The 113808-nt window shown below is 35.6% G+C and overlaps 7 protein-coding genes and 1 non-coding gene across 23 annotated transcripts; 3 read left to right on the top strand and 5 right to left on the bottom strand.

Moving 5' to 3' along the window:
- Window positions 1-1801: 1801 nt before the first annotated feature.
- Window positions 1802-1874, bottom strand: Trnar-ccu. The gene has a single exon. It is a non-coding gene; the product is annotated as a tRNA-Arg (tRNA).
- A 5399-nt stretch (window positions 1875-7273) lies between these two features.
- Window positions 7274-23145, bottom strand: LOC120631428 (vam6/Vps39-like protein). The gene is made up of 13 exons (XM_039901007.1): window positions 23005-23145; window positions 22236-22385; window positions 21369-21496; window positions 20661-20864; window positions 20032-20218; window positions 19159-19276; window positions 18526-18652; window positions 15015-15404; window positions 12174-12396; window positions 10750-11205; window positions 9676-9905; window positions 8394-8528; window positions 7274-7862 (listed from the first exon to the last, which is right to left on the bottom strand). The coding sequence occupies exons 1-13, from the start codon at window positions 23072-23074 to the stop codon at window positions 7707-7709; spliced, it is 2574 nt and encodes an 857-aa protein (XP_039756941.1). The 5' UTR covers window positions 23075-23145; the 3' UTR covers window positions 7274-7706.
- A 1660-nt stretch (window positions 23146-24805) lies between these two features.
- Window positions 24806-76400, bottom strand: LOC120631345 (glycogen synthase kinase-3 beta). Of its 11 annotated transcripts, none has more exons than XM_039900847.1 (11): window positions 75980-76400; window positions 52624-52686; window positions 42488-42678; window positions 41295-41378; window positions 41073-41132; window positions 35897-36007; window positions 35045-35282; window positions 34021-34118; window positions 33064-33159; window positions 28799-29096; window positions 24806-27344 (listed from the first exon to the last, which is right to left on the bottom strand). In XM_039900847.1, the coding sequence occupies exons 1-11, from the start codon at window positions 76086-76088 to the stop codon at window positions 27295-27297; spliced, it is 1398 nt and encodes a 465-aa protein (XP_039756781.1). In that variant the 5' UTR covers window positions 76089-76400; the 3' UTR covers window positions 24806-27294. The 11 variants fall into 11 exon arrangements, with proteins under 11 accessions (XP_039756781.1, XP_039756792.1, XP_039756790.1 ...); XM_039900858.1 differs by lacking the exon at window positions 75980-76400 and adding an exon at window positions 52820-53096; XM_039900856.1 differs by lacking the exons at window positions 52624-52686; window positions 75980-76400 and adding exons at window positions 49257-49258; window positions 50392-50397.
- Window positions 76401-78165: 1765 nt separating this feature from the next.
- Window positions 78166-89565, top strand: LOC120631406 (leucine-rich repeat-containing protein 58). The gene is made up of 4 exons (XM_039900976.1): window positions 78166-78800; window positions 85004-85220; window positions 86157-86346; window positions 86853-89565. The coding sequence occupies exons 1-4, from the start codon at window positions 78310-78312 to the stop codon at window positions 87026-87028; spliced, it is 1074 nt and encodes a 357-aa protein (XP_039756910.1). The 5' UTR covers window positions 78166-78309; the 3' UTR covers window positions 87029-89565.
- A 16-nt stretch (window positions 89566-89581) lies between these two features.
- On the bottom strand, window positions 89582-90901 carry LOC120631405 (28S ribosomal protein S2, mitochondrial). Its single transcript, XM_039900975.1, has 3 exons — window positions 90743-90901; window positions 90585-90665; window positions 89582-90233 (listed from the first exon to the last, which is right to left on the bottom strand). The coding sequence occupies exons 1-3, from the start codon at window positions 90759-90761 to the stop codon at window positions 89587-89589; spliced, it is 747 nt and encodes a 248-aa protein (XP_039756909.1). The 5' UTR covers window positions 90762-90901; the 3' UTR covers window positions 89582-89586.
- Window positions 90902-92172: 1271 nt separating this feature from the next.
- On the top strand, window positions 92173-94155 carry LOC120631507 (dnaJ homolog subfamily C member 17). The gene is made up of 3 exons (XM_039901125.1): window positions 92173-92345; window positions 92744-93344; window positions 93931-94155. The coding sequence occupies exons 1-3, from the start codon at window positions 92271-92273 to the stop codon at window positions 94125-94127; spliced, it is 873 nt and encodes a 290-aa protein (XP_039757059.1). The 5' UTR covers window positions 92173-92270; the 3' UTR covers window positions 94128-94155.
- Window positions 94156-94239: 84 nt separating this feature from the next.
- Window positions 94240-97685, bottom strand: LOC120631506 (CWF19-like protein 2 homolog). Of its 3 annotated transcripts, XM_039901123.1 has the most exons (7): window positions 97571-97685; window positions 97314-97459; window positions 96406-97251; window positions 95589-95972; window positions 94678-95016; window positions 94435-94595; window positions 94240-94259 (listed from the first exon to the last, which is right to left on the bottom strand). In XM_039901123.1, exons 2-6 carry the CDS (start codon window positions 97401-97403, stop codon window positions 94452-94454), a joined length of 1803 nt encoding a protein of 600 aa, XP_039757057.1. In that variant the 5' UTR covers window positions 97404-97459; window positions 97571-97685; the 3' UTR covers window positions 94240-94259; window positions 94435-94451. The 3 variants fall into 3 exon arrangements, with proteins under 3 accessions (XP_039757057.1, XP_039757056.1, XP_039757058.1); XM_039901122.1 differs by lacking the exon at window positions 94240-94259 and having other exon boundaries at window positions 94408-94595; XM_039901124.1 differs by lacking the exon at window positions 94240-94259 and having other exon boundaries at window positions 94408-94595; window positions 97314-97412; window positions 97571-97674.
- A 2889-nt stretch (window positions 97686-100574) lies between these two features.
- LOC120631650 (serine/threonine-protein kinase PAK mbt) lies at window positions 100575-111840 on the top strand. Of its 4 annotated transcripts, none has more exons than XM_039901314.1 (10): window positions 100575-100731; window positions 101533-101689; window positions 102704-103265; window positions 103800-103906; window positions 105485-105676; window positions 107393-107569; window positions 108077-108199; window positions 108557-108721; window positions 109734-109947; window positions 110365-111840. In XM_039901314.1, exons 2-9 carry the CDS (start codon window positions 101549-101551, stop codon window positions 109935-109937), a joined length of 1671 nt encoding a protein of 556 aa, XP_039757248.1. In that variant the 5' UTR covers window positions 100575-100731; window positions 101533-101548; the 3' UTR covers window positions 109938-109947; window positions 110365-111840. The 4 variants fall into 4 exon arrangements, with proteins under 4 accessions (XP_039757248.1, XP_039757246.1, XP_039757247.1 ...); XM_039901312.1 differs by having other exon boundaries at window positions 100575-100775; XM_039901313.1 differs by having other exon boundaries at window positions 100575-100779.
- The last annotated feature ends 1968 nt before the right edge of the window (window positions 111841-113808 follow it).

Here is a 113808-nt window from a genome sequence, read left to right as displayed (position 1 = left end):
ACCGTTACTTATTAGGGCCTGATATTTAATAAACACTGTTTTGACTGTTTGAATATTTTCAAGATGTTTGATGTTCCATTTATTGTTATACTACTTTATATACTGAGAAAATGTGCAAATTAATGTCTATTAGAATTAGTATCATTATTCTGTATCAAACTTTGTTATGTTATGCAATAAGTCTTTCTTTATTTCATTTTAAATCTTGCCTGTAGCGCCATCTTTAGACTGACTAATGTTTGTTGCAATTAAATGAACAAACATCTGTATTATATAAATTATAAAAGCGCTTAAATTATTTAAAACGGCTCTGTTCTATACTAGCAATTGTGCGAAAATAAACTAAGTACGTGAAATTTTGTACGTTTCTTTATTATAATGGACACCGAGCGTGAAAACCCTGGCGTATCGCCGACATGTCCGTCCGTGGCGTATCGATATGTCTATCGAAACCAAAATAGGGTTGAAGGACTACGCAACCCTAAAAAGCCTTTAAAGCAATCATCTTACTTTCATACACATAAACCGTAAGTACAATTCTAAACTAGTAGTAAGTAAATTATTTTTCCCCTGCTTCTTGTCTTTTCACAGAACTCATGAATATCACCTACAAAGATTCCATATCAATAATTAAGTGCGTGTACCGATATAATGTACTTAATTGCAGTTTTACACAGTTACTTTTAAATTTAATTTAGATAACGTTCAATTAAAATCAATGTACAACATTAATATCGTGTTCGATAAGCTATTAATACTTACTATACTTTTTAATCACGACTACTGAAGCAGTAAAAAAAAATTGCCTACAATTTGACAATATTAACAATAGGTAAATACGCACTTACGCACTTTATAAGGACCTTTTTTTGTAAGCATTGTTAAGAATAAAAAAAAATGAAAATCAATAAATGATAGAGTTTGAGAAATACGCACTTTACATGTATACAATACTTTTTTAGTAGGAATTAAGTTTTGAACGCCAGAAGCTCTCTAGTTCATAATGGATCTACTTTAAGTTCAAACAGTTAATACGGGGAAGTACCGCCGCCATGCTTAGGTCTGCTGAAACGCATCGTTGTTGTAATGCGGTGTTCCGGTCTGAAGGGCGTGGTTGCCGGTATAATTACAGGCGCATGTGGCTTAAAGCCTACGCCTCAGTTTCCAGGATGTGTTCCTAGGATGCCCTGTTTGTTGTCTATAGTTTTCAACTCACCATCAGTTACTTAGTATATAAAAATTATAATGTAGGTAACCGTTTAAGAAAAATTAACATGACCTAATTGCGAAGTGAGCTATATAGTTTTAGTGAAATGGTAGTTCTACTTCTATGGGATATGGTGTCTTAGTCCGCGTTTATTATTTTTTACAAACTCCGTGGGAACCGTTGTTTTTCGTGGCGTAAAAAGTTTTTTTACTCTCTGTCCTTTTGACTCTATGCTCGAAATTATGTTGATTGGTTGCTTAGTAAGGCTGAAGGAAGGATAAACAAACAAACTGACAAACACGCTTTCGCATTTATAATATTAATAAGTTATGGGAACTTCGCACCCGAAATTCGTAAATATTATGCAGCTTTTTAAACTTATCTTGGAGGGTAAAAGACCACACCGCCGATTAACACGACGCGTCGCCGGTTTGATCAAAAAGGCCAAGGAAAGAACAGGAAATAAGGTTTTAATAAAACGCCGAAATAGCACTAAAATCAAAACGCAACTCATAGTAATTAAAGAAGTCCGCTTTTTAAAGAACTTTAACGATAGTTTTTTTTAATTTATGTTAAAAAAAAGTTTCGCGGCATTACCTCTGGTGGGATTCGAACCCACAATCCTCGGCTTAGGAGGCCGATGCCTTATCCATTGGGCCACAGAGGCGAGCGGCGGAGCGACGCGAGACACGGGCCAGGTTCCTCCAGCGTCGCGGACGGTGGCACGCGTTGCGTCACCGCTCGCTACGCGTCACGCCCACTATACAATTAGCACTGATAAATTATTCCTCTATTAATGAACATATTTCTTATCGAGACAATCTATGAATATAAGATTGATGTTGTTTTCGATTTACGCGTTACTCTACATACCTAGTAGATACATCATTTGCAAATTCAAATTCAAAATTCATTTATTTCCAGTCGGCCTTTGGAAAAGTCAAGTCAGCGTAGTGACTCTACAACCGGTTCGGAAGGCAGATTCTACCGAGAAGAGCCGGCAAAAAACTCAGACAGATTTTCTTTCAGATTTTCTTACACTCTTCACCGAATTATATAATACTAGCTGTTGCCCGCGGCCTTCGTCCACGTTTGTTTCGATTTTAACAAATCCCGTTGGATCGTATAACCTGTGATAAAAACTAGCCTATGTTGGCCTTATACTCTCTGTACTGCCAAAAATCAAGTACATTGGTAGCTTTCTTAGGACGTAAAGTAAGGATTACAATATCCTCAAAAAAACTAGGTCAAGGTCAAGAACTTATGTGCGTCGAGCACGTTTTTTTATCATTTTCTGTTGCTATTGTAATCCGTGAGACCATTTAATGATGTTATGGTTGTCATTGCGTATTTTATGACAACTTTGTACAGTTATTTCTTTATAATATATCTATAAATTAAAAAACCCCAACTTTCAATATCGTGTTCATTATCCTACTAGTCACAGCGCTTTTGATACCCATATTGAGGGAGTCTTGAAAACACACATTTGAACCGCCATTTTGTGGCGGCGGCCATCTTAGACCGATTTTAATCCAACATAGATCTAAGAACACTCCCCACTAATGCACCTATTAAACCAAAAAATCCAAATCAAAATCGGTTTATCCGTTCGTGCGCTATGATGCCACACACACACACACACACACACAGCCACGTTAAACTTATAACACTCCGGCGTATTTGTTTATTTATTTATACAATTTATTTGTACACCACAAATAGGAAAAAAAATCAATGGACACAAAAAAAATAAACTTAAAAAATAGGATACAAAGGGCGGCCTTATCGCTTAGTAGCGATCTCTTCCAGGCAACCTTGTGTCGGGGATTAAAAGTTTTAACCTCAGGAAAAACATTGTGGAACAAAAGATTTTCATTGTAAGTGCTTGACGACCTCCGAGGCGCAGTAGTGAATCCTATAGTCTAATAAATGGGAAGCCCGGGTTCTAATACTGTGTTAGCTTTCAATGCATAGTCATCAGCCTGTTACCCAAAGTCAAACTGCTGGACATAGGGCTCTTCGCACTGAGGAATGATAGGTTAAATAATAAATAATAATAAATATACTACGACGATTCACACATCACCATCTAGCCCCAAAGTAAGCGTAGCTTGTGTTATGGGACTGATGAATGATGAATTTTTAAATAATATACGTAAATACATATAAACACCCAGTCACTGAAAAACATTCATGTTCATCACACATATGTTTATATTCCAGTGGTGGGAATCGAACCCACGGCCTTGGACTCAGAGAGCAGGGTCGCTGCCTGCTGCACCAATCGGCCGTCAAAGGTTAGGACAGAGGGTTTGAGAGCTCAGGCCTTCTATGCTACGCTGCTCCTTGGTGGAGTGCATTTACGATTAAGTATTATAATCCCGTATCTGTGATAATAACAGGGCCGACAGCTTCACCTGCTCTTCGAGGTACGGTAAGAAGTTTTGACCAGAAAACCCAATAGCTCACAATTCTCGGCCCGACAGACGGAAGGATGTTCTAGTGGTAATAGCGTAGGTATCAGTTAATTGCACCCGTTGTAATGATGACCCAATTGGTTAACTGCAATAGGTGCGGTAAGGTGTGTACTACATAGGTCATACTTTGTGACGTATCGACTTATCTGCTACTTATTTGATTAAAAACAAACAGAAAATTAGTTCAAAACGCTATATGATTATCAGTCAACTGCAAAACTTGTGATTAACTTGGCTAATAACCAAAAATGAGACTGATTTTATGGCAGGTATTCCATCTCAAAATACGTGACTACCTCACCAGCCTTTTTATTGTTCTGGAGACAAGAAAATAATTTAAAAATCAAGATACCTATTTATAATCCGCACTCGTTTCAAGTGAAACGGAAACCTAAACTAGCCAAACCAAAAAGCTTAAACCCGATAATTGACAAAGCTAAACGCTACTCCGCAGTTCAAGCTTCGACGGCTCAAGTTTTAAGAAGCGCAAGTTCTGCATTAAAAAGTCAATAGAAAAGCGGGCAGTTCGACATGTAGACAATCCAAAATTGACCTACACCTATCTTCCTTATTACAGTAATCTTCTGCAGAGTTGTTTCCACTTATACTTACCACCATACCTCTACTCTCACCGCATCTAGAGCAGTAGATACAAATTTCATTTTCACCTGGAAGCCTGGTAACAACTATAATTCCAAACCATTTCTGATGCGTATTTGAAAATCTTCCATACGCCTTGGCTTCTCAAAACTATTATATGGGATTTTTCAAGGGGATATTTCTCAATAGCACTTGGGCGAAGGTTATCAGTTAACATCAGGTGATCCGCTTGCTCGTTAGATCGCTATTAAATTATAAAAATAATACTAGGGGGATAAAATTAATAAAAAGTAGAGCACCTTCAATTAGTTAAGTAATCTATCAATACTATTGTAATAGATCGGAAGAGTTTATTGGTTTACTTATTTGAACGTAATCTCTGAAACTTCTGGCAGTTTTGAGGGATGCTTAAAACGCTACGACCCAAAATTACCGCGTGTGTAACCGCGGGACACGGCTGAAGAGATTATTTATTTATAATCTGCTACTTCTAGTGTACCTATGCTTACGACACCATCTTTGTTGTTTACGGTAGGCTTATAACCTGATTTAATTTAAGACTACATAATTTTTTAAGGTCGACAAGTAAGTAACTACGTGGTGTTTCCACAAAATAAAATAAAGATTTGTTTATAAAATTTACTTTAGAATAAAAATATTTATAGGTACATTGATTACATATTGTTTATTACTTATTAATTTAATAATATTATTTAGTACAGCCATCGATAACATAAATAAAGAGCGTATTTATAGGTTAAATTACAAAACTTAAGACTTATCTGTACAATGACTTTCATACACAGGCTTATGGATATTGCAAATGTTTCCCATTGCTTGTTTGTTACCTTCATTGAGATGTTATTACCAAGAGGTATTGATCCCTATATCCTAGGTATTTCGCCTGCGAACATATTACGAAAGAGCACGACATCGGCCGCGTAAATAAATAAATATACCATGACAATACAAACATCGCCATCTAGCCCCAAAGAAAGCGTAGCTTGTGTTGTGAACTGAGGTGACGGATGAATATTTTTATGAATAATACACTTAAATACCTTTAATATACAGATAAACACACAGTCACTAAAAAACATTGCCCACTGCGCTAGTCGGCCTTTGGCATATTTGAATCCAGAACTTTGCGTCTGTCTGTCTGCTTTTCTGGTAAGCATCACAGACTCGGCATGAGTATTCCAAAATGGGGTTATAAATATATTATTATTATTTTCATAATCACTTCAACCGATTGAGGTAGTGACGTCCAGTAGGGACATAAGACTTTTGTAGGGAGTTCCAAAAATCACGGTCCTGGGCCACCTATTACCCGCGACTCCCAGCGATTTGTTTCGACGTCGACAAAAAATATATATTATTATTAAATCTATGAAGTAAATCGGAGCGAAAAAAGGATATGTTATTCTTGACCACGTTTTTGAGTAAGCAAATTCACTAAAAACGATAACGTAAAAATATCTGGTAAGATTTTCTGAGCTACCTATTAAAATTTTAAATTGCAATAAAATATTCTATTTTCATGGAGGGATTTCAACTACATTTTGTCAAGTGTAAAACTGCAGCATATTAGCTCGCATTTAAGTTGAAACGACGACGTTCTGAAATCTAATTGAATAATGCAACGCTCTTAAGATAATAACATCTCACTGGTTAACACACTGAAAAGATTCAACACACATTGACTAAAAGCTGATAACGCGTATAAATAACTGGCCCAAATATCTGCTGCCAAATCGAAGATTCCGGTGGTCGATTACCATTGAGATACGTAACGACTGATAATTTCGAGTAGAATCTGAATGCATTACTTGGGTAGTTCTGTCCTAAATTCGATAAGATTTCGAATTTACGAAATAACAACCCACCCTTTATTTTATATTTTAGAATTCCAGTAAATATTATATATGTCCTTAGTTAATTTTATCTTACCTGTCTTATATAAGGTAAAAATAATTCTGTTCAATGTTATAATAAAACACAAACAATTGTGTTGAAAAATGTTCAAATTTATATTACGGTTTGTATCTTTTTAATTTTTTTTCTAAGACGAGATTATTTTAGACAGGTAAGAGAAAAATCAATATGGGTTTTTAGGTACAAGGTCTATTAAAATGTGCATTAACCCTTTAAGAATTAATAGACACGAATATTTTAGTTTCTTTTAAGGAGGATATTTTAAACACTGGTTCAAAAAGTGCAGGCAGCGATCGCAACGGTGATGAAGATGACTCTCTCAAAATCACTACCATTGCCGTAACACATACGTGAAACTTTTAAACATGGCGACTTTTTAATAGATTTACGTGCCAGCGGTAGAAAACTGGCACATAGCGTCCGCGGTCGCCGCTGCCCCGGGCCCCGTGGCACGCTTGGTATATTTCCATACATTTTTTGTCAGTCTCTAGGCGCTTCACCGCTCGCGTCGCGTCGCGCTTACCGTAGCCAGCCCGTTACATTACCAGTCGCTTTAAGGCTCACACCATACCACAAAGACATGCCATATAGACACGACGCCGACACGACACCAACTCCGCTCAAATTAGAGCATGAAAGAGATAGCTAAATCTCGTGCAGAATGAAGTATGTTTTATAAAAACTGTGAAAATAATCCGTGAAAGTAAACCACACGTCTTCACACGTAAATCTTGCCAACTTGTCGACACTAAGTTGATCTTACGCTGATTCGTAGGTGTTAGTCCATCCATCCATTGTCCACTCGTTGAAGACTCGTAGTCGACACGGGGTAAACCGTCTAGTGAAAGACTCATCGACGGTGAACAGTTCGTTGAAAACGGTGTTGAATAGATGAATTAGCGAATGCTTTTACTCTACGTTACCTAAATTTTCTATCGGCAATATTCGAAATGTCTTCCGCCATGACGATAAGTTAAAAAAATGACAAATTGGTTTATAATACGCGCGATATAAGTTGGCCTGTCTGAAGTAAGTGAAGAGTGGTTGCACATACATTTTTTAGGAATTTTATTTGCGATGTTATTATTACACGAGACATGCGCAAAAGAGAACTTTCAGCCTGGCCTAGTACGATGCTGTTTACAACTTTGTTGTGTATAAATCTCCAATGATAATTGACAAGTATCAAAACAATGGCCAGCACTTTCAAATCTATCAATTTAGATCACTCCAAGTTTAAGACAAAGCAAAATGGACCTTATATCTCTCAATCTAGAGTAAAAAATTCTTTAACTCTGTTTTTTATTTTCCCGGCAGCAGCGTCTGGTGTAGTGTGGACGAATTAAAGTTTTAAAACAAATTTCATAAACTCCATTCTAGCCTGACTCTACAAGAGAGGCGATAATCGAGTATCGCATATTAAGGCTACAGTTTAGAGATTTGCGTACAACAGAATTGGAACCAATATCGCGTGTGCTTGTTTTTTACTTTTCGATTCTGCAAGAGTAGTGGACTATATCGCCGTTGGGGTATCGGACAAACGCGCTTTGGTTACCGAAGCGTTTCTTGCACACCGGACATAGATCGTAGTCGTGTATCACGATTTTCTGTGACTCGTGGAAATGTTTCAGTTCTTGTACCTGTAAAGAATAGTTCATCATCATTTTACGTACTGGCTTGGTAATACATAAAGAGATAAATAACGTTGACACGGACAATATACTACGACAATACACACATTGCCATCTAGCCCCAATGTAAGCTTAGCTTGTCTTATGGGTGGTAAGATGAATGATGAATATTTTTTTTACAAATAATATTCATAAATACTTATAATATAGATATAAACACCCGACACCCGACACTGAAAAACATTCATGCTCATCACACAAATTGGACTCAGAAAGCAGGCTCGCTGCTCACTGCGCCAGTCGGCCGTCAAATACAGGTGTAATTGACGGACGAAGTGACAAGTTGTGGTTTAAAGTAGCATAAATAAGAGAGATTTTAATTAGTCTTATATACAACTTGTGAATGAAAACCGAAATTATGCATCACAGGCTTTAGAGGTACATTATGTACTGTCTGTGTGACTTATCTGTGAAACCGAAACCTAATAGTTTTGGAGGAAACCACTGCCATAAGGATAACAAATGTGTGATATTGAATACCTGTAAGTGTTCAGCATATAAAAGCCCCTTGAGAACTTGGGTACGACGCTTGAGAGTTAGTTGGCTTTCCAAGGCGCTTTCCAGGAAGTATTTCAGTCGACCCAATGGCACTCCATCCGGTAATACTGATAATGCCTAAACAAGAAGATGGAATAACATTTAGAAATTAAGGGCTAAAGGTTTTGGGCTAAATCAATTTGGTAATTTATTATTTCACAATTTTCTTTTTATAGAAAACATATTACATTGTAATAATAATTCAATTGTTGTTGTATTTGATCAGCTGCTTCCATATTTATAAATTCAGAAACTAATGTTTTAATCTTTTATGACTTGTCTAGTAAACGTTATTATTTAGAATATTAAGAGCTACTGTAGATTTCATATATTAAAGGGTCGCGGAATGTTCGACTGTAATTATCAATAATAGCGAAAGATACTGCTATATACTTTCCATAAAAATACAAAAGTTAAGAAAATAAATAATATTATGAAAATTAAGGTTAATTTGATATACTCCGCTAAAAGCGGTAGAATCTTTACAATGTAATTTATAATTACTTCAATCCTTATACTGCACACCAAACAGATCTTCGGCAATGTACTCTCTACGCACGCTTTGCTCCGACACGGTAGCATCCTCAGGAGATATTGACTTTACAGTAAATAGTTATAAAAAGAATAAATGAAAAAAATATAAATTATACCATACAGATTCTCCTGCTTTTCGCGGATTATAGCCAATTAAGCTTAACTCGAACAATATGTCATGGAATTTCGCAAAGTGAAAAGGAAACCTCCCTTTAACTAAAATCGGGTAGAAATATGAATGTTTTCTTGGGACGTGTCGTGTCGTGTTGTGACGTAACGTGAAGTATCTTCACAGTGTACGCGACGGCTCAAGCAAATTTGCCTTTTGTATTCCGATTTCTGTCTCGTGAGCAATCAAGAGCTTCTTGACTTGACATGCTTCCATCCAATAAAAGTTAAAATTGCAATTTTGATGTTATAGTTATAACAATTTTTGACTATAATAATTTTTGAATATAGTATCACTAGCTTTTGCCCGCGTTCGTATCTGTTCCCCTTTTTTAAACATTCCGTGGAAACCGTTTGTTTTTCAGTGATAAAAAATAGCCTATGTTACTCTCCGTCCTTTCCCCGAACTCTATACCAAAAATCAAGGTGGTTGCTGAGTTAGGGCGTGAAAGAAGGACAAACAGACTTTCGGATTTATAATATTAGTAAACTATTTTATTGCTGAATGAGTATTTAAGCAAACCTTTAATGGAGATATTTTGTCTGCATGCTTTTCCAGTATACTGAGAGCCGTCTCCATGTCCTGCACATTTGAGTTCGGATGTCTCGCTACGTTGGCTAAGGGACCCGTTAAAACATTACTTTGTTCGGGGTTCATAAGAATTTTCATTAAAATCACGTACACATCAACGTTTTTATCTTCAGACTTCCCGCTTACATTTTCGCAGTATCGAATGGCCCTTTCAACGTCACCTAAAATTTTACAACAAATGTTTTTTGTATATTGTTTTATATCATTTAATAATTTTTAAATTTTATGTTTTATATATAATATATGGGTATATGCTTTTATAACATGATACCGAAGGTAATATTAAATCTACCTTTACCTAAGTTTAAACAATATATTAAAGCACTTTTAACAAATCGTGGTTACTACATGATTGATGAATTCCTTAACGACAAGGCTGCTTGGAAACAGGCAACTCCGCTGTCATTTCTCAAAAAACAGAGAAATTCTTAAGATTGTTAAACTATAAAATGATGTTGGAAAAGAGCAATCAGCAGAGTTTCTTGCCGGCTCTTCTCAGTGGAATCTGCCTTCCGAACCGGTGGTAGAGTCACTACAAACACTGTACTGACTGACTTGACGTTTCAAAAGTGCTTATAAATTAGGCCTACTTGAAATAAAGGAAGTTTGAATTTTGAATAAATAAAATGTATATAATTTAGTAAATTAGGACCTGTCCGTTCTGTTGTCCTAATCCTAACGTTGCCTGGCCGAGATCGCTACTAAGCGATAAGGCCGCTTTTTGTATTCTACGCGTTGTCTACTACCGACTTTGTATTTAAATTATTCTTTTATTTCCCTAGCTTCTTAGTGGTGTACAAATAAAGAGTTAAATAAATAAATAAATCCTTGATCCCTGAACTATGCAAAAAAACAGTTCAATATCTTTCTCTGTGAAAATCAAAAAACAAACCTAACCTTAAATACATTTTTTGAAATAGCCAACTATATCTATATTCTAATAGCAGATGACTACTTTTAAACGGTAAAACTACTTTAAAATATAGTAATTTACATAATACTTACCGAGAATCTGTACATAAATAGCTAAAGCCTGGTCATGTAAGCCAAGTTTGCCCAAAATTATAGCCCGTTCTTCAAACAATGTGTCGTTCGGGAAATGCAGTATTACTCTCGCCGGCGTAAAGTAGGCGGACGTTTCTAGAAACGTCAGCAGTTTAGATTTTATATGCTGCAATTCTTCCTCGGTCGAGTTAGCCTTTTTATCCGTTATTTTCTCTCGATACATTTTTATCAACGCATCGTGGAATATTTCATTTGTATCATTCCAGGTGTGGATTACATGTTCTAAGTATGGGATGACTAGCGATTCGTGTTCCCTCAACAGAAAGTCTAGAACTTTCGGGCGGGGAAGATTTTCCACTTCAACTATGTCCTCGGTGAATATCTTTAGTCCTTCTTCGGGATACTCTTTCAATATCCAATCGGAGAACTTGAATATTAAATTAATATGTTCTGAACCTGAAATAAATCGTAGTTTTGTACACTTGATATATATTAAATGGTGTCGGGTACTTTCAAAGGAGTATTATTTTAAATTATTGTATACGTTTTGACTTAGATAGAATTTGGATTGGATTGACTGATTAACTTAGATGGAATTTAGTATTGCTTAGATGGAATTTAGTATTGCAAAAGCCAATTCAAACCAATTAAAAAATATTTAAAAGGTTGAGAACGCATCTGTAAGAAACACCACCAAAAACACTAGAACACCCAACGCAACGTTTTGTCGGCTGTGTAGTGTTTGCGTGCTTAAATTGTTTTTCTTTATTCCACTACAAGTTTGCTCCTTACTGTAAGTGATAATGCAGTCTCAGAAGATATAGTTAGGGGTATTAAAGTTATATTAAGCCAGGTATGGAGAAATAAGGTTCTACGCAGCATCGCACGTAACACTTAATCGCTTGGCGGCACGTCTTTATCGGTAGTCAACTAAACAAGGCTGGAGCCTCCAGCCTAGGTCACAGTATTGCCTCTGCCGGGGATTGAACCTGGGACGTCCCGCTTATAAGACTAAAGCTCAACAATATGAAGCTAAACACCAGTGGGACGTCATCAAGTGTGCTTGGTCAATAATTTTATGACGACCTCCCTGGCGCAACGGTGAGCGCTGTTAATTTGATTAGGAGGTCACGGGTTCGATTCCCGGCAGGGGAATTTATTATTTCAAATTTTTCTCTGATCTGGTCTGGAGGCTTTGGCCGTGGCTGGTTACCACCTTACATACAAAGACGTGCCGCTAAGCGATTTAGTGTTCCGGTGTGATGTCGCGTAGAAACCGATTAGGGGTACCATACTCCCTAATAGGTTAGCCCGCTACCATCTCATCATCACTTACCACCAGGTGAGATTACAGTCAAGGGCTAACTTTGGAAAAAAAAAAAATATATATAATAGAAATGACCTTAGTGTTACGTATAACCTACCTAGTTGCTGCAGATAATGTTTAGTCCTATGATAACCCTTCAAGCTGGAATCTGGTTGTTTGGCCTGCTCCCAAAGCAGCTGCAGCGCTTTCATATGCTGCCCTTTTGTCTGGTACAGTATTATGAGTTCGCTGTGTTTGCTGTGTTGTAACAAAGTTCTTTCCGCTTCGTCCAAGCGACAGTTGTTCAAGCGGAGTAAAGCCGCTATGAGGGCATCGTTAGTCTGTAAAGTATTGCGTAAAGTTTAATACATACTCTTCATCTATGACCCTTTACCGGCGCACAACAGGGCACGAGTCTTCTCCCACAATGAGAAGGTGTTAATGCCGTAGTCCACCACGCTGGCCCAGTGCGGATTGGTGTACTCCACCTTTGAGAACATTACGTAGAACTCTCAGGCATGCAGGTTTCCTCACGATGTTTTCCTTCACCGTCGAAAGTTAGAATATTTTTAATTATTTAAAACGCACATAACTTTAGAGGTGTTTAGAGGAGTAAGGTGCGTGCTGGGATTCGAACTGGGCCCCCCCGAAAGAGAAGTCGAGGTCCTACCCACTGCGCTATCAGCGCTTCCTTAATACTTTAATATTACTCAAATAATATATGTGATCTGAGTGTCGTATGAAGTGGGGATAGCCAAGTGGGTGCGACCTCGACTTTACTTTCGGGAGGCCGAGTTCGAACTCAGCCTCCTCTAAGTTTTTTAATGAATTCAAATATCACTTGCTTCAACTCGGAAGGTAAACTTCATGCGGCTTGAACATACGGCATGCCCGAAAGTTCAAGTTTCAAAGGTTTGTGGAATCCACCAATCTGCACTGAGCCAGCGTGGACAACGGCCTTAGCCCCTTTTCATTGAAGGTTGCCCTGTATTGGCCCGGTAATGGGTTTATTTGATTATGTTGATGATGATGATGATAAAATAAATATATTACCACAATACACACATCGCCATCTAGCCCCAAAGTAAGCGTAGCTTAACACAAGCTACGCTTAGGGATTACTAGGGATAGGGATAGGGATAGGGATAGGGACATGGATTATAAGCATTTATGTATATTATTGATAAAAACAATTATCAGTCATCTTAGTACCCATAACACAAGCTACGCTTACTTGCTTAGATAGCGATGTGTGTACTGCCGTAGTATATTTATTTATTATTCAGTATTCTTTTAGTCGCCTCGTAAGACACCCGCGGCAAGAGGACGAGCGGTGGCAACTGTATTCTGATCTACGACCACCGCACGACACATGCCGATAATTACTATATAATTTTTTTTTTAGAAAAAATAGTGTTGTCCCAATATGGGAATCGAATTCCGAACCCCGCGATCCTTAGTTTAATAAATAAATAAAATAAATATACTACGACAATACACACATCGCCATCTAGCCCCAAAGTAAGCGTGGCTTGTGTTATGGGTACTAAGATAGCTGATGAATATATATTTTTTTATGACTATAATACACATAAGTACTTATAATATACAGATAAACACCCAGACACTGAAAAACATTCATGGGGTACCGAGATAGCTGATGAATATACAAAAATCCATATACTGTACAGATAAACACCCAGAAACTGAAAAACATTCATGTTCACCACGAAAACATTATCCAGTTGTGGGAATCGAACACGGCCTTGGAATTAGAAAGCAGGGTCACTGCCCACCGCGCCAATCGGCCGTTGATGAATGTGGTATAAAATGTGTTTTAAGTAGTAGTCTAGCTTTTATTTTTTGTGGAGTATTATAGAATATTGATCAAGACGCTTAATACCTGTGCCTCAGTTTGTAGGACACAGGACGGCGCATTTTAGTGTTCGTTGCATTATGCACACCGTGCGAACAGTCGCTCTGCGTACGATGGTTTTATAGTTACCGTCAGGCGGACAATTTGTTTGTAGACATACTACAATTATCACTACAAAAACTCATTTCTAATACCAGTTATGTCTGAGGGTCAATCGTTGCCCTGCGCTTAACGCAGGGAGTTCGTACTGGAGATTTTCTTCATTTTTTATCATCTGCATACCCTCTATGCACGCCACTGGCAGGGACATTAACGCTACAAGACTGTGGAATTTGGAAATCTCCCCAAAACACCTATGTCCGTCCGTCAGTTTATATTGCGATGATAATGGTTGTAGGTTAGTCCGAATTATGTGTATGTATGTGTATATTTAGTTATTTGTTATATATTTAGTATTTAGGCTTATTTAATACTAAATTCAGTGGCGTGCATAAAGGGTATGCACAGGGCTTGCTGATGATATAAAATGAAGAAAATCTCCAGTATGAGTTATAAAAAACTTAAGGCAGGCATTGTACGAGTTATATAAAAAGCCTACCCTTGAGTATTTTTTTTTTTAACAACGCACACGTCGCCATCTAGCCCCAAAGTAAGCGTAGCTTGTGTTATGGGTACTAAGATGACTGATGAATATTTTTATGAATAATATACATAAATACTTAGAATATACATATAAACACCCAGACACTGAAAAACATACATTTTAACTCTTACTGGAGATTTTCTACATCATATATCATGTGCATACCCTGTGCATACCTTCTATACACGCCACTGACTAAATATACAATAAATAAACATTCATAAGAATATATAAAACGTACACATGTGCTTTCATACTCCAAGCTAACACATAAAAAAGCCATCTCAATTAAATTATATTAAATACTAAAAAGACAATCGGAATTAAATCTTTTTATAATTAACAATTAATATTAATTAACATTTAATTAATATAAACTATTCTTTAAAACTTACCACACCTTGCAAGCTAAAATCATCCTTAATCAACAAACATCATACCTGTAAATAACACTTCAACAGCGTTGTATCAATCAACTCCAACTGTTGCGTAACATTTCTTCGGCTTGCTAACTCGTCTTGGCTACCGCCCGCCTCAGTCGGTTTTTTCCCAATTGATCTCCTTAATGCTAACAAATATTCAATCAATGCATTCAAAGCGTTTTCTTGATCTTTCTTTTTCGCTTCAGACTCGGTGCCTTTCTTTTGGTTGTCAAATGGCTTATCCAATTCTGGAAAGAGTTTGATAACGTCGGCGGGGTCCGTGTTGAGTTTAATAAATTCCTTCATGGACTTAGAATACTCTTTGTTATCGAAAAGATCGAGCGCGAATAGCTTTTGAATGGAATGGACCGTTTGCTTTTTATCTTCAACCGTACTGTCGGACAAATTCTGTGAAATAATTAAGAGTATTATTTAGTTCCTCTTTCTAGAATTGAAACTTAGTTACGTGCTAATCGAAAACCATCTGGGCACCTATTATATGTTTATACTTACGCTTAGTAAGAGGGCCATTGTATCTTGACGTTTTTGACTATCAACTCTCGGCAAAGGCATGACTTATTATATTATTTGCCTTATTAACTTTAAAAGCTTCAAAATGAAAAATCTAGAAGCTCACAGAATTAAAATCGTAAGTGCGATGTTCTCAATGTTGTCACTAATATGATTAAATACTACACTTTTGTTTCTGCTTGTTTGTTTGTTCAAACGCGCTAATCTGTTGAACTACAAATCGGATTTCCAAAAGACGTTTTTTTTTTGTTAGCCCTATTTTTGGGGAACATTATTAAACATCACTCAACGACCATTAGAGATCTAGCGACAGGTGGCTATGCGACGTAGTGGGTCGTAAAGGTAAGGTTTGTACGTTACGTCAGAATTGAGCCTATCTCATCAGAACACTATATTTATTTGGGATTAAAGTAGTCTATGTGTTTTCCCCATGAACTATCTCTGTATGCAAAAAAATACACTTTTTGGTGCTGCGTGAAAGAAAGAACGCATCGCATTTATAATATTAGAGGTAGGTAGCGGTGATAGCACAGTGAGTAGAACCACGACTTCTCTTTCGACGGTCGAAGTTAGAATCCCAGTACGCATCCCTAACTTATCTAAGTTATGTGAATTTTATACAATTAAAATATCACTTTCTTCGAGAGAAAGGTAGCGGTGATAGCCCAGTGGGTAGGACGTCAACTTCTCTTTCGAGGGTTCGAGTCAGAATCCCAGCACGCACTTCTAACTTTACTCAGTTATTTATTTTTTCTCTTTATTTGTACACCACTCGAGAAAAAACGAGAAAAAAAAAGAACAAACACATGAAGAATGAAGCAGGATACATAGGGCGGCCTTATCGCTAAGTAGCGATCTCTGCCAGGCAACCTTATTAGGAAAACTTAGGATTAGGAAAACTAAAAAGAAAAACGAATAGGTGGGGTACACTATTTAGAACATACATACATAAGTTCGTTTTAAACGATTAAAATATCACTTGCTTCAACGGTGAAGGAAAAGATCGTGAGGAAACCTGCATACCTGAGAGTTCTCCACAATGTTCTCAAAGGCCAACGTGTTGGACTACGGCCTTAACCCCTTCTCATTCTTAGAGACTTGTGCCCTGTAGTGGGCCAATAATATATATGATGATGATGATGATGATGATGATGATGATGATATTAGAAGAGATTTTCACTGCTTAACAAATCAAAACCTAATTATACAACTGTAAAACCATTTTGTGAAGTTACATAAGAACCATTTTTATAACATTATTGACATATAAATACTTACATTTATAAGTCTAATAATTTGGGCTTGCCGTTTTTTTATTTTTGTAGAAAACATTTTGACTATAAGTATCTTTAGTTAACGCGCACAAATCGAACTGTCGATAATAATTTAACTCCGCGTTTGTATGGTTTTTACCCTCTCACATATCACAATCTCTATAAAAATAATCAGCGCTTGGTTAACGATTAATTAATTACAGGCAACGCTGTTTAGTTATGAATCCGTATTGGGTGATAATACTCATTTAGGAGGATGAAATTTGAAAGCAAGTTTATTTGTCTTGTTATTACGAGCGAAGTTTTGGTTTCCTATTCCTAAAATCATTGTGTATGCCAAGCTCGAGATCATAACAAGAACATGTTCGATTTCAGTAGGTAAGTAACGTTGGTGTTTTTGCTAATTTTGAGTAGGAGTCGTGGGGTTCATAATAAATCCTAACTAATATTACAAATGCGAAAGAGCGTTTGTTTGTTTGTCCTTCCTACACGCCCTAAACTAAGCAACCAACGAGTTTCAATATATTTATATTTTGCTGCAACATGTTTACATAGGTGTTATTAATTTTTATAAGTAAGTGTCCACATATCCTGCGAAGATTTGTCGTTAATTATTATAACAGTTTTCAAAATTAAATAACAATATGAGAAGTGTCACATTTAAATTAATTACAAGTAAAAACAAAAAAACCAAATACTGAAATGAAAATCACAGTTTAAAGAAAATTGATTTTTGAAATCAGTTAAAAAGACGGAGAGTAACATACGCTCCTTTATATTCCGGTAAAGGGCCAAACTGGACATCTACATTCGATCCTCTATGCAGTTACGTTCTTGTAGTAACGTTTCCTAACTATTTATGGACTTATAAAACCTGTTTTTCAACCATTAATGTGTAAATTACTGGACAAAGGCCTCCTGCTTAGACAAGTATAATACTTATCTAAGCAGGAGGCCTTTGTCTATAAGGTGGCAGGCTTTGAAGGGTATTATCAGATATCTGTAAATATAGCCAGATCCGACGACTAAACTTTGTCTCCCCCGGGTACAAAGGCGGACATTGCCAAATGCCTCTATTTATATAACACGCCAAAACTTATATTATATAGTCACAACCGTTAATAAACACACTGAAGGAACCAAAAAGATACAGATACCACTTCTTACAGATAAAGTAAATTTGTAAGCACTAAAATATAGAACACAAAAATAAAAAAAACTTATACAATAATAGGGAGTAGACAAAGTAAACTTCAACTGAAAATAAATCAACAAAATTATGAGGACAGTAATTTTTTGAATCATACAGGAAAATCATAAGGAAGGAAATCGTATTTGATGGTCACAATCAGTGGTGTTAAACTATACCGTAATTAAGAACTAGCTGTGCCCTGCGGTTTCAGCCGAATAAACTACTGGAAGCCGCGTACGCAAAGTCTACAACCGCCCTTGATAAATCAGCTACCTACAGTAAAGATTTTTTACAAATACAGTAGTACAGATAGTTAATAAAACAAGTCTAGCGACCTTCAATCATGTAAACATCGCCAATCGTAAATGACCGTCCCCGAAAACCACTACATTTTCATCTTACCTATTAAATTTTTCATTCCATCTTTTAATGCTATCTATCGCAAATGACTGCAAACGTATGAAGCATCTAGTTATAAATGCACTGTGAAGCTACTATAAGTAAATCTATTTCATTGTTGAAATTAAGTTACCGTTAAATCAATCGCAATTTGAAACTGCTTGTCTTTTAGTAGTTGCTGCCTCTGTTTGGCGATATCCACGGAACTGAGACACCACACCTGCCCCACTGAGGATACAAATATCAGACCACGCTTACACCTACAAACAATAAATAACAAATATCAGTCAAGTCAGACTTGCGATGGATTCCGATGGATTATATGTTCTATGTTCTTTCAAAAACTGTTATTGCTGAGTTTTATTACCGCTGTTGTAGTTAGTAATATTTTTTTTTATTTTCTCAAAAGGCTGTATTTTTTTTATTCATTAAAGATGAAATAAAATGAAAGAAGATGCCCTTGACTGAAATCTCATCTGCTGGAAAGTAAATGTACTCTTTTTAATAGGTTATAGGCCCATTACTGTTATATATATTAAGTTGTTATTATTTTATTTTATATATAGTGCGCTACCTATATTAATTGACACTTGCTAGTCAGAATCAGCATGCGTTGTGGAAAACACTGATACAGGAAAAGAACGTTATTTGGGCAACAACAATGAGTTTCGAAAAATACAGAGTTTTCTAAACCAAAACGGAAAGTGTTACTAATTAAGAACAATGCGCAGTGTTATTTTGGTAAAGTATGTTTATTATTCCTTACCTATACATCAGTCTTGCTTTATTGAGATCAGGTAAAGTCTGTATGAACAGCGAGGGCTCCACTGTCTGAACTATAACTTGGTCTTGCAACAAACCTAATACAAATGGCTCATCCCATACTGAAAAATCAAAAAGCTATTAACTTTTATCTGTGCTAAGTTCCAAGAGCCTCTAAGAAAAGAGATATGTGCTTATCGGTGTGGTGTAAATAAGTATAATTAAAGGAAATATGAGACAAAAGTCTTTGCATAATATTATTGCAAAGGCTATATTTAATTCTTAAAAAAAATGTTTTTAAAGCAGCCATTTATTTTTTAGGATTTTTTTTTACGAACAGCGTCAAGCAGGGGGGTGGTAGACATGCCAAAACCAAAACAACAAGCATGTCTTTAATTATCCTAACCCCACATAACCTTACTAATAATATTAGGTCCTTACAAATGAAATTGGCGTTTTGTCGTACTGTCCACTTTGGTCTCAAATATCACCTCTTTGGTTAGGAATGCCAATTTCAAATTTATACAGCTGCTTACTTATGCTTTTGTGTTTTGAAAACCCTAATGTATTTGTTTTTCCTATTATGGGTTTTTCTTTGCGTCACTCAGTTTATAAAATGGTAAACTTGAAATATCGCGTTATTTACGTGTTCGAGTACCATTGTGACACCAGTGCTGCAGAAACGGAAGGAATAAATATGTAAGGATCTAATATTACAAATGCGAATATTTGTTTGTTTGTAGTTCCTTAACGCCCTAACTAAGCAACCAATCAACTACATTTATGACAGAGAGTAACTTGAAAGAACGGAGATTTGTAAGAAATGCGGACGAAGACTGCGGGCAACATGTAGTGTGGATTAAGAGCAATTTCTTACCAACAGCTATTGGGGCTTCCTTCCACTTGATGGTCTTTATAATCTCGATGTCTTTCGCCTCTTCCACAAGGACAGAAGTGTTATCTCGGCCAAGTAGGAATGATGTTTCTGAATACTTTGCTATTGTAGGGTCTAATGATTTTGAACTGCTCGTGGGAAATAGTTCTTTAGGGTCCCGTGTTGATAACTGGAAATTATTTCAACATTAAAATATAGCATAGGTATATGTTACTAGATCTGTATGTACCTCCATTCTTGTGAATAAATTTACTATTTACTTATGTGATTTAGTATTTGAACCTACTAATTACAGCCACAATCAGACTGTAAACAAGGTTTCGACAAAATAAAATTTACATATATGTACTATGCAGTACTATCTACTACGCAGTACAGGGAGTTAGAAAATGTTCCTTAGTAGCATTTGCATTTAACAGTACGGTTTGATTCTCGCATAAATAGATTTTGACTTTTTGCCGATTGATTAATTGAATATGATACAAAAGCTGTTGAAAGTATGGGCAAATAATTGAATCTCTAGTGGTTGTGGTTGGCATATTATAAATATACAATAGACCAGGCAATTATATGATTATTATTAAAATCAAACTAATAAATTCCATACTAACATCAAACATTGTATATTCTCCTTTGAAGCCAACACACAGGTATTGCTGACCCCAGGCCATCACCTTAGGCACATCTGGTATGGAAAAGTCAAATAGATGCTTTTTGAATTCTCCGTTTTTCCCATAATATAATTGCAGCTTTCTCCTTACAGCTACACAGAGACTTACTAGAGAATTTGATTCACCAGTCATTGAGGTAGCAGACTGAAAGAAAATTATGCATGTAGATTATAAAAATCTAGTAATTACCAATTGGATTTAGTTAAGTAACAACATTAAATACAACAAAGTAAAAGATTATGTGTACTGCTTTTTAAACTATGCGCCATTTTAGCAAAAACGTTTCAGCCCTAGCTAGTTATTGGTACCCAAATGGAGTAAAACTTTTTGGTAAAATGAGAACATCCTAATTTATGCTTGATTGACTTAGCAATATACTGATCAGAACACATTTACTGAAATATAGGGTATGTGCTTAATGAGCCAGTACAGCATATACCAAAAAAAGCGAGTAAGCCCTCCACCATATCATTAGCCAAGCCCAAGAGCTGGTCTCTAAAATAAAGCGCCAACATTGTTATGGCCAACCTTGTAGGTAATTGATACTGATGGTTTATGGAGAACCATAAAAAAGCAGAATTCGCTGATATGTCACGTCACATATAGTAATGTAACTATCTAACATTTAATATTACAAAATATTGATACCTTGTTGTCCAATGCAAATAATGAAGCCCCTTTTGTGTCATGGAATGTCTTAACCAATGGAAAATTAACTCCATTTGTATCATATGTTGATAGAATATTGTCAGTGAGGCACAGTAGCAAATGGTCTTCTGCAAAACAAAAGAACATTTGTTTATGGTCTTGACACATATTGGCAAACTGCCTTAAATCTGTTTATGCTGATCATATTTTCACTGTTATTGACTCCATAAAGGCAATTTTTAATGAGGTAAATTTACTAGTAGGGCAAGATATTATATCCCAACTAATGTGTTTATTTCTTCTGTGCAGAGAGGATATTATGTGCTACCAAACTCTATCATTAAGTTTTAATGTACTGTTAAGTGATATAGTCAATATTTGTTATGCAATTATAAAAGTACTAAAAATTGAGAAAAGTGCAAATTTAAATGATCTTTGCCTTTAAAATGTAAACATTTGATTTATAAATTATTCCACTTATACTTTCACCATTTTTTTTTTTTGATCTTGGTCCATTTTAAAGCCGCTAGACAACCAAAGCCTTACCCACTAGGCTATCACCGCTGCCATTTTTTAATAACATTTTAATAACTCTAAAACTTGAAACACATGTGTATCCACTGTTTTCCAAAGTTTCAAGAATGTTAAGACTAAACTGGAAAAATCTTGTATAGAGGACCTTTTTCTCTAAGAACCTTACTCCTTCTCATTACTCTGCTTATGTATGCTGATATTTTGTTTCAACAAAATAATACATGTGTGGAAAACCGTAACACAAGGTATATTACAGAAGTCACATGAAAAAAGTTCATGTTAAATAACTATCACAATTCTATCATTGGTAAAGTGTGTACCAAATTTCCTTACCTGGTATAACTTCTATTTGCTGGATAGGTTTCTTACTGAAGTTTTTACAATAGCGAAATAGTTGCAGCTCATATTTCTGATTACCATTATTATTTGATAATGAGTACATCAACAAATGGCCCTGTCTTGTACCCAATAACAAGTTTCCATCTAAAAGAAAGTAAAGGTAGTTTTAGCATTACATACAAATATTCAAAAACTTACTGTGTAATTTTTTTAGCATTATATTCAGTGATGATAAAGCAATTATTCACTACAAAGTACTTTCTGAGGTTTTGATAGCTATTATTTTGAATAGGTTAGGTAAATGTAAAAGCTTATTCTTTCAATCAAACAGCAAAAATGGAGAAATAGACTACATATTTAAATCAGAGATAGTTAGAAAGCTAAAGAGTGATATGCCTCAGTTTATCAACTTAAGAAACAAAAGCCAGTTTTAGTAACATTGAGGCTTTTGCCACACATTAAATAAAGTGTGTTGGTGTGTGTGAGAATGTCTCAATTTATTCATCTTGAGGATTTCAAACGCTAGTAGATCAAATTGATGATTAGAGATAGAGATACCAGAGATATGTGATAAAATATCTTACTTTACATGTTAGGCTCCATTTTATGGCCCCCGTCTAAAACTAGGTACTAGCCCTTACTTATATTATCGACTTATTTATGAAAACAGCAACTTGGATAGTTCCAAGAGGACTTATGAGCATAAGGATGTCCACTGTTATTGTTTATTTTAATGTTTCTTTTTATTTGTTTTTACACTTACCATACGCAGCTATTGCTTCTATTTGGACAGTTGCATTCAGTAAGTGAGACACTTCGTATGCTTCGTGCATTTTACAATAGTAATGAAACACAGTAATAAGATAAACACAGTAAGAAGATCAATTTAGCAGCCCCATAGATATGAAACGTATATTATATAAACGTATATAAAATTGCTAGAACTCTTGTGCATCTCGTTTTAAAACACTTCATAAAGACTGAAATAATTCAAACTTAAAATATTCCTGAAAACGTAATTGAATCAGTAGAAATGACGAAGCCCAGAATCAGAAAACAATAAATGGTGGAATTTTGACAACTGACTAAACTTGACATTGACAGTGGTCTTTGAACCGTTTTTAATAACTCGATGCGGTTTGCGGATTCTAGGCATTTTGAGCTTTGATCATAGAAGAATAATACACAGAGGGAGTACTAAATTATACCTAGGCACAAAACTTGAGCTTCTCAACCTTAATAAAATGACAACCAGATCTGACAAAGACCGACCGACTTTCTCGTAACAATCATACAACTATTATTATTTTTGATTGAACCTTCTCTTTCTTTTAACTATACATTGATAAAAAGCCCCACCCATTGGACATCCCTTTGTTGGCATGATGCCGATGATTTTTATAACTTCCTCATTCGTCTGCCATTTTAAACTACGGAGAGTTAAATTCCCAGGTCGGGCCAAATAAAATGGTATTGGCGTTTTCCGTAAATATCAGCCCAGTGTTAGAAAACAGTCCTTTATTTTTGTGATGTCAACTCAGGTGCCACCGAGAATCTTAAACCCTTAGTCCCAGTTTTCATCACTAACATAAGTGATCATAATCGTCCCCACTAACCTTCATTGTAGTAGCATGATTGGTACATCCTCTAAAGCCCTCTGAAAAGACTACAGTAGTATACGGCCTTTCCTCATATGAAATAGAGTTGTAGCCTAGGTTTTAGCGAATAAACCGCTATGAGACGGTCAGCAGTGGGGACGTCGTCATGTTTCTTCACCTTTAAAGTTTCGTAAAGATCGATGTTGATGACATAAAGATGATGTTTCCTAAAGAGAAAAAATGCCGAAAGCCAATTTTTGTAATTCTCACGGGGATAGTTCAAGATCGCTTAATCGGAATTAATCCAGGATGCGCGCTATCTCTGTACCCAATTTCATTTAAATTGGTGCAAAGGTTGACAGGAACGGACGTCGATTGTGACCGCCGTGGTCAAGTATGATTCCCTGGGTTCGATCCCCGAACCCGGAAGCGGCAATTTTGGAGTTTATAATTTCTTTGCAGCTTACTGCTTGATAAATAAAAATAAGGTGGTTAATTAGTAAATCTCACGTCCATTTGCGTTAAGAATAAAGAGTCATCAATGCAACTACAAGGTAAAAGTATATTCAAAGTAAAGTAAAAATTGTATATTACAAATTATTCAAGTTTATAGTAAAATTAAACTAACTATATCGATTTCAAATAAAGGCATTAATAACTTATTTTAATAGTTTTATTTTACTCTTCTTTGTATTTATTATAAAGAATTTGTTTACGTAAAAACTTACGTATGTATCATTCCCTTTCTCTGTTAGTAAAATTATTTAAACAGTTTTATACATAAGAATAGGAGAGAGCCATTTAAAAATGTAATTGAATTTTAAAAAATCACCCAAGTCCACAACAAGCGCCTTTGAAGCGCATTCAAAAAAGGTTTAAATAAACCTGACTGGCCTGGATAGAATTAAGATGACTCACTATTTTTAAAGCGCGCATGAACTTTAATTATAAAATAAAAAGCCATGCTTACTATTCATTTAATATTTACTTTTATAATTATGTTATTTTCATTCATAACTAACAACGATATGGGTGTTACGATGTATTCAAATTCAGTAAAACAAATTAAAACAAAATACAAATTTCACTCACTATTAAATTTAATATTACAGTACTAGCAATAAGAAAACTCTTTTACTTTAAATAATTTATATAAGTCAACCCCATTTCGAAGTAATGTATGCGGTAAATTCTCTTGCGGTTAAATGTGCTCGTGAATGTGAGAATTCAGTGGGATCAAGACGTTCCAATAACATCGCTTCAAACATTCAGGTCACTAGTATGTCTTAACTTTTTACACAGAGGGTCTTTAGAAGCAACGTCGATTACAAAATTCATATAAGATAGACTTAATAAAATATGCATATCTAAACTATCGTAATACCTTACTGGAACCCCGAGTCCACGGACCGAGGACCGGCCAGCAAGCGGACTCCTCTACCGACTAACGTTACTCAGAGTCATACCATAAAGATAATAATTATTATAATATATTTACACGAATTATAAAGGTGTCAGCAAAGGAATAGCCGCAGGGACGACAACTAAGCTCCACTATGTGTGATTTGAAATCGTGCGCCGAGCGCATTATATCTCTTAACATACTAAAAATTTATAAGAAATTAGTACATACAAATATGTAATAATACGAGCGTATATAATATACGTTGAGGGGCCAGATTTGTATTACAGTTATCAGATGAGCTATTCTGTATTAGCTTGGCATGCTAATGTGGTGTATGGAGACGTGAATATATTTCATTCCGTAGCTAATATAGTCTAGTTTTGATGAGTTACATATTACATAATATGTGATTGTGACATTGTCCGCACGAGTAAGTTCCTGCAATATCGTTGTTTCCAGCGCCCTAATCTGTGCAATAGGTGCTCTTAAAAGGTATGATGCCAACGTTTTTACACCGAAGTTTACGCATAAAGGCATACATCTAAAAACATTAATAAAAGAACTTTTATGTTACTCTATATTTAGAGGCTCAATACTTTCTCCTAATAACTGTACGGCAACTCCAAGTGCAAAATTAAATTGCTCAAATACTTACAACTATGACGATGAATTTAATTATTACTTTTAATATTATAGTTTTCATAAATGACTACTATTTAATGTGTTCTCAATGACAATTTTTACATAGCAGAAATATCATTTATAGAATATAGAATACAATATTATCGAAAAAACTATGACGTTACAATAGGACACAGACAGTGCTATTATATTAAATACATTAAATTTATTCAGCGCTGAATAAGTAGTATACTGCAATAAAAAATACTAATGTAAAGTTGCCGGAATAAACAAATATATTTTTATAATGTAGTAAATCTAAAATTTATATCCTTTGAATTGTTTATACAAATACATAATAATCTGAAATATCATTAAATATTAAAATTATCTTGAGAGATCAGTTTACGCTAGTTATAAAAATTTACAAGTATGCTCGTTATTTTTATGCAACAAAATGCTTCTTCTGCCGTTGAATGCGACCGCGTCGCAAGTCGGAAATCTTCCCACAGCAAATATTCTATGCGCTACTGAACTTCCTACTGATTACATGGCCAAGCAAAGTTACGCTCCACGCTATCGTGTGGCTATCTCCTAATAGGTGAATCACGTTAAGCGAGCGTGTGAATACTCTTCCGTGGATTATACATCATTTTAGGATTATACATGGATACAGGATATACAAGGTAAAAAAGAAAAAAAAAATACAAGATTTTACAAACGGTCGCGACGAAACGATCTCTCATACACCGATCCGTCGTTCACCGCGATTCATAACGCAGCAGTAAGGTATGTACACGAGTAAGGGGTTTGAGCGTACAAAAGTACAAATCAATCACATTGCGACGGCTCAGAAACTACGTCGGATTTACCCTTCTTACCGACTACAACAGCTCAAGCTTTATCGACAATTACACTACAGTATCACCAGATTACTCGCCGAAAACACCTATTATGCATAATTTTCCCGATGGCCAACACGAAAAGTACTATCACTATAAAATAGCATACGACCGACTCTCGGCATGAGAGTGGCGAGCGCCTGAATGCTGGAAGCGGCGGCCGCGCAAAGCGCAACTGCCGTACAAATTAACATTCTATAAAAAAAATTATAAATTCAACAGCGCCCACTAGGAATCCTCGTCGAAAACCAAAATCATGCACAACACCTCCGACCGCGGTCGATATCCGCACGGGCGCACCGACACCTACGCGTACCTCCCGGCGGACGTACGTTCCCCCGTGTGCTCGCGCTCTCGACATCGTTCACTGCGTTGACAACTGACTCCCGTGCAACGGATCGTTATGCGAAGCTTATGTTTGTCCACTGCGTCGCAGCCATGTCCTGCCACGGGGAGGTCGTACGTCGCGGTGCGTGCGGGAGGTGCGAGAATCCGTCAGATGCGGTAGGAGGTGGCTGCGAGTCCGTCTACGACGCACCTGGGGAACCACCGCTCGGTCCGCTCGCTGCATTCTCACCTGCCGATAATAATTTCGTTATAATATCAATTTGCTTGCCATTTTCAATCCTTATGGCATGGTGTTATTAAATGGGTAGTAAAGAATGGTGGACTACGGCCTTATCCCCTTCACTTTGTGGGGGGAGACCCGTGCCCTTTAGTGGGCCGGTAATGGGTTGATATGATGATGATGATGAAAAAGATGGCAATGAATAGTTTAATATTTACGTTAGTAACGTAAACCGTACGTAAACTATCTACTACTATTATATTTTACTCGTGCCAGTAAAACTTTCAGTAAGAATCCACAAAATTTCATTCTACTACAAACCGCGTCGCAGCATGATGTTAAATAGCCCGTATAAAAATAGTTATACAGCTCCCTCAAGAATTGGTGTATGATATCTAAAAGAGGTTTATTAAATCTTACAAATAGTTCTACAGATTAGCAGAGTTCCGTTGTAAGTCCCCAAAACTCATGATCAGTTCTACATAATCTCGTTTTTTAAATCAGTTAACAAGATAAAATTATAGGTAGGTATAGGTATATGCACTATGACTTATGTTGAAAAAAATATGTTTTGAAGTATTTACTATTTCCAAAAAATATCTTTAGATTTGCAAAACTTGTAATGAAAATGTAGTTGTACCAAAATACTGTTAACTATACCAATATTATAAAGAGGAAAGATTTTTTGTTTGCTTTTACCGAAAGAACTGGACCGATTTTAAACATTTCTTCACCATAAGAAAGTTAAATTATCATAGGGTAACACAGGGTATATTTTATTTAAAAAAACTGAAAAACTTAGTGATACATAAAAAATATGTTATAAATGATTGAAGTACTCATTATTAACTACAAAAGAGCCTGCGTTTATACAAGTTAACCCTTGCCTACAGCCTCACCTGGTTGTAAGTGAAGCCCCCTAATCGGTTTCTATGCGACATCGCACCGGAACACTAAATCGCTTAGCGGCACGTCTTTGTCGGTAGGGTGGTAACTACCCACGGCCAAAGCCTCCCACCAGACAAGACCAGAGAAAATTCAGAAATTATTAATTACTTTTTACATCTAAATAATTTTGGGATATCAGTTTACGCTAGTTATAAAAAATTACAAGTATTCTCGTTTATTTTTATGTAACAAAATGCTTCTAATGCCGTTGAATGCGATCGCGTCGCAAGTCGAAAATCTTCCCACAGCCAGGGGCGTGCGTTGGACTTCTTAACAGGCTATGCACACAGAGTGGGAAAAAATCCCCCAACCATACGAGTTATAAGTTATATATCAGTTTTAGGGTAGGCAGTGCTTTTGTGTATGTACGAAGTGCACGCCACTGCCCACAGCTAATATTATTCCCGAATCGAAATCAGGACGTCTTTTATTATTCAGTCCCACTTAAATTCGTCAAAATCGTATTGTGTTAGTGTCGTCGTGCCTATAGTGGACGGGAAGCGATGGCGGCGTACCTTGCGCGTCGTGGTCCTGCGCGTTGGCGGCCGCGGCGGTGGGCGCGGCGTCAGTCGGCGGAGCGGCGCGCGGCTTAAGAAAGTCGTTGAGCGACGGCTGGATGCCCAGCTCGTACTCGGTGAAGTTGAACAGCGGCGGCAGCGGGCGGCCGTTGGGCAACAGCGCGTTGGGCTCGCGCAACTCGTCGAAGAAACTGTGCGCGCACGCCTGCAGCGGCGACAGGCGCGTGCCCGGCGTGTACTCCAGCAGCCGCGACACCAGCGAGATGGCGTCCGAGGGCGTGACCGCGCGGAACACCTGCACGTCGACACGTATCATACATCGCAGTCATCGTAGTCAAAGTCAAACATTTCTTTATACACATAGGCACATATATGGCACTTTCGTTGCGTACATTACACACAATATTTGTAAATAGCAGTGAGATGATGACGATAACTACGTTCACAGGTATATTATGAAAATTAAGCCTAACAATTATTCTTAACAATTATTCATTGTAAAGTCAACATCTCCTGAGGATGCTTCGGTTTCGGAGCGAAACGTGCGAGGGTACATTGCCGAGGATCTGTTTGGTTTGGAGTGTACGAATTGAAGAAATTATAAATTACACCATACAGATTCTCCTGCTGTTCGTGGAATATAGCATATTAAGCTCAATTTTCATAATATATTATGGATTTCCGCAATGTAACGCCTGCTTCTATCCCATGTTCAAGGGTATTATAGGTATTGCGCAAAGTGCCCTGAGTAGCCCAACATCTGCGATCGCTATGGACTTCTACGACTTGAGTTGCTTCGGCTCATCCTTGAAACATACAATAATATGCAAGTATTAATTGTAATATTGGGTTCTTATTTTGTTTAATCTTTAGGATCTCACCTTGTAGGTAACGATGGGGCTGGCATGTCTTCGAGGATAAAAGTCCCCGAGAGTTTTATTTTGACATTGAACACGAATTTTCAATTAGTTTTTGACTTTTTTGTATTATTGTATTGTATTAAAGTTGCATGTTTTTAAATATATTCTATGTGTTAATTGCAATCAATAGTTTGTAATATTTGCAAGCCAGCAATACTGTGAATTCGTAATTGATATTTAAATGACATCTATGTCAACGTGTGTATTATACAAATAACGATCTATCTATCTATCTATCTAAAACTATAGATACGAGATTCCAAAACGCGCCCTGGCGCAGCGCCTCATCATCATCATCTCAGCAATTAAAATATCACTTGCTCAACGCTGAAAGATAACACCGTGAGGAAGGTGTGTGGATTCCACCTATCCGCACTAGGCCAGCGCGGTGGACTACGGCCTCAACCCCTTCTCACTGTGGTAGGAGACTCGCCAGTTGCGTTCACAATGGCTTTGAACAGGAAAGCTGTAAGATGGATTTATGCCTATTTTGTTGTTTCCTTCACCGTTAAAGCAAGTGTTATTGAATTTTATCTTTCACAGAATAATGTAGCACTTGGCATATTTAAAGTTTATATGGACAAAAGTTCAGAAAGCGAATTTGCGACCTCTGGTAAAAGTCTAAGAATATCCTTACTAATTTTATAAATGCAAAAGTGTGTTTGAAGTGTATTTTTGCCGACAAGCTATGTTGTATGCCGACAAAACATTTACGAAACCGCTATTTTTATAATTAAAAAATATCAAATAAAGCCTCCATCAAAGAATATTAAACACAAATTTAATGAAGATGATATTTTTATGATGGCAAAACATCATTATACTGTTAATGGTTAGAGAACAATTAGCAGATTGTGTCGTTTGTGTGTGCAATAATGGCAAGTGCCGTTTCAGAATAGGTTCTGAGAACTGAAGGGCCCTTTGTTAAAGTACGGATAGCGACAATTTAAAAAAGAAAAACTGCACTCGTATAGCGAGTATGCACACTGAACACCAACAAACATTACGCAATAAACCAATTAGTGTAACCTCTAGTTAACACATGCCGAAGGCTAAAAACCTTAAACGACCGACAATATTATTCGCAATAGCATTCTATGAATTATTTATAGAGATGGGCAATTCGCGAATGAGTAAGAAAAAAGATCTAACTCCTATGTAGCGTAGCTCTCGCTCGCTCACTGTTTCGCCGTCAAGCCCAGTGAAACGTGATTGTTAATTTGTATCTGAATGTATCGTAAGTATATAAAGTAGAAAATTTTTAATGTTTGTTCTAGCTCAGCTGAACGGTTAATAATACTTGCCAATGCCAATACGTCATAGAATATGGTCTTTATTTCTATTGCAATAAAGTAGAAATTAGAAAATAAGTTACTGAACTGAACTTGTTTAAATAAAAATGTATTAAAGGGGTTAATTGTAAAATACTTAAACGAAATTGATAGTCGTAATCCTGGAGTATCAAGAATAATCAATCCTTAAATAAAGAGTTGAAAGTGGCAATGAGCTTTTCGTCTTACTTGGGTCCCCTAAGATAATCGTGGCTCATTTGTATCTTAGCGCTCAGCTGAGTCAAGCGAACTAAAGAGTTAAAAGATTCAGTCAGTGAACTAATTGAGCCAAAGAGTTAAAAGAGAAATGCGGCTGTTTAAATCGAGAGCCATATCTCTTTTCAGATAACCGAATTTCCCACCTCTGTTAAACAATATCTTACATAGGATTACGTAACTTATAGAGCCGATTAAACTTTCATCGACACTTTAATTTTAGTGGCTTATTGCGAATAAATTGTACACACTAAATGCCTCCATCTTGAATGGTAACAATGAAACTATTGAAACATGTAGAAAAACGGGCTAACACAACAGAAATGCAAAACATTATTACAATTTATCACAAAATCATCAAATAGATTTATTCTAGATTTTCAGTCTAAAATAAGTGCTACGCTTAGCATTATAATTCTTCTGTATAATCTGTCAATTTAGTTTTAACGATTCATGTGACAGATTTGGCACGAATATAGACAGTGACAGCTGCCAAACACAACTCTAAAATAAAAAAAATACCCTCATTTCGATCTGAACCCAAAATCATAGCAGTCGTAAAATATTTAATTTAAAATAATTAGGTATATTTTATTTAAATTTATTAACAAGGTATAGCCAATGTGAGTAGCGTATGAAACAAGAAAAACGAAAGTATGGGGGCATTTAGTTTAGTCGTTTGCCGTAATCTTACTCGCAGGCGCTGGTGGTCAGTGGCAGACTTGGGCATCGTCATTCTCTCCAACATGAACTGCAACCATGGGCCGTTATGTATAATGACTGACATTATTTACCGTTTAGGCCGTAATCCACCACGCTGACCAAGTGCGGGTTGATAGGTTTTAACACGCCTTTGAGAACATTATGTAGAACTCTAAGGCACCGCAGGTTTACTCACGATGTTTTTCATTACTTTAACGGTAATGAAGTTATATTTAATTTTATTAAAACTCACATAACTCCACTAGGCATATCGCTGCTGTATATTGTAGTATTTTATCCCCCCCTTCAATTCATAAATACAGCATTTGTGAGTCCAAGCCTTTGAGTAAACTTTTACTAGTAACTAATAACGTTTAACACATTTATGCCAGTTTTCAATAAACCTAGGCATCGGCTAAATCTAATGCCTCATGATTTAAGAGATATCTACAGAAGGAAAACGTTTCACCAACTCTTAGGTGATTGGTTAGTGGTAGATGTATACCTAGGAATCTCCTTAAATTAGGCGTATCTTATGTAGGCATTGTCTTGTTCATCGTATTTAAATACTGGCATTAGTGGTAGAATTAGATATTCCCACGTACGGGCTTCGTTTTAACTGCAGTATGCAGGCGGTTCGCAAATCATGTAATATTAGAATAACAATATCACAGAATATTTAAACTCTAAGTAGTTTGCTTTCGTTGGACCCAGCACAACATGTGTATCTTTAAATTCTTCTCGCAGTTATATAATGAGAATAGAGACAGCTGACCTTGAATAGTTTTGAATAGGCTTCATGATGCCTTACAATACATAGATAATGCCAATAAGTTGCTTCTTATTTAAAATAATCACCATTCCATCTTACTAATTAGGCGAATGGCGCGCAATTAATAATTAAAATGGTATATCTATGCTGTATATATAATCATTTTGAGAAATAAGTACGAAAACTGAGCTAATTCCTGTATATTTCAATGTAATAATATGTTACTATAATCATTTTGAGAAAAAAATACGAAAAATGAGCTAATTCCTGTATATTTCAATGTAATAATATGTTACTATGTAATTAGAATTTGAAACTCACCTTCGCCCAAGGATGGCTTTTGATTTGTGGAAACTTGAATTCTGTATAGTTGGGATTCATTTCGCGTATTTGTTCTCGAGTTGGTGTTCCAAGGACCTATTAAAAAAGAAAATCACTTTCCTGTTATTGCTTTCAATGGATAATAATGATTCATATACAATGGAATGCAGCAGGATCAAATTAAATTAATAAGATACATCACACTAAGTGTACTTTGTATCCTTACCTCAGACTTAAGACGCCATAAGAACGAGACAATCTTTCCTTTTATGGTTTTCAATGGTTAATAATAATAATTCATATACAATGGAATTCAGCAGGATCAAAACAAATGAAAAATATACTCACCTCAGATTTAAGAAGCGATAAGAACGAGACAAATACATGTGTCCGACATCTGTCTCGATTTATCATTTACTTTAGTTGAACGAAGTCGAATTAACAACGCTATCTATAGATTTTAGTCTCGCACTACGCGCGATCTAAGTTGGTTTGCCTGAGAGAGGGCTCTTACAGAGGAATGACAGTTGATCGAGAACTTGCAAGGGTTGCGTAGACACTTTACTGACGATGTAGACGTAAACCGTCGCGGAAGATCCGAAATATAATCACCCTGCCGAATTAGCAGCGGTGCTGTCCTGGCTAGGTAATGGCAGCAACGGCGAATAAAAAACAGCAGTCTTCGTTCGTCGTCGTCTATCGCCAACAGTTGTCGACTGCCATTAGAACATGACGTTGTCGACTGCCATTAGCACATGACGTCGCCGCTGCGTCCGTCGACCTGACCAAGTCCTCAACCGAATGTGGGTCATCTGTAGGAGCCCTATGTCACGACTGGCAACGCAAACAAATATTTTAGCGTGTATAAATTTTTCATTTTTTAACTTATAATAACAGCTACAAGGCTGCCAAAATGGACACCGGGAAAATGAAAAGTAAATATATAACTCCTATAACCTTAATGATTTCGACGAGTTGATCGACGCCCGAGTCTCCGGGGAATATGGGCTGGCCGAGGAGTAGTTCTGCCACTACACACCCCGCACTCCATACGTCTGGAAATGAATATTTATTTATATTTTTCATACCGAATTTTATGTATGTCTTAGGTAAATAATTGTTGTCAAAACCAACCTTATAGGTCACCAATATGAGTGTGATAATTATTTTGAATTTGAGGACTTTAAATCATCGATCGACTGTTTATACATTTATTTCGAACTGCATATCTAATACATTAGAAAAAACAGAAGACATCTGATTAATTCAAATCATCTATAGAATGCAATAATTATTATTTAATTATTAAGGTATTATTATGTGACGAACCTGTATCATAAAAAAAACTCTAAATGTACGATATTGCAAAGCGTTAACTTTCACTGCTTTGTGCTAAAATTGTGCTTTTATGCAGGTATTTTTTTTTGCCGTTTTTGCCGTAACAATACTTGTACGATGGCCGCGGCGCATATATTTACCAATACATAAAGAGCCTCGGTGGTCTAGTGGTTAGCTGGTTCAACTACGGATATCGAGGTCCTGGGTTCGAATTCCTGGTATATTAGAGAGTATATTATTAGTACCAGCCCAGAGATGGGAAGACGGTGTCAGGCCCCGTGCCTCGGAGAGCCGTCGGTCCCGGTTCATCACATCAACCCATTTCCGATCCACTACAGAGCACGGGTACCCTCCCCCAAAGAGAAGGGGTCAAGGCTGTAGTCCACCCCACTGGCCCAGTGCGGATTGGTGAACTCCACACACCTTTGAGAACATTATATAGAACTCTCACGCATGCAGGTTTCCTCACGATATTTTCCTTCACCTTTTAAGCAAGTAATTATTTAAAACTTACATAACTTAGAAGTGCGTGCTGGGAATCAAACTCGGCTCCCCGAAGGTGAAGTCAAGCGTGTACCCAATGCGCTTTCACCGCTTCACATACGTTCAAGAGGACGAAATTTGTATGTTAATGTAAACTAACCGATTTTCGTAGTATAGTCTATAGCTCCGAAGATGAGTTCGGGCGCGCGGTAATACCGCGAACAGATGTAGGACACGTTGGGCTCCCCGCGCACGAGGTGCTTCGCCGAGCCGAAGTCGCACAACTTGAGCACGCCCGTCTTGGGGTCCAGGAGGAGGTTCTGCGGCTTAATGTCCCGGTGGCAGATGCCCAGCGAGTGGATATACGCGAGGCTTCTGAACAACTGGTACATGTATAGCTGAAAAACGACATGGAAAATTTGTATACCGTCATCAGACCTTTGGGCTAAACGGCAACACATTTTTTACTGATGCAGTTATCACGGTTTATTCTATATAGGCCGTACTCAATGTATACCGTTCCAAATAAAAATTATTATTGATCTATAGGCGTAAACCTGATTGTTGGCGTGGCGACACAGGCCGTGGCGTATGCAAACCGGAATTCCGACCGGTACACAGCTTGGCGGTAGAAATAAAAATGACGAGCTCCGTCACAAAAAAACTCTTTTTTATTTATTTATTATTTATGTACCATAAATTGTGATTGTAAACATAAGATACATGAAGTGTATCGGAAAAAGGAAAGCTTATCTCTATAAGAGATCCTCTTCCAGCTACCCCAGTAAGTGAGTATGATGATTTAATTGTGGTTTAGGTCAAATAATGGTACAATATACTACATAATAACTAAGGATATTCAATATATCTAAATAATAACAATATTCTACATACTAATTACAATAAAATTTGAAGATACTATACTATATACAAAATACATAAAAATAATAAAATAAATATTTATATAATATAAATATATATCTATAATGTGTAAACAGTGTCTTTAACTCACCTTTATAAAACTAACTGGTATGGTTTGCTCATCTTTGGAGTAGTGACGCGCAACTTTATACACAGTCTCTGGTATGTACTCCAGCACCAAATTCAGGTACACTTCGTCTTTCTGCAAACAAAAAATTTGTTATTCACCGCAATAATTGCATACAACAGATAATAAAGTGTAATATTACCGATTCTGATCTTATAACAATTAAACAGTATGATTCGAAACAAAGAAAAGGAATGTCATCGTCATCATAATCCTGAGCTTATTAGCGTCCAAGAGCTGGGCACAGGGCTCCGGTCTCATGGGAGAGGTTTAGAACTTATGACCGCCACGCTGCTCCAACACGAGCACGCGTGCTTTATAGATGATGATTACCACATTTTGGTGATGAAATAATTGCTTTTATGGGGACAAAATATGTATTGTCAGAATTTTTGTTTCATTATGAACTAAAAAAATAAAATATAAGTTAGTTAAGAATTGCATTGGTCTAATGAAGAACAGGAACAGAGAGAGTAGGCCAGGGTTGGTTGGAATTTCCGAATCAAATGCGGACCATTTCATACAGAGGTGGCAAACCTATTTACCTATCACCACACATATTATAATATATAATTTAAAACTTGCCAAGAACCCTTAGGGGTACTCAGTTGTGTGCATAGAGGGTATGCAGAAGATATAAAATGAAGAAAATCTCCAGTACGAGTTATAAATACTTAAGGATAGGCTTTTTATAACTCTTACAAAGCCTATCATTAAGTTCCTTATAACTCGTACTGGAGATTTTTTTTCATTTTATATCATCTGCATACACTGTACATAGCCTCTATGCACGCTACTGGCCGGGTACTGATAAATTAAATTTTTCAGTAAGACTTCTCACTATGCTGATCCATTAGCTTATATATGATCAACTGAGAGGCACAGGCCTAATAATAATATTTTAAAAATTAATCATATCATATCATAGCTATAGACCTACCAAACTGCAGGTTGGCGGATTTTAATGGTAATTTATACCATCGAAAATAACCAGTACCTACGTCCGTTCTCCGAGGGGTGGTGTAGGAACAGTGGCGTGCATTTCATATATGCACAAATGCACTGCCTACCCTAAAAATTTCATACAACTTAGAATTTTTCAATTTTACACGATCGTCCTGCTTTATGCCTACCCTGGTTAAAACGCCACTGGGTAGGACAGCGCAAATTACGGACACCGGGCGTCTATTAAGAATTTTTAGTATTATTGTTCTGATCCGGGAATCGAACTCAGGGCCTCGTTGTCTACCCACTAGCCCAATAACACAAATAAATTCTTACAAAGATAAAGCTAACATTATTGGCATGTGCCACTGGTTCTCCATCCCTTTCATACAGAACACCGGGATATTCTGAATGAAAGGAATTGGATGAAGGGAAACCACGCAGTGGTATTCAAGGTAGTTTAATTTGTAAAAAAAACCCGAACCTACCGATTCCAACCCACCCATCTCTGTCTCCTTTTAGATTTGTGCATAGAGGTTTGCTTAACTATAGATAGAGAAAGGAAAAAATAAAGCACTTTTGAAATGTCAGCTTGTCTGCTGCTTAAGAACTTGGAAAGCAGATTCTACTGAGAAGAACCAGGCCAGAAACTAAGCATTTACGCTTTTACTCAATGAATAAGTACTTTTAAAGAAGATTCAAGAAATCAACCAATAATTGGAATAAGGTGCTCCCTACGCTAAATTAAATGTGTCAAATAAGTTTACATTAATTCATGCGAAACCTTAGCCCAATTAATATAAACTATTGTGGCCGAGAGAGTGGTGGTCCAATACAAAATGTACACGCCCTATATTGAGGGGTTTCCAAATCACCGCCATGTGCGGGTAAATCACCCAATTATTGGCACTTTAAGGGTTGCCATGGGCAATTTACACAAAATACGTCATATGAAAATACGTTCAACTAAAAATTTGATTGATACATTTAAGAAAAATGGCCATTTCTCGGCTCAGATATCGACACAGATAGGCAAGTCATAAGTTATCACTTTAGGAGTCACTTATGACTATTAATATTTTTTGAGTATTTTTAATTTTGAGAATTAACTATCTAGAATAGAAATTTCAATAATTATTAATGGGGGTAGCGGTAATAGGTATGCCTTATCTTAGATTCCGAGTTTTTAGCATATTTTTATAGTGAATGGCTACTGCGAGATAAGGACAAAATTTTTTATATATCTTGACTATAAAAAACCGAACGCAATATGAGAAGGAAAATCTGTGAATAATTATAAACGACTAAAACAGCACAGTTTTTGTACATTAATAAAAACATAGGAAATATTTACGCGAAAAACTAGTCGACGCTAACTTCAAGATAGAAAATAACAAATCAAATTGGCTCATGTCCAAAGGTTTTGGCGTCTACATGAATTACTAAGGATAATAATCTTGACCTTGAACTACTAACATAAAGTGAGTTAGTTATATATTTATTACCTTATTATTTGATTTATTGTAAGGTTACTTAAAAGTAAACTATTGAAAAGTCGATGGTGGTCGGAAATGTGAAAGGCAAAAAATCTATGTAGACCTCCAACCCAGTGGTAGGGTAACAGGTGCCTATACCTTCTACGGTGCTATACAAGTACCCAGGGATGGAACGAGTTGTAGAGTTATCGTAATACTAAAAGATTACTCGCCATCTGGATTCTTAGGCATGAAGAACCAAATAAGAGACGGAGATAATTGGATAAAAGCATTCTCAAGAGATGTTTACTTTACAATGAATAATTGTTGAGTGCAAATCAACACCTAATTGAATTGTGTCGAAGCGAACATTGCCGAATATGTTTGTAGTATAAAGATTGATGAAATAATAAATTAGACTGTACAGAATCTCCTGCTTTTCGCGGAGGATAGCAAATGAGGTTAAATTTTCATTGTAGACGGAGATAATTAAACTGATTCCAGCAGTGATTCTCTAAGGAAAATAACCAAACAACATTTTTCCACAGCAACATCGCATGATTCCACGTTGCATCTTGCTACAGAAACATGCGATGTTGCAGTTCATTTGAATATTATTTCCCTTTGTGAAACTGATCATAGTTCCTTATAGTTCCAAGTTAAGTTTGCCAGTAAAAAAAAAACCAGTTTCCGTTTGTTAGTGTTAGCAAAACTACAAAAGTATCGAAGTTTTTTATATAGTTTCGAATATCGGACTGAACTAAAAGCGATGGCTCGATTTTAGACATTTCATAATAAAAAATGTACTCAAATTGAAATCATGGCTACTCGGTATTTTGTCAAATCATAAAAAATAAACATTCCATTGTCATGTTTGCTGCTATTCCCACGGCTAGGATAGTAAATGATTTAATTGTATTTAGATGTTCGATTAAAAAAAACTTTTGTTTTTCATAATATGTTTTTATAATCTTGCAAAATGTAATATTTAAACCCTAATCACAATTAAACAAATCTTAAACAGGTTACTAGTTCAAGCATATCGAACAAAAACGTAGATTGAAATAGTAACTAAAATCTTAGTTTAAACGAAATTTAGTACGCTCACTCCAGCACACCATAAAAACACTCGTAAAATACTTCGTTAGTCTCCAGATGAATATATACAGAATATGGATATGGTAGTGGGAGAAAACAAAACGACGTTTCCAATAGTGCCTGTCAGTTGAATCGTTAAGCTACTTTTGTGTGAAAGATAAACTTGAAACTAAGCCTTTATCGTCTATGAATATGATTAGAAAAAAAATCTTACTTTAGAATAATTTTTTTTGAATGCTTATTTGGAACTGACGAAATTAACGTTACTTTTAAAAAGAAGATTACTTCTTTCTAGATGGCGTAATCTTAGTACATCCTTATAGAAAGATTGTAGTATATTCAATATGAAGGTTTCATGTACAGACTTGTAGCTAGCTGACAATACTATGGCCGGTTTATAGTAGACCATCCCTACTTCCCTACTTATGTTATGAATGCTGAAAAGACAAATTAACGAAATTATTTTTCAGTAGGTTTTTTGAGAATTTTAGTTTTTTTTTTTAGTTAATTCTGTGTATTTTCCGGAACCCTTGATGAAATATCATACTAATATCATGCAAAACATCACGTAAATCATTGCATTACACATTGCTCTATTGCTGGTTCATAGAGTGACAAGCCAACAAACAGACTTGCGCATTTATAATATTTGTACGGATAAACTATTTGTTACTATCGCCCAGACATAAAACACATTTACAGTTCTTTAAACAAACCTAGTAGTTGATTTATTGGTATGAAAACATTTTATTTGTAAAATGTTAGTGATATTTTTTTGTTTATTGTTTAAAACAATACAATATATTAAAGTTTGGTTCCGTGCAAAAGTCAAGGCCCACTTGCATTATTCCCCTCATAGAAAAAGTACAAACGTATCATCAGTTAATGTAAATATCACCAAATAAATAATCATAATACACCATAACATTATGTCAAATATACTCGAAGGGTGAGTTTGAAAATCATGAATAGATGATAATAATGTAGAATTTGTGAAACATTCAACAGCATAATCAAATAATAATTTATTAATTATCCGTATTTATGACTTCTTAGTGCTTAATTCGAAGCAGAGTGCAAGAATGAAAATGAAAACATAAAAAACAAAACACAAGCAAATTCTTATGTACAGACGGAAAGTGATAATGATAGCTCGAATTGATTCAAAACAAAACAAAAGCTCTTGACTAATGACATGATTGAAACTCGCTTTTGATTAAGTTGCATCAACACACAACTGCAAAGGGCTTTATAAGGTCACCGACCGATATTTTATGATAATTCATTTGTAAGGCCAAGCGCGCACATTAGATCATTTTGCCCGCGGGCCTGCTCCAATACCTAAAATATCGCAAAATGCGACAACCCCAATACATTGCCTTTCGCAATCATCAAGCCTAGAGAAGCTATTCGCCCTTGAGCAGCCTGTTTTCCGTCCCAATAAACAAGATAGAATACTGAAAAACCAAAATATTGTTCGCGGTTGGTCTGCTAATGTGCGGCCAAGCTTTCGTATACGAGCAAAATTTAGTCATTGAAATGTAAATCGGTAACCCTAGCCAGAGTCCTAGATGTGCGTTAGCACGCTAGCTTAAAATATTTTATTTGTTCATTGGACATACTGCGACTTCTAGAGACTGCATTGCATTTAGCAGAGAGCTAACGGCCTCGGGCACTGCCACCTTTCCCCAAATAAAACATACAAATACATACTCTGATTAACTGAACTATTAGCATCACATATATATAATAGGTATAAACAAATTAAAAATATATTTAACTAAAATCAAACAAATAGTAGTATTTGTTATTATTAAGTGAATATTTATATGATAGTTAATTACCTTTTCTCCGCTTGAGTAAAAGAAGTATTTCAATTTGACAATATTACAATGCTCCAGTCGTCGCATGATTTGCAGTTCCCGATTCTGTAATAATAAAACAAACAAAGGTAGGTAATTTAAAACTTTAATATTATATTATATTCCTTTCCATCTCATATTACAAAAAATATTTTTATTTATAATATGTAATAATATTATGATTTACTGGAGATGTGTGATAGGATGAATGCATCTCAAACATTTTTAGCCCAAAAAGATATTTAAGCTTATAAGCTTAAATATTACAGCTTATATGCTTTTATATGAATATAAAATACTGTAGGTTATAACCAAACCTACAATATTTTATCACGCTTATATTTTTTATGAAACTTAACTTACAACAAATAAAAAGTGTATTAATTAATTTAGCATAAACACCCTTTTTAACTTTTAATATCCATCAGCGTTTAAAATATGTCACCTATCATTTACCATACCTTTCCTAGTACACAATACGTATAGCTAGATATTGTACAGACTGCCTTTAGGTCAGAAAAGGCACAAAACGAGAATGAATAAAACATTTTAGCTCTTCAATCAACTTTACTAATAACAACCCTCAATTTTGACTAGAACTACGAACTTGCCACAAGGAATTTCAAACAAATAGTTAAATACAATGCCATTGATTCATAATAAAATAATTTACGTTCGTGACACATCGCTATAACCCTAAGTGCCAAGCGCATGAATATTGTATGTTCTTACCAAACCTAACAAGTTATGGTTAGGTTAGAAGACTAGCGTCTTAACGTCTATTTTAAACATTTCCGATAGCTTGTTTACTAACGAGTAACAAAGTATTAAATTATTAAATACGAAATGTGTAAAGTTAAAGTTCATTCCAAATACAATATTGCCTTACTTTTGGCGTTGTATAAATTGACTGAGAGTCATATATTATAATGACAAACTACATACCTTACGGTTAATATCTTATATAATATTACGTGTTTTTCAAGGGCCTGTATAGTGCTACTCACTTTAAACGATAGTGAGTGGCAAGCGACAATAAATGGCACAATCTGCTTAAATGATCCCAATTGTTAGTCATCTCGTCCCACATCTTTTTGTTCACTGACTTGGATTTCGGCCTCCTGATCATCGTTAGGTCCAGCTATGGATATCATCGATATAGATGAATAACGTACCTTAAACCTTTTGTCCTGGAGCACCTTCTTGATGGCAATGAGTTCGCCGGTGTCGCATAGCTTGGCCTGGTAGACGACGCCGAAGCTGCCGTTCCCGATGAGCTTCATGTCAGCATAGCTCACCTCCTGCGGCCTGTCGGGGCCTTGCCCCGGCGTCGCTACCACAGTCGTCACCTTCGAGCCGTCCTTGCCTGTAAATTAAAGATATTCAATTAAAAATTAACTAAGTATTACGATACATATCGACGTTCACACACGCACTCACATACAGCAGGATTTTTTATAACTTTCTTTTCACTTTTAATCGCATAAAGTAAAGAAAAAAATACTTAAACAGTAACCGTTATCGGTTCACACATAATATTGTAAAATACCATTTATATTTCGCTGAAAAAAATTCTACCATTTTACATGGAGAAAAAGAAAAAGAACTAGCATCTAGGACAATTTTCGACGTACAACGTGCAATCTAGTTATGGAAAAAATAGCTGGCAGTTTATTTAGAATTGATTGGCGTCTAGATGCCGAGGTCAACTTTGAGTAGGGTTTAGAATTTAGACAGGAATTGCTTGATATTGATAATAATTTTGATCGCAATTCAATATCATGAGGAAATCTGTATGACTGTGGGTTTTTCATAATGTTCTCAAAGGCGTATAAATTCCACTAATCCGCACTTTGGGTAACCCGTGTGTTGAACTAAGACTTAAGCCCTTCTCATTCTGAGAGGAGACCCGTGTGCCCCCGTGTGGGCTGTTAATGGAATGGAAGTAAGAGTACACACGCGGGCAACTGGAAAAAACACGTGCAGAACTAGCTAGTAATAAATTTACCACCCTATTTCTCGAGACATCCGCGTAGACGCACAGATAACGTTGTCTCCAACGAAGCGACCAAGATAACCAGCACTCGAAACATTAAATTTCATTCGAAAGTAATTATCTAATAGCGATTACGCAGAGATACATTCGAAAGTATTATCGTCATAATTAATTGAAATATAAAAAGTTGTACTCAATAGGTACAATAAACACGTACCAAATTATTATTGTATACAATGACTTTTTAAATATGTGCCTACTTAAGCTGTAATGTATTTTAGGTAAATCGCGGCAATAGACTCGCAATGTTATCAAACTCAATATTACTCCTCAAGGCGCCAACATTGCGGCGAATCTTAGGACGGATTAGTGAGATACTCTCGCTCGTGGAATTACAGCCTAAGAGGAATCCCATGTATAATATGATCCTCAAAAAGTACATAAATAACGTCGTAATTGACCGGTTTTTTTATACTTGTACAAAAATCCGGTCAATTGGGAGACTCGCACACGTTGATTCCGTACAATCGCAAAAGGTAGTTTTTAAATACTTTTACAAAAGAATAATAATTTGTTTTATTGAGTTAAATTCTTCCATACAGGTATTACGACCATTTTGAATTTCGCAAGTATTTCGTGTTCGGTGGAGATTTGTTAAATTTAGCGATAGGGGTATTACAGCTGTTGAGTTGCAAGAACCAAACATAATACGCAACGCGAAGGTCAAAGTGATTCAAGGATACTGAAATTTAGAGCCCGGTCTACGAATACTATACTCTGGTCATATCTCCACTACAGCAAAGCACTATGTCCAGCACTGGACTGAGTCGGTTGCGTCGGAGTCGGCCACGTCGACCACCGATGTATTTAAGTATAAATTCAATGAATTAACATTCGTAAATAACGTGAATATTCCGTATAAAAGCAGTGACAGTCGCAAACCGTCGCGTTAAGTCGAGAAGTTCTAATTAACAATGATAATAATAATTGTCACATCCGACTTTACCATAGGTAAGATGAGATGTATTTGTCTGTTTATTAACTGTGTATGTTTATTGTTTAACTGACTGTTCAATAGTGACTTACGATTCACAGATGCTTTTTATGCAAACAGGAAGATTTCAATGATATTTATGGTTAACTGGTAAATGAGATAGAAGTAGACATACATGATATGTTGAGCCGGATGTACAATATCTCATTTTCAGGGTTAAACTAATCTTGATAAATTTTAGCTTTTTACCTTGTATTTGATAGGCTATTATTTACGTGAAAATATATTTTAGTTCGGCAGGAATTAAGACATTCAGCGCGACGAAGGCGTTATCTGCTAGCTTATTTTATTTTACATTTTGAAATAGCTATTCCTAGAATAAATCACAAAATAATGAATCCCTCATGCAACGTAAACGTAGTTTCAATATGAGCAATGAAGTAATCAAACGCACGCATGTTTACGGTATGGAGCTAATTTCATATCATGGAGAGGTCACCTGACTATAAAGTTCCTTTTTATGAGAAACGTTTTCTTATTTCAATAAAGGTAAATTGTGTGCATTGTGCAGATTACACATGCATTTCATTTTTGTGAAATGTATTATACTACTGGCGTCCCGCGCAGTCAACCGCTTATGAATCAACCTTATACCGCTTTCAGGAACAATTCCTTCATACATTAATTGGCATAACTTTAACTGTTTACGCATCGAGCGCATCGGAAGCTGTCAAAACGAATATTTTTTTCCGTTTCTGCAACTTATCATTGAAGATCCGCTCCTATGTAATTCTAGCGTAACGTTATCTAGCCTATATATAGGCTATATATACCTCGATAAATGGAATCTTCAACACAAAGATTTTGCCAATCCGAACCAAGTAGTTCCTGAGATAAGCGTGCCCAACAACCAAACAAACTCTTCAGCTTTTTAATATTAAATATAGATTAAATTTCTACACCTCATTATTATAAAATAATTCAACAGGGGACCAGTTTTTGGATTCATACATTTGGATTCTTTCACTTGAGCAGAAATAACTAAAACAAAACTATTTCAAGGTCATCGGGAAGTACCCTACAGGTTTTGGAGGCACCTAGTTAATAAGTTCCCTTAAGTGCTATTAACAAGAAACTCAATTTGTTTAAAGCAATTCACATCATTGACTTTATTGTTCATTTTCAGTTCCCAATTCATATCCCCACACTTTTGTTAGAAAAAATTGACATACGCAAACAAGACGGTAGAGCATCTTCAAAAAATCTTAAATTACAGCAATATGCGGTAATTTAAAAAAACTTGTGACATTTAAACAGATTTTATACGACTAGCATTTCGGCAATCGAACTGGAGCAAGGTGCCGCCCCAATTTTCCCGTTCCCCCACCGCTCCCTGATATTTACACAAACATAAACCTTTGTAGGCAACCGTAAAATATGGAAACATACGATTCTAATTTGTTGAGGGAAATGAAAGAAAATGAAGGAAAAGAAGAAAAAAGCTATAGATTATGACGCTACAACATAATCCAATAATGTTGGATACCTTGTGTCAAAGTATCAAGACGATTATATAACAATCAAGTCGATTTAAGAAATCCGACGACCTATAAATTGCGATTTTAATTATTTTAGGAATGTACCAAAAAAATACTGCATTTCTACAACAGTAACACATTCGCATACTATGCAGATCCGTTTAAATGTTTATGTTTAATACATACCATTTAAAGCATAACTGGAAGTTTGTGTACCTAATGTAAACAGTGATCTTTAAAATATAATGTGAAGAATCGTAAGTAGCTTCGCCGATAAGCCTACCCATACTTTAATCATACCACGCCAAGGAATTGTTTTAAAAAAGGAATTATTTATTAATATCGAAACGACAATAGCCTTTTAAACCTTAATATCTCATAATTGAATGATAAATAGCCCGAGTATCACGGACATAAAGCCTTTGAAATCTATAAATACACGGGCGGGTTGCGAAGGGTTTTATGGTTCTATTAATGTATGTAGGTATTTTTCCTTTTAAAGGGATTTGAGGTGTAAGTAAATTAAAGCCTTTCAGACTCATACTATAGGCTCCACTGCACACGGATTTTGTTAATGTAACGTAAATATATGTGAAAAAAGAGCCCTATAAGTAAGTACAAAATAGTGAAATCGCCTTCCACTCGACGATCGTGACTTAAAAAAATGCCATTTAGGACGTTACAGTCAATCACCGATGTTGCTGGTACCCACACCTACTCACATATATCACGTAACTTTATCGTGACTGTTCATTGAATTGACTGATGTATTGGAGCGAACCTAAATGTTTACTTTAAATTGAATTGTGTCAGTCACTTCCTTTCCGCAAAACGTGTTTGTGTTATAAGCAAAACATTCTTGCACGCTAGTCGCGTACAACAATAATTATAAAATTAACTGAAACAGATTGTTCTCAACCGTTTAACAGCGACAAAGAAACGAAAGTCTATTAAAAGAAAGTCTAAACAGACGCCAATAAAGTATTATTTATTTGTAAGAATGAAAAACAAGACAAGAGACAAGCTTGGTTTGCTATAATGCGCGACAATCAACTTTGTATAATGTTATTTTTTATACGCAACAGCACAGAAAAACGCTATTTACGCAAGTTTCGTTCAGATAGCGGTAGTCGGTACATCCTCTACATATTTTGACGAACAAGAAACTTTTTGGGCATTTTCGGACGCGTGGGTATATTTGGTATCGTTGATCTTCTCGTTAATTTTTATTTTACTTTATTTGATAGGTTTATGTTGTCTTAATAAAAATGGTGAATGTTTTATAAAATTGCTTGGCGATTTAGAGCGGAATTCCTCAACGTAACTTTTACTTCCAATAATTATACTGTGCACAGTGTGCAGTAAGTACCATAATGGTACTAATTCAGCTACCAAAAATCTCTATAATAAACCAAACATTTAACTTGCATGTTTAAAAAAATCGAGAAAATAAAGTAGAACTAATGGATCAGAATTAATTTACCGGTTAAAGAGTGGGTTTATTGCGTCAACGTTGACTGGGTTGATTAACCGCTCGTGTTCAATTTCGCATTTAGCTGGCGGCGATACGCAGGCGTGTGTTTTTCTCATTTTTATTGAACACGTGAAAAAGTTGTTTGGTATACTTATCTCCCTCAAATTCATTTACGAAACAAAAATTTTACAACCAGTTTCAAACCGTAATGATGATGATATTAACATTAGGAGTAGATATAGCGCAATAATTTCCTTCATTTAACTTTAAAACCAGCAGAATCGTGCAAAACTTTAGATAATAAAAGTGCACAAATTCGCCTAAACTAGATTATGCATTTAAAAACATTTCTTTTTTATTATCTATACTTATGATATTTTTAAATTAAAACCGAGAAGCCAACCGATCCTTAAAATAGCTTTTTACAGCCTAACAGCATTAATTTTTTAAATTGAGATTTTTACTATAGTACAAGGTTATATTATATGCACAGAGGGATAAAAAGGCTACCGGAGGCTATTGGGGTCGTAAATAAAACTAAGAACATTCAGTATATTCACAACAAGCAATACCATGATAAATAAGGTTATAAAATCTTTGCGTGAATAGAGATTGCTCTGAATCGCTGTATTCATAACAAACTTTGCCTTCAATCCGACTTTTTAATACTTATTCGTGACATTCATTATCTTTTCGTTCGATGTTACGGCATAGTCACATCTACTCAGGCCACGAACTGTACGCACGATTAAGCAATACGTGTAATAACTTACGAAAGCCTAAATGAAGCCTATTATGTAGTTATAATAATAATTGTAATAACGATAGATAAATTATTAACCGTAGCGTAGTTATTAACATTCTTTTTGAATTATTAAAAAAATATCGACAATATGGGGGTAGTCTTAGTTACAGAATCGTCAAGTTGACAGCTAGTGATGTCGCTACTGGATAAACAATGACTTTAGCTGGATTCCTTGTGAGCGCGTGGTGGGTGTAAGAAACTCAAAAGTAACGATTCAAACGTCTGATGGATGACTGGTGGTCGACAAGCCAACCATGGGTCATTATTGAGTGGCAATGTACAGCTTGGCATTGACTAATATTCTTACGGTTATAAGGTAGATTCAGTATCACCATATACAAAACGTTAACTATGTAAAGGCCTCGATAGTCTAGTGTACCTATATGTAACGCGTACCACTTTTTTAAACTTCCACGATCCTTGAACCAAGCTAGTAAAAGTAAATAAAGTGCGGCTAACGATGGTCGTATCTTAATCAATGTTGATCGCAACAAATGAATCAAACATAATAATATAATTAACCTTCTCACGTCATAGTGCACCTTCGCGTTGCGTTTTTATACCAAGGCAGAGAAATGATATTGAGTAAATTGCTTCTTATTTAACGTTGACGCCACTTTCATGTTTCAAAAGAAACGGATTTTAAAGTAGGTAACTACACTATTAAAGGAATAGTGCTACTTCGTTTGTTTCGTATTTAGATTCAACCAAATAAGCAAAAATTTACGCCTTGAACCCCGTCAAATAAAGGTTACTACAATTGATGAATATCTTAACGATAATAATATTGTTAAATTATAGAATGATATTGGAAAAAGCCACTAAATAGGTCCTTGGCGGTTTCTTTCTCCCTGTGAATTGACGTCATTCAGTTGTTTCAAAGATTAGTCTAGATAATTGGACAGACAGTCAGACAGTCAATTAAGCATCATTCGAAGAATCATATCAGCTTTAGAGGCAGACATTTCGAAAGTACAGCTGGATTGACTTCATTTATACTTATTTGTAGAGATTTTTTTGTATGTAAAGTTTTTTATAGTACATTGATTACTAGCATTGCCTAAATATTGTTGGCACCCTTGAATATAAATCCTTTTTAAGGCACGCCAATATAAAACAATGATTTTTAGATAATACTGCTTCAAGCGATGGTAGTAAGTCTGCCCTGATACAAGCATAATAAAATAAAGTAAGTAAATAAGAACTAATTAAGTTTATCAGAAAATAAACCTTCTTAAAGAATCATTACATCAATCATTATCTTTGATAGCCGATCGGCGCAGCGGGCAGCGACCCTGTTTTTTGAGTCCAAGGCGTTTGTGATGAACCTGAATGTTTTTCAGTGTCTGGGTGTTTATATGTAAATTATAAGTATTTATGTACATTATTCATAAAAATATACATCAGTCATCTTAGTTCCCATAACACAAGCTACGCTTACTTTGGGGCTAGATGGCGATGTGTGTATTGTCGTAGTATATTTATTTATTATTATTACAAAAGCAGTAACGTACAACAGCTTGAATAAACGAAATTGAAATAGCAGTTAGTGAAAAAAAAAATGTTAGCATGTGTTAGCTAGCTCAAAGATTAGGTAACCTTTTCAAGCCATACATGGAATGAAGTACATTAGATAAACACGATGATAAACAAGGGTGTATAAAACTTGAGGTTGCGTCAACATTTAACAAGACTAGTGCAGGGTGTGGCTTGAACCTTTCTGTCAGACTTTGATGGATATATTGATCATGCGTTTAGTAATAAGAAACAAATTAAAGCATTAGACAGAACTAACCTAATTTAGTTTTTACGGATGGTGTGCGTGATAGCAAAGGCAAAAAATGAGTTAAAGCTCAGCTAAAAAAATACTATGGAGAATTTCCAAGCACAACCACCGCCACGCAGCCTTATTGATTACATATCTCTGTTAGAAAATCTGTCACTTGAATAAAACCACGTAAAAGAATGAAAATACTGGCACTAATATAAATTATATCATTTTTGAATCATATTTATAGAGTTCCCTACGGGCTGGCTTCGTTCGTTGAACCCTTATTCACCTGAGCTAATTCATGGAACTTAATCGTATTGGGTTTAACGTATATCTCAGCTTGCAACTCAAACCACATGAAGTTTCGCAATTACTTTTAATTTTTGGAAAATAGGTTTTTTTCGCAAATTTCTAGGTAATTTTGTCTTTGTCGTGTAACACTATTTTCTCGTATTACTACTTTTGTGGTTTGTTTGCTAAAAAGTTATTCTATCTATGTACCTAATTTTTACAAATGGGTTCTAATCTTTTGAAAGCGACCGCGAAGGGGGAGCACGCAATTGACCTACAAAGTGGAAACCTCGAGAATAGGTACGGTACAACCTACAGAAAGAAATCCAAGCGGATCCACGCAATAACAGCATTTAGCACATAAGCTCCATTTAAGTGGATTAATCTGGTTTTAGCAGACAGTGTTTAGTAGACGGCAGTGACTTTGAGTATTTATTTTTATCAAATTTCAAAATTAATGTAAACAAGAAAACATTGTGATGATTATGAAATATGGTCTACGGATTTTTTAGTCTCAATTCTTCTTTATTCACTATACAATGTGTAAATGAATACCGAAATAATGTATCTGAGTCTTATCTGTGAAATCGAAACGCAAATAGTTTTTAATTAAACCATTGCCATAGTTTTTACTGAAAGAAATCAGATACATCACATGAAAAAGTAAATAAAGTGACTCCTGGCACTTTATTTACTTACTACTACTACTACTACTACGGTGCTATGCACGTGTCGGTCTTTTATCAGGATTAGGGTTGTCATAAAAAATTAGAATGTTTTGAATTAGTTTGTATGGAAAAATAAATATGCTTTTTTTAATTTATATTTTTGCAGGGTGATTCCTTATGAAATATGTATATGCATCCTTCAATATTATTTCGTAATACGGTTACACGTTGTATAAAAGTAGTAAGTAAGTACTAATAGTGATAACTAAATTATATTCCGATCGCGTTCTGTGCTGCGTCGTGTGGCGACGGCAGATCAGAACAGTACAGGTGTCATTACGTGCGAGGAGACTACGGGAATATAACAGAGAACGAGCAGCAGCATCCACCGTGCTAATTAATACTTGTCTACTGCAGCACACCGTCTGTCAGTGTATGGGACAGTGGACTGTTATAGCGTGACATAATTGGCCTATCAAAAAACGAACTAACTGAATAACAAACTATACAACAATATGAATAAATAAATCCTAGTACGATTAATGCGCAGGTGTGCCCGTTTGTTTGTTTGTATGGCCGTTTATTTGTTTGCTACCTTCTCAAACACTGCAATCATCTTGACGTTACATTTACGAAACCTCTAGAGAAACCAAATGGTTTTTTTTTTAATAAAAATAAAAACGCAGATGCATTTGCCTTACCAGGGGTAACATATTTTCTTTTTTAGTCCAGAACATGAACCCTATTAAACTGTCTATCAAAATGAACGAAAGCTACTCTATAGCGTAAAGCAGCGTCGTTGTCAACCTTTTTTCATACCATGTTGTATTGATAGTTTTATCAATGGAAATGGTAAGAAGTATCTTCTTTTTTTACTATAAAACGATTTACACGTCAGATTTCACGGAGTTGGAAACATCTGTGTAATGCCAAGTTGCTGTATGTACAGCAACTTGGCATTACACAGCAGTTCAATACTCTCTAGTTACTCTTTGCTTAAGGATGCCATGTTTGGCAAGTTTTCTGGCTAGCTTCATCTATCTAATTATCTAAGTATATAAGTAATGTAATTAATCAGAGTTATTTTACTTACACAATTTTAAAGTACCCCAATAAATAAAGCTGACCGGAAGTAAGCAAGCACTCTCAAATACCGCAACCCTAATGCCCAATTAGGTTATTAATATAAATTTGTGTAGTATTTTAGGTCACCTACTGTTTAATAAATGCAAAAATGAAAACACTAAGAAATTATGAACACGAACACACACATGACACAAAAATTCTAATGAGTGAGATGAGATGAAATTAGGAAATGTTCAAGCTACAGACATTTAGAAGTTAGAGAATAATTTCTACGATGATAGACTTCATCCTTTAATGGACAACATTTCTTTTGCCGGCCAACTCAACAAAACCTATTATTACACAGCGTATTAATGAACATTTTTTATTATTGCTTCGAGGTATCAAAATAATCTCGTGAGATAATATAAACCTTTAAAGAGTATGCTGTAAAAAGTTTCTTGGAAAAACATTATTTTAAATACGTAAAGAATAAAGCTCAGCTTATATGTTAAAGAATAATGCTCAGTTTTTGTTGTTTTCACATAGTAATCGTTTTTGTTCAGCAACAAAAAAAATGTCATAAAGTAAATAGCTGCAAGTGATATCCTATGATAAGAAAATGTGTAACTAGAATGTAATGAAAATGTGAAAAAAACTAACATCTATTTACAGCCGAGCTATAGTGTGTGCCACATCTAGCACTTACGATGCGAGGCGGCAGCCTTCTTTTCCGAAGCCAGCTCGGTCTTTTTAGGTGTATCCACGTCACCTGCGTGCCGCGGCAAAATACAAAAGCAACATTAGAACACTGAAATGAACAAACATGTATGAAACATTTAACTAATATGATACAAGATGCATGAACCGGTGGAGCGCATTGAACACTTTTATTTTCAACTCACTGATGGTACGCCGCAATTTCTTAAAGCATGTAGAAAGGCGATCACGAGCTCGGCTTAATTGGCCACTTTTATCGCTGTCAACTAATCGTAGCAGAGATGGTTCCGAGCGGGCGGTCACCTCGCCTACGGGGCGATGGGCCATAGTTGCGGGACCGTCGGATACTCTTAAACTGTCTAAACATATTGGGCCTCCGGGAAACTCCAGTTTGGCGGAGGATCGCACACGAGCGCGCGTCGTAGCAAACTGCCGACAAATAGTGCGACACCCCGCCCCGCCCCTTGAGCAAGGCCCTCGCTAAACTCATACGACAATGAGCTATTCAAACTTCGCAAGTGCTCTCTGTTATGACTTGTACTGAGATACTTTCTAGCTTAATGAGAGACATGATCAACCATAATTCAGAACAACAATATAATTATTGTTCCATTCGAAACAAACTAATTAACTATTTTATTTATTTTATTATAAGCACTTTAAAAAATGTGCAAATAACTAATCTAAGGAAAAGATATAGCCTACCTGTAATATAATATAGTAACTCTTTTACTACTATTGAAATGGTCAAATAGCCCAATTTCCATACGCCAAGTAATCTTTAACTGAGAATTTTACTGTGGGAGAATTCTGCCAAAATTCGTCAAGTTATCTGACGACTATAAATTTACCGTAAGTAGATAAAATAATAAACTAAACGTACTTATTTAAACGAACGAACATATTTTTCTAAATAGAAATGGATACAAAGTTTAATATTCTGATCAGTCTCTCAATAATGTTAACTGCAGGGCCGTTATAATTTAATCCGATCTATTATTTAGATATAACAATTTTCGCCATATCAACCGTTTGACGTCCACTGCTGACAAGGGCTGACAAACGCGGTGTTTACAACGGCGCCGCCATTCCAACTCCTTGGGACCCCACCGTCCATCGGTTTTCCGAACTATGTTTAACACCTATTGCAACTTTAGCTTCACAACTCGTTGAGCTATGTGGGTAAATCTTGATCTTCAGATCTTCTTGTTTCTTACTTGATCACGTAGAGATACTCCGAGCATTACTTGCATAACTATTTTAGTAGAATATTAACCAACGAAACGAACAGTGGCTGTTATTATCGAGTACACGACATGTTTTATTCATATCAGGTTTGATCAGTATCACAAAGCATGCGCGCGTGTTCATCTCTTTATACTGTCGCTGATAATTTAAGTCATGTGACGTCACATATTTTCAAATCACACACTATACAAGCGTTAAAAAACTACGTAAACAAGCTCTTAATCATAAACCAGTGTAATTGTGAAACGAACTGGGCTCATTTTCCTCTACATCCACATACAATAAATAAAGAATTGTTAGGAAGTTTCATATGTTACTTCTACATTTTGACCGCGACTAATGGCTGATTACCCCCTTTTTTGTTTCAAATCCAGTCTAATAAAACAAATTTTTGCTATGCATGCATATGATCGAACTGCAGCCCCGATCCCAGTACGGCTCTATAGAACGAACAAAAAAAAACAATTCCGCACAGTAGATATAACGTAGGTTTATTAATTTTTAGTTCAAGCAGCAGTTGAGGCACTTAAAAATGATCGTTTTGCCATGTAAGGCTTTAATGGACAGAGATTTAAAAAACTCCGCATGTAATTCTATTTAAGTAAAGTATGGGTGCTAACAGGCGTTTATTTAAAGCTTTTTAAAGGTCGGCTTGAATAGTTATACACCGCCGCCGTGCCGGCCAGCTAGCTTAGGTTTTTAATTGGAGGGCAAAACTGCCGCGGTGTGCCCTTGCTTGTAACACGGCTTGAAAAAACGCTTTCATATTCCTATTCCTACTTGTATACTTTTTATTCGGTCGCAGACAAATCAACAACACTATTTACACGAACGTAAATATTATTTTTATAATATAAAATAAGTATCAAATGATCCGAGATTAAACTCTTATTTAATCGCCATTTTAGATTTATCTTTTAGAAACACTACATAATATGTTCCTTGTAAAGGAGTGATTATAGTTATTACACTATTTCTAAACAAACGTTCGTGTTAATAAAAGTGGTCCTTGCGTTTCATCTCGGCCGCTTATATAGGGCGTTTTTGGTTAGTTCGACTTTGACGCTTACAGATGACTTACAAATCCTCACTAATAAAATTATAAATGCGAAGAAATATTATTATAAATGCAAAAGAGTATTTGTTTTTTTGGATGTCTTTCTTTCACGCCTTAACTGAGCAATAGATCTACTTTATTTTTGGCATAGAGTTAGTTAAAGTAACGTGGGCTTGCATTCCCAGGAAAACCAATGGTTTCCACGGGTTTTGTAAAAAAACAACTAATAGTATTATAATAATTTAGCGTAAAATTACTAACCAATAATATTAAAACATACGTTACAGTAATTTTATTAAGTGGGTAAGCAATTGCCAGATATTTTATTTAATTGATTAGGATTTTTTTTAATGCGCTCATAATTATTATTTAATTAATAAATAGTTTTCAAGAAACAATTAGAGTTGTGTTTGATTAACAACCAATGTTCATGAATTTAGTTGGTGGTGGGTATTATGATATAAATATTTAATACGGGAACATTTCCGATAAACTTCAGTCTTCTATTAGGTTCCAGACGATGCAGAGATACCACAAGTTGTTTTAGTCGCTATGACATAAAAAATAAGATGTTTAGGTAATTAGTATGTCATAATTTTAGGATAATATATCTAAACTCAAAAATTCTACACGCATTCAATATTAATTTATTTCAAGTAGGCCTAGTTTTAAGGACATTTCAAAAGTAAAGCCAGTCTGTTTGTTGTGTCTCCACCACCGGTTCGGAAGGCAGATTCTAATGAGAAGCGCCGGCACGATTGTAGCAGATTACACTTTTTCAAAATTTTTTTACAGTTTACAAACATTGAGATGAGAGCGGAGCGGCCTGCTTCAAAGCAGCAGTCTTTAAGAAAACCATCCATGTAATCACGATTTATTAAACGTGTTTTAGCGTGGTAAATGATTAAAAAATTTCGCATGATGTAATTGCCCGACTGTTTCAATAGGAATTATAAAGTTTAGTACGTGAAATTGTGGATAAAATTTATCCTTACATGATTTCTCATCATCATCAATAGCCTATAACAGTCCACTGCTGGACAAAAGGCTTCTCCGAACGGAAGGGTTTGTCCATATTCACCAAGCAGGGCAGACGGGTTGGTGATCGCAGTAGGTAGTAGTAGCAGCACGGAAGACGCTGCTGCCCGTTCTCAGGCTGCATATTCCAGGTGTATAAGGTGCGGTGGTGAGACTTGTTTTCTGATCTACCGTCACCACACGGTAATGTCTAATGACCGTCAAATATGTAGATGCATTATTTTGTAGTCATACAGATTTCTGCACTCAAAAGTTACGTTATGTATAAGCAATAACAAACTTAAATTTGAGCCTACATCAGTAAGAGTGACCCATATGAACTGTAGTGCTAAAGCATGTTTTGTTATATTAACAGAGCGTAATACGAGTAAACATTCGTGTTCTTTCCTACTATTAAAAGGCAGGCCAATCGCTAAACATCATTGCCGATGAACTAAATCTAAAACGTACCTAGTACCTACTGTGTCACTGTACGAAGTCACGACCGAGTCAAGGATAACTAATTATTCAGCCATGGCAACTACAATGACAGTTTCATATTAGAAAACTTAATGAGATTTATTTTGTGGTCAAAACTTTGTGCACAAGCTTATTATTATTTTTTCTTGATCCCATTACAAATACGGCCTTGACTGCAGTCTTCCCTGGTGGCCAGTGATGATGCCGTCTAAGATGGTAACGGGCTAACCTGTTATAGGGGTACTGCAGTTTTATTAAACCTAATACCCCCAATTAGTTTTCTACGCGGCGTCGTACCGGAACGCCAAATTGCATAAAGGCACCTCTTTGTCGGTAAGGTCTTAACTAGCCACGGCCCCAGTCTCTCACTAGACAAAAAACAAACGTGAAACTTGCTTAGGTTATACGGGTATACCTACTCGTATACCGCAGGTAGACACTAAGAAAGCAAATTCAAAAATCTAGCCCTGACTGAAAAGGGGCTGAAACATTTTTTATTTAAAGAATACTATACAATAAGTTGTAGTTAAAATACCTATGAGAAATAATATTTTGAAAATATAAACTAATAGCTTATAGCTTACAGATACTAGAGGCAGTATCCACCCTAATGCAATACTAGGACGACTGATATAATACCTACTGTGTTCTGTGCTTTAGTATAAAGTATCATCATCACCATCATCATCAATAGCCTATAACAGTCCACTGCTGGACTAAAGGCCTCTTCTAAAGAGTGGGGTTTGCTCTTATTGTATAGACGGGTTGGCAAAAGAAAAGGACGCTGCTGCCCGTTGTCCAGCGGGGTGCACTTCATACACGCACAAAAACACTGTCTACGCTAAAATTGTTTTGTTTTTTTTTTGCCATTTCATGCAATTTTGCCAATACACCACTGCCATTGTCCAATACCTTAGGGATTGTGGTGAGGTAGTCTCAACTATATTCTGCTCTGCCGTAACGATACAGTATTAAGAATATCTGTAGATTAGCGAGTTCGCTGTGCTCATTTTAAATCAGAACAACGTCTAAACTATCTACAATAGATTTCAAGGTATGTGGACAGTAAGGCATCTTGAAATGGTAAAATCGATAAATATAATTGAGTGGAGTTACTTTGTATATGACTTTGTAGGCAGACGTTAGGATTTGTGACGAATAGGCTTATAAGAACACTCGTTACTGCGGCATAACATATACGACAATTGGATTAGAAGTTTTGGCGAAGTTAGTTGGATTCCTTGTACACGACAGGCCGCTAGTTTATTCGATACGCTTTCGCTTTCTATCTGAGTATTGTATCCGAGATTGCAACATATTTATTTTGTTGTAATTAACGCTTAGCAAATGGGTTTGAATATTAAAGTAAGGAGCTTGGTTTACCTACCGTCCGCCATTTTTATTTGCGCAAAAATCCTTTATCAATCAATATGTAAGCCAAAATATTCAAAGCTCTTTATTATTTAATCAAACACTTAAACTGTTATAAAATACCAATTAAGTATAAGTGATATGAATTCCAATACCATGAAATCCGGTCTTTTTTATCTTATACATAAATAACTATCCAGAGGTCATATTCTTACAAATATAATATTCAAATATTATTCTAAAAAAGAGATTCATTAGTTACTTACTTCAATAGTTTGGTAAATGTATCATACGCTTACCAATCTATTGAAGTTAATACAGTTCATAAATAAGACTTCCTGCAGACTGTACAGTAGAAATATTCCAACACAGTCTTCCTACAATGACTTTTGACTCCTGAAACAAAAAGAGGGGTAAAGCGTCATAGCTCGCGAACCCATGGACCTATTTTTTATTGCGGATTTTTATCTGTTAAAAACCTAACGTGATCGAGATAGTTCTTAAGTATGAAGATATGTCCGAAGGAGTTTGAAGGTCATTAGGTCATTTCATAGGTAACGAAAAAGACTTATATGTATGTCACAACACTGACTTGTATGTATACAATTTGTTGTACTGTTACTTTGATGGTATTCCCAAGATATTATAAAAACCTTGAGCTGATGCTCAGCGTAAAGTAGTCCCTCAGTAACTTCACAGTTGATATATCCTTTTTGGGGTTATTGGATTAGTCTCAACAAAGGTTGTACAATGATAATGACGAGACCCCGTGGTGGAGTAAAAACGAAAAATCAATCAGCTCTTTTTATAGGACACTTTATTTAGACATATTTTTAGCCTTCAGTGCCTAGTACAGGCAGTAAGGGCAGGACGGCCAAATATAGGCTTGTCTTTACCAACAATAACAACCGAGTATGGAAAGAAATAAAGAGGTCCAGAAGGGCTAGCATAGGCAGGAGATAAAAATTACATCCCGACAGAGCAACACTTCGCGAGACATGCAAGGAACACTACAAAGTGGCACGTATGTGTCTATCCACCCGAAGAAGACCTCTTAAGCCTCACGGGCCTTTAATAACACCAGCAACGATGCTCTTCAAGACCCGAACACAGCAATGTTGCTTGGCAGCACAAATAAGCATGGCGGTAGTAGTTCCCAAAAAAAAAACTCTGCTTCTGCTGAACTAAAACTAAAATTGTTATTCCTTGGAGGAAAATAATCGTATCTTAACCTATGCGCTACTAGTTTATCTCTAACGAGTTGCGGAGGTCAAATGTCAATCGTTGCGTATAAAAACTGGCAGCATGCCTAATTATTATTCTTGAATGAAAACCCTGGTCACATACTATTATTATGGTAAATCATAAGTGTGTTGAAAGATATTTTTACTATGCTAAAATGGCTACATCTTTGGTCCAGTAGTAAACATGCTCAACTATATTACGAGCTGCCGAGTGCGTTCTCGGGTAGAGCCAAATATTTTTCTCAAGAAACAATTAGCACGGAGTTAGAAAATACTGTCGAACGTAGTACCTTGCCTAGTAGAGCAACTTAAGCCATAAGTATATATTATATGCTCCAAAAGCCTGTGGGCATTCTCATAGGCTAATTAAAAGCTTCAGTTCATCTCATAAGTATTTTATACGTAAGCAATTGCGAAAAAGATATTGTAATATAAGTAGTTTATTTCCTAGTCACAGTCTGGGCACATGCATTGTCAGTGGAAGCCGACACCCTGTCGCATGCCGTCTTGCATACACCGACCGCTTTTGATCGCGACCAAGGCAATGTCGTAACACCAACCGACCGACATATAATAGAGGGAACCGGTCTCACCACTTCTGACGCATCATCGCGTACGTCACAAATGCGCCATTTGTTACTACGTGAGTCGAGCATTTCTGTCCGTCAAATGAACGAACTGCATACGTGCAACTTTTAATTGGATATTTAAAATACCCTTAATAACTATAAAATGTTAGATATTATTAACTTAAGATACTATTGAAATCAGAAGGGGAAAAATGTTCGGTCACCAACTAAGACCTGGTGAATTTATAGCGAACGTAAAATTTGTGGGAAAACTAGAGGCGAAGTGGAATACCGAGACTGGATTTTGTGGGACATATGACCCCCACCCCCAAACTCATAAAGAGGTGGAACAGAGAGCCATGGATAGTGAAGGGGAGAGCTGAGAGCTAAGCTCTCAATTTAAAATAGAAGAACAATATAATTATTGTAAGTCTCAACGATTAACAAGGATATCTACGCAGAACTATTGTAACTCGCCGCTTGACGTGACTATAAATAACAGGCAGATCAAGAGAGGATCATACCGGAGAAGTGATAAAAAGCCTTTATAGCCTGCTTTTTAGTCTGGACATCCATCCATCCCAGTAAAACCATCGCCTATAAACTGAGCAACCTTTCGCAGGGCATGATAGGATCACGTCTTGAGGCGTATGTGTTAAGTGCCTGTAATTACACCGGCACCGGGAATAAAAGTCGGATCGGAAAAAAGAATGGCGGTATATCTTAACCGAACATGCTCTGTCACTCAAAGCTCTACTACTACTACTAAAATATTACTAAAAATAGTTCTGTTCTTTTGCTGATGCTACTCTAACACTCAGAAACTAGTAAAAGTATGTACTTATTTCTTAATCTAATGACTGAAAACAAAGAACTAGTGAAAATCTTAGATCGAATACGTTCTTGTTAAATTCTTTAGTTCCATCGAACCCGAAAGCAATTGGAGTCGCGTGCAAAATAGAGTAACTTAGTAACAAATTACATTGTACTTTCCTATCTATAGTAATGGTTGCCTAATCAATACTGAAGTGATGACAAAAAGGTATTTCCATAGACTAACGCTTAAACTTTTTCATTATAATCTTTAACTAGAAAAGGCTTCGTGACTGACTGACAAAGAAAATATCAACCCCCAAGAAGGTTAAACGGGAAAGAAAAGGCTGAAGAAAAGTCCTTAATTTTTCAAGGAACTCTATCCACGGAACTTTGTGTCTTGGCCTTTAGTTAGAAATTAAGAAAGTTCAGTTTTCAAAAAATTCCAAGCTTGAAGGGGATTTTATGCGACAATTAGTTGTTTCCATTTTAAAATAATAAAAATACACAGTGACATTCAAATTATTTCACAAGCTTAGATATTTTGTCCAAGATAGTGCTACTTTTAGGCCTCTAAATTTAGTTTCTTTGAGTTTTTGTATAACAAAAGAACTGACGTCAATTGGGAGAAAAGTTGTTGAAATAATTTTAGGCAGAAATCCAATTCAAGACAAAGGTGCCGCCATGCTCGTACCTATATGACACGAAATGAAATTCGTTCATACAAAGAAATACTTTACTTACATATCTTACAAATAGAATCATCATCATCAGCTTATTTAAAGCCTAACTAATGGCTACAAGCTAAAGGGCTCAAGAAAAAATATCTTATAAAGCTGTAATTCAGGTTGGCGGGCCTCGGTAACATACTGTCATTCAACGATATTATTAGGATTTAGTTATGTAATGACCTGGACTGAGTGCATAGTGTGCTCTTTAATTTGCAGTTTTGCATCCAGACCACAGCAGAAGATTCGCATTTGGAACCCTCGCATTCGCATCTATCGTCATGACCAACACTACAGTGGAAAAAACTGTATTAACGCATTAATAGTTCCTTCTTTTGTCAATGTGTTGTGAATATTTCTCCGAGTTGAATAATACTACTTATACTCCTTCTTTTATCGGTTTCTACGTGACATCGTACCGGAAGGCATAATTTCGTATATTCACAATAACTTTTCCTAAATGAACGACTTCCGATCAAGTTTTGATCTTTGCAGTGCCTTTACCCCTATTGACACGTGGTTCAAGGGGATCTTCAGTGTTGATTGGTTCTTGAAGTTGTTGGCGACCGCTACAACAAAGCTTTTGACAATGAAAATTGGGGCCGACTGCGGGCCAACAAGATTGAATAATAATTAACAAATTGCAAAATGTTGATATTGGAAAAGAACAACTGCTGGTTTTCTAGCTAGATTCTTACCGGTAGTCTCTAAGTTTCGAAACGGTGGTAACATCAAAACGACATACTTGACCTTGTAAAAGTATCTAAAATAGAGAAACAAGTATCTTGTAATAATTTGTAGTTGATAGAGGAATTTTTATTTAGGCCTTGAGATGGCATTGTTTATCCCGTTTCCCATATATTATGAAGGTACACGATGTAGCCCACAAGATTCTCTTCTTACTTTACTGAAAACCGATTCAGTATAATTATCCGCAGTAAATTAGGTACTCTCGCAAAGTCCGAAGAAAGAAGCTGTAAATATCCTGTGAAAATTTGTTTTTCCTATACAAGGATTAGTGCTATTAAAAAGAGCCTCAGGCAAACATTAGTGTTTAATAATGAATTACAATAGAATTCAAATAATTTATATGTAAGTTTTAATAAGATGCAGCAATATCTAAATCGCAGACAGACTCTTTAATTAAAATTATTTGTATTAGCTTTTGCATTTCGTACATTTCTGAATAACGATAAAAACGAATAATCGCCAAGGACAAATAGCCGTAATGAAAACATATTAAGCCCATGTTTCTAAGGCCAAACTTTTTGATAATATAAGATACGGCACATATACTACGACAATACACCATCTAGACCCAAAGTAAGCGTAGCTTGTGTTGTGGGTAAATTGAAATGAAATGAAATTGAAATGAAATGAAATTGAATTGGCAATACTGACACTCTAATTTAAAACCTTAACTTATGAAGTCTATGGCTTAGATTGATTTATTACTTTTTCTATTTTCGAGCGCTAGTTTCCTATTATTTATAGTTTATTATTAGTTCCTTTGCAATCCCTTCTCGGGTTTAGCAAAAATTCGATACTACCCTACGACATAAAATATAATATACATTGTGTATCCGTCGCTTGGGCAACGTTTCAAAATGACATTAGCATAACTTAATAATTAAAATTTAATTAGTTAATTGTATACTCATTGATCAATGACCCAAAAGTTTGTGTTTGATTTTTATTACCGATACTAACGACTTCAAAAGTACGTTAATCGAATTCGTATCATAATTTTATCCATTATTTCCATCAACCATCAATTATGCAACAAACCCAATTTTAAAACTTTTCAAATAAATGAAATAAGTAGTAACGAAAAGTTATAATTTTTTTATTCTTATTTAGTTGTAGCCATAAAGGAACGGCTAAACCGGTTTTCATACCGGGAGGACTAGTGTCGCTGCAGGCTCCACAACGCGAAAGGGCAAACTGCTCATAATAATATTACTTTTTCCGTTAAAAAATTATAAGAATCCAGAAACATTGAATTAACATGTGTTTAGAAACTGGACCTATTGTTTATTTATAGACTTATTTTGATTTTGCATATTTTTGTATTTATTAACGTTATGTGAAGCTTAACAGTAAAAGCCAAATTTTTACCATCAAAGATCATCCGTGCAGTTACCTACTTGTGTCCCCGTAACGACAAACGAAATCGACTGTTATCATTGACACCACTATGGCCACACATCTTCAATGGCCCTAAACGCTTTATCCCCACTCACACACACTTAATGGTAGACACCAAAGAGTATTCAATTAGCAATGAGGTCTTCACCTAAACCATCTCAAACTCACTGGGGTTTAGTGGGTATTCTGGCTCGCTATCGCATCCTACGCTGCCTGTGAAGGTATGCGTCAATTCATTCCCCTATACGTTTTTTTTTTACCACTGAATTAACTTGTGGTTAGCGGTTTTATATAATGTTGACAGAGGATGGCACTATCGAACTGCCGCGCCGGATAGAACAGTTGATAGTCCCATTACGCGTACTAATTTAAAAGAAGGGTGTTTAACGATATTTACACAATTAAACTTTCGAATTTTCAACGAATCAGTGTTTTAACCATATGGTTCTAATTTTAATATTCCCGATAGCAAAGAGTTACGTACGTAGACAAAATTTATAAAACTGCTCTGGATCATTATCGGCACCTTATAAACAATAGTTAGTTATTACACAATAGTCGGCATAGATCTGCCAACTACGAAAAAATTAGTCCTAGTTTAACTGGAACCCAACAGCTGCCCGGATCACAACTTTTTCCCACATTTGCAAAGTAGTGGTAATAGCAGGGTGGCCCTGCTATTACCACTCGTACAAAATATGCGAAGAGTTGAAAACTCTCGCTATTCAATTATGAGTTTTGTATGAAGAAGATTTGGCAACTTGTTGAGAAAGCTGGTGAATCGCAATTGGACGCCATAAATCTATTGCAATGTTCATAACAATATGGTTGTACTAAAAACCTTATTAAAATTGGCTGATCTAAAATAATAATAACTACAAAATAAAAAAAACTCTAAAATTATAATAGATACAGTTTTTACATAGCAGCTTTCTCCAAATAATATTGAAAAAATACCCCAAACAACCTATTTAGGAATGGTTTTTTTAATTATTCCACTCATTATAATAAAAAAGCAACGTTCGAAAAGAGGAAAAGGTTTGAGTTTAGGTTTGATCTCGGATCTGAATAAACCTCGGACTTCTATTGAATCAATAAAACTGTAGTTGTAACTGCGCAGCCACTCTTGACTATCTTCAATCGGGTCATTACTCAAAATATAATTTTCCTTTAACTGTTTTACCTACACTTTGAGGAAATATCAAATTTACAAATTTTCAAAATTTACATTATATATACTATAATATATAAATCTCCTGTCACGATGTTTGTCCGCGATGGACTCCTAAACTACTGAACCGATTTTAAATTAAATTGGCACACCGTGAGCAGTCTGGTCCAACTTAAGAGATAGGATAGCTTAGATCTTTAAGTAAAGTCACAATTTTATTTTATTACAAATTATTTGTCTATAATTAATTGACAGTCACATGTTAATATATATATATACAACTATGCTCATTTAAGGCTTAGCGATACTGAATACTTTAAAAACAAAATCAAACGCAGACGAAGTCGCGGGCAACAGCTAGTATACTATAATATACGCATACAAACATAAACTCAGTCGCCTTAAGACTGATAAAATGGGCATATATTAATTTAACCATCGGCGGTATGCGTATCGCTGGTTCAAATCCTGACGGTTCTGAAATTTTATATGCATTTTAAAAGTTTATAGATTTAAACTCTAAACACTCTGCGATGCCGAGAATTTTAAGACATATGTAAAGGACAAAATCGTCTAGACACCACGTCTAGTGAGCCTAATGATATTAAAGTATTGTAGTAATTGCAGGTATTCGCAACCGCAGGCAAAATCTAGTTCAGTTTGTGTATATTTTTACACGCATAAGCCTATTATGACCTGGGTCAACGCCAGTGAGCTCAGCACTTTATTCACGTTGCGCCATCTACGTATGCCAAACCGTATATACGAGTATCTGCGGGTTAACTGGTCATATTATATGCATAGAGTATATAAAAGTTACGAGTTATATTTATATAATAATTTTAAATGGAAAGATACCTTTTTGTTAAAGACTCTCACTATTTGCTCATTTGTGTAATTTATCTGTATAATTAAGGAAGTCCGACTTCTCAAACACAGTTTATAAAAGTGCAGTAGTCAATTGGATTGTTTTTGATTGTTGTTGAATTGGATTGTTAGTTTTTACTAGATATTTTGTGATGTAAAAGATACGTAGTAGCAATGACCAGTATTATTCGTCTAAATAATAATATGGCATTGTAGAGTGAGGTACTTTTAATCGTATTGTGTAGGGCGTTGTAACATTTGTTTACATTTATGCTATGAAATGGGTCAAAAAGTTAACGCTCTGAACTACTTTGGACCTTTTTTAGGAAAATGCACCAACCTCAACGAGTTAAATGACTCTGATAATACAGTGTATACTGCACACTATATAGGTACTAATATATTGAAGTTAATAGGATAATGCCACAAAACTAAGATTATTCAATTCTTGAATTGGCCAAACTTTGAATAAGTATAACATAGTTAATAAATCTACTTAATAATAATTTAGAAGGACACCGAAACCGCTATCTATCTACTCCACTCATATCTCTTTAGGACACGAGGCCTAGCTAGTTACCTAACTATACATATATGTACACAAACCGATATAATCAAAACGCTATCGAAACCCAAAACGATATAAACGAATTCTTAGTTGTGCTATAATATATTGATACATGACCATTTATCCGAATCTCTATTCACAACACATAATATATTTTATCATGATGATATGTCAAAGTATATGTCATATAATTTATATTTCGGTCATAAAATGCAGTGACGGTGGTTATCGTTAAGTATTGATAATTGGGATGATATAACAGAAACATAATTCTTGCGCGGTTGCGTTGTTATTTATTTAATGTACCGGTAGAAGTATATCTTTCTCGCGAAGACTGTAGCTAAAAATGTTGTTCGGAATACACGTGTATCATGCATGTGTAATTTAGTATGCTTTCCTTTCATCAGCGCGGAAATTAAACACAAGTCTTAATGGGGAAACGATTGATATTGTGTACTTTTAAGAAAACATAAAATATTTTGAACCGTTGCAAATGCGAATCAGAATTCGATTGTTTCTCGAAGCATAGTGATTAATTTCTAAATCATATTTTTTGTTAATAGTAACTATCATGATCATACTTTTAATTGTGTTATGATTAATTTATGCTTCGACTTCGACTTTACTTACGGGGGGCCGAGCTCCAATCCCAGCACGCACCTCTAACTTCAACGGTGAAGGAAAACATCGGGAGGAAAACTTGCATGCCTGAGAGTTCTGCATAATGTTTTCAATGGTGTGTGGAGTCCACCAATCCGCACTGGGCCGGCGTGGTGGACTACGGCCTTAACCCCTTCTCATTGTGGGTGGAGACCCGTGCCCTATAGTAGGCCGGTAATGGGTTGTTATGAAGAATGTTATAATTGCAGAAGTGTGGCAGTCCGTTTATTTGTTTACTATCAATGTTCAGCTCCACCAATGATGGAATTTGGCACACAAATAGCTTGCATCCTGCAAATGGATACAAGACAAGATACTTCATAAGATAAAGCACCAGCATAACATTCCTGCAGAATCTGGAGGCTTTGAACTAAACCTTTTGAAAATTTTGCATAGATAAATAGCTGAAAGAAGGACAAAGTAGGTAATTTACTTTTTATCTATACGTAACGGTTCCCGCGTGTATTTAAAAGAAACCGAAAAAAATGGCAGAAGTTCCGGGCAGCAGCTGATTATTAGATTTAGTACCATTAATAAATAATTCCTCATAAACCTATTGACTTAATCTAAGTAGATATAGAAGTAAGCGGCTATACAAGAGGCTAACTACGGTGATTTAAACAAAACTATTAAATATTAAAAGTTTTTTTTATTTTAGCAACCTCCTACCATCATTGATGTGTTAGTTTAAAAGATAACGAGATATGAGTCAGTAGTGAATGTTTATGAGGTTCAACAGATAAAGTGAAAGCAATATAATTGAATACAATGACTAGGTTATGCAAAAGACGTAAGGAAATATTCTAAAAAATACACGTCTCTTACGTTACCTAACTGAAGGTAAAGTTATAAAAAAACTTATTGAATAACTAAGCCGAGAGCAACTGTGTGCGATTGGAATTCCAGACTGTATAAAATATTTAAATCAATTGAATACTTGAAATTTGAATCATAATAGGCATTGTTAGAACCTCTCTGTGGATCTAAAAGTAAATAACTGTAGATATTATATCGCCCATAGCACAAAAAGATAAGCATGGTAGATAATCTGAAACCAGTTGTCGGAGAACGAACATTTACCTAACTTTTTCGATACGACTGCAGCTAGATCCGAGCTCTTCGTCCGAAGTCCAGAATCAGCATTGACTGTATACGTTCCCCGACGCCTCAGCATGATTAATATAAACCGTATGATATCCGCACAATATTAAATCACTAACACACACACAGCACTTAATCATGATCGTTCACACTCCGCACAAACAACTGCTGCTTAACCGATGCGCTAATACGCGTAACATCACTAACTGTTGATCAATTAACTGGTTACAGTTAAGTAATATATGCACAAAACATGTGCATGGATTATAATTTCACAATCGATGGATGCATGCGCCTACAGTAAGTGGGTTAACGAACCGATTAATAATTTAGCAACATGCACCGGCCGCGTCGACCACGTCTGCGACGGTAAAGATTTGAATGGGTGGTTGGGCGAAAGGCGAAACCCGAGAGTACGTTGGCACGGTTATGACGCGAATGGCGGGATAGAAGCGCTCTTGCCTCGACCGCGAGATAGCGAGATCGCCGACACTTGCTGATAACGCGATAACGTCCACAAGTGGTTATGTCAAATGTTACATGAAACAAGCAGCAAACGTTGCTGTATACCCTTTTCCGGATCATTTTAGCTAATTCATCTCGAATAATGTACCTACCTTCAAAACAAACTTAGTTGTCAACGATCGCGTTCGTTTTTAAACTATTTTTTTTTCAGTCTTTTCTTTAGGAACTTTTTACTGTAAAGTTTGTTTGCTTTAACGGAAATGAAAAACATCGTGAGGTAACCTGCAATTGATATATAATATGATAATGATGGTGACTTTCATCCTTAAACATAGTTTATCTATTAGTGTTCTATTATTAAAAACCTACCTGAGATACACTGAAAGAAAATTAGTATAGATCACTCACGACACCTTTTGCGTAAATCTAGATACCGTTTTCCCTATTTCCGCAGCCCTAAAATAATTTCCCCGGATAAAATGTATTCGAAATGTAAATAACTTTGTCCTCGGATATTTCAGTTACATCTGAAAACACAGTTAACGGTTAATTTCGCGCCTTAATCGTGAAGCTTGCATTTTACAGTTGGTACGTAAACTATACAAAAGGAGTTCGAGGATCCACAACTACTGCGCACTTCAGTAAACCATAAAATAATTCAGTTATATGGACTAACATTTTAAAACTGCCTTCATTATTACAGTAATTAGCTAGAAGGTAAGCAGCAAGCGTCGAGCCGAGGTTATATGGCAACTTTATAAAAAATTCAAACTTCGCGCCCTACAAGAACAACGACAGTCCCGGGATGTTGAATTTTTAACTTCTTTACATAGTAGCCTTGGAGTGTCCGGACGTACGAAAATACGAACAACCTCTAGTAACAATATTTAAGATTTACAACTTTAAGTATAGATTTCAAGTTAAATCGCATATGTTGCGGTTGTTCGAGAAAGTGTTCCCGTGACCCAGACACCAGGCGGAAAGTTGAGACGCTGCGCCGTAAGTTTCTAGACATACGTATAACTTCTCCTCTCTGTCTCTCTGTGGGGAGAAGATTTATCTCCGTGAGGATTTCCCTAGAGTCATCCCTATCCCAATGTTATATATTATACTTAAATACAAAAGTAAATTGTCGGTTTGTTGTTGTGATAGAAGGTATCACGCATTATTTTCCGCATAACGATAATTTCTGGACCAGTAACTTTTTATCCCGGAAAAATAACCTTCCTAACCTGTATTATTACAGACTGTATGCTAAAATTTTGTCAATCGTTTTGGAATTGGTACTATTATAAATTGTTTTTAACATGGATTACACTAAACTAAACTTTTTTAGTAGAAGTGCAACAATATTAGGATCAATTGATTTACCGATCGATCGGTGGGTCATGAAGATCCTCGTTTTTCGCAGGTATAAAAAAAATATCTAATAATATTTATATTTGCTGTATTTTATTAGAATATAAAATAAATATTTGATAATATGAACTTAATTACACTCCAATAACTGCAATTAAGAAAAAAACAAATGGGTCAGGTAATAATATAATGTTGTCAATAACATTTTCCTTAATCCACTACAAGTTACTCCTGGACTGCAATATAACCTGGTGGTATATGACTAGCAGTCGAAAATTGTAGCGAACGGACGGTTTTTGGTCTAGAACGCCAATCAGTTTCCACGCACCCTAACGGAATGCTAATAAATTCCCAAATAGTATCTGTCGGGGAGCGAACCCGCGACCTCCAGACCTCCAGACCTCCTTATAAGACCACAACGCTCACCACTGCGCTAGAGGGGTCGTAAATATTGACTGTTAAACTTGTGTTGACTAAACGTTTATGGGATGAACGATATGCGAAAAAAAACCAATAACATTAAGGTGTCTCCTTAACCTTTAGGATGCTTTTACTATTCCGGAATAAGTTACTTAATAAGTTCTACATTGGAATACAAATATGTAAATTCAGTGCACCAGCAGTATAAATAGTCTAGAGAAATAAATACACAGATACATATTAAATAACCTACATAATATATTGGTCATGCTAATTAGTTTATATTAAAATGCATCATAAATTATAAGAGAAACATAAAGAGTTTAAACATGGGTATGTTTAAATGTTAAGAACGTGTCGCTTAAATAAACTTTATCGTGTAGAAAAATACTCATTACAATCAACTTAAATAATAGATCGTTTTATCCTAACTTTTACTAATACTTCCTCCAAGTGTAGGTAAAAACACTTTAATATAAACATAAAATTTAATTTAACTCGACTTGTGCTACTGAAATCAAATTCGGTAATTTGATACTTGGTTAACTATAACTATATCCATCCCCTCACAGTAAAATGCGTATAAATATGTAATGGCCTGTGGAAGGCATAGGCATTGTCGTGTATGGTTCAAACCCCCAGTAAATTTTTAATTTCAAATCAAGGTAGAACCCTTTTTAGAAGACTGCCCAAAATACCAGTGTAATGTTTTTAGGGTGTACGTAAAGTAAGTTTTTTAAGTAAGTAAAGTTAAAAAAAAGCCTCTTTCGTAAGTTTATTTTCATTATCCCTTCTAAATGCCTCATAAATAGTAAAAATGGAATTAATATGGGGTTTTTAAAATAAGAAAGTATTACGCAGCGGTATTTGGTAACGTTTTTTTTTTTGGTATATTAGGTAAGTACTCCGTTACAAAATTACGCCATCGTTTTGACCGTTTTATCATTTGACCATTCAGTGTGTTAGTATATCTATGTCATTGTAGCTCTCAAACCAATCGACCGGTGAGCGGGAAAATACCCGTATAGGCGATATCAGTGTTAACTAAACAGTTTCGAATATCGTGTAAGTGATTTAAATCGAGAAAGAAATGGTTCTTTAAAAAAATCCCATTGATAAATTGGAACAGGAAGAAAAAAATAGTTCTTATAACCCAACAAATTTACAAGAATGAGTTATGGGTACCAAAATGGTAGCAAAGTATTTTATACAGGTAACAAGGTCCAAGAATAATCTAAGGGCTTATAAATACTTTTTTTTGACTGGTTACCCAAACCGACGTGGTTCTGGTCATCATCATCACTTCAACCGATTGACGTCCACTGTTGAGTATAGGTCTGGGAAGGGAGTTCCACGATCATGGAACACTTTTTTTCCAGCGTCGTCTGATGTCATCTGTCCACCTCGTTGGCCACCGAATAGCGCTACATTTATTGATGCGGGGTCGCCATTCCAGCTTTTTGGGACCACATAGTCCATCGTTTTGCCGAGATATGTGCCCCGTCCATGGCCACTACAGCTTCGCGACTCGTTAAGCTATGCCAGTAGCTCAATTGAAAGATGTCACGTAGTTTCCCGAATGCCGCCCATCGGAGTTGTATTCGGCGGTTCACCTTTATCTTACCACTGGCAGGTATTTTTTTTGTTACATTAAATTATCCAGTTTCATAACTCAAAAGCAACTTAGAGTGGGTTCAGTCTCTGCTAAACTAGTACCAGTTAGAGCTGAGCTCAGGTTGAGTTGCATCGCCGCTGCGTCGTTTTTAGTTTTATCTGTCGGGAGCAGGGTGGACAGACTTCACTTTTTATTCCTATTTGTCCCCCTGAGAGGACAGAGCAGGAATAATTATTTTAAATGAAATTCCACATAAAAGCGTTGCGTTGTTGCAAAGCAGGTGTGGCCAAAATTGGTTGATCTGTTGTTACGACAAAACGTCCACCACGCTGGCCCAGCGCGGATTGGTGGACACTCAGTCCTGACTAAAAGGAAAAGGGGATTGAGTTTTAAGATAACATGAAATCGTTACATAAGTTTACCACATAGATAAATTATACGCCGTTCTTCTTCATCTGCTTGCTAATTTTATGCAGGCCTTTAGGTTCCTGTATCCTGTTGTTATTCGTAAACAGTTAATTTAGGCGGGCAGATTATTTGGCGGGCACTCTATAAACGATACCGAATGCAAAACTGTATTTTTTTTCTTTTTTATAAGTCTGTCTGTCTGTACCTGGGCCACGCATCCCGTTGATACTCAGTTAAAATTATGATAGGCTTTTTGTATAAGCATCTCATGTGCAGGAGACAATTTTCTCCCCAAGGGAAAGGATAAAAAGTATCTTCTTCCACAGCTTTGTCAACTTTGTAATATACGGTTGTAATAATAACTGAGGGTAAACTCCTCCTATATTTTTGGCAGTTGGACACCTTAATTATATCCCTTGTCTGGGGATAAAATCGGGGGATATAATTTTTATCTCCTGCCAATGCTAGCTGTGCTGAAGGGGTCAACTTGTCTTAGCTAAGATGCTGCAAGACTCTTATGTGTACCTCACAGCAACCTTAGATATTTTGTGTGGGCTTCGTAAGTCGCGTTTGTAATCCTTGTAGCAATAGAGATAGAGAATATATCATCAGCACCAAATTATAATAGATATCATCTGTTGGCATATTATAACGAATAAAGTTTTAGCTTTGGCTTTGAACAGTCCAAAGTTATACAGGGACTGCCAGTAGACCTGCCTAGCCATAGGACTTCCTGTTATCTAACCAACCTTGGGTGTGTGTTGTAAACTAAATGTTTTAAATTTTCTTTTTGTTTTTGTGTGTGCAATAAAAAAATTCAAACAAACTAACCTACTAAACTAGGAGTAGCAGATATGCCAGACTAAATGGTTATTTTTGTGAAGATTATAATCTGTTAAGCTTCAAATTTACAAAATCTCATATACTGTTATATTTTCATAACTTATACGATAACTCATTATATTTAATAGGATGCAAATTTTTTATGACCTTGGGTTAACAGAACAAGTCATCACCCACATTCCTATTTTCTTTGCATTCAAAACTAAATTGAAATTTTGTTGTTTGCTAGTTTAGAATGATTTGCTGTACATGCATGTGATGTGTATGATAATAAATAATAAAATGGTGACTAGACTACATTTTTTATCTATTATTACTATATGCTACATAATTAATGAATCAAACTATAGGGACTAGATTTCCTTAAAATATACTTTATTATATATATATTGTTTTTGATTATGAATCTACAAAAATTATCATACATTTTATTGTGTGAGTATGTTTGTTACCTATGTTGTCATGGCTGCTCCATTCATCACAAAGCTTGGCAAAGATATAGGTATATATCCAGGTAATAATCTGTTGTTGTGGAAATCAAAAGCCTAGCTTTTTTTACTTAAATGGATGTCTAATGGCTTAAGTAATCTAGAGAACATTTAGCATATAGAAAGCATATATTCTGGGTACTGACATAGAATACTTTTTGCCCTGGAATACACCTTTCACAGGATTTAAAAGAACTGCTCCAATGACAACAGCTAGTACAATATATGTTCATTTACAAAATATTTGAAGGTAAAAAGTATATAGTAATTTATATTAAATGATTTAAGATACACAATATTAAAAAAATATGTTGTGTTTAACTAAAAACTGCCACTTAATTTGTAGATGTTAAAATGCATTGTTATATGGAAATTTCATATTTTAATATGCATACACGCATGTAACCTCTATTAATAAAGGTTCCACTAACATACTTTTAAATGATCCAGTATCACAGGCAGGACTTTTGTTGTTTATAATAACATAGTGGTAAAACTTAAATATATCTCTTGAGATTGTTGCATATATGAATTTTATTGAAACCATTCCAAGTGGCATGCATTTAAATGTTCCTGTCAGACTTAAACCTACTTGAACCCATAGCAGGAGAAAAATAGGCCAGTCTTGTCCATCTATTACCCTGGCAATAGATCATTTCTTTTTTATATAGTAAAACTATTAATGCTATTTAGTTCTCAATATAATATTTTTATAATTTTAAATTTGGTGAAGGTGAAGTTTATTACAACAACATATACAGCATAAATACAAACCATGAATTAAAAATATATATATTTATAGGCACTATGCAATAAACTAAAAAGAAATGATACATTTATATATGCAAAGCAGAGACTCCTTTAACATTGTTATTTTTATATTGATTAGCAGAAAATAAGTTACGAAATCATTTTTTCACTTCTTGAATGAGTGACAATATATTATAATCATTTGTTACTTTTATAATGATAAACTATGCAAATTGCATTTTACTTTTAAAACTAACGCTATATATAACTAATTACTAGTAAAATTAAAGATATGAGGAATAAAACCTTAGTTCATATAAAAATAACTACAACCACAGATTTGATGGCCAGGTTTTGCCACTTACAGGATTCTCAGTATTAACTTAGAAGTTATTAAATTAGCATTGTTTGAGCCCCTATTAAGTCTGGCTGGTGGTTTAATATACTCTGTAAGGCATGTACATCAAAAATTTTCACCATTACATCTGTAACCAGCAGAACATTGATGAAATGAGTATACTGACATGAAATGTTGTAACCATGGGAGCAGTGATGTAGTGTCATTGATTTGATTCCTTCAATGCACTTTATAACTGCAAAAGTTTAGATTCAGCTCATTATTAGGATTATTACTATTCTATTCCAACACCTTCCATCTATAAAACCTTTTTATATATTCAATTTCCATTTCAAACTCATCAATCAGTTACATGATAAGGGTCTGTATTATGCTATCAATAAAATATAGTTTATATATTATTTGAGTTATAATTTTTTATGATTAAATAGATATACTAATTTTAAGACAGAATAGTTATTAAATATTATCTTACATTTATTGAACAGATATAAGTAATGTAATTTCCTGTTTAATCAACAAAACAATACAGTTTAGTAGGTACAAAATATTTTATATGAGAACCATTGACTAGATCCAAAAATTTAGATTTATAATCTACATTTTTGATTATAACAACTAATATTATAAGTTATTCTTAATCAATAGAATAGAATTTAATTTATACAATAATAAAGCAATTAAGATACCTACATTGTTAAGAAAATCCTTTTGTTTTAATCTATTGTTTTTTTTTATGCCTCCTAAAGTGCCTTACGCTATGTAGTTAGCTAGTATAGCAACATATTAATTCTTTGGCTACTTGTCTTATAGAAATTGTATTAATTTGTAATATTTGGACTTGATAAGTCATAAAATATTTTATGCAGTTAGTTACACATAAAACCTAATTCTATTTAAGTTCAATGTCAGGGCTCTGCTGTGTTCAACATTTTAATTAGTAATATGTATTTATGTGGTATCTAATTGTTCCCTTTACATTTATACATGAAAATAGAAATACTTATAAATTATAAAGATAATAATGGACTTACTATAGTTAAATAAGCATAATTTATTAAATGTTTTGTTGAAATAAATTGTAAAAAAAATATTGAGTGAAAATAAAGTTACTAATATTAGCAGTTTCCTAGTATAGATAGCAAAAAAGTTTTGTTTAAAAATGTAGTTAATTACTGGTGCTATTATTAATTACGTCATTAAAAGGTAACCTCAAAATTTTATAAATTTTCGATTATTCGAAAGTTTTTCCTGATGGAGGGTTAATAAAATCTGAAGATATAGATCGTGGTTTTTAAACTGCGACGTACTTTTATGATAATCCAATTATTGTATGGCCAGGAATTAAAGTTTTACGTGATACCTGTCATATTTTAACCAAGGCTTATGTGGCAAGCCAATACCAAAAGTTATAACCATTTTTATAGATAAATGATCTGGACCTTTCCACCTTGATATCGAATTCATTTATAATGTCTAGGTTACATGAATTCTTCGTAGATTTGAGACATCACAGGTCCACCAAATGTCAGAGCAGGGAAACGTCACAGTCTAAGAAATCACGATGGCCGACAAAGAATGGTTAGGTGGTACTCACTGCTAATTTTTACGCCTCCTAGAGTGGGTTTCGGTGGTTGATTATCGAATGTCTTTCGAACGGATTTGCTGCCCTCGGCGAATGACGTGGTCCTAGGGCGTCCGCTCATTATTATAGGTATAAAATAAACGGCCGAATCCTGAACTTCATAGATACTACTTCACATTTCTCGTTACCACCCTTGCTTGCACTCGCACTGAACTCTCTCACTTTGCCGACGGAATACAAAGTTAGGGATTCAATAGTCTGATTAGTATCACTACTACGGTTATACGTTGATAATACTATTGTACTAGTAAGGTTTTAGAAGATCATTTTGTTAGATTTTTAAAATTTACATCAATAAAGTGAACGACGAATTTTTAGTTTCTTTGGACTTCACAGACTTTATGCTGGCTCGTTCGTTCGGCTAATTTCGGCTTACGCTCGGATCGTGCTCGGACCTTCGATCAGTGACGTAGTGAATAGTGACACCCGTTCCTTTGTACACAGATTCGTTTACAATACTATAATATTCTTGAAAAATATTTTAAATTTACTGTCCATTAAAGTGTTTGCATGTAGCATAGTGCAATTATAATAGTAAAAATAATTCTGTAATGTATAGGTTACACGAACAAAATAAGTAAGTAGTCCTGGGTGGTGGGTATACTTAATATTTGGCAGTTACATGAACATGTTTAAAATTTCGGTCCAATGTTTTTAATTTTATAAATAATAATGTGTTTCCATGTTAAGAAAACGTTCCTACTTAAAAATAAAACTTTTTTTTGCACTAAAGGAACGTAATTTTCTCAACGTCAAGTTTTCACTAACATCTCCCAAATCAACGCCATCTCTCGTGATCAATAGACATTGAAAGCGCTGGTAAAGCAGTATATTTCTACAGAGAAACATAATGTACGAAAGTATAAACACAGAGTATAATAAAAGCTTAAGGTGCGTACACATGACTAAAGAATATTAATAACAAGATTTAACCGAAAAATTAGGACCTAAAATCCTTGTGCTAAAATCCTAATTCCATGGTTTTACTATCCTTCTACCTGCCTTGTGCTCATAGTTTAGCGCTATTTAGTAATATCCGACGATCGTTCTTTAGTTTTGGCCAGCATTTCCAAGCATGATTATCAATGAGTTTCAATGATGCCAACATTGTTTACTTTTTGTTGGCCCCTAACCCAGTTCAGCTGCTTAGGCGGAAATACAACTACCACTAGTGTTTGTATCTTCTTTAATCCAATGTCTTATAAGACACAACATTGCCAATTATTCTGTTGTCACTCGCTAAACTAAACTAAATTCATTGAAATTCAGTGCTGTCCTTTTCTCTAAAGAATAATAAAAAATGATTGAAAAGGATGGCACTACTTAGATTTATCATTTTATTTTAGTTTACAGATCTCAATACAACGTATGTTTTTGACTTTTGTATCCTCTTGGACTGTGGCATCCCGTTCTCAGTTATAATTATAATCCCTTAGTCGCCTCCCGACATCCGCCGATAAGGAGGGGTGGTGACTTCTGTATTTCGATATGCCGTCATCACAAGGCAAGACAAATATTATATAAACCGTGAAATCAAAAAATATAAATATATTGTAAAGTAGTTTCTAAATTTTCCGAACCTTCTTTAGAACACTTGACGTTTCCGAAGTACTATTCCCTTTCGTAAGTAGGACCGTCCTACCATCAAGCCAAAAAATAATATTTGAGGTACTTTGGGTTGGGACTTGGGAGTATCGGGCTCGGGCTTCAAATTCCTGTAGGTTCCTTGCACTGGACCTACTAGAATTACGAATTTCAGAACATTAACGGGCATTATTTCATAATATTTATTGATGTATCATGATAGTTCACATAAAATTCACACACAATAATTAACAACCTAGGTATTTATTTATAGGTAATTTTCGTGTTTTCGTTAAAAGTTTCGTGATTCTAGAATGGCTGAAAATCTAAAGAAAACTTAAGCACACCCTTTACCATGCCATTCATAACCTTTAAAAGGCCCCGAAAGAACATGTTTGATTGACAATACTACGCAGTAGGTACTTAATACTTATAGACCCTGTATTATCAGCTACTTGTTATCGGTTTTAATGCATATATATATATAGTGCTTGTATGTAGGTAGGTATACGGCCTGAGCAAGCCATCTAGTAGTAGTCGGTAACAGTGTTACTCTTAACTCACATTAGTTGCGCGTGCGCCGCTGTAGAGGCGAGTTGTTTGTTAGTATCCGAAAACAGTATCCGATAATGTAATTTTATAATAAAATCCACAAAAAAAAATAGAATCTGGTTGGCGTGCTCGTGAACTAGATCATAATGGAGTGCTACACATCGGATAGTTGCGATAGTGACAGCAGGGAGCAGAAAACACTCGATCTATCAAATCGTGCTTTGGATTTCGAGACAATATCGTCTGAAATGGAGAGCATTATCGAAGAAAAGGGTTGCGCGGCGAAGTACGAGATCATTTTGCTCTACAGCAATCAAATAGAGGCCTTGCCCAACTCCATGAATAGGTTTATCAACCTGAAGATATTAGATATAAGCAACAACAGGCTGACCTCGCTGCCCGATGTGCTCAAAAATTGTCCACTTACATCATTGATAGCCAAACACAATTATCTTACGAATGAGTCGTTACCAAAGTGCTTCCATACATCAAAGAACACCCTACGAGAACTGAACTTAAGTGGCAATAAATTGAACTTATTCCCAGAACAAGTATTACAATTAACGTCGCTGAAATACCTCTACTTGGGTGGTAACAATATAGTCACTATACCAAACGATATTTGGAAGTTGAATAGGTAATGTATACCCCCTGTAAAGTAAAATAACAATTTACTAAAAACCTGCATAGTAGGCATCAAATAGTTATTCTTAAAATACAAATCAATATTTCACAAACAGCGGTATTTTAAGTATCAATAACAATATATAATCTATAATCTATTTATTATTCTACTACTAGGCTTCTGCCTAAGACATGAGTAAAATTAAACCCTAGCTAAGCTCTTATCCAATGCTGGTCACCCGAATTTAATCTAAGCGACGAGAAAAATTTTTCAATGTCAATTAATCCAGGATTGAAGCTATTCTTCGCCAAATTTGAACATACGTAACGCACCAACATACCGACATTATGTTGCATACATAGTCTTAGTAATTAAGTAAGAATCGACGCCGAAGGCACGAGCTGTTTGCTTTGGTAAATCTGTAATAGCTAGAGTGATGTGGGTTCAAATCCCGCTAAGTAAATGATCTTCTCTATCAAAGGTTGAGTTAAGAGCATTTAACGTTACAACATAATATAGTGTGACGTAAAAAAAGTGACAGTAAAGCAAGGGCCACACTTGCGTCCTGTGGGCGACCAATTACAAGACTACTACTGCTCAAACGCCCGCTTCTTTCGATTGGACGGCTAAGGACGCCTTACCCTATAACCATTAAATAAATAAGGCGTACACCTGTCGTTGGCTCACCTATATAAAGCGAGAAGAAAGGGGAAAAAAGCGTTCCGAATCATAATAGACCGAGGTATTCATAAAACCCATTTGGGTGAAACCGTTCTTGGTTTCTCCCTTATGACTCTTTATCAAACCCACTCTCAATAGCAATCGCTTTTATTTTATACATTCAGTCAATATACACCGTATACTTACCTGCAAGTAAATATCAAAATATGTGTTTGTGATTTCGTAAGAACTCCCACACATTAAGCCATATTATCATTTCATATTATATCGATATCATCCTTACTGCATAATCAAAACAAAGGTTTAAAAGTTTTAAAGTGTGCCTGTTGATCCGGACTAATCTTCGAATTGGCTTAACTTAATTTTACTGGCATTACACATGCTGATATAAGGAATAGTCAAGGATCTGTACTGTTGGAAGATTTCAATGTTTTTTTATTTGGTTTCGGTTCGATAGTAGTATTTCTTACCAGCTAAGGCTCAGCAAAGCCTAAAAACTATGGTATTCAAGGGGTAAGTCCTACGTATGATGACGTTGGACTGAATAGAAACGTGAACACGTTTTTCTCATTCGCTCAGCGTGCTATGGCCTATGAAGCGGGCTGTGTTAGGTGTAGGGTCAAAATCTGCAATGAGGAAATATAGAACATAAGCAACTCCCCATAGTCCGAAGGATTAGCAATGTTTGCTGCAAAATATCGTGCGCTTTTTTAATTATTTTACAGTTTAATATGGACTTCATGTATTTTTCCCCGTAAAAAGTCATGCGAAATCTGGATTAAATTTTTGAAGAAGGAGTTCGCATTTTACTGTTAGTTTACAAAACCCAAAAGCAAGAAATTTTCCGTGTCCGTTACTAACGATATAACTGATATGCCATAAAACCAGCACGGCAGGCTTAGGAATTATTTTTCTCCCCAGATAAAATGTTATCTTCTCCCACAGCTTTATCAACTCTCTTAGCATTAGCGCCCAAATGTAGCGGAGATAAACTTCTCCTATAGGTACCCTGTTGCCGTGCTTTGACAGCTGGTGATCGTATTAGTTTCATCCCCATTCTATAATAATATTATCAGGGGATGTAATTTTTGTCTACTGCCTGTGATAGCCGAGCCCCAAAATCACTTCCATTTTAAAACGAGTCTAACAATGTGATACTTGAATATTACTTTGACCGTAGATTAGGGTTCACACAAATGTCTAGAAAAGCGGACGCCTCTTTATCAACAGTAGTACGTATATAGATATGCACTTAGTATATAAGTTAGGAAAATAAACAAACCAATACCAAACATTTATTTTATTCGCATTTATTTAATAAAGTAGCGCGTTCTCTTTTTTACCCTACGACAATAATTTGTCTTATTGCAATTAATGGAAAAACGCACTAGGTAGGCATCGGTCCCTCTGAATTGAATGTTGAAAAACTGAAACTCCAATTTAGTAACCGGAGTTATTGTTCAGCAAGTAGACCGTACTCAACAGATAATAATATTATTACGTCGCAAAGATCTTTTTGTAAACATCTTTTATATTTCTTGGAATTATTTTTATAATCGGTAGTTAGTTTAGTAGCTGCTTTTATTATTTGCTGTAACTAAGACTGCATTTCACGTCATAGTATTATGCTCAGTTTATCCTAACTTTACTTTACACACTTTAGCACACAAACTCATAGTCAAACAAGATCATAGTCAATAACCTAATTGCGTCTTTGACTCCAAAAAATAATGAAAGGATTGATGTGTATGTATATATATATATTAAATACAATAATGACAACTTACTAACTCAGCATGCCACATAAAATAATAGTAGGTGCATAGCTAGCCACGATGATTATGATGTTAGCATAGGATCTATTCTAGCTTCTCGATTGACTCATACGCCGACGAAATCGCGAGGGTCCGCTAGAACATATATAAACTAGTTTCTATGTTGTAATTCCGGCGTCCAAACAATGATGGCTTAACTTATTTTTATAAAGCATAAGAGAGCCGACCTAAATAGTTAGATTGCATTCTCATGTTAGCTAGCTCTTATTATTGTTCTCAGCCTTCCCAGTCCCACAGGTGGACTTTCATATGAGAAAGTACTTTTATGCTAATGGCCTCCACATTGTTCCAATGGTGTTTGGTTAGTGGGTGGGCAAGGACTACCTTGAAGAAAATTTAAATATTTATAATAATATTTTGTATAGGTACTAACCTATATTAAGTATATTAATTTTGAAATAAGTATATATTGCTTTATAGGTAGGTACTACTACTAAGCTATATTAGATATTTTAATTTTCTAATATACTTACTACATTCAATAGCCGCTCGAAAGATATAAATTGTTTGTGATTTTAGGCGATCGTATTGTAATTGTATTTACCTAATTGTAAATACGACAAAATTACCTTCAAAGACGTTTTAAAGTTCGAACGTAACCGAGTACTCCACATAAGGAGATAAATCTACGTAATTGATACTGCAAACCTTTTCATTATTAGCTGAATCATGTAAATAACCAGCTGTGATTTTAAATTCGCTAGTCATACGACAGGTCACAAAATGTGTTTATTTTATAATATGGATAAAATGATAATTATACTATCGCACAATGTAAACATCCATTGGTGATAATAATGTATACCGTTGACGCGATTTAAAAAGAATAATTTTTATTGGGACAAAATTTTGTATGACTTTTTGTTCTTTCAATAAATAATAGTAAGATGTACTTTTTATTTACTATAGTCATCATCAGACATGATCATAACGATTGACGTCCACTGCTAGACCTAGACTGAGGTATTTTTTAGGGATTCCAAATTCCACTGTCTTGTGAAGATTGTAACCAGGAACTCTGCGACTCTTTTGATGAAGGGTCTATCCACCTGGTAGGGATCTACCAACGCTACGTGGTTGGTTGGTACGCCATCTAAGACTTTAGGAGCTCATATTAGGTACGTGCATTGGTCCTCTAAGCTATCATCAGTGGCGTGCATTGAAGGTATGCACAGGGTATGCATAAAGCGGGCTGATAATGTAAAATGAAAAAAATCTCCAGTACGAGTCATAAAAAACCTTTAGATTTTATAACTTTTACTGGAGATTTTCTTAATTTTATATCAACTGCATACCCTCTATGTGCCACCACCATCTTCATATAGGTGCTTGTATTGTATCGAAAAACCTACGATACCTACAATAAATGAGAAAGTATGTTGATTTGTTTACCCTTCTTTCACGCAGCAACTTTCCTATTTTGTAAGAAGGCTTAGGCCGTGGAAAGCCTGTCGACTAAGTCGTACCGCCGAACTATTAAGAGTTTCGGTACGACGCGATACCGAGTAAAAAAAGATTAAGGGTAGAAAAAGGTTTTATGTTATTACCCTACCTCTGCGTTCGAAGTTATACGCGTTTTATGCAATTAAATGCCACTTGCTTTAACGGTGAAGGAATACCTCATGAGGAAACCTAAGCACAAGAAGTGTCTATAATGTTCTCAAAGACGTGTGAATTCTACAAATACGCACTTAGCCTGCGTGCTGGACTAAAATGGCCCTAAACCTTCACATTCCCACTCGTACCCTGTAGTAGGCCGGTAATCGGTTGATGTTGATAATAAGTTGGTAGCAGTGGCGTGCACTTCATACATGCGCAAAAGCACTGCATACCCATATTTTTGTTTTAATATAACTCGTATTGGAGGGGAGTTTTACCATTTTATGCCAAGCACCTGCTTCGTGCATACCCTGGTCAAAAACCCAGTGCACGCCACTGGGTGGTAGACTCACTACAAACATACATACTTGACGTTTCAAAAGTGCTTATAAAGTAGGCCTACTTGAAATCAATGAATTTGAATTTTGAATTTGATGATGACTCTTAACTAATTATGTCCGTTGTTTTCGATCCAAAAAGCAGGCTGATACCGTAAACTTGTACGATAATACATACTAGGTATATAAAACTCAATATCTCAACTTAAAAAAAATAATCTATGGAACCTAGATAATCAATACCCATTGACACTGTAGGCAGGTTATATCTTATCTTTTGCTATGTTTATCGCGACATAATATGCATTTTCTGATAGTTCACATAGTGCACATATTTTTAAACAGTATAATAATATAAGTACAACAACCTCTGTCCTGAACGATCATCCATTAATTCTATAATACCTACATAGTACATACTTATCAAAATTATTATAAATTGTTAATTAGGTATATATATATAGTAACTAGTAAGTAATATACGTCTTCGTTTGCGCGAAACTTCGTCAAAAGTCTGTTTTCCGGAATATAAAAAAAACTAACCCCTTTTTTTGCAAAAATACTAAAACCGACCATTAACCTCAAGATAGATAACGATATTTTCGGCATAGACTTACTTATTCGAAGTGAGTATTGGGAGACTTCGCACACCTTTGAGAACGTTACGGAGAGCTCTCAGGCATGCAGGTTTTCTCGTTTTATTTGCTTAAATTTAGAACGCACATAACTCGGAAAAGTTACGAGGTCCGTGCCGTGAATCGAACTCGTTTCTCCAGAAAGGGAGGTCGGAGCCGTGGTCGAATAGTGGTTGCTATTAAATTATTTCGAAGGATCTTTTTCAGTTTATAATTATAATGGACCAAGCAATTGGGGGGCGCAGGGCGTGGAAGGAACATGTCCTGGCAAGTGCCGCCCTATGTCCATAAACCTTAAGAATAGGCCATAAGCCACATGTGCCAGCAACAACGACAACAGCGCTCTTTAGACTGGAACAAGGCAATGCTGCAGAAATAAGCGTCGCAGTAGTTCTTCCATGGACGAACTCTGTCACAATCTTAGAGTATTAGTAGTACTACTAAAACGTGTTCTGCATGGAAACGTGTTCTGTACTAACCTTAAAGTAAACTTGCGTAAACGTTAACTTGAAAACGCAGAAAAATAACGTCTGTGTGAACCATTAAACTAGAAAACACTTATTTATATTCATTATGTCATTGTAACGAATGCATAAAGGTACATTTACTTACCTACTCGTTAAAGTGAACTTATTTGTGATAACTTTATGACCTCATACCGCTTTCGGCACAAACAATATCCAGCGATAAGTAGGAACATGCCAAGTATTACTGAAGATTTACAGCGTAATCACACCAATTTATAATAAGTACTTTTTACATCTTACTAACACCAACGGAGGATTTGGAAGGCTGCTGCCCGTTTCCGTTATATTCATTTTCGGAGAGCAAAAGTATCTTATTAGCAAAATTTCATCAATATCAGTGCAGTTTGAGCTGAATGTGTGCAACAAACAAACAGGCATATATTTGCATAAATAATATTACTATGGATAAGTGATCATGATCGGGACTGAGACGCAACGTGCTCCCCCGAGCACTCATGCAGTTATACACGAACCTATCAAATTGCTTTAACCAAAGCAGTCTTTGATCGTACAACGCAACCAGCTTCATTACCATAAGGGTAATAAATTAGGCTAGTTCAGTTGAAAATCTATTGAGCTAATAATCATTTTTCTTTACAGCTTACAAATATTATCGTTAGGAGGCAACCAAATAACTGAGGTACCTGACTCTGTGGGAGGTCTTGTATCTCTCCAGGCCTTAGTTCTAAGCAATAACCAAATAGAGCAACTACCCGCCAGCATCGCAAACCTCAAGCAACTCAGGTCGCTTCTCATCCACCAAAATAGACTAAAGACTTTACCAACACAAATAATAAAGCTGAAATGCCTAACAGAAGTAAGTTCAATCCAATTATTACATTATGCTTCGGTGTAAAAGCAAAAATTGTGTAACGGGTATATTCGCAAGATCAGTACCATTGGTATAAGATTTAAATACGCTCCTAACAACCTTTATAGCCCACGAACCCAAATTGGAGCTGCGTGGTTGCTCTCAAACTATCCCTCTAATTAAACAGAAGGCTCGATGAAGATGATGTTCATGATTTATATGTAAGTTTTCGCTTGGAAACCTAAAAGCTCAGTGTTATTTGGAATGCCTGAAACATCTATATATGCCTACCAGCGTATTCAATATTGTCTAAACTTGTTTTATTTCCACGGATCGATACGTGTATGGCCTACTAAAGCGCTATTTATAACTCGGCTTTGTAAAAGGACATCGCAGTGGCTGAAGTTATCATTGGACGGGAAATTATCGATATCAACTCCTAGTTTAAGAATCTACCTACTTAGAAATTAAAAAAAAAAAACAGATGGGGTACCGTACCTTGGAAAGAAACGTTTTTTTAAATAAATACCTAGTACTAATCATATCAGCCCATAACCGGCACAGGGCACGGGTATCCTCCCACAATGAGAAGGGTTTAGGCCGGCAACGCTGGCCCAGTCAGACTACGACTACGTGGTCGACTACGGCCTACGGGTTTAGGCCGTAGTCGACCACGCTGGCCCAGTCCGGGTTGGTGGACTCCACACGTCTTCGAGAATATTATGGAGAACTCTCTGGCAGACAGGCTACCTCGCGATGTATTCCTTCACCGTTGAAGCAAGTGATATTTTAATTGCTTAAAACTCACATACCTAACTAAAAGAGGTGCGTTCTGGGATTCAAACTCGGCCAACCGAAAATGAAAACGAAATCCTAACCACTGAGCTTTCACCGCTACCATAATACCTACTTAAAATAACTAAACATAAAATTTATTTTCAGTTGAGTCTCCGCGACAATCCGCTCGTAGTGAGATTCGTACGAGACATGACACTGCAGCCCACTTCGTTGCTGGAGCTAGCCGGCAGAACGATAAAGCTTCATGAGATACCAATTCGCCATGGCGAAGTGCCCGCTACATTGATAAAGTATTTAACCACTGCCCAATGTTGTGTTAATCCGAAATGCAAAGGTATGTAGAATTTTGATCCAAAACCATGCGTGTAAGTACAACTGCCTAGATCTATTCTCGATTATCTAATAACCAACCTATTAGCGGTCCATTACAGTATTTTTGGGATTGGTAGACTTCACAAACCTTTGAGAGCATTATGACGACCCTCATTCACATTTTCGCTCGAAGTTTTCTTTTACCACTACGATATTAAATTGCTTCAAACGTACATGATTGGGTCCCCCCCCGTGAAGAATTGTCTTAACCCACTAGGCTATAAAAGCTTTATGGCTGTAGAAAGTTATTAAATAACTCAAAACTCGGTAAATGTACGAGTGAAAGACTAGATTCAAATTTAACCGTTACCTCCTCCGTAAACCGTACCTTAAGGTAAGTTAAGGCACCGGTCTCGGTCGATATCATTAATCAGCAAATTGATGACAGCTGGATATGGTACAGGATAGGTACAGGCAACCTTAACGGCCAATACAGCCACAGCCTATAACAAGTTTGTCTAATTTCAGGTGTATTTTTCGACAATCGCGTGGAGCACATAAAGTTTGTCGATTTCTGCGGTAGATATCAGATACCACTGCTGCAATATTTGTGTAGTTCTAAATGCATCACCGGCAGATGGGAGAGCAGAGAAATAGACAGCAACGCGCCATCGCACATGATGAGAAAGGTTCTTTTGGGGTGAAAACTGTTGTTGTGCCTACCAAATTTTAAAATAGTAAATCCATTTAATTACTTAGTGATTTAACTTATGCATGTGCGCAGTTTGAAATTAAACCAGAAAATTGAGGTGCAAATAAAGGTCAAATTCAATAGATCGAGAGAACCTATTGGATGTGGTGAAATTTTCCCACTACACTTTTATTGGACTCAATAAATTTTACAGGAACTTAAGAGGCAATAAATAAATTAGCATCTAAAATAAGCGCAATTTAAACAGACACAGTTTTCTTGTAAGTTATAATAATCTAACGCAACACAATTTCACATACCAAGACATTTTTATGGTGTTTAAACATCAACTAAGTCATTATTTTTGGAATATTTTTACTTTGTGGTGAAGAAGATCCTGAAGTCTAGCACTTGCTCTTGTATCGAAAAATGTAATCCCTTCAGTATGACATACTGTTGGAGCTTCTAATATATTTCTGTACGATGGCAGTAATGGAAGTAAGAAGTTGGAGTTTTTTGCAACACTTATCTGCGTCTTCGCTCTTGAGTGTGCAGTATCATAAATGTAAAAAACTGTAAAATCTTACCATGTTAACACTATATTCTTCCATTCTTATACCAACTACCTCAATTTTTCTATGATGTTTGCTTGCGTCGTCTAACTAATCGACCTCAATGCTTGAAAGAGAGAAATCCTAATTTGATCAAGTCCGGAATTTATGATAAGTATGTAGCTATCTTTGCCAGGCAACCTTAGCATAATTGTTAGAAAAACAGATATTAACTATTCCACGTTCATTACACTATATTTCTCACGATATATTTTTTCGAAAAATGTAACTGCGCTAGTTACAGCAACATATTTATTTATTTGCATTCAAAATTTTTGTAGGCAAATTAATTGGTGCTGGCTCGTGTAAGAAGTCTCTGTTATACTCAGGGACATAATAAAGCTTGAAAAAATAAATTTTATATTTGAAAGTTACGTTTCATGTGTTTAAAGTTTCAATTAAAATTCCGTATTAAAATTTTAGATTGGAAACACTGAACATAGCTTAACATTGATGAAGATGTCCTAAAAAATTACCCCAAAGACTATTAAAGTCTGCGAAATTAATAGGTAATAGGCCTTTAGGAATGGGAAGTTCTTTTATTAAATTTTGGCATGATACCAACCCGTTTGTTTAGTCCACCAGTGGGCCAGCGTGGTGGACTACAGCTTAAACCCTTCTCATTAGTTTGATATGATGATGATGATGATGACAGACCCGTATGCACCTTAGCTGGTTACCACTGCCTTACTTCACTTGTCGCATCAGGCAATTTATCTTGAGGCGCGAATGTCCCGTGGCCAGCACATTGTGCACTATTAACACCTATTTAGTAGTTAAGTCAATCTTTAGAGTTAAATTCAAAATTCGAAATTGATTTATTTCAAGTAGGCCTTTAAGCACTTTTGAAACGTCAAGTATGTATGTTTGTAGTGACCATATAATAAAATTATATTATGACTAAATCCTGCCTTTCCATAATATGTATTATGTGGATTAGTTAACTACATTAGTAGAATGCTGTTTTTGGTTACTATATGGTTGTTAGTTATAGGGCTATACTAAAAAATACGTGTAGACGCTTACTAAAAGTTTAGACACTATATAGGTGAAATCAGCCGTACTGGAAATCAAGCTCAGGGTCTTCCCGAAAAAGAGGCTGAAGTCGCAACCGCTACAATTAAACTAGCATAATACATAGTGTTAAATTTGGTAGACACAATGACATAACATGCACCATAAAAGTTATATTATATTTACTACATATATTTAGTCTGTGCTTACAATGTTTTTATCAATGATTTTTTTTTGTTTATAATTTTATATATTAAAAGCTAGCAGTTAAGTTAACCCCGCTAGTTATTGTCAGTGTAAAACTATACAGATTTGGATGCTCTTACTGTAAAAACTAACTTAAAACTTTTTCATCCTTTTGTTGTTGTTTGTTCAGATACAAACAACCAGAGGAAATCTGAATCTAAATCTGAATTTGAATGTCACCCACCTTGTAAAGCTGTGTACTCTCCTACAATCCACTTAGGGATAGATATCCAACATAAAAAGTAGCCTACATTCCGATATAAAATCCTGTACCTACTTGTGAAAAATTTACCCAGCCGGTTACTAGATAAGCTGGAACCTATAGACTAAAATAAATAATATATAAAAGTTGACTCTGCACTGTACTAAACAGTGCAGTGTCAACTTTCTTATGCATTTAGTAAAAACCTGTTTGAACATCAAAGTTACAGATAGGTACAAACATTTTATTTATTTTTATACAAAGATTGTTCAGCATAGTTGGAAAAAAGTTGTATATTTGGTTTATTCAAGTCTATAATAATTATTTATTTTGTAAAATTTGTGACAACAGGGACCAATAAAGTTAAAGATGTATGAATTATGTGATAAATATATTTTATCAATTGTTATTGTTTATAAAACAAATTATTATCCTATTCTATCCAAATGTTGAAGATATTTTATTAAACAAAATTGTTTTAATTTTTACAAGGTTATTTTAATTATTCTCCTGCAGGAACTTCATCCTTGCCTCTTTTCCCCTTGTAATAGCCGCTTTAAACAGCTTACAATATAATTCTATTGCTACTGGAGTGTCATCATTGCCGGGTACTGGATATGTAATTAAATTTGGCATACAATTAGAATCAACAATACCTATGGTTGGTATCAACATTTTTGCACTATCCCTTATAGCTGTGTGTTGACTTAGAATATTGTTCTGAGTGTTTAAAAATATATTAAGATCAGGCAACCTTGTGATGGCTCCAAACTGATAGTTTGCATTTGTGAAGATCCCTCCTCTCCAAAATCTAGTATGAGCATATTCACCGCATTCTTGTGCTGTTCTTTCCACTAAATGTGCATTTAGAGCATTTCTATTGAAAAAGCAAATAATTCCCCCACGGTAGGCAATATGAGCTGTAATGTTGAGGGCTTTTCTCAAATGTTCAGCGGTTATGTCTAAATCGAAAATTAAATGACCTTGCCTAGAGCCATATATGTAAGGTGTCATGTATTCATTAAGGGAACCTTCCTTGTGTCCAAAATGCACTCGGGCTTCAAAGAGATCTTTGACAGTGAAAAGATTGTGCACTTGGAAGTAATCTGGATTATCCAATGGATTTGTGCTAAGAGCTTTGGAACCTGTAAATAAAAAATAAAAAAAACCATTAGACAAAATATACTCAATATGATCATCATGTCAACGAATGGACGTTCACTGCTGAATAGGCAGTTACAGAGTAAGACCAAATTTTCAAAACCAAAGTTACGAATTCGTCCGTCTTGTACATTTTGCGTCTAGCAGCTCTACAACAATTTGGGTAAACAATACGTCCAGGTTTATATTATCCAGCCTAATAGCAAATCTGTTAATTAACAGATTTGCTATCACACCCCTCAATGTAATGCACAAAGATTGGTCTACATTGCATGAAATATAATAAACATCAAAGAACATAACCTATACATTATTGGCAATTTTAATAAACTTACTTTCTTGTATAGCCTCTAACTCTGGCAGCGAAGCTGTTGAATTACTTCGGCAGAATAACATCGCATGTTTAGCAGGTCGCGCTAAAGAAACATTAAAATAATGTTGATTTAAGCAAAATATAACAATTTTCTTTTTATTATTAAAAATAAAACCATACCTATACATCGCGTAATCATTGTTGTTTTATTATTATTGCAGCAAATCAAATAGAAGCTAAACTGTGTTTTCAAAAGTAAATGTAAAAAATTCAATTCCTCTTTTTGATAACTCAAAACAAACTTTAACCTAAAAATATTTCTTGTTCTTAGGTTTGTAAAAAATATCGATAAGTACATCACAGATACATCGATATTTTTTGGTGATTTATTTTTTCTGTATAGCTATCGTTTTTTATTGATTAAGTTCCGAAAATTGATATAATTAAATGTGTCCAATTAAATTGCTGAAATCCAGAGTTGTAAAAAAAGTAGACTATTCTCGCTTTAAATGCCTACTAGCTTGCTCAAAAGAAATAACTGGGAAAATCTAAACCAAAAGCATGATGCTATAAGTTTATGGAGTAATATTATAAGTTGTTAACGATGTTTAATTTAGCGTCGGTAAAAATTGCTTTGAGTAAACTTAAATTTATATCTTCGTTTCGCCTTCGAATTAATTCCAGTGAGTTTCTCATACAATTTTTCAGAAGCTGTTTTACTCGTTCATAATCATCATCATCATCATATCAACCCATTACCTGGAGACCCGTCTCCTCCCACAATAAGAAGGGATTAAGGCCGTAGTCCAACACGCTGGCATAGTGTAGATTGGTGGGCTCCACACAACTTTGAGAACATTATGCAGAACTCCCAGGCAACTGATTTGGCCCCCGAAAGGTAAGTCAAGCTCCTACCCACTGTGCTATCACCGCTTATTTATTATAATTTTACTCATTATAAAATCGAAAAACCAAAATTTCAATCATCAGCTAGTTCGTTCATATATTTTATAAAGCCTGACATTTGCAAAAGTTTTTTATTTCCTTGATCAAGCTTTATAATAGTATATTACCGAATTTTATATCGGTTATTATTCGATACTTCTTCCTTTATGCATCCCTATGGGTTTTAGCCCGATGGAGCAGGGATTATAATGCCTGCTGCGCTCCGTCGCGTTCTGATCGTCTCGAATCAGCTGCCCGACCATATTTATTTACTTATCTATACAGCAAGTATTGTAGGAGTTTTATGCCTAGGAACCATGTATTATAAGTGCATACCAATCGAGGATAATTACCGCTCCCAGTATACTTCAAAGATTGAGGATTAGTTGCTGAGGCTGAAGGCGTATTGAAATCTATGGTATGGACATAAAGTGCTTTGCCTGTGTTATATTTATGTACTGATTTGTGGTTTCCGAATCAAATTGCTTAAACTCGAGCACATATTATAATACTCATTAGGCTGTATGTACAATGATGTTTGCCCTTCTTGAAGGAATTAATTGAAAATACAAACCATACCATCCCATTGTTTGATTTTAATGGCTGTACGGTGATATACTTTTGCCTTTTCCCTTCGGGAAAGAATAAAGAAAAAGAATTGTTTAGATTTAATTTAGTCATAATATTCAATTATTTCAGTTTTAAGTTTAACCTTTGGGTTTTAACACTTTCTTAACAGACCAGTGTTCTTCCTGTTTTTAAAATGTCTAAGAAAAAGATTGAAGATTTAGATTTATACGGACTACTTGATATCCAAATAACAGCTACCGAGGGAGAGGTAAGTTTAGTATCGTATAAAAATTAAGCGTACACAATCCCGTTCATTGCTACTTATAATTCTCAGCCGTATAAAGCCTATTATTTTGAAACCTAAATGTAAGCAGACGGTATATAATTCCACTTGTTTACATCCTATATTATAATGCCAAATTATAACTGTTTATTTGTTACCTATATGCAGTCCAGTCAATCTTTATGATATTTGGCAAATAGGTTTGCACCCTGAAGTTACCAAGGATACTTTTTATGGTAACTTTGTGTGGAAGGTAACATTCCCAGGGTTTGTTATCTATCCATGCTAAATTTTAACAACCCAAAATAAATAACATATTAAAATATTCAACCACTATAGGATGTTCTTGTTTGTTTATACTATAGAATATTTATCTTTTACAGATCAAAAAAGCATATAGGAAAAAAGCCCTTCTGTGCCATCCAGATAAAAATCCAGACGATCCAAAGGCTGCAGAGACTTTTCATGAATTATCCAATGCTCTTGAAATATTAACAGACACTGCAGCTAGAGCTGCTTATGATAAAGTAATAAGAGCTAAAGCAGCTGCCAAATTGCGACATAAAGAATTAGATAGTAAGAGACAGAAACTGAAAGAAGATTTAGAGAGACGTGAACATGAAGCTAGTTCAGGTCTAAACCTAACTGATGAACAGAAGCTCGCAGCAGAAATTGCAAGATTACAGAAAGAAGGTAGTCGTCTTCTACAAGAAGAACAGCAGAGAGTAAAGGAGGAAGTTCAAAGAACTATAAACAGGCTCAATGAACCAGTTTGGGATTCCAGTTTAAATAGGTTAAAAATTAGTTGGAAAGTAGATAAAGATGACGAAAGTAATGGTGGATATGATGAATCAAATTTAAAGAGGTTTCTTAAGAAATATGGTGAAATTGTTGCAATAATTATGTCACCCAGGAAAAAAGGCAGTGCATTAGTGGAGTTTGCATCAAAAGAGGCTTCAGAAATGGCGTTGGAATTTGAAAAGGGTATGTTTGATGAATTTAAACATTTGCAAAGTTGATGATTTCAATTTCCAAAGAACAATTTTCAAGAATCTGATTTCTAAACCTACTTATGATTTGTTTAAGGCATTGGTGTTGTTAGAATTATAGTCTCCAAAATTGCAATAAGTAAAATTTCTATCTTCCGTCTTCCCCAATACCTATAATCTGGGTACCTTGTAATCAAGAGTGAATAGGCATCTTCAAGGCAAGCGTGCTTCATCTCAGGCTGCATCATCACTTACCATCAGGTGTGATTGCCGCAAAGCACTTGTCTATATATTTAAAAAACAAAAATAATAACTAAAATTCTTAAGAACTAGAACTAATAGGAACTAAGAACTTTGTTGTAGAAATGTTCATGTTTGTTAATTGCTAAGTGAATTCTGATTACTATCCAACATAAAATTCCATGCAATAAGCTGTCACATTGCAACAACTGTTGCAATGTGACAGCTTATTGCATGGAATTGGTCGATTCCAAAGAATTTACAAGTTGTGTTCATAATAGAATTCAAGTTGCCCTGCATCCACACTATTTAGGATAACAAAATACTTCTATTTGTTGCAGGTCTCCCAGAAAACCCATTAAAATTCAAGTGGGTCAACAACAGGCCAATATTAACAACAATGAAGGACAAGCCAGCAATGAGTTCAGTAGTAACAGATAGAGATTATGAATCATTAGTGTTAACCAGAATACGCCAAGCAGCAGAAAGGCAAAGAATTATTGATGAAATGATGAAAGAAGATCAACAAGGGAAATGATGAAGAATAAATACTTTAAAGAATGTAATTGTTTCATTTTCATCTAATATAACATGAGACTACAATTTTGTCCATTTGATATAATATCTATCTTCTTCCCCCTCCCTTTGTAAAACCCCTAACTTGAAATACCTGAAAATTGCCAAAGTAAAATATATTTATTAGTCTTAGAGACAGGATATTATAAAGACAATCAGTAAGGCAAATTTAAAACTCAAGATGCAAAGATTACTTTTTATTTTTATTATTTTATAAAGAAATAATTTTAATATAAACCAATGTCTTAAATTAAAATTTACTTATTTACACTGAATAAATGAATTTTTATTTTTTCTCTTTAGAAGATTGTTCAAAGGGCTTCCAGTCCTTAATGAACTCCAATACTTTTTTTCTCTGTAAATCGCCATATTCCTTCTTAGGGTTTTTCCATAAACTATGATCCAAGTCCAACATACCACCAATTACTTCCTAAAAATATTTTTTATTTTTCATTTACAAAAAAATTGTCTCATATATGCAACACAATGTTTTAAAACTAAAGGGAACATACCTCTGCAAAATTTATTGGGAACAATTGTTGATCTTCAATAACATGAGCAAAACCTGGATCCATTCCAAAATCAATCCAAAAATATGGCAACCCTTTTGGTATACCTTTTCTAATATTTTTTCCCTTCAAATCAACAACTTTCTTGTTCATTGACCATTCAGCCTCACATTCCAAGAGGGCCTTTTTAAAATAAATTGAAGCCATATCTCCTACATCTCTTGGTAAAGGTACACAATTTATTACCATATGTGGAAATCTGTGCAATTTAGTGGCTGTCTCATAAAAAACTACATCTTTATTTTGAGAATTGAAGTACTGTGTAATCAATTTTCTGTAATTCTGAAATATAAATTCAATTATTACTTACACTGCTATAAAGTACATAGTTAGTTGTTCAGTCAAATCAATTGTCAAGTCTTTACTGTACATAGTATCTCTCAGAAAAAATTTACAAGTAATATCAGCTAAAAAATTCAAATAGGCTACTAATTATTCTTTCTTGGTAGATCTCTTGACCAAACTTAAACTTTCAATTCACTGTCAACTCATCTTCAATAAATAACTTTTCTATACTCTTTATTTGAGTGAATTTTGTGTATAGTTGGTGAAGTCATTTTCTTCATCCTTGTTGATTGTTAAGACACTAATATTATACCCACAAAATATTTTATACTAAGCAGGCTAATGGGCTAACAAGAATATAATTTAGCCCTTTACTGCAATCTCACCAAGTGGCAAGTGATGATGGTAGTGGGCTAACCTGCTAGGGCTATGACAATTATAGTAAACCCCTGATCAGGTACCAGGTAGGGTGCTAACTAGCCACAGCTCACAGCTGGACCAGTGAAATTTAGCATATAAAGATTATTTTTAATAATGAGTGGTTGTAAGACTTAAGAAAATAGAATTACCATTATTTCTTCCCAAACATCTTCATCCAGATTTGTCACACATGTAGAATGTAGTATAGTGGTCAAAATACAGTGACCTCTCATAAGTGACCTTTTGGCAGGTAATGCCATGTATATTTTACTACCACAGCTTACTATAAGATGTTTCAGCATATTTCTAGAGTCAAAGCAGTGTTCACACCCTTCCAATGACCTCTCCAATTTTACATTCTGGTTAATTGCACGCTGCTTTTCTTTTTCGCTCTCCTTAGATGGATTTTTATTTTTAGATATATTGTCCAAAAATATATCTTCTAAATCATCATTAGGATTTTTACTCTTGCTTGCAACATGAGCCAACTCTGCATCCTCATCATAGTTTGTACCATATTTCTCTTCTTGGAACTGGAAATTTAAAATTACTTTTAATACTTAACAACTTAAGAACTTACACTTAACAAATGGCATAACTAAGAACTATGACTATTACTATTTTCAAGCGACTTCAAGAAAGGTGGTTTCTAAATTTAGACGTATATATGCTTTTTTTATGTTTGTTCGCAGATAACTTTATCGTTTATGAACTGATGCTTCTCTAGACTAGACTCATTCATTAATTGACATAGCCATAACAGGAAAGAACATCATTTACATATGTAGAGTACTTTGAATTTGAAAATTTATTGGCTAAGAGTTAGTGACCTAAGACAGGTGATATACCTTTCTCTTCTTTAACAAAGGAGGCATGTGCCTTGCAAGTAGTAGATTAGTTATTATTAGGCTGATGATGCTTAGAGTTGTCATAAGGTTTCTTTGATATGTGTTTAAAGATACTTACCATTTGTGCTAAGTTGTATCTATCATCATTACCAAAGTACTTAACCCTTCCAGAGGCATCATGAGTTTCTGCCTTGCGTTTCCCACCCTTGCTTCTGGGGTCTCCAGGCATGCTTGTCAGAGGCCTACTATTACCAGTAGTAGTTGTTGACATTAACATAACTCTATCATCTTCCTCAAGCTTATTACCAGCATCAGGATTGTTCTTTCTATATTCCCTTGCTGCTTCCAATTTGGTTTTCAACTCTTCAACTAATTTCAAATTCCCCATGATTTCAGCTTTCACTATCTTTGCAGCCAATTTATTCATTTTTTCATCAGAAAGGTATAAACTGTTTTTTTCATTACCATGACCTTTAAATGATTTTATTATATTGTCTGCATTGCCACTGAGGGTTGGATTACTGGAGATTTTAATCTGCTCCTCCACAGGTTCTTGTCTTGTTTCTTTTGAACTTTTACGCCAATTGGATGATTTTCTTTCATAATATGAATCAATTTTTGTTGCATTTGTTTTATTTATGTCTCTACTAGAAGAACTTGATCTTGAATAATAATCATTATTATCTGAAGGTTTGATAAATTGTCTCGATTTACGGAAACTTTCTGAGGTTTGTGGTACACCAGACCCACCATCCTTCCAATATGGATTTAGTTCTCTACTACTTGCAGCTGGGTTATACGAATCAATGTGCTTCTTATCTTTCACTTCTTTTGATTTAATATCATCTTTAGTAAATGTTTTTAACATTCCTGTCATGGACATCCATTCATCACGGTCAGAAGTCTTCAGTGGTTTTTTTTCAACCCATTTATCTGAGTCAGAAGATTCTGATGACTCTGAAGACTAAATTTTGTCAATTTAATTTAGGAAATAATCTCAATTCTGATTTTAGTAATTCTACTTACGCTTTCTCGCCTGCTTTTCTTCTTCGCGTCATTACTTGACTTATCTTTGACCCTCTTCTTGTGTTTTTTCTTATGTCGCTTTTCTTTCATTGCCAGAGACTTTTAAAATAAATTATTAATTTATAAGCAATGTTTGGAGTTATGAACTGTAAATGTTTATAATATTAATAATTAAAACAACAGGCACAGTTTAGTTATGTGCAGATTCTATTTAAAAATGAAAACACATGTTCTATCAATTACGCATTTGAACTCACCAGTTTTGGTTTTATAGCAGAGAATTAATTTTTTACCAACTCAATGTTTTGTGTTTTTACCCGATGCCCACATTTTTACCTATTTAACAATCACAGACAAGTAAACAAATGAAGTATAGAATACAGATGTAAAATCACTGTCAAGTGTGAATCAGATAACAGGTGACGAGCAAAAGCGAAAGATCGAGATGCAGTGCAGACTACTAGATAGGTACTAGTTTTAAGAGCTTGAACTCACTACACTGTTTTATGACGGGTGGAAGGGTTTCGGTCAACCCTGGTCATTGTCCCGATAGTTGTTTCAGTCAATGATCTTCTCGCAAATATCTTCGACCAACATCTTAAGAAGCTTTCGTTTGATTATTGGTACGAGAGTCGTATATAGAAGGCAGTAATTGTTAAAACGCCATGTATTGTTAGGAGGTTCCTCACTCTCGAGACCTGACCGTCGGTTGCTTGGGTACTCAAAAGCCCCGTTTCTTATTATAAATTTTTAATTATGTATTTTGTAATTTATTTTTCTTTTATAATGTACTGCGACTGCCTGGACTGCGATTCTGTGGACGATCTTAACAACAGGCTTGTGGAAACTGTCCATACGGTTGGGTCCAAGTTCTTTAAGACCCACCGTAAACATAGAACCAAAAAGTTCTCAGTCCATACACTCGGGCTTATGGAGAAGAGACAAGAAATGAGACTACAGTCTTCAAAAGATGCGTCTGAATATCGGCGTATTAATAGACAGATCTCGAAGTTGCAGACGAAAGACTTGCGACACTTTAACACTGAGAAAATTAAAGTCGCCATTGAGCGCAACAAAGGCTCGAAAGTGTTCGCAAGAGATCTGTCTATCGGACAGAGCCTGTTGACTCGCCTGAAGACTGACAATGGTAGTCTCATATCTTCTAAACCAGAGATCCTGAGTGAGGTTGAGAAATTCTATGGACAGTTATACACCTCAACACAAAAGCCTGTTGAAAGTTTGGCTAAAGACCCTAGAGCCAAATTGACCCGACACTTCACTGAAGATATCCCGGACGTCAGCCTTTACGAGATTAGTATGGCTCTCAAACAACTTAAGAACAACAAGGCACCGGGTGATGACGGAATCACAGCAGAACTCCTGAAAGCGGGTGGAAAACCGATACTTAAAGTCCTTCAGCGGTTGTTCAATTCCGTCATTCATCAAGGCACAACGCCAGAGGCATGGCACAGGAGCGTGGTTGTTCTGTTCTTCAAAAAAGGTGATAATACCTTGCTGAAGAACTACAGACCTATCTCGCTGTTGAGCCATGTCTACAAGTTGTTCTCAAGAGTCATTACGAATCGTCTCGCGAATAGGTTCGACGACTTCCAGCCTCCTGAACAAGCCGGTTTCCGAAAGGGCTTCAGTACCATAGACCACATACATACGCTGCGGCAGGTTATACAGAAGACTCAAGAGTATAACCGGCCACTTTGCTTAGCGTTTGTGGACTATGAGAAAGCCTTTGATTCGGTGGAAACCTGGGCTGTGTTAAGGTCACTGCAGAGATGCCGAATTGACTACCGGTACATCGAAGTTTTGAAGTGTTTGTACAAAAACGCCATTATGTCAGTCCGTATACAGGACCAGACTACGAAACCGATCCAACTGCAGCGAGGAGTGCGACAGGGAGATGTTATCTCCCCGAAGCTGTTTACCGCTGCGTTGGAGGACGTTTTTAAGCTTCTGGATTGGAACGGGCTTGGCATCAACATTAACGGCGAGTACATCACTCAACTTCGGTTTGCCGACGATGTAGTCATAATGGCAGAGACTCTGGAAGACCTTAATGCGATGCTCAATGACCTCAGCAGAGTTTCTCAACAGGTGGGCCTTCGTATGAACATGAGCAAGACGAAAATTATGTCTAACGCTCATGTTGCGCTCCACCCAATAATTGTTGGGAACTCTGCACTCGAAATTGTAGACGAGTATATATACCTAGGACACACGATCCAGTTAGGTAGGTCCAATTTCGAGAAAGAGGTAAACCGCCGAATCCAACTCGGATGGGCAGCGTTCGGGAAACTTCGTGACATCTTCTCGTCCAAAATCCCCCAGTGCCTGAAGACTAAAGTCTTCGAACAGTGCGTGTTGCCAGTGATGACTTACGGATCAGAGACATGGTCGCTAACTATGGGCCTCATAAGAAGGCTCAGAGTCACTCAGCGGGCGATGGAGAGAGCTATGTTAGGAGTATCTCTACGTGATCAAATCAGAAATGAGGAGATCCGTAGAAGAACTAGAGTTACCGACATAGCTCAGCGAGTTGCGAAGCTGAAGTGGCAATGGGCGGGGCACATAGCTCGGAGAACCGATGGACGTTGGGGTCTTAAGGTGCTGGAATGGCGACCCCGCACCGGTAAACGCAGCGTAGGTCGGCCCCAAACGAGGTGGACAGATGACATCAGGCGAGTAGCTGGGAGCCGTTGGAGGCAAGCGGCCCAGGACCGTGCATTGTGGAACTCCCTACAAAAGACCTATGTCCAGCAGTGGACGTCAATTGGTTGAGATGATGATGATGATGATGATAATGTACACTGTTGAAAATTTTGAAAAAAAAATGAATGACAGAAATAATACGGCAATATTTCAGTGTTTCGAAATATTATCGTTCCTAAGAAAGAGACGAACAAAGATGAAGTAAGTCTTTTTAGAAGTTTGGCATGTTTTCCTATTTCTGGTAACAGTGAGTTTGTAATTAAAACCTAATCCTAAATTGTAAACACTAGTGTGTTTTAAAATAGGTTTAATATTAAAGTTAGGTATCTAATTTATCTACAATAAATCAATAAATAGCATTGAACTCTTTATTAATCTGAGACGACATAGTTCGTCGCATTCTTGTCAGACTACCTCAGACTACGAATAGTTTGAAAGTTTACCATATTTTACATTTGTCTGTGTTATCTAATTATAATTTTGTCACTTTTCAAGTTTTCATTTGGGTAAGGTAGGTAACAATAATTATTGTGTTTATAAAACATAACTTAATAGTTTATTGAGTGAGAGATTTTCTATTAATGAAACTTAAAAAGTGCATAAGAACTTACATGAGATGTAGTTTTATTTAATTTCGTGAATGTGTTTTGGGAATGTGTACTATGTAATTCATGGAAGTGAAATTAAATTAAAGGTGCGTTTCATGTTTGGGAAGGTGTAATACAACCGGTGGTATTGGTTGGTATGGATTATTTCCTTTTTGCGTGTAACTTTCTACTTGAGCGTGTAACGCGAATAACAATTCGACTTAAATGACTATTCATCGTAAATTGTATTTTGTTTCGTTGTCGCTTTCTTTTCGTCGTGTGTAATGTTCTCGTTTATAATTTTTATCTATACGTTTATCGGAGAGCAGGTGTAAATATTATTACTTATCCAAAAGTTCATACTTGTTTTTGTAATATGTAATTGTGTCACTAGTATATTCCCGGGACTTTCGGTAAATTATACCCTGATGTTGCTTGTCAATTCGTCTGTTTATTTTATTTTCCAAAATATAGCAAAACAAAATTACTCGGGCTAACAAGTATCCTAGGACTTTCTTCAGGATGCAAGCAATTTCTAATTAAAATTTAAGATAGCTTTATCTATGCTCAAGTAGTTTCCGGTTTTTATTCTGGGATACAAATTTTCCTCTGCCCATCAATGATATCCAACAGCTAGCTGTATGTGCAAAATTGAGCCAAACATAGATATCAAACTATGAAACTATCAGTATACTTTTATTTATAAAATTAGAGTTTATTATTTGTTACAACTGCTTTGAACCCTTATATATTACACAGTATCATAATAAAGATATCCTATATGTTATATTTCATATCTAATCTTAATCTATCTCTAAATTGTAGAAAAAATTTCTTATGAATTTTCATTGTATAATATCAGAAAAATTGAAGCTTATTTTATTGTTTCATTGTTCCTTTTGTTACAGATAATTTGTAAACACCATGTTTTCAAAGAAAAAGAAGAAGCCCCTTATATCGCCGCCAAGTAATTTTGAGCATAGAGTTCACACAGGCTTTGATAAACGTGAAGGCAAGTTTGTTGGTCTTCCATTGCAATGGGCTTCCCTAGTTGGCAATAACCAGGTAAATAATCAGTTTATATTGATGAAACACAGAAAAATTACAAAACATACATATAAAAAAAGATAAAAGCTAGATAGGCTGTTTAATGACATCCCGTTTCATTTGTCTTTCTTCTTTAACTACAAATAATAGCCCAAATAACCAATCTTATTATTATGCTTTACTCCAGACAACTGAATTTTATTTATATAACTAAGTTATCTTGAAATATTGTCAGTTAAACAAAATGGGTAAGTAATCAACCATAATCTCAGACTATGGTTGATTACCTACCCATTTGGTATATAGTATACTTAGTACACTAGAAATGAAAAATACAACTGATTTCTATGAATAACATGTATATACTTACTCATTTATTGTATAAATATGTAAGTGTTGTTATTATATATATTAGTTTATTTTTATGTTTAATTATTAATTATATTATTTACTTTTGTTCTATTTGTGTACACTAGTTTATGTATTAGCTTGTAGTTATTTGCATCTATGTATTTTAATATTTGTACCACCAGCAGTCTATTCTCCTCTTCTTTTTGTTTTTCCTAGTTCAAAGGTTGCCAGACAGAGATTGCTATTAAGCGATAAGGCTGCCTTTTGTATTACTACTTCTTTCGATATGTTTCTGTTTTTGTTATATTTTATATATGTTAACGTTGTGGTATACAAATAAAGAGTTTAATAATAATAATGTCTCTATGGCACCAGTGTATCAAGATGGAAGATGAAAATGAGCAACATAGTATTATTAGATATTTTCTATTATCCCATTTATACTGAGATACAAGTTTCCATAAACAAACTATAGCCAGTTTGTTTACAAGTTCTATTTAACTGTTGTCCAAGAAGGGTTGTCATCAGACAGGCAGTGGGTTGTAAATAGTATGCCCAAATTAAAGCAACCAGTAATGTCTCCAAAGTTTTGTTCAAACCTATGTTACATGGGAAAAAGGCAAGATGAAGAACAAGAACTATTTATTTTGTTTAAGTTTATCATAAAAAAATCTTTTTCAGATATTAAAATCCACAAATAGGCCCTTACCTCTAGTGGATCCCTCCGAGATTACTCCCACCGAGATATTAGATTTAAAGACGATTGTAAGGGGCGATCACCGAACTACCTCAGTTGCTGCAGTTTCCCGCCCAGTTTCCACAAATCCAATAAGTCAACCAATACAAAATGGTGTTGTTTTGCCAAAAACGTCTAATGTGGCAAGATCAAATTCATTACGAAGCTCAAGTCCGCCTAGAATACGTCGAGATTTTCGTAATCAGCCAAACATCCCTCCGTCAGTACCAGAAGAGTCTCCTCCTGTCCCTCCAGCGCCACAGCAATATCCAAGTTTGAGGAGGGAGCAGAGTAATTATGCTTTAAACAAACCAATATCTGATTCTCCTATTGATTGGAGTCATTCTCATGAAACAACAGTGAGGCCAGTATCAGAAATAAATGATAACCAGCAGGCAGCTATGATGTACCAAAATATACAGAATGCTAACATACCATATCAACATAACCACCCACCTCAGCCATTAGTTCAAGGGCAGCATGGCATGAATGGAAACAACAATTTGGGTAAGAATTAGCTATCAATTTAAAAAAAAGTTATAAGGATATTATAATTTTTTCTCGTTTAAAAACGTTTTATCTCAGTTTACTAAATTTAATATATTCTTATGATTCATTGAACCATTGTTATCAATCTTTGAATCACATTATCCTACACCTTAAAAATATGTAAATGAGTTAATGTTTACACTGTGACTCATTTTCTCAGAAGGTATATTATAGGCTTTGTTACGTCTTTTTTTATTCCTCTACAAGTTAGCAGTCTAAGATTGTACCAGTTTAATCTGGTAGGGGTAAAGCATTTCTATATGTCGAAAATTTTGTACTAACGGCACAGTAAATTGGAACTAATAACCTATGTCTTAAAGCTCAAATTCGTTAAGACTAATTCAGACAGCTCCCTGGGCAAACATGGAAGGATTATCAACTCAAAACCTAGTTGAATAAGTTTCACTTTACTTTGACCTCATAGTGTTGCGATACTCGAACACGACTCCACGATTTCGATCGAGCATAAATGAATAAAATTGTGTTTTTAAGGTGAACCCTACCCAGCCACAATACGACACCCACAGCCAGGTCCGCCTGGGGCTCCTCACATGCCTTTAACGGAGAACAAACATGAGTTGCGTTTAACACATGAACAGGTCAGTCAGCTGTTGATATTCTTTTTTTTTTTTCAGTGCAGTGAGATCTGTGATCACAGACAAAAGATTTATAGGTGTGAAAATCGGGCTAGTAGAAATTTAACAATTTTAATTACTCTTAAGCACTTTCGTAATAATAGAAAAAACCATAAGTGATAGGTAGAAATGATATGTCTTTCAAAATACTTTAAAACTCAAAACCTAGCCATTACCGCACCATGTCCATGTTTTTATATAGCGCCGAAAGTTCAATGATTATTAAAAATGTATAGTAGTAATTTTCACAGGGTTACATGTTTAAACAAACACTTATTATAACATTCATAAAAAAGTGCACAAATGAGCGAAATGTACTTCTTTTATGTTGAAACTCTTTCGATCTACTTTTAACGTCGTCCTGAAAACCTTATTTTAAGAGGTGGCTCGAGGGTATAGTCCATGACCTCGTTGATCCTCAGTTCAACATTAAAAGGAAAATAGGGTCAGCAGTTTAAGTTTTTTTTCTTACCGTGCATTCCATGATTTAAAAAACTGTGATAGTACAAAGCGATGATAGCCTAATGGTCACAGTACTGTGTTCTATTCCGATTTCCGACACACATTTCAAACTCTGGAAACTTATTAGAGTTATGTGCGTTTTAAACTATTAAATATCGCTTGATTTTAAACTAAGATTTTCGTGGTTAATCAACATTTCTTAAATATAGTTCAACGGGTACATACGAGGATAATATTTGACGATAACATTACCACAGATCCATGCAATAGGGTCGACATATCGACAAATCCAAAAATATATATCGTCCCATTGAACTATATTTAAGAAATATCACTTGCTGTAACTGTGGAAGAAAACATTGTGTGAAAACCTGCATATCTCTATAATGTTTTCAAAGCTGCTTGAAGCCAGTCCAATCCGCTCTGGGGTGCCATAAAACTTCTCATGCTTAAAGGACACCTGTGGCATGTGGCAATACTCTAATGGGTTATTAATGAATATATGATGACAATTTTTCATTTATTTTACCATTTACCTTTAATTTTTATACAATGTGATTTAACAGAGTTAGTAACAGTACTTTAGTGATTAATTCCTACAAAAAAAAGAATAGGTATACCTATATCATTCAGAAACAACTACTGTGTAATATTGTGTTACTTAGCTTATGTATAACCAAATGCTCATGTGACCTGTTAATTTGTAGTTTGAAAAACTGCCGAGGTCAATACATCGTATTAAAGTCTCCCAAAATATCTACCATTACAACCACATCGACAAGCATAAAAAAAGAAAAAAAGAATCTAAGGATTATTGAACTGAAAAATTATGCTGGTAAAAGGCAATGCGCTGAGTTTTTTGCCGGCTCTTCTCAGTAGAATACTGCCTTCCGAACCGTTGGTAGATTCACTGCAAACAGAATGACTTGACATTTCAAAAGTGCTTATAAACTAGGCCTACTTGAAATAGAATATAATAGAATATGTTTATTCACCAGAACACAAACAGACTTACATACGATATAAATAAACTGATTGTTTTTTTCTTTTATTTTATTAAAAGTAATGACTTGTCCGCAGTTCCGAGCGGCTCTTCGTCTGGTAGTAAGCGAGGGGGATCCACGTGAGACGTTAAGCGGGTTCAGCAAGATCGGCGAAGGAAGCACCGGCGTGGTTTGCGCCGCTACAGACACTCGAACGCGACGGCGTGTGGCCGTCAAGATGATGAACCTACGCAAGCAGCATCGACGAGAATTGCTGTTCAACGAAGTGGTGAGTGTAAAGTATACATATATATATACATTACATACCCGCTACATATTAACTTCAATCAATCATTTATTACTCCGTAAACGGTTGTAAGCATTATAGCCACCGAGCAACGATTTGATGTGAATTTTTGCATAGAATTAGTTTATCGGCCGGAGAGTGGCATGGCAACAAAGTTCCAATGGGAAGATACGCATACGCTCGCGCTCCCACTTGCTTGCTGATTGCTCACTTGCTTGCATTTTTCCGTTTAACGATAAACCTTCCGATAAACTAATTATATGCAAAAATTCACATCAATCCGTTGCTCAGTTGCTGCGTTATTGATGAACAAACAAACAAACTTTCGCATTTATATAATAAGTATGGATACTTTGTACCACCAAAAGAACACCATCTACTGAAAGTAGCTCATAAACTATCTCTATAGTTGGTAAAGTTTTTCATATTACCATGCGAGCAAAGCCAATAAAAGCTAGTCGAGATATAAAAAGAAAATCTACCGGATTTCATCTACGGATTATAATCTGTTACATCTGAAGTTGATCCAAAATCATCGGCTGACAGACTGAATTTAGTTGTGCTATTTCGTTCTATATCATAGGAACCGTGCGCTATACTCTCCTCTCTACATACTATATACTATATGTATATAAAAATCACGTCAGCCTTTGCTCTGTTAGTAGAGAAACCTTTAAAATAATAATTTTAGTGTACTTACTAAAATTATTAATTAAAATGTTTTTTTTAATACTATAGGATACGTGCTTACGAAGGTATTTAGGATAAGTTTTTTCTGGGCCACCTGGTGAGTGGACAACCTTCACATATAAATTGGTGCCCTGTTTCCATCAATCTGAGGAATAACATCGGCAATAACATGGTGTTCCTGCAATAACATCGGCAGCCGAAACAAAATGCTGCTTGGGGGCAGAAATAATAATAAAAATAAATAATAATAAATCTTTTATTTAGGAAAAAAACAACACAGGAATTTACATATAGAGTACACGCTACACAAAAACATATAAATAAGAACTTGAAACTATATAAAAAAAATATTGGGTAACAAAATAAAAATTAAATAAGCTTATAACAAACAAATATAATTTAGAGTTGGCAGTATATATATACTGTGGTGACATATCTGTGGTGTTGTTTCTCCCAAACAGAGTATCGCCTCGTTTTTAAATAATGGATAGAAGCAGGCGTTACTTTGCGTTACTCTTAATGATTATTCATTGTAAAGTCAACATATCCTGGGGATGAAACGTGGAGGGTATATTGCCGAAGATCTGTTTGGTGTGGAGTATAAGGATTGAAGAAATTATAAATTACACCATACAGATTCTCCTGCTTTTCGCGGACTATAGCAAATTAAGCTTAATTTTCTTAGAGTATCGCCTCTGCGTTATGCTGTAGCAGTGGTTTAGTGAGCACTGCTAAAGCGCTGATTTTCAGGCGACCTCTTTCGACATCTAGGACCGGCCAAGAACTCCTACTTTGGTGGCAAGTGTATGCAATCTGTGTCTACTAAATAATATGGTTAACTTCTTCCTGTCAATATGCAAAGCGTTACTAAGGCTTGCTGCAAGATATCATCAGACTTAAACAAATAGCATGAGAACATTTATAAGCTCCCCTGGACGAGCTGTGTATTATAAAAACAATCTGCAATGAATGGCACATAGACATTTTAAAAATGATTTCCTTTTACAGGTGATAATGCGCGACTACCCACATCCAAACATAGTGGAAATGCACGCCTCTTATCTTGTTGGAGATGAGCTTTGGGTGGTGATGGAATACATGGCGGGAGCGTCCCTTACGCAGATCGTCACCCGCGCGAAGATGGACCCCGAACAAATTGCCACCGTCTGCAAACAGTGCTTGAAGGTTTATACTCCTTTTTTTTTTTTTTTTTTTTTTTTTTTTTTTAAATATGTGTTTTTTAGAGCTTTTTGTAGGTTACCTCTAAGGTTTGGAAAGCTCTTCCAGTATTCGTGTTTCGTGCGGACCTTAGACGGTAGACCTAATCCACGCTTTCCATCAGGTTAACATAAACTTGGAGCAGCGCATTTTGAAGTAAAAAAAAAAAAAAATGTTTTCTCTTTTTGTATTTTCTATTAAAGATTTTCAGCACCAGACTGGAGTTAAAAAAATGGCGGTGTCAAACACCCTTGCCTCTGAGAGCAATTAAAGCCGTCGGTCACGGTTATTATTACTTGTGGTAATATTATAGTCGTTAAAGCCCACCAACCCGCATTGCAGCAGTGTGTTGGGTCTAAACTCAAATCATCTCCTTCGAGGCATAAGGCAGTGTGACGTTAAGAGGCTGCAGATGATGATGATAATGATAATAAAATTCAATTCATTAATTTTTTTTTATTGTTTTTATCACAGGCACTCGCATTCCTGCACGGCCAAGGCGTTATACATCGGGATATCAAATCTGACTCAATACTCATGACCGCAGATGGCAGAGTCAAACTGTCAGATTTTGGTTTTTGCGCTCAAGTATCGCAGGTATGTTAGATGGATATATTGAGTTTTGTATTATTTGCTTTGTTTATTTATAAATTGCGGCGATAGCCTAGTGATTAGAACTACGGCTTCCGTTTCGTAGGGACTGAGTTCGGCACTCACCTCTAGCTTTACAGAGGTTTGTTTGTTTCTAATTTAGGTAATTCACTTGCTTTAACGGTGAAGGAAAACATCGCGAGGAAACCTACATGCATGAGAGTTCTCCATAATGTTTTTAAAGGTGTGTGAAGTCCACCAATCCGCACTTGGCTGGCGTGATGGACTCCGGCCTTAACTTCTCATTCTGAGAGGAGACCTGTATGGTGATGTTTATTAATTTATAAATGTTGTATGTTTCAGGAACTGCCCAAGCGAAAATCATTGGTAGGCACGCCATATTGGATGTCACCAGAGGTTATATCCAGACTGCCGTATGGTCCCGAAGTGGATATTTGGTCTTTGGGCATCATGCTGATAGAGATGGTTGACGGAGAGCCACCGTTCTTCAACGAACCACCATTGCAGGTAAATAACCCTAAAAAACTTTTTTTTTATTCAAATACATGTTTGCCGTTGACTACAATCTCACTGGGTGGTAAGTGCCAATGCAGTCTTAAGGTGAAAGCGGGCGAACCTTTTTTTTTGTATTGCACTACAAGTTAGCCCTTGACTGCAATCTCAGCTGGTGGTAAGTCATGATGCAATCTAAGATGGTAGCCGGCTAATCTGTTAGGGAATATTGTAGTCATACCCCTTCGGTATTAAATCGCTTAGCGGCACGTCTTTGTCGGTAGGGTGGTAGCTAGCCACAGCCAAAGCCTCTAAACCAGACCAGAGAAAATTCAGAAATTATAAATTCTCAAATTACCCCTGCTGGGAATCGAATCCTACATAAATTTACAGCGCTCACCGTTGCGCCAGGGAGGTCGTAAAACTGAAAGGAATAGGCAGTTATATGCCACGCGGAATCGTACCGGAACGCCAAATCGCTTGGTGGCACGTCTTTGTCGGTAGAAAACGCGACCGACAAAGATGTACCCCTAAGATACCAAACTAGCCACGGCCGAAGGCTACTACTCAACTTGCTGCCGCTGGGGCCACCCTCTTATAAGACCATAGACATCACAGACTGTCAAATACACTCCTATCTACACTCCATTTTTTCTAACTTGTCTTAAAATGCAAGCAATCTCTTTATGACTTTTAAGTATCAAGTATGTTTTAAAATTAAAAAAAAAAAAACCTATTGTGATAAAATAAATAAAAACAACGGAAATTAAAGAGATTTTATTTGTGCGAGTGTATTTTTATTATTTTTTTAACAATTTGAAGTAAACTTAACACTAACGGGTAATGAAAAGATTTTTTTACACTATAAGACAGGTAAGGAATTTGCATAAAATGCTTATGTTCTTTTCCATGTCAAAGGCTACATGCATGCCAAATTTGATCCAAATCAGTTCAACCGTTTTGCATGATTGAGTAACAAACACTTTCACATTTATAATATTAATAACAATTGTATTTTTTGTTGTAGGCTATGCGCCGTATCCGCGACATGCCACCACCGAGGCCACGTGGTGCAGGAAGATGTCCAGCCGATCTATTGTCCTTCCTCGAGTGCGCGCTAGTGCGAGACCCGGCGCAGAGATACTCCGCTGCCAGACTGTTACACCATCCCTTCCTACGTAGAGCTGGCCCACCCGCACTCCTCGTACCGCTAATGCCTCACCCACAGTGACCCACCTAAGGTATGTTCTTCTACCGATGTGCTCTAGTTAGTGATTCAGCGCAGGTATATTGCGCTGCCAGACTGTTACACCATCCTTTCATGCGCCGGTGCTACTCGTATATCTAATGGAACATACAAGGTGTCTTCTCTAATGCGTTAGTGAGTAACCCGGCGCAAGCATAGTTATGCTCACAGGTCAGTTAAAAGAAATAAATAAGATACGGATCCGTGTTGTCTCTGGCAAATTAATAACAACTCAACCAACTATCTAACGTCAAACGAGCCTTAAACGAAATTTAAAAAATCTACTTTATTTTAGAACTTCTTTTTTTCAATGACTCCGAAAGCAGATTTATTTTCAATCAATCCAGGACTATGCTTACGTATAATTTTGTAATCCAATTATTCGTTCTCATCTTGATTATTTTAATTTCAGGCCTGTCATCAAAAAGTCATCAGTCAACAAGGCAGCTAATTAAATATTATTATAAACAAAACAACATGACAAAAGGGAACTCTGTTCCCGGATCCATACAACCAAAACCTATATTATAAAAATCATGTCTTGATGTCTTAATCATACGAAAACAATATCGTTAAATGCTCAGCTATTTGTATATTTAACTTATATTTCTTTGTATATTATTAATGAAATTTTATACAAGTGACGATTATTCGAAAGCAATAATATTGTACTTTTTTGAGTAACTTAATTAATCATTATCTTTTTACAAATTAGGTTTAGGCCCAGTGTAATCATTCCATCACTCAAACTATCATTCCTCTTGTGTTTATTTATATGATACATTTTTTTTTTCATTGAAATATATGCATGCATTCCATAGAGGCAAAGTCTGTGCTTAGTCTATGAATTCAGTAACAACCAAAAAGAATAATTATTTATGTTCAACCGACAGTTAAAAGGTATTTAAGAGCAGGTATAGTAGTTAATTATACCTTCTCTTAAATACATTGCGTGGGCGCGTATCCTGTTCTTTGGAAACAAAATGTACGAATTGTCCCTAGACCGATAGTGGCTAGCATAATAGGGTGTTTGACTGCTTTTTTTTAGCTTCGCAAATGATAATTCTATTAATATTATTTACTAATAATAAATTAAACGTTTGGGGTCGCATGACTGCAATGCATCGCAAGTACATAAAATGTGCAAACTGATAACTGCCTTTCACATAGTAATTATGTATTTCGAATATTTTTTCCCAGTGAAAGAGACATGCGAATTCCGATTTTTAAAGTCGCAACAGAATTCGGATTGTACAAGCGTCATATTGGGATTCTGTTTAACGCTGCGGTTTAAGCAGCGGTCAGCGGCTGCGGTAGATTAATGCAGTTGTGTAAACCGCACGAAAGCTACTCCAAAACTGCCCTTTTGCAGTATGTGTGCAGTTCTAATTCTGACCATTGCTTGTGAGCCATCTGGCAACTTCGCTAGTAGCATTTTGAGTCAACTTTATACTGTGGTACTTATTGTGAGTACTGGCGTGAAACTATAGCCGGGCGCTACAACAGGCGTCGCTGGCAGGGGAGAGACTCCGCAGTCCTCCGCACATCTTCACAGATATGCAATTAAACATTGGCGTGACCAAGGTTTTTGAGAAGAGAAGGAATAAAGCAGAAAGGTAGCGTAAATGGAAATACCCGACTCCTATACGAGCAGAAGAAATTTAATGTATGCAGTTTTTGTGCATGTATGTATGTACGTGCACGCCACTGCCATCTTCGAAACACAGTATGATAAAAATATTGCCTTGATTGTGTTGTTGGAACTAAAGATAATTATGTATTTACAACTCGTTTAACAGTTTTTGCTAATCTTACGCCTTACAATGTCATATCTTTACCCCGTCCATACTAAATAACTATTTGGTATTTTCTACAGTACAATTTAAAACTTTACAAAATATTATATTTATATTTATGAAATTCATAAGGTTAAAAAATTTAAATGTTAAATGTTTACGATGTTTTAGTTATAACTTATATAAGAAATTTGCTAAAAACATTTGTAATTAAAATAATTACTAAATTATTACTCTTACTTATGTATCCATTCACATAGTGCCAGAATCCGTGCCTAATTAGAAAAAATATTGTATCAGTATTATAGTATCCAATTTAAATTGGCTAAATTGTCTTATAACTTACTTTTCTTACATTCTAGATTTAGAATTTGTAAATTTACGTTTAATGTATTGTTTAGATATATTTAACCTACAAAATGTAACGTCTTTGCGTTTAAGCGCGTTTATTGTTGTCCAAATGTATTCCAAAGCGCCGGACAACTTAAGATTTTTAAATTCTTGGCTTGACTGCAATCACACGATAGCAAGAGATCTTTTAGCCTAAAAATATCTATTCAATCTTGATTTATGGGTTTCTTACCCATATTATAGGAAGTAGGGACGAGGGAATCCGAATCTTATCGGTGCGTATTAGAAATTAGGAAGCAAAGCGTAAGTTTCGATGTAAAATCAACTATGTAACAGTACAAACCTTTTCGATGCCCCGCTATTTTATTAGGGTGAAACTTAATCAAATGGTAATAGGTTGTGCCTAGTATTAATTATCGCAATATTGTAACTAGATTGCGCTCTTTGGAATCCATACTAATCGTCGTTTATCGGAATACTAATTTTAACACGATTGTAAAAATAAATGAAGCTAAAAAATCTCACACTCCGAAATATATCTTTTATAATACCGATAAACAGACGACCTTATGACGATGTTCTATATTTTGAACGTTTGATTTTGATTCTCACCCTTAGGAGACATTTAGCCGACAACGAGTCTTCTAATTATTCTCGAAATATTTTAACCGATAGTAGAATGGAAACAAGTAGTCAACCAGCCACAAACGATTTTGATCGTCACATTGTTGCTGCTTTTCTATGACACTCGTGTTAGAGTCGCATTACATTATGTACTCTCAGGATTCCTTAGGTTGACTGGCGCTTTGTTTTTCGGCTTAAATATATTATATTATATATAACTTATGCTACGTGTTAATAATTATATTATAAACATAGTTTTGTCAAAAGAAATATCATTGTCTCACACAAAATATAAAACAAATCACCTTTTGTGATACACATTTACCATTCAACTAAATTTACATTCCTAAAATAATTATAAATATATATTTATTACAAATTAAAGCAAGCAACATTTCCAAGAAAGTACCGTACGTGTAGCACTACGTATTTTGCATTGTAAAAGTCTATACTTTGCTTACTATACTATGAAGAGGCATTTAAATATAGTTACAGTTCGCACATTCTTACTTGGCTAGGTCTGAAGTGGGATCTTCGAGGCGTTCGCGCTTAAACCATGTTCAAAAGACACCTCAGACAATAATGGAATGCTACAAAACTATCTGCACAAACACTCGTGCCTTAATTCAGTCCGGCCAACTTAGATCGCGCGTACTTTAAGTTATAACATAAAAGCCATATTTGGGTATTCTTGTTTGGTCTAAAAATCATCTAGTACTTAATCTCGCTCGTCGCTATGAATATAAGGCACGTTTGAATTAAATGTACAACTGAATGAACATATAATGCGATGGCCCTTTTGCTACCACTTTCCTCCTTACGTTCGGCATAACGTAAGAGGAAGTGCGTGCGTTAATCCGTAATAGACATTTTTCTATATTCAGAGTGTATTCTGAAAAAACCAGTAAGGCCGGAAGGGTAACGTAAGTAAACTTCTGTTAAGTAAAATCTTCTAATTCTGAGGTTTCGTAAACTTATCCGTTGTTTTTCTAAATATCTATAAATTCACTTTAGGTGCATAGTTAATTCAATCGTGTTACATTCGACAAAAAATATTGTTAAACTAATTTGTAAGTCATTATTAC

Source organism: Pararge aegeria, chromosome 18 (genome assembly GCF_905163445.1).
Source record: "Pararge aegeria chromosome 18, ilParAegt1.1, whole genome shotgun sequence".
NCBI classification, from domain to species: domain Eukaryota; kingdom Metazoa; phylum Arthropoda; class Insecta; order Lepidoptera; family Nymphalidae; genus Pararge; species Pararge aegeria.
The sequence above is the reverse complement of the archived record's forward strand: the minus strand, read 5'-3'. Positions and strand labels throughout refer to the sequence as shown.

Coding starts and splice junctions, on each gene's coding strand:
- LOC120631428 (XM_039901007.1), bottom strand. CDS start 23,074: ATGCACGAAGCATACGAAGTGTCTCACTTACTGAATGCAACTGTCCAA. Junction 20,219..20,660: donor GAGAATATACAATGTTTGAT/GTTAGTATGGAA, acceptor AATAATTTCCAG/TTATCAACACGGGACCCTAA. Junction 15,405..18,525: donor AAATTGCGATTGATTTAACG/GTAACTTAATTT, acceptor ATTATTTCACAG/AATTTGTCCGACAGTACGGT.
- LOC120631345 (XM_039900858.1), bottom strand. CDS start 52,961: ATGGCCCATCGCCCCGTAGGCGAGGTGACCGCCCGCTCGGAACCATCT. Junction 41,133..41,294: donor TTTACTCAAGCGGAGAAAAG/GTAATTAACTAT, acceptor ATTTGGGGAAAG/GTGGCAGTGCCCGAGGCCGT. Junction 34,119..35,044: donor AGACTATACTACGAAAATCG/GTTAGTTTACAT, acceptor ATTCATTTCCAG/ACGTATGGAGTGCGGGGTGT.
- LOC120631406 (XM_039900976.1), top strand. CDS start 78,310: ATGGAGTGCTACACATCGGATAGTTGCGATAGTGACAGCAGGGAGCAG. Junction 78,801..85,003: donor GATATTTGGAAGTTGAATAG/GTAATGTATACC, acceptor TTTTCTTTACAG/CTTACAAATATTATCGTTAG. Junction 85,221..86,156: donor AGCTGAAATGCCTAACAGAA/GTAAGTTCAATC, acceptor ATTTATTTTCAG/TTGAGTCTCCGCGACAATCC.
- LOC120631405 (XM_039900975.1), bottom strand. Junction 90,234..90,584: donor GTTAGAGGCTATACAAGAAA/GTAAGTTTATTA, acceptor TTTTATTTACAG/GTTCCAAAGCTCTTAGCACA.
- LOC120631507 (XM_039901125.1), top strand. CDS start 92,271: ATGTCTAAGAAAAAGATTGAAGATTTAGATTTATACGGACTACTTGAT. Junction 92,346..92,743: donor TAACAGCTACCGAGGGAGAG/GTAAGTTTAGTA, acceptor TATCTTTTACAG/ATCAAAAAAGCATATAGGAA. Junction 93,345..93,930: donor GGCGTTGGAATTTGAAAAGG/GTATGTTTGATG, acceptor TATTTGTTGCAG/GTCTCCCAGAAAACCCATTA.
- LOC120631506 (XM_039901123.1), bottom strand. CDS start 97,403: ATGAAAGAAAAGCGACATAAGAAAAAACACAAGAAGAGGGTCAAAGAT. Junction 97,252..97,313: donor AGAAAAGCAGGCGAGAAAGC/GTAAGTAGAATT, acceptor GACAAAATTTAG/TCTTCAGAGTCATCAGAATC. Junction 95,017..95,588: donor ATGTTTGGGAAGAAATAATG/GTAATTCTATTT, acceptor TTTATATTTCAG/AATTACAGAAAATTGATTAC.
- LOC120631650 (XM_039901314.1), top strand. CDS start 101,549: ATGTTTTCAAAGAAAAAGAAGAAGCCCCTTATATCGCCGCCAAGTAAT. Junction 103,907..105,484: donor TGCGTTTAACACATGAACAG/GTCAGTCAGCTG, acceptor ACTTGTCCGCAG/TTCCGAGCGGCTCTTCGTCT. Junction 108,200..108,556: donor TTTGCGCTCAAGTATCGCAG/GTATGTTAGATG, acceptor TGTATGTTTCAG/GAACTGCCCAAGCGAAAATC.